Source organism: Rana temporaria, chromosome 8, assembly GCF_905171775.1.
Source record: "Rana temporaria chromosome 8, aRanTem1.1, whole genome shotgun sequence".
Lineage (NCBI taxonomy): Eukaryota > Metazoa > Chordata > Amphibia > Anura > Ranidae > Rana > Rana temporaria.
The window spans coordinates 83263561-83407739 of record NC_053496.1 but is presented as its reverse complement, the minus strand read 5'-3'; the positions used below and the strand labels follow the sequence as shown (position 1 = coordinate 83407739).

Genomic DNA, 144179 nt, shown 5'->3' with positions numbered 1-144179 from the left:
GTTGTATTTTTCCCATTATCTGTGCCCCTTTCTGATGATCATGTGCTGGTCGGAATGGAGGGAATATTTCTTCATTTTCGGGCGCATGCCCATTCAGCTCCGCTCGCATGTTCTTCTGCCTTGGCTCAAATTCTGGCCAGCCACCTGCTTATCTCCTTGCCTTCCCTGGCGGAGTGATCTTCCTCCACTCCTCATCCAGTAGTAGCCAGGGCCCGGAGAGTAAGACTTGAGAGGCTGTGAGGCGGGTGGTGATGGGCAGAGAGTTGCTGATTGTTGCCATTACTAGTAAAGAAAAAATATGTCCCCGGATTTCATTTTAAAAATCTGGTCACCTTACCCTAACTGTCACATTTGCTTGTGTCCTCAAGCAAACTGTCATAACTGATCACATGTGCAGCTCCACGGCAGTTGCAGATCAAACAGAAGCAGCTTCCTTGGAGGGTTTAAATTCTTGGAGCCCGGGCCATTGTAAAATGACGGCCACAAGATGGCTCTTCAGGTCTGGGAGGCCGTCTATTGACGTCCTCGGTTCCTCCGGCCACTGGGGGGCGCGCGCCCCGCCGCGTCACTGAGATGCCAATGCACGTGCCTGTCCGCCAGGTACCCGTGATCGGCCGTTACACAGCCAAAGACGTGGATCTGTGTGTGTAAACACATAGATCCACGTCCTGTCAGGGAGAGGAGATCGATGATGTGTCCCTTGTATATAGGGACACAGATCGGTCACCTCCCCCAGTCAGTCCCCTCCCCCACAGTAAGAATCTCTCCTAGGAAACACATTTAACCCCTTCCTCGCCCCCTAGTGTTAACCCCTTCCCTGACAGTCACATTTATACATTAATCAGTATATATCATTTATAGCACTGTTCGCTGTGTAAATGTGAATGGTCCCAAAAATGTGTCAAAAGTGTCCGATGTGTCCACCATAATATCGCAGTTCTGACAAAAATTGCAGATAACCGCCATTACTAGTAAAAAAGAAATAAAAAAAAATGTCATAATTCTATCCCCTATTTTGTACAAGCTACCGTATTTATCGGCGTATACCGCGCACTTTTTTGCCCTGAAAATCAGGGCAAAATCGTGGGTGCGCGATATACGCCGATACCCGCTTTCCCGCACCGAGTTTGAATACTGCGCCGACATATCCCGAGCGCAGTACACTCGTGTATAGTCGGGCAGTCTTGGCTTCTTCCGCGCTCACGTCCTGGACGTACAGGACGTGAGCGCGACAGTAGCCGAGCCTGCCCGAGTGTACTGCGCTCGGTATATTCCGGCGCAGTATTCAAACTCGGCGCGGGAAATGAGCGGGGAGGACGTGAGGATGCCGCAGAAGGACGCCGGACCCGACGAAGAGGACACCCGAAGCCGCAGACGGACCCGACGAGGCCGCCGATGGACGCCGCGCAAGACACCAAAACTGTAAGTAGAAAAAACTATTTTTTCCACAGGAATGGGGGCAACTTTAGGGGTGTGCGCTATACGCGGGAGCGCGCTATACCCCGATAAATACGGTATAACTTTTGCGCAAACCAATCAATAAACGCTTATTGCGATTTTTTTTTTTACCAAAAATATGTAGAAGAATACGTATAGGCCTAAACTGAGAAAAAATAAAATATATATATATATATATATATATATATATATATATATATAAAAATCGGGATATTTATTATAGCAAAAAGTAAAAAATATATATTTTTTTCAAAATTGTCGCTCTTTTTTTGTTTATAGCACAAAAAATAAAAACCGCAGAGGTGATCAAATACCACCAAAAGAAAGCTCTACTTGTGTGAAGACAATTAATACAAATTAATTTGGGTACAGTGTTGCATGACCGCGCAATTGTCATTTAAAGTGCGACAGGGCCGACAGATGAAAAATGGCCTGGGCAGGAAGGGGGTGAAAGTGCCCTGTATTGGAGTGGTTAAACAGCAGCCTGACTAGAAAAGCATGTGCCCTGACAGCATGCTGCAGGAAAGAAAGGTCCCTCCACCTCCACAGGCTGGGCATGTGGAGGTGGAGTGTGATGATATCGTACACAGGGCCAGATTAAGAACATCATGGGCCTGGTGCTGAGGATTTTGGTGGGGCCTTTTAGGCTGCATTCACACCTCCGCGACAAGTAACGCCGCGTACGCAGTGTATTTTGCCGCGAATAGTGTAACTTTTTTGCTTTATTGCTTTGTATGGCCGAACGCCAATGCCGCCTGAAAAAAAGGGTCCGGGACTTTTTTTCATGCCGCAGGTGTACGGCGTCTATGAGATGTGAACCATCTCATAGACAGCAATGGGAATTCTCCCATCCAGCGGCACAAGCGACCGGTGTCGGGCGTTTTGTCGCGGAGGTGTGAATGGGGTGTAATAAATAATAAATAAATGCGTGGGAATGACATGAACGCAGCCCAGCCAAGGCAAGTGACCAAAGGCACAGAACCCAGAAGGAAGACCGGGTGAAGATGTAAGCGCCCGGGCCCCGCCTGATTCATCACAGCACTGGAGGGCTCAGTCTGAAAATGTAAGTGTACACTAATGTGCTAATATGCTGTGCATACTTGTACATTGTGGCATAACCTACCCCAGGGCCTCTAAAAAGTAGTAATGTCAGGAAAGTTTACTACCGCTTTATTATCACAGGATTCCAGGAGCCTCTCATGGGGCCCCCTACTGACCCGGTGGACGGTGGCCCTTGGGCAGTGCCTAAGTGCACAGTTGCCAACATTTAAAAAATATTTTCAGGGCCACTTTTTTATATAAGTGCTATATTTAGAGTAGCTGAGATCCCCGATGTTCCTCTATACATCATAGTAGTAATCACAAAATTAAAGGAGTACTAATAATGGGGCAGAACAAATATGAGAACTGATATTTCCTTTAGTTGAACTAACAAAAGTGTGTCCATTCTAGAGCTGGTAACATTGAGGGTATTCAGTATAATTTTAAAGAACAGTTTTTGTGGGTAAGCGACATAGGGGAGGAGTATGGACGGTATATAAGTGGGAAGTATGTGCAGGTGAGGGAGAGGAATGTGGAGGGTCTAACAGTGGGCACTATGTACAGGAGAGGAGTACAAAGGGTACGGAAAAAAGCACTATGTACAGGAGAGGAGTGTGAAGGGTATGACAATGGGCAGTATGTACAGGAAGAGTGAGGGGGTATGACAGATGGTAGTGCGTACCAGAGAGAAGTGTGGAGGGTATGATGGGGCAGTATGTACAGGAGAGGAGTGTGGAGGGTATGACAGTGGGCAGTATGTACAGGAGAGGAATGTAGACGGTATGATAGTGGGCTCTATGTATAGGAGAGGAGTGTGGAGGGTATGACAGTGAACACTATGTATAGGAGAGGAGTGTGGAGGGTATGACAGTGGGCACTATGTATAGGAGAGGAGTGTGGAGGGTATGACAGTGAGCAGTATGTACTGGAGAGGAGTGTGGAGGGTGTGACAGTGGGCACTAAGTACAGGAGAGAGGTGTATGACAGCAGGCACTATGTACAGGAGAGGAGTGTGAAGGGTATGACAGTGGGCGCTATGTATAGGAGAGGAGTGTGGAGGGTATGACAGTGGGCACTATGTACAGGAGAGGAGTGTGTAGGGTATGACAGTGGGTACTATGTATAGGAGAGAAGTGTGGAGAGTATGACAGTGAGCACTATGTACAGGAGAGGAGTGTGGAGAGTATGACAGTGAGCACTATGTACAGGAGTGGAAGGATATTTAGGGACTGAGTAGTGGTTAAGCGGGTCATACATGGATTGAAATTACGCCAATTATGCAGAGACCAGCCATAGTCAATCTATGTATGGGCTAGCTGGTTTTACACAAGTCAATCTATTAATCAACTTGAGTACAACCAGCCTGTTTTTTTTTTCTTAAAACAATCAGTGCTGCCAGCTAAAGTTAGCAACACTGATCATTGTACGCACTGGCAGAACACAATAACACTGCATTCCCCCATCCACAGGTCAGCAGGTGAGAGGGTGTGTGGGGACAGGCTGGGGAGAGATACTAGTCAGTGGCTGGGTAGGCACTGGTAGTATCAGAGCCAGATACACACAGGTTACATACGCCACGATCGTTAGAGCGAGAACAATAATTCTAGTACTAGACCTCCTCTGTAACTCTAAACATGTAACCTAAAAAAATGTAAAGCATCGCTTAGGATACCAAAAAAAATTGTGCTAACTTAACTAACTGTTTTTTTAATGAATGAAACATTTTTTTCCAAAAAAACATGTTTGAAAAATTGCTGCGCAAATACCGTGCTAGAGCTGCACAATTAATCGTTAAAAAAATCGTAATCTCGATTCAACCACCCTGACGATCTTCAATGCAGAGTTTGCCGATTCTTTCATATAACAAGTGGAGAGACTTTCAGCTGTCAAAAGAAAATATCTGGGCAGTCTGCCAAGTTTTTAACAGGAAACATTGTAACTGACACTTCCTTCTTAGATCAAAGGGATGCACTTCTGTGTGTAAAGAACAAATCTGGGCAGTCTGCGAAGTTTGTAAACAAAATGAAACATTGTAACTAACTAACATTGTAACTAAATGTAACCACTTAAAGTCCAACACTTGTTTCTTAAGTTAGAAAGCAATATTATTTTCTAGAAAATTACTTGGAACCGCCAAACATTATATATATTTTAGCAGAGACTCAAGGGAATACAATGGCTATTGCTGCAATATGTTATGTCACACTGCATTTTCCCACTTCAATGAATAATAAAAACCATAAAAACAAAACAATGAAGTTAGCCCATTTTTTTTTTTTTTGTTTTAATGTGAAAGATGATGTTACGCCGCAACAATCGTGAGAGAATCGTGATCTATCTTCTAAGCAAAAAAATTGCAATTCTCATTTTAGCCAGAATCGTGCAACATAAAAAGTGCAAAGACCACCATAGAGTAATTTTCTAGCAAAAAACAAATGATGATTTTTACATGTAGTAGAGAAGTGTCAGAATTGGCCTGGGTGGCAAGGGGTTAATTACCATGAGTAATATACAAATAATTATTATAAGCACTGTGATCCTATCAGTCTGCTGCAGTGTGTCAGCTTGTATTTATATTGGCCGCTCTGTATGTAGCTTCTGACAGGCTGTGCAAGCAGGCTCGTATCTCCGGAACCATAAATGATAGCCGTCCCATATTTTAACCAGTTGTGGGGTAGCTCTTCCCATGCCTACCCCCAAATGTGGGGTTTCTGTGACCTCTGGTCATCGAGCTACAACCCCCCAAATTCGATCTTAGAAAAAAAAATTCTTAAAAAAAAAAAATATTTTTTTTTTTTGGACAAATGGGCCTATCTTGAGAAAGGGGCCTGGAGCTGCAGCTCCATCAGCCCCATTGTTAATCCGGCCCTGATCGTACAGTATTGCTGGGCATGTGGAGGTGGAGTGTGATGATATCGTACAGTATTGCTGGGCATGTGGAGGTGGAGTGTGATGATATCGTACAGTATTGCTGGGCATGTTGAGGTGGAGTGTGATGATATTGTACAGTATTGCTGGGCACGTGAAGGTGGAGTGTGATGATGATATTGTACAGTATTGCTGGGCATGTGGAGGTGGAGTGTGATGATATCGTACAGTATTGCTGGGCATGTGGAGGTGGAGTGTGATGATATCGTACAGTATTGCTGGGCATGTGGAGGTGGAGTGTAATGATGATATCGTACAGTATTGCTGGGCATGTGGAGGTGGAGTGTGATGATATTGTACAGTATTGCTGGGCATGTGGAGGTGGAGTGTGATGATATTGTACAGTATTGCTGGGCATGTGGAGGTGGAGTGTGATGATATCGTACAGTATTGCTGGGCATGTTGAGGTGGAGTGTGATGATATTGTACAGTATTGCTGGGCATGTGGAGGTGGAGTGTGATGATATCGTACAGTATTGCTGGGCATGTGGAGGTGGAGTGTGATGATATTGTACAGTATTGCTGGGCATGTGGAGGTGGAGTGTGATGATATTGTACAGTATTGCTGGGCATGTGGAGGTGGAGTGTGATGATGATATCGTACAGTATTGCTGGGCATGTGGAGGTGGAGTGTGATGATATCGTACAGTATTGCTGGGCATGTGGAGGTGGAGTGTGATGATGATATCGTACAGTATTGCTGGGCATGTGGAGGTGGAGTGTGATGATATTGTACAGTATTGCTGGGCATGTGGAGGTGGAGTGTGATGATATTGTACAGTATTGCTGGGCATGTGGAGGTGGAGTGTGATGATACAGTAAACAGGGGGGCCAGAGGGAGACAGGCAGAGCAGATTCATGGGAATGTCAGTCCGGTATTGAAGCCGGGGTAACGATCATCCCATCTGGTAACTCTGACAAAAATGGCCATCGGTGAGAGTTACCTGAATTGGGTGTACCGCGGAAGAGCGGTGAGATGTCAGCATCCATAATTTGGACCTATTCAGATCGGGGGTGCCCTCAGGAGACCGTTGGGAGTAGATCAAAGAGGTCAGTTGGTTGAAACACTGCAGAGCTTGAAACAGTTGGAGGGGTCATCTGAGCTGGTTAGAGGGAAGGCATCTCTGTGTTGTGGATGTCGCGGCTCAGGATTCCCATTCGATTTCTGGCGAGGGTGCCCATGAGCATCTCCGTGTTCTCTGAAGCCGTGATTGGGAGGTTCGCCCACCAGCAATCACAGAGACATGCCAGCTCTGTGGCCACATGACCCGGCCGCGGACGCCGTGACTCAATCACAGGCCAGCTCAGGCCTGTGGCCACATGAAATGACCCCCTCTGCCCCCCCGCATGCGGTAAATGTAATTACGGTAACGCCGCCCAAGTAATGGGAATGGCGTTGCCAAGAGGGGAAGAGTAATCAGGTAGATTACGCGTTACCCTCAAAAGGGTCTGCGTTAGGTAACAGCGTTTATTTAAATGCCGTTACTTACAACACTGGTCATTATATATCTCCACAAATTGCTACTGCTCATATAGCGATTTATAGAATCTTTGCAGTGACTGTAATCTCCTTTTCTTATATATCAGAGATAAGCAATTAGCGGACCTCTAGCTGTTGCAAAACTACGAGTCCCATGAGGCATAGCAAGACTCTGACAGCCACAAGCATGACACCCAGAGGCAGAGGCATGATGGGATTTGTAGTTTTGCAACAGCTGGAGGTTCGCTAATTGCATATCCCTGTTATATATCCACTGCCAGGACGAGAGCAGTCAGGAATAAGTATATTGGTGGACTTCCGAATCCTGGGCTGTTCCTGAATCCCGCACCGCTCTCCTAGCCTTTTCATGGCTACCCATCAGGACTGTCCCTGGAGCTTTCGATGGCCCACTCAGCCTCTTCGCAGCCACCCATTCAGTTCACGGCGTGACTGGGGGGCAGAGACTAGATGTCAACTGGCTGGTGAGGAATGTGAAGTGGGAGGGGCTGAAGGAGACCCTATCTCCCGATTTTGGCATATGTGTCACTGCTGTAGAGACACAGTGAGTACCATAAGGGGTTTTAATACCGTACGAGTGGAAGGGACTCAGGGAGCACTAAGTATCCGTGGGTTAGAGGTGTAAATTACTTGTCTTGCCTTGGGTGCTGACGCCCCACACTACAAAAATAATTTTACTGTTAGGGGTCCCCACAACTTGGGAAATTTTATCAAGGGGTCACGGCACTAGAAGGTTGAGAACCACTGATCTAGAGGCTCTTACCTTTGTAAGTTAGAAAGCAATAAAACCCCTATGTAGCAGCCATAATAGCGCACAACTCATCATAGACAAACTCTTTCCTGGGCTGAATGAAGTAGGTCTGGTGTAATAAATCTACAGAGCAAACAATAGTTGCAGTCAGAATCCAATGGGCTACCAAGTTATAACAATTGGCCCAAACATAAAATACTAATGTCCAGTAATTACACTAAAGGAGAAGTCCAGACTGAGCTTTTTAGGCTGGGCTTCTCCTCTGGGTCACAGGAGTGCAATTTGTTTTGCACTCATGTGACCCTTTTTCAGCGGTGAGCGGTCTGAAGTCCGCTCTCCACTGAAGTCACTGCCATCAGTCGGGGCAGCGCGTCATCCAGACTTTCAAGTCTGGATCCGCCAGTTGCCTTGACTGATGGCAGTCTCCGCGAGCCACTGAGATGCTGAGACGGCCGCTCTCCCCGCCCTTCCACAGCTCAGCGCCAGGGCCGTCTTTAATATGGTTTGGGCCCAGGGCAAACATTTTTTTTGGGCCCCCCTCCAGCTCATTTTGGGCCTGGCTGGTTCACATGTATGTTTTGGCGGTCCTCATTTGTGCAGGTACAGCAGCCCATTGATTTGAATGGGCTGCCATGCCTTTGTTTCCTGCAGAAAAAAGGTGCATTCAGCATTTTAAAAATACAGTTGCCTTGAAATCCATTCTGCTTTTGCACCATGCTACTTACCTGCAGTTCTTGCACACACAAACGCACTGTGTTTTTAAAAGCGTGACCTAAACATCTAAAAATGCAGCAAGTTTGACAGTGCGGGAACTGCAGATAAGTCACAGCAGACAGCAGAATGGACAGACAGTGCTGTATTTCAGTGCTTGATGGGCATAAGCGTGCCGTGTGCGCAGCTTATTACATGAGGCATGCGCTTTTCTTTGCAGGAAACGCAGGCATGGCGGCCCATTCAAATGAATGGGCTGCTGTGCCTGCGCAAATGTGGGCCGCCAAAACACATACATGTGAACCAGCCAGGCCCAAAATAAGCCCATCAAGCAGTTAAATACAGACAGTAATGTCATGTACTCTGAGGCTTTACTTAGCCTGGACTGCAGGTCTGGTCTGTGATTTAAAGAGTTCCTCTATTTTACACATGGCATGGCATGGGGTCCCATGGTGCTAAAGCAGAATGGACAGACGGTGCTGTGACCCCATGCCATGCCATGTGTAAAATAGAGGAACTTTTTAAAACACTGACCAGACCTGCAGTGAATCATCAAATATTATAAAGACTTTGGGCACACTCTACAGAAAACTTCAATTTACAATATAGATTAGCAAACAGTGACATACCTTGAGGAGCAGGACATGAAGAAGTCAGCCTCAGGAAGAGCAAACTGGGGATGTTATAAAAATCACATTCTAATTCACTTTTATATGCAAGCAGCACCCAGTGGCAGGAAGGGAGAAGTGCGCGTCCAAAGGGAAGCCAGGGGTGCTGTACATTTTAAAACACTGGGAAGGGAAGCAGTACTGTCACTGGCTGTGTGCCGCTGATGATTTTCAGCCTGATTTGTGGGCAGCACAGGGGCTTAACGGGAGGCAGGGCCGCCATCAGGAATTATGGGGCCACTTACACAGCTTCAGGCATGGGCCCCCTGGAGCAGAGAACCGGGATGGGGGGTGCTGCCGCCTGAAATTGAGAAGCAGGGGGGGGGCTGCCGCAAATTTAGAAGCGGGGGGCCCTTTACAAAAAAAGAAATAAAGAAAGAAATAAAGAAAAATATATATAAAAAAGGGGTGTAGCCATCCGGGGCCCTGGGGACCTCTGGTCCCTTTAATAAAAATAAAAAAAGAAATAAAAAATATATATAAAAAATATATTTTAAAAAGGGGGTTGCCATCTGGGGCCCTGGGGCCCTGGGGACCTCTGGGCCCTTTAATATTTTTTTTTTAATAAAAATAAATTACAAAAAAAAGGGGGTTGCCATCCGGGACCTCTGGGCCCTTTAATAAAAAATATATATAAAGAAACATTTATAAAAAAAAGGGGGGGGGGGGTTGCCATCCAGGGCCCTGGGGACCTCTGGGCCCTTAAATAAAAAAAAAATAAAAAAAATATATAAACAAAAATAAAAAAATAAACATTTATAAAAAAGATAAAGGGTGTTTGCCACATGGGGACCTCTGAGCCCTTTAATAAAAAAAAAAAAATATATATATATATATATATATATATATATATATATATATATATATATATATAAAAAGAAAAAAAAGAAATAAAATATATAAAAAAAATGTTTTTTATAAAAAAAAAAGGGGGGTTGCCATCCGGGGCCCTGGGGACCTCTGGGTCCTATAATAATAATAATAAACATTTATTTATATATATATATATATATATATATATATATATATATATATATATATATATATATATATATATGATTTTTTTTTATAAAAAAAGGGGGGTTGTCATCCGGGGCCCTGGGGAACTATGGGCCCCTGGGGACCCCCAGACCTCTAAAAAAAAAATTGTCCTTTTAATAAAAAATAAAATAAAAATATATAAAAAAATTGTCCCTTTAATAAAAATATATATATATATTTTTTTTTATTTAAAAATAAATAAAAAAAGGGGGGGTTGTCATCTGGGGCCCTGGGGTCCTCCGGGCCCCTGGGGGCCTCCGGACCCCTAAAAAAAATAAAAAAAAAAAAAAATTTTTTTTTCAAAGGGGGTTGCTTTGGGCCCCCAACAGTGACAGGGCCCAGGGCACCTGCCCCATTTGCCCTGCGGTAAAGACGGCCCTGCTCAGCGCTCCAATGAGCATGGAGAAGCAGAAAGGATAGACGCTGACTGACAAGCAGCAGCTCTCCTCTCTGGGATCTGTGAGAACTGAGCCATCAGCGGTGTTCGGTGGCTTGGTTCTCAGTGCAGAGACAGCGGGGAGCAGCTGCAGCATCGGTCTGATGCTCCATCCACCTAGGTAAGTATGAGTAGGCAAAAAATCAGACATATCTTTTAAACTGTGAGAAATTTCACAAATGTGATAACTGTTTAGTGTTTTATGTGTGTGTGTGGGGGGGGGGGGGGCGACTTCAGAAGTGTACATCAAGATGGCTCCATTCACTTTTATTAATTCTCTCAACATCGTGACTTGGGGCAACTTCAAGTCAGATCCCAAGTCGCCCCTGTGTATATGGGCTCCTATTCTAAGTACTAGGTGGTATAGTGCGATCAGAAAGAGTTGGGTGTTTTTAGAGAGGGACCCGTCATCAATATAACCAAGAAGGCCCCTTAAAGGGTTACAGAAGGTGGTGACTTCTGACCAAAAGCCCCAAGTTTTAATTGTGATGCACTATAACTATGGGCACCATGCAGGCCAGCTGTTGGCATTCTAACAACTGTAATGTCATGGGTTAATAAGCTGGAATACTAGTTAGTACCAGTGTGCAAAGATGTGTTGGCTTTGTAAACATGAATTTCCTTCAATGTTGGGTGTCCTACGTGTGTCGATGGTGCTGCATTATGTAAAACTATTATTTTTTTAATTTTTTTTACATTTTGGAATAGGGTGCTTTGAGAATGTGCAGAATTTTAAACAATGAGAAACACTGGCCCGGATTCAGGTAGATTTGCCCCTTATTTACGGAGGCGCAGGGCAGCGTTTTTGACCTGCGCCCCCGCAAATTTACTGCGCTACCTGCGATTCACGGAGCAGTGGCTCCGTAAATTGCGTGTGCGCTGTGTAAACTTGCCCTGCGTAAGGGCGCCTAATGTAAATGATCCCATAGGGGGTGGGAATCATTTAAATTAGGCGCGCTCCCGCGCCGAGCGTAGAGCGCATGCTCCGTCGGGAAACTTTCCCGACGTGCATTGCAGCAAATGACGTCGCAAGGACGTCATTTGCTTCAAAGTGAACGTGAATGGCGTCCAACGCCATTCACAAATCCCTTACGCAAATTACGTAAAATATGGTTACACAGGCGCAATTGCTACTTGAATCTGGGCCACTGATTTAGACGGTAAAATTGGAACGTTGTTTTAATCATTTGTTCAATTAGAATTTTCCACATTTGTGACAGGTTTACTTTAAAATGGCAACAATAGTATTTTCAATAACCATATATTTTCAGCCATTATAACAATGATTATCATAGAAATTTTTATATAATACTCACATTTCTATATGCTTGCTCTGCCATACTTTCCTTTACCACTAATCTTTTATCACTTCAATCATTCCTTACAGTTACAAGCTTTTGTACCACCTGCCAGCCCTATTAGATTGTAAGCTCTTCTGACAAAGGCCTTCCTAATCCTCTTGTATTTTATTGTATTGTAACTGTATTGTCTTCCTTTTATATTGTAAAGTGCTGCGTAAATGCGCTATATAAATTCTGTATAATAATAACAACAATAATACTTTCACTTACATATTTTGAACAGTGATTTGCAGATAAGCCACTAGAGGGAGCAAACACTCAATTTACAGTCACTGCACTGTCTTCACTTTAGAAAATAAACATTAAAAGTCAGCAGCTACAGTATTTTAAACCATTTGCTTACTGGGCACATATACCCCCCTCCTGCCCAGGTGAAATTTCAGCTTCCGACACTGCGTCGCTTTAACTGACAATTGCGCGGTCGTGCAACGTGGCTCCCAAACAAAATTGGCGTCCTTTTTTCCCCACAAGTACAGCTTTCTTTTGGTGGTATTTGATCACCTCTGCGGTTATTTTTTGCGCTATAAACAAAAAAAGAGCGACATTGTTGCTGTAATAAATAGCCTAATTAAAAAAACAAAAAAAAAACATTTTTTTTCTTAGTCTAGGCCGATACGCATTCTTCTACATATTTTTGGTAAAAAAAAAAAAAAAAAAAAACGCAATAAGCGACTGGTTTGCGCAAAAGTTATAGGGCCAGATTCACAGAGGAAATACGCCGGAGTATCTACTGATACTCCGGCGTATTTTCAAATTTGCCGCGTCGTATCTTTATTTGTAATTCACAAAAAAGATACAATGTCTTTTGGCTAAGATCCGACAGGCGTACGGCTTCGTTCGCCTTCGGATCCTAGGTGTAATTTTCCGGCGGGCGCTGGGTGGAGTTTGCGTCGTTTTCCAGCGTCGGGTATGCAAATTAGCTGATTACGGCGATCCACGAAGATACGCGCGTTCATCGCAATCTCTTACGTCGTCGCTAGTCGGTTTTTACGGTCGCAAACTTAGGCCTGCTTTTTCATGGCTTATATTTAGAACAGCCATGTTAAAGTATGGCCGTCGTTCCCGCGTCGAATTTCAAATTTTTCTTTCTTTTTTGCGTAAGACGTCCGGGAATATGAAACGACGTAACGCACGTCGCCGTTCAAAAAAAACGTCGGGCGCCCTAATTTCGGGCAAAGCACGTCGGGAAATTTTCACACGGAGCATGCGCAGAACGTTTGGCGCGGGAACGCGCCTAATTTAAATGGTACACGCCCCATTTGAATTAGGCGGGCTTGCGCCGGACGGCTTTACGTTACACCGCCGTAAGTTTATACGCAAGTGCTTGGTGAATCAGGCACTTACACAGTACTGCAGCAGATCACAGTTTGGTGACACCTACAAAATTTTTACTTGCGCTGAAAACTTGCGGTGGTGTAACGTAAAGTTGATACGTTACGCCGCCGCAGATATTCGTGAATCTGGCCCATAGTGCCTACAAAATAGGGGACAGAATTATTATTATTATTTTTTATTATTTTTTTTTACTAGTAATGGCGGCGATCTGTGATTTTTATTGGGACTGCGACATTATGGCGGACATATCGGACACATTTTTGGCACCATTCACATTTATACTGCGATCAGTGCTATAAATATGCACTAATTACTGTATAAATGTGACTGGCAGGGAAGGGGTTAACACTAGGGGGTGAGGAAGGGGTTAAATGTGTACCCTGCATAGTGTTTCTAACTGTGGGGGAAGGGGACTGACTGGGGGAGGTGACCGATCTGTGTCCCTATGATCGGTCTCCTCTCTCCCTGACAGGACGTGGATCTGTGTGTTTACACACACAGATCCACGTCCTTGTCTGTGTAACCGCCGATCGCGGGTGCCTGGCGGACATCGCGGCCGCATCGGCATCTCAGTGATGCGGCGGGCACGTGTGCGCCCCCCAGAGGCCGGAGGCCGTATATAGACGGCCTCCCGGCAATTGGCATCCACACTGCGGCCGTATAAAGTCGTACGGCCGTCAGGAAGTGGTTAATAAAAGTATGCTTACCTGTAATCCAGGGACCTAGTGCTATCTTCACCTGGGCTCTTTACTAGTCCTTGGGTCCCCGACTCCAGCATCTTTAGTGTGGCAAGCCGTCTATGACAGTTTGCAGCTTCACTGTGCATGCGCGAGCCACGCTGCACTTTGTGAATGGTCCTTTTTTTCTGGTAACGAGTAACTATTTCTGACAGGTATTCCCACTTTCACAATTCTTGCCTAGGTGAGGATTACTTCAGCTTGGCCATGGCTTGGCAGATTCAGAATACTTTATTAATCCCAAAGTAAATTATTACATTTCATTTTCACAGACTAAGCACCTCGTACCCAACCTGCGGCCCTTTGGCACTTTTTGTGCAACCTTGGTGCCCCCTGCAGATGTTAATCTATGTTTCCCTATTTCCTTATTTATAGTAGTGATTTATGTAATATATCTGCAATCTGTTAAAGTCTGCTCTAACATCTCTTACAGCATGTTCACAGTCTCTGACCATCTCTTGTATCATGTTTATAGTCTTGTTGTGTGTCTGCTGTTTCTTATAATGAATATTAGTGTCCCTGGGGTAGATTCAGATAGAATTTACGCCGGCGTATCCATAGATACGCCGCGTAAATTCAAATCTGCGCCGGCGTATCTACTTTCTGTATTCAGAAAGCTAGATACGCCGACATTAGCCTAAGATACGACTGGCATAAGTCTCTTACGCCGTCGTATCTTAGGGTGCATTCTGACGCTGGCCGCTAGGTGGCACTCCCGTAGTTTTCAGTGTAGAGTATGCGAATTACCTACTTACGCCGATTCACAAACGTACGTGCTCCCGGCGGTAGTTTTTTACGTCGTTTGCGTAAGTCGTTTTCGTCGTAACGTTGCTCCTGCTATTAGGAGGCGCAGCCAATGTTAAGTATGGACGTCGTTCCCGCGTCTAAATTTGAAAATTTTACGTTGTTTGCGTAACTCGTCCGTGAATGGGGCTGGACGCCATTTACGTTCACGTTGAAACCAATGACGTCCTTGCGACGTCATTTAGCGCAATGCCGTCGCAACTTTACAGGCAAGTGCTTTGTGAATCAAGCACTTGCCCGTAAAACTTGCGGCGGCGTAACGTAAATGTCATACGATACGCCGCCGCAGATTTGCCCAATTCTACGGGAATCTGGGCCCCTGAGATTAAATACAGACATAAAAATGGTGGCTAAATAGTGGCATCTAGTGGTGACACAAGAAAGTAAATAATTGCACACCAGTCCATCTTCCTAAATCCAACATCCTGTTTCCACAGATCTGTTTTTTGCTTAAAGGAACACTAAAGGTTCATTTTTTATTAGATCAATTGATTGCTGTAAGCTAGAGCATTTAAATATCACTTACCTCGTTTTTCCTTTTGACCTCCAAAATACAGTAATCTAGGTTTGAAAATGCCATTTCCTGTCACTCCTCTTCTTGCTTTCCACCAGCATCTGAGCCGTTTTGCACGGTGGAAAGCAGAATGTGCTCACCCCCTCCCTATGACTACAGCCCTGTGTGAAGATGCTCTCTTATCCCTCACAGGCATGGAGGCTAAGCTTATTGGGAACTGTAGTTCCCATTAGGCCGTGATGTAGCAAGAATGAATGCGCACCGCAAACCAGGAAGTCAGTAAGAATAATGATTCGGGAGTAACGGACGTGAATAAATGGCTCGATTTCAACAGGTATCAAACTAGTTATAATGCAAAACATTACTTTTTACTTTATCAGCTACTGTCAGACTTTAATTTAAGAGGAAAATATTTTTGTCTTTACAACCCCTTTAAATGCAAACAGAAAGAGCAATGGTTTCTGGCACAATTCACATGTGAAGTGACTTTCACAAACAGCAACCACAAATTTTATCTTGAATATTTACATGTTCTTTTTTAGCATTGATAACCCAACAGGTATCAGTTTATTCTGACCTCTCATAAAATCAATCACTTGTTCCAACCTCACTTGTTTCTGTCCTATCTGGTGCTTGGTGGAAAACAATTGTGCTGCTCTTTCACCACTTAAGGACCCGGCCTATTTTTCAGACTTGGTGTTTACAAGTTAAAATCATTATTTACAGGTCTAGTGCTGGAATTATTGCCCTCGCTCTATCGATCACAGCGATATTTCATATGTGGGTGCAACTAACGTATGCATTAGCTTCTGTGCACATGTTTGGCAAAACCCGGCTCTTTTAAAAAAATATTTTTTATTTATTTTAGTTTTTATTCCTTTTAAAAAAAAAAAACTTGGGGCACTTTTATTCCTATTACAAGGAATGTAAACATCCATTGTAATAGAATACAAGCATGACAGGACCTCTTAACTGTGAGATCTGGGGTCAAAAAGATCTCAGATCTAACATTTACATAAAAATGCAATAAAAAAAATAAAAACAATTAAATGTATTTTTTTTGCATTGGGCAGAAGTGACATTTGTTAATGGCTTCTGCCATCTAATGTATAGAGCCGGGCGGGGGCCATCCCCCTGTGAGGGGACAGGACCTAATCATCTTCACCGCTACCAACAGCCCCGGTAAGCAGAGGAGACCACCGAAGCGCAGCTGATGAAGTCCCGCACATAGGGACGTAACGTCGTACGAGGGGAAGGGGCCACGTGTGACGTCAACCGTGATCGCCGACCTAGACTGAAACCCATGCTCTTATGGATGTTTTATGCTGTTTCGCTGCACTCGTTTGAGAGTGCTTATACAGTGAGTGTATTCGTTTTCTATTCTTAAATAAATGTATTTTGGCTTCAGAGAGCACTAGATTTCCTCTCCTTTGTTTTTTATGCCCTGATTGCCATGTCCTGATCCTGAGTCTGACTGATATCGTGGTTCTACTGCTGCATTGCTTGCTGTCCTCTGAGAACAGGTGGTTCTCTGATTATGCTTTGTGACCTATTGCAGGTCGAAGTTGTAAGGTGAGAGGCCATTCCTGCTATTTGCTGGAGGTTCCTTCTGGATATCACCCTTTGGATTTTTGCACTATTATATTCCGATTTGGATCATCTTTTTGCACTTGAGCACTTTATATGGACTCTATTATATAATTTTTAATTATATATCATATATCATATGTTTTAACTTTCTGTATGTATAGTTTAAAATTGTTTGTTTTGCGCTGCACTATTATTATTTTATGTCAATGTGAGGTGTTTTATTTGAATTTACCTTAGTGCTGGCTTGCATTTTTTAGTTTATATTTACATTCCAGCGCTGAATAATTTTTTATTTTTTTTTATAAGGGGGGGAGCCCCTCACCCGCCCCTGATAAAAGTGATCTTGCGGAGAATACGCCGCTGAGACCACTTTTATCTGAAAGCGGACCGCCCGCTGTTGAAGAAGATACTGGGGTTATGGCAACTAGCTGCTGCCATAGCAACAGTATTCCCCTTCAAACAGCTGACGTACAACAGCAGGCAGTGCTTAAGTGGATAAACCACCTCCAGTCCATGCATTTTCTGGCCCTTTTTTATTCACATGTAATAATCACTATTTTTTGCTAGTGTAGCACTACCCCCGAAGGTAAGGTGACCAGATTTTTAAAAATGAAATCTGGGGACATGTTTGTTTTACTAGTAATGGCGGCAATCAGCGACTCTCTGCCCGTCGCCGCCACTGCCCGCCTCACAGCTTGTCAAGTCCTACTCTCTGGGCCCTACTGGGTGGGGAGCAGAGGAAGGACACTCCACCAGGGAAGGCAAGGAGATACCCAGGCAGGCGGCTGGCCGGGACTTGAGCCAAGGCAGAAGAACATGCGAGCGGAGCTGAATGGGCATGCACCCGAAACTGAAGAAATATTCCCTCTGCTCCGACCAGCACATGATCATCAGAAAGGGGCACAGGTAATGGAAAAAATAAGCTAGTAGGAGCGGCAGAGTGGGAGTGTGTAATTTAGATTTTGTTTTTTAATTCTGCACTGACTTTTTTTTAAATTGCCCCTGTTCAAATCCAATCCAGGGACAAAACCGGGGACAGACTTGGTCCGGAGACAGTGTGCTCAATCCGGGGACTGTCCCCGAAAACCGGGGATGTCTGGTCACCCTACCTGAAGGAGCTGCTGGTTTAGATTTGGGCCAGCCGTTACCTTACTGTTCACCATTCTTGTCCTAGGGGTCCTTCTTGAAGAGTTACAAATGTCCGCACCAACACTTTGTTTATTTTTCTTCAAGGGTTTTATTAAACAAGTTCCATTAAGGGAGTGAAGGGGTTGGGAGGTTTCAGGTATCTTGCTTTGCGGATCACAGGTATGATCTTAGATCCAGAGGACAGAAAGAAAGTTTCCCCCGAAAGTTTCCTTTTCCCGACCTAGCAGCCGGTGCGAAGCTCGTTCAAAAGTCTCTGCCACAGACTTGATGAGTGCCGTTGAGTCGTTGCACGGTCCTCTGCCACAGGACCATGTAACCACACACACACTTTCATACCTCCCAACATTTAAAAAATCCAGTGCGGGACATCTTGTTGAATGGGGGGGGGGGGGTTTGGCGGGGATCAGTTAAAGTTGTTGAGCGGGGGGGGGGGGCTTTGTTTACTTCCGGGTACCCGGGTGTGATGTCATAACATCACGCCCGAGCCTCCGAGAGTCATAGTCATAGAGACCGAAATCTCTATCGTCGTGGGCCGGCGCTGGCCGATTCGTTCTCTGGGCCCCTGATGGCACGGGAGAGCCCAGAGAAGCACTGCATGGCGACGGGAGGGGGGGGGACGTCCCCTCCCGTTGCCTATAAGAATGATCAAGCGGCCTAACTGCCACTATGATCGTTCTTACGGTGCGCAGAATCGCCGGCTGAAAAGAAGGATAACTGAATGATGCAGGCATCATTCAGATATCCCACCTCAATACCAGGACGTCATTTGACGGCGTGCAGTATTGAGGTGGTTAAGGAGCAGAAAATATTGTTTCCAAAACAAGCAACACCTGGCACCTAGCTGCATATTCACACAGTGACTCCCCAAATAGTGCTATACTTGATAAATCCTAGAAGACATGTATTTTTAACACAAATGATGCAAGTCATGCACTCTTTGGTCATTGGTCAGATCTTTGTGATGATTGATTAGATAATGGTGATTATAATCAGGTGTTGGTGACGAATGGTCATAATTTTAGATGACTTCTGGATTTTCCGCTGGACTTTCCTCACTGTTTGGAAATATGTTTGTGACTTAATGTCTCCCAATTTTAAACTGATCCTTTGTGGTTACGGGTTGCGACACTCAGATGCTTATGTACAATAAACATAAGGAGAAGCAAAAGTAGACATTAGTTTCAGTAACTATCTTATAGAATCATCAGTAGTTTTTTTTTTTAAGGCTCCATGCATACTGGCTTAAAAATCACTGCTAATACATGAGTTTTGTGTTCTGCCTGTATAGTGATAGTGGGGAAAATAATTATTTGATCCCCTGCAGATTTTTAAAATTTGCCCACTTCCAAAGAAATTAAGGGTCTATAATTGTTATCATAGGTGTATTTTAAATGATAGAGAAATAATATCAACCGAAAATCCAGAAAAAAAAAAAATGTTATAAATTGAGTTGCAGTTCAGTGAGTAAAGTAAGTATTTGGGGCCAAATCTTCAAAGGAGATACGCAGGCGGAACTGCGTATCCCTGTGCCTAACTTTGGAAACGATCCTCAAAAGGATTTTTCCAAAGTTAGGCAGAAGATCTGACATCTGTAAGACACTTAGGCCCAGATTCTCGTATATATCGGCGCATCCTTATGCGGGCGTAGCGCATCCAAGATGCGCTACGCCGTCCTAACTTAGAGAGGTAAGCTCCGTATTCCCGAAGCACCGGCGTTCAAATTTGCGCCGGCGTAGTGAAAATTCGTGGGCGTATGTGGGCGTAAGTGAAAGTAGGAAGGAAGTGGGCGTGATACATTTAAATGAACCGTGACCTTATGCAAATGAAGGTCTGAACGGACGGCGCATGCGCCGTCACGTGACCGGGTGTCCCCCGCCCCTATGCGCATGCACACAACGCGATTGGCGAGTTGCTCCGACCAAGTGCATAAATACGCCCAGACATGCGCCCATCGTGTGCAAAAGTACACCTGTTAGTTTACTGTTGGTGGTGAGCTTACTTTTGCAGTGCTTTGCCATGTCTGCTGAGCGTACAAGGAGCAGGAAAAAGAATTTCTCTCATGATGAGAGGGCCATCATTCTCGCAGGCATGGAGAGGCACTATGACCGCCTCCATGGGTCCAGGAGTAAAACTACAAGCAAGGGGCGAAGGGATGAGATCCTGCAGAGGATAACGGATCAAGTGAATGCTGTGGGCAATGAGGCGAGGAGGCCCCATCATATAGGCAAAAAAATAAATGATCTTAGGAGGAGGGTCAAGGACAAGATGGCCCTCATGGCGAGGCATGCCAGGGGCACTGGTGGGGGACCTGCCTCAAGGATCCGTCTGACACCAGATGAGGAGGTAGTTGCCCGGTGCCTTACCAGGGTGCAAGTTGAGGGAATGCCGGGCTATGATTCTGTTCATCCGCCCTTGAGGACAGGTAAGTGTTTATTTCAACTATCTGGTGTGTAGCATGTGTGGGGGGGGGGAGGGAATATGTGTGTGGGTCCACCAACATGTGAATGTTTTGTGTCATCCACAGGTGTCCAGGATGAAGCTGGCCCGTCTCGTGCCCCTGCCCGTCCCACACCATCCCCTGATGCTGATGTCCCTGCCCGTCCCACACCATCCCCTGATGCTGATGTCCCTGCCCGTCCCACACCATCCCCTGATGCTGATGTCCCTGCCCGTCCCACACCATCTTCATCTGATGAAGATGCCCCTGACCCCCAGGGAAGGCAAGCAGCATTGGTGGAGGAGAGTGGTGGCCACGCCTCCATTGAGGAGGTTCTGCAGGATGCGGAGCATTTGGGGGAGGAGGTGTCACTGTCCCTTTTCATGGAGGATTTGGGAAGCTTGGCTGGTCCATCCCGGACCTCAAGCCCACGATCCTCCATATCCTCGGACTCCATCTCCAACCCAGCCACTCCCTCTGTCTCCATCCCCAACCCACCCCCTCCATCTAATCCCTCCCCCTATGCCAGGCCTGAAGCCTCTCGTGGACCAAGGAGGTCAACGCCGAGAACCAGGGGGGTACCCGAGTTCCTGTCTGTGACCCTGACCACTGCGCAGGAAAACCAGACCCGCCTTATGGGTGCGATGGGCCAGGACTTCACTCGAGTGGCTGACAGCCTTGGGGAGAGGGGACATGTCACCGATGTGATTCAGGACATTGCAGGCAACACCACTGCAATTATCACCTGTTTGCGGGATCTCGAAACCACCACAGCAAGCCTGGTGAAAGAGGTGCAGACCCTAAATGAGTCCGTCCAGGGGCACACAGCTGCCATTGTTGGTGTTCAAACCGAGACCAATAACCTCCTGAGGAGGATAGCGGTGGCATTAGAGGGCAGGCCTCCTGCCCCGGTGGATGCTCCTCTGCCTGATGCAACCCCCCCCCCCTCAACCAGGCAGTTGAGGAGCCGGGGCCGTGGCCGAAGGCAGGCCAATTAGTTATTTTTTCTTTATGATTATTGCTCGGGTAAAGAGTTATTTTCTTTATTTTTCTAAGTATTGCTCTGGTAAAGAGTATATTAATTTATTGTTGACAAATGCACACGGTGAGGCTTGCAGAATAGTGTGACTGGTGTGAGAATGGGGGGGGGATTGACACTCCTGCTAGCAAAGGGGTGTCACCCTCTGCCGTGTGAAAGGTGTATGAATGTACAGTAACATAATTGGAGCCTTGGCGCGGCGTTACTGCTCCCTAAAACCATGTGGTTTGATTGGGTCTAATCCAATTCGATGTGCATGTGGGGGGTGTGTGCTAGGGACCACAGTGGTGTGCACGCGTGCATTCACATTGTGCCATTTTTAATGTGTGTGTTTAACGTTCAAAGAGACGTTCAACGAGGCATCTCCTGATTGCTGATCCCTCAGCAGACGGGGTACCCTCAGGCAGGGGGGGATTGTCGGGTTTGGGGCTCAGGTCATCACGTAGTTCAATCTCCAGGCCCTTTCTCACTGCGAAGTTGTGCAGAATGCAACATGCCCCGATGATCTGGCACACAAAGTCTGGGGAATACAACAGGGTCCCCCCAGACATATCCAGGCATCTGAAACGGGACTTCAGTTGGCCAAAGGTTCGTTCCACCACTGCACGGGTACTTATGTGTGCAGCATTGTAGTTTTCCTCTCCTGGGGTTTGGGGGTTCCGGAATGGGGTCATTATATGAGGTCCAAGTGCATATGCCGAGTCACCTGGAAGGGAAAAGACAGGAGGATGTTAGTCATGCATGTGTCCCTCGTAATGTCTGCGTCATGGGGGGGGACAGTCATACCTGACACCCATGTCACTCACCAACCAGCCAGCTGTCCCCATACACGTTCTGGTCAAACTCCATTGGGATGTCGCTTTGGCGGTAGATGAAGCTGTCATGACAGGAACCCGGGGTGTTTGGCACGGACGTGCCATATGAGGCCATGGGCATCCACGATCACCTGGACATTGATAGAATGCCAGAGCTTTCTATTGCGGAATAGGTGCTCTGTGTCACGGGGGGGCTGTAGTGCCACATGGGTGCAATCAATGGCCCCGATGGTGCGTGGGAATCCTGCAATTCTGACAAAATCTGCCCTTGCCTTATTCCGCTGGACCTCCTGGGTGGGTCTGACGATTTGGTTGGACATGTGTCTCAGGATTGCGGGGACAACCTGGTGCACACATCTGCTCATGCTGGTTTGTGACATCCCAGCCACACCTCCACTTGTGCGCTGAAAAGATCCAGTGGCCAGGAAATGGAGTGTTGCCAGGACCTTGATCAGTGGCAGCACTGCATGTGAGCGGTGTGTTGGGCTGGTAAGGTCATCCTGCAGGATTGTGGTTATTTCCTGGATGGCTTGAGTATTAAATCTGAAGAGGCGATACACCTCTGCTTCCCCGATGGCCAAGACGTCTAATGGCGTTCGGTACAAACGCTGCCGTGCCCTCCTCCTTCTCCTTCTCATTCTAAGCGCCTGGGCGCACACTAGTTGTGCTATGACCATGCCTGCCCCTGGCATGTTGGCATACAGAAGTCTTGTCCTGCAAGTGTGGTTGCTCAGCTCGTCCGTAAGTGTGCTGCTAAAGCTGCTCTCCAGCTGACCTGCACACGTCTGGTGCAAAGTTGCCCCTGCTTTTATGAGGGGCAAGTTTACACCGGACGAACAGCTTACGCGCACCGCTCGTAGCCTGCGTCGGGCGGTCGTACGTTCGGGAATCTCTGTATATTGCTCATTTGCATATTTGATTATGAAATCAATGGGAGCGCTGGGCGTTCTCGGCGTAAATGTGCGCCTACGCTACGCCGGCGTACAAACGTTGCGCCGATCGGAACAAGACTAATTTCTGGCGGACCTGGTTCTGTGGGTAAGGCGCACCGATACGACGGCGCATCTGTACAGTTGCGCCGCGCATATCAAGGTGCCCCGGCGTAACGCCTTTGAGAATCTGGGCCTTACACTGTCAGATCTTAAGATGCAGTACCGCATCCGCCGCTGGGGGCATTTCGAGTTGAAATGCCGCCTAGCGTATGCAAATGAGCACTTAAGCAGATCCACAAAGCTTTTAAGCTTTGTGTTTTCTGTGTAAGTTACGATTTGCTTGCGCAAAATTAGGGCTGGTTTTACAATGTGTAAAGTTAGTACACCATGTAAAACCAGACCTTTTTTTCGATCGCCGCGTTTTTTTTTTAATTTTGATTTTTTTTTCCCGGCGCGTATTTTTTTTTTAACCCGTCGCAACTTTATTGTCCCGTCGCAATCCACAAAGCCCGGCGTAAATTACGTTCGCGCGCTGCCCGTCGGGAAAAATGACGTCACATGCATGCGCAGTACGTCCGGCGCGGGAGCGCGCCTAATTTAAATAGGAATCGACTATTTTAATTAGGAACGCCTTAGGATGCACGGAGTTAAGTTGCACTGCCGCAATTTTCCGGGTAAGTGCTTTGAGGATCGCTACCTAAATTCGGAGAATTGCGGCCGTGTAACTTAACTCTGAAAAGTTAAGTTAGGCAGCTTTTCTGTGGATTTGGCCCTAGATCCCCAAGCAAAACAACTTAGTACTTGGTGGAGAAACCCTTGTTGGCAAACACAGAGCTAAGACATTTCTTGTAGCTGGTGACCAGGTTTGCACACATCTCAGGTGGGATTTTGGTCCACTCTTCTTTACAGATCTTCTCTAAGGGCCAGATTCACAAAAGAGATACGACGGCGTATCTCCTGATACGCCATCGTATCTCTGTTTCTATCTATGCGACTGATTCATAGAATCAGTTACGCATAGACATCCATAAGATCCGACAGGTGTAATTGTTTTACACTGTCGGATCTTAGGATGCAGTACCGCGGCAGCCGCTGGGGGGAGTTTGCGTCAAAAACCAGCGTCGGGTATGCAAATTAGGAGGTACGGCGATCCACGACAGATTTTCCGCCGTGCTTTGCGCGAAATTACGGCCCCCCGACGTGTTTTTTGAACGGCGACGTGCGTTACGTCCTTTCGTATTCCCGGACGTCATATGGAAATTTTTTTTTTTTAAATTCGACGCGGAAACGACGGCCATACTTTAACATGGGCTGTCTAATATTACACCACCTAAATAGCAAGTGCAACTTTACGACGGGAAAAACCGGCTAGCGACGACGTAAGAGAATGCGACGAACGCGCGTACCTTCGTGGATCGCCGTAAACAGCTAATTTGCATACCCGACGCGGAAAACTACGTGAACTCCACCCAGCGGTCGCCGAAGTATTGCATCCTAAGATCCGATGGCGTACGAAGCCGTACGCCTGTCGGATCTTAGCCAAATGCCGTCGTATCTGTTTGTGAATTACAAATAAAGATACGACGCGGCAAATTTGAAAGTACGCCGGAGTATCAGCAGATACTCCGGCGTACTTTTTCTGTGAATCTGGCCCGGTGTTCTTAGGGTCACAGTCAGTTGTTACCAACCTTCAGCTTGTTTACTAACTACGCTTCAGCTATGTCTGCTACTGGACCCCTGTTTTCTCACCTCCTGGTGGGGCAATCTTGAAGACCGTGACCTAGTACTAACATGCAGCAAAACACATCTCCACCATCAGGAGTTATGGTGAATATTGGTTAGTGCTTAGACTCCGCACCTCAGGTCATTCACCAGGGTGACCTGCTTGTATACTTATAATGCTGGTCAGTGGGAGCCTCTCTAGTGCTTTTGCTACTGCTCTCCAAGCCTAAATCCGTGACATGGGGAATCAAGACGTCCTACCTTAGGAGCAACCCAAAGGGATTTTAGTTAACCACTTGTACTCAGGGACTGCACTACAGCTGCTTTAGACAAAAACTTTAAGTTCTAAATGGTACCTGTAATTACCAAAGAGGTAATAGACGACCCACGGAGCTGTATATTTTGCAGCACAAATAAGCCATGAAACAGTATAAAAATATATTAGTACCATATTTATTAAATGCAGCTAAAGGGGTAATTCCAAAAAAGTGGTTAGATCCAGAAAAACCTACAGTAAGAGCATGGTTTAAAAGAATTGATTATATAGTTTGTGTAGTGCCTGGTTACTTCCAAGTACCGGTGCTAGTTAAATTTAGAGGGGGATCAGAGTGTTAACTGACTCTGATCCAATTAATATGTTCAAAATTGGGTCTCTGTCTCAGCTTGGCTGTGCTGTGGGCTCACTATGTTGTTCCTGTGGTGCTGTTCCCACCCCAGGACGATAGGTGGCAGCAGTGGAGTCGAGGTTTGGGTGCTCTTTCCCAGCAGCCTATCAGAAGGGGTTTTCCTTGCTGTGCATGCTGGGGGAGGGTATTTATGGGACAGACGCCATTGGTTCTGGGTCTTCTTCTTCGAGTGCGGCACCCACCTTTAGGGTGACTGCATCACGGTGCCCCGGCGTAATGACCTTCCAGGCCGGGGTGCACGTGCCACGCGGTGTTCTGGGACCATGTTGGTCTGGAACATTTGAGCTGTGGCGGGGAGCCAAGTAGTCGACTGGGTTCCCAATCTTGAAAGATCCCAAGCGAGGAAGCTGTTCGGTGGGGAGTCCATCTGAGGAGAGCCAATGAGAGGCTGGCGATCCAATTGGGTCTCGACAAACCACCGGGGATCAAGGTAACCGGACACTAAGAGGCTGGTCACCTATCAGTCGGTAACCTGCAAACTACCTGAAGGAGATCCAGGCACAATTCTAAGTGCTACCAAGGAGGGTCTGTGGCAGAGACTTTTCCTCTAAGTTCCGAGTGATATTCTGGCTGCCAGGCAAGTGAGAGAGGCCTGTCCAGGTACGCTATACCCACTCTGGCTAGAGTGGCGAAGAATTCAAAGTGTTGTTGGAAGCAGGACTGTTTCCTTATTGTTACGCCTGAGTCTGCTATTTCTCCTTCTACTTCATCTCTACTCTTCACCACAAGTTTTATTGTTTTTACCCGGCTGGGTAATAAAGAGCACAGAAAAAGACACCAACATAAAATGGAACGATAAATTAAAGACCCCCCACGTGTCCCCCCCAGCTAGACTTGCAAGGATCCAACGCATCATTCCATATGATAACTCCCCACTGTGTTGAGTGCTACACTCCCCCAGTCCTAATGGTTATCATATGGAATGATGCGTTGGATCCTTGCAAGTCTAGCTGGGGGACACATGTGGGGGGGGGGGGTCTTTAATTTGTCGTTCCATTTTATGTTGGTGTCTCCCAGTGCTACTGTGGGGAGAAACTAGTAATCTGGTCACTTAATTAGTGATTTGTATCTAGACCCAATTAATAAAGAGAATGGGAGCCCCTAGGAACCCCAAAATATTATAAACTCTGAGTTTAATGGGGTATCAGCAAGCTATAAAATTAATTTAGGGACACACAACCACTACTAATGATAATAACATGTCAGTTCCCCCTTAGGGATTATTTACTGGAGCGCCATTCATATAGCGTCATATTTTATACTTTCTATGGGAAATCCATTTTTTAATGAATTAGACAATTGCAATTTTAAATGTATTTTTATCTTGTGGTAGGTTTTAATTAAAGGGTTTCTAAAACCTACAGCAATGCAATTGTTAAGCTAACCGGCACCGCGGCTGCTACACAATTGGCTAACCGAATCCCGTCTGGGTTCCAATGAGATCTCCAACTTAACTACAAATATCGTGATCCTTAGTGACCAGGTACGCCCCCTGAAAACGTAATCCAACTAAACGTACGTCGGCGGCGGTACCTGGTCACGTGTTTGCCTGACGCCATCTCCGGCGCTGTGGATGCTATTCAACCCGGTGGAATGCACGCTGCCACAGAGGTGGAAGTGGAGCAGAACCCAGCGGTATTCAGCAAAGTCAGCAGCCCCAGTGCCGGGTAGGCACCTTCTATGTAAGAGGCCATTTGGCATTTTTTTATACATTATTTTATCCTAATAAAACAGTATTATGCAATGGGTTTTTTCCCATATCTATATCTAACCTGATACTCCGAGGGAGAGGCTATCTAATCAATTCCTGTCCTATTTGGCATGTGTGCAGGCACAATCCTGCTAAAGCTTTATCTGACTCTCTTTCTCACCAAAGAGGTCAGGTAGTTCTGGTAAGCGCATTCAGTTTCTGTGCACTTTGGGTGACGACAGTTATTAATGTCTGGTGAAGGAATAACAGCACCTTAAAGTGTCACTAAAGGAATTTTTTTTTTTTTTTTAAATAACAAACATGTTATACTTACCTCCACTGTGCAGTTCGTTTTGCACAGAGTGGCCCCGATCCAGGTCTTCTGTGGTCCCTCGAGGGCTGTCTCTGGTCCTCCCCGCAAGAACTCATCACATTCATGCGAGAGAGCTTGCATGGTGACGAGTCCTTGCAGGCGTGCTCCCATAGCCGCTCACTGTATCACTCGGCCCCGCCCCTCGGCGCGCTGCGTCACTGGATGTGATTGAGAGCAGCGCCAGCCAATGGCTGCGCTGCTCTCAATCCATCCGCTCTAGCCAATCAGCGGCCAGGCTGAGCGGCGAAGAGGATCTCGGGACCAAGCGTGGGACTTTCGAGGGGTCAGGTAAGTAAAACGGGGGCTCGGGGCGGCATCATCAGATGTTTTTTCACCTTAATGCATAGATTGCATTAAGGTGAACATTTTTTGCTTTCCTTTACAACTCCTTTAAGCAAAAATTACTTCACAGTTATCAAGAGAATCTGTTGTTGGATTTACTGCAATGTTACTATTGGGACTCTATTTATGTTTTTATTTTTTGGAATATATTTATAGCACTACGAGTGGTGAACTTGGCACAATCATCTTAATGTATATTTGTTAATATCACTTTATCAATTGTGGATTGCTATTTACTAGGCACTTAATTGTAGTATAGTGCCCTCTACACATATTCTCACCTTCGGGGGTAGTGCTACATTTGTATGGAAGATTTGAATAGCAGAAAAGAAGATCGGACAGAGAGGTTTCAGGGAAAATGGGAAAAGTAGGTGGACTTAAAAAAAAAAAATATAGCGAACTTTGTGGGAGTATAGATTTTGCTGGGGAAGGAGAGGGAGGGGGTCTGGGAGTCTATGGCATGGGGAGGGGAGAGGTGCGAGATAAAGATATTAACGATGTGAGTAATAAGTCTGTAAAACAATACAGTTTAAATACAAAATAAATGGTACCTGTAACGGAAACGATTCCTGCACTCCGCTTGAGTGCTTCCGTCAGTACACTGCTTCCTCCAGTTTGGACCTTCAGATACCAGATATTACAGCCACATGTTGTAACCAGGAACCAGGCGAGACTAGCTCAGTTACAAAACTGGAACATGTAATGTTTTATTGAATAAAGATACAGGCTTTTTATACACTTGAAATGTATGTCAGTCCCCCACATACACAATAACATAGATATTTACCCAAAACATCACACAATGGGTTAGATAACGCGGTAGGGCAGACTCGTGGCTACTCCCCCCTCCTCTAGCAACTACTAGCTGACAATGATATAATTAACATGCTAATTAAGGCAGAAACAAGGGTAAAGAAGAGTACAATATACATTATCCTAAGAATAAACCCAGAACACCTTATTAAACATACATTAGCAGGAGGCCCCAGTAGCAGACTGTTTGTCTCCTACCTACAAAGTTGAGTTTTTTTTTCTTTTAAATTAACAAAAATGTTATACTTACCTGCTCTATGCAGTGGTTTTGCACAGAGAAGCCCCGATTCTCCTCTTCTTGGGTCCCTCCGCCAGCGCTCCTGAGCCCTCCTTTTTGCTGATTACCCCTATAGCAAGCAGCTTGTTATCGGGCACCTCTGCAGGCTCTCCCTTGAGCTGCTGCCTTGTCTGTCTATTCAGACACAGAGCATGGCTCAGCCCTAGTCTCTCCTCACTGGCGTGATTGACAATTGTGACAGCCAATTGCTGTCTCAGCCAGTGAGGAGACAGAGACCCCAAACAGCCGAAACTCTTGTGCACACCTCTGGATGGAGATGGGGATCAGGTAAGTATTGGGGGGGGAGGAGCTGCACACAGGTTTTTTTACCCTTATACATTCAAACTTTGAGCCTTTACAACCACTTGAATCTCTTTTTATACAAAACTTTTATTTTTCTCATACTGTTGTGCGTATCAGTGTACATAGGGTTACTGTTATATACTGGCTGCAGTAGTTCCTCTCCTCCCAATGACTTTGATTAGATTACAGGTTAATTTCCCCGGAAGGGAATCCTCTCTGCTCACAGAGGACCTGTCCTAGATGGAAGCACTACTAACCAAATCATTATATCATTCCCACTCTTCCTCTCAGTGAAGCCTCTGCTTATCTTTTACATACAGGTTTAGTGCAACAGGGGAGTCCATTTCTTATAACTCCCCAAAGAGGCCTTTACATGCATTTGCCATTGACCATGCAATATATAAATATATATATAAATATTCTATACAGAATGTCCTGTAGTATAGATACTGTAGTGACCAGCACCTAGGAGAAGACAGGGAGAGCCACACAGAGCTCTCACCCTCCATACACTGGACACACACAAACTTAGGGGTCTGGTACAAATCACGTGATGCGTCACACAGCTGGCTGTAGGAACCACGTCACGGTTAGGTTACACTGTACGCTTCACCTTGTCACTTTGCTCGCCACACGCAGCTTACGCGCCTGCGCAGTATACACTCCCGAGCAGCAAGCTGACAGGCTGAACCCCATGACTAGAACCTGCCTCAGCCAAGCCCCCGCTGACGTCACTCTCCCTGCCCGGGCTCCATTGCACGCAGTGCCGCCCCCTCCCGCACGTTGTAGTGATGGGGGATCCTGCGGAGCCCGAGGCGGCCTCCTCTTCCCGCCTGCAGAATGGCATTCATCCCCCGGTGCTGGTGAACGGGGAGAGCAGCCGGGTCCCGGGAGAGCATGGGCCGCTACGAGCACACCCGGACAATGCGCAGCACCAGGGATCCCCAGCCAAGAAGAGCAGAATGAGGAGGAGGAGCAGACCCCGTGAGTGGGACAGTTGGGGGCGGGGGGAATGTTCTCTGTAATCATCCGATGTGCATTGTGGTGTCATTCATTCTCATGTCATCATCTGATGTGCAGTGTGGTGTCATTCATTCTCATGTCATCATCTGATGTGCATTGTGGTGTCATTCATTCCCATGTCATCATCTGATGTGCAGTGTGGTGTCATTCATTCCCATGTCATCATCTGATGGTGCATTGTGGTGTCATTCATTCCCATCTCATCATCTGATGTGCATTGTGGTGTCATTCATTCCCATGTCATCATCTGATGTGCATTGTGGTGTCATTCATTCCCATGTCATCATCTGATGTGCATTGTGGTGTCATTCATTCCAATGTCATCATCTGATGTGCAGTGTGGTGTCATTCATTCCCATGTCATCATCTGATGTGCATTGTGGTGTCATTCACTCCCATGTCATAATCTGATGTGCATTGTGGTGTCATTCATTCCCATGTCATCATCTGATGTGCATTGTGGTGTCATTCATTCTCATGTCATCATCTGATGGTGCATTGTGGTGTCATTCATTCCCATGTCATCATCTGATGTGCATTGTGGTGTCATTCATTCCAATGTCATCATCTGATGTGCAGTGTGGTGTCATTCATTCTCATGTCATCATCTGATGTGCATTGTGGTGTCATTCATTCTCATGTCATAATCTGATGTGCATTGTGGTGTCATTCATTCCCATGTCATCATCTGATGTGCATTGTGGTGTCATTCATTCTCATGTCATCATCTGATGTGCAGTGTGGTGTCATTCATTCTCATGTCATCATCTGATGTGCATTGTGGTGTCATTCATTCCCATGTCATCATCTGATATGCATCGTGGTGTCATTCATTCCCATGTCATCATCTGATGTGCATTGTGGTGTCATTCATTCCCATGTCATCATCTGATGTGCATTGTGGTGTCATTCATTCTCATGTCATCATCTGATGGTGCATTGTGGTGTCATTCATTCCCATGTCATCATCTGATGTGCATTGTGGTGTCATTCATTCCCATGTCATCATCTGATGTGCATTGTGGTGTCATTCATTCTCATGTCATCATCTGATGGTGCATTGTGGTGTCATTCATTCCCATGTCATCATCTGATATGCATTGTGGTGTCATTCATTCTCATGTAATCATCTGATGTGCATTGTGGTGTCATTCATTCCAATGTCATCATCTGATGTGCATTGTGGTGTCATTCATTCCCATGTCATCATCTGATGGTGCATTGTGGTGTCATTCATTCTCATGTCATCATCTGATGTGCATTGTGGTGTCATTCATTCCCATGTCATCATCTGATGTGCAGTGTGGTGTCATTCATTCCCATGTCATCATCTGATGTGCATTGTGGTGTCATTCATTCTCATGTCATCATCTGATGTGCATTGTGGTGTCATTCATTCCCATGCAGTGGCGGCTGGTGCTCAAAATTTTTGGGGGGCGCAAACGAAAAAAAAAATTGCAGCCTCACTGTGCCATGCCATCAAACACAGCCACTGTGCCATGAATTGTCACCACTGTTCCATGCCATCAAATGCAGTCACTATGCCATGCCATCAAACGCAACCAGTGTGCCATCAATTGTCACCACTGTGCCATGCCATCAAACGCAGCCACTGTGCCATGCCATCAAACGCAGCCACTGTGCCATGCCATCAAATGTCACCACTGTGCCCTTTAATTGTCGCCACTGTGCCCATTCATGCCGCTTTGCCCATTGTCCCCACTGTGCCCATTGTCCCCACTGTGCCTATTGTCGTCACTGTGCCCTTTAATTGTCGCCGCTGTGCCAATTGTCCCCATTAATGTCGCTGGCTCTGATAGGCACTTCCATACAGCCAACCAGCTGCCGTTATTCAGCTGGCTGGCGCTCAACATCCGGCCAGCTGAATAGTGGGCGGCAGCGGGACAATAACCTAGATTTGTACAATGCATTAATCCATGTTATTAGACTCAGTGGCGGTGAGAGCCAGAGGGGGCGGCGCTCCAGCGCCCTCTATGGACGAACCACCACTGTTCCCATGTCATCATCTGATGTGCATTGTGGTGTCATTCATTTCCATGTCATCATAGGGCCATCTGATGGTGCATTGTGGTGTCATTCATTCTCATGTCATTATAGGGTCATCTGATGTGCATTGTGGTGTCATTCATTCTCATGTCGTCATTGGTGCATTGTGATGTCATTCATTCTCATGTCATCATCTGATGTGCATTGTGGTGTCATTCATTCCCCTGTCATCATCTGATGGTGCATTGTGGTGTCATTCATTCCCATGTCGTCATTGGTGCATTGTGATGTCATTCATTCCCCTGTGATCATCTAATGATGACATGCGAATGAATGACAATTCATTCCCATGTCATCATTAGGCCATCTAATGGTGCATTGTGGTGTCATTCATTCCCCTGTCATCATCTGATGGTGCATTTTGGTGTCATTCATTCTCATGTCATCATCTGATGGTGCATTGTGGTGTCATTAATTCCCCTGTCATCTCACCTTTTGATGGTTCGTTGTGGTGTCATTCATTCTCATGTCATTAAAGGGCCATCTGATTGTTCATTGTGGTGTCATTTATTCTCATATAATCATCTGATGGTGCATTGTGGTGTCATTCATTCCCATGTCATCATTAGGCCATCTGATAGTGCATTGTGGTGTCATTCATTCTCATGTCATTAAAGGGCCATCTGATTGTTCATTGTGGTGTCATTTATTCTCATATAATCATCTGATAGTGCATTGTGGTGTCATTCATTCCCATGTCATCATTAGCAGGGCTGTGGAGTCGGTAGATAAATATTCCGACTCCGACTCCTCTGTATTAATATGCAAATGTGTTTTATACATTCCTTGAAGGAAAGAAAGGCAACATACATGTCATTACCACAGGAGTTTTTATAGCCTTACCTGAATGACCGCAGTTTTTCCAATGGTTTACAGCTTCAGTCTTGAACTACTGACCCTCCATTCCCTTCACTTATACAAGTGTCTCTAGTCCTGCAAAAAACATATTTACTTAATCCCTTATCAGTGAGAGGCTAGGTTACCCATGGGCGCTGCGTTCCCTGTAACAGCAGAACACAACACTATGGAAAGTATAAGTATTATGTGAATGGGGAAAAAAATGACAACCACCCCAACCTATAACTGGCCGTAACAGGAAGGAGCACATGGAAGGGCAACGCATGTAAAAAAACAACAAAGATTCCCAGCTCACTTAGCAGCCAGCCTGCTATAAACTCAATTCTCCTGTCTAACGGTTGAAGTTAAAACCAGGGATTTAGTTTGCACACATTTGCAAAGACGTGCATAAGCTACGGCACCCCAGTGTACTGCAGGCCTAACTCTATCATTCCATAGTATATGATAATAGATAGGTATGCCTGGAGGGAGCCCACCCCTCATTAAAGTGGTTGTAAACCCACTATTTGGACTTTTACCTACAGGTAAGCCTACAACAAGGCTTACCTGTAGGTAAGGAGAATATCTCCTAAACCTGCACGGTTTAGGAGATATTACCCCCGCAATGCGGGCGGCGCATGCGCAGGGGGGACTCCACGGCTGAAGGACCGGCATCGCCGGACCCTGCCGATTTTAAATCTCCCGCGCGCACGCGCGGGAGTGACGTCATCGCCGCTCCAGCCGATCACAGCGCTGGAGCGGCGATACCCGGAAGACACGCCGGAGCAAGATGACATCCTGCTCGGCGTGGACCAGGTAAGTGGTACACACCTCGTTCCGAGGTAAGTATTTCATAATAGGCTAGTATGCGATGCATACTAGCCTATTATGCCTTTTGCATTGCAGGTTTGGGGGAAAAAAAAAAAAAGTTTATGCGGTTTACAACCGCTTTAAAGGTATACAGAATGCAATGGACCCCCAACAATAGCACAATGGCAGCAAAGATATCCAGTGCGCCCCCCTCACCAATTCACCAACAGTACAAACAAATGTCAACCACCCCATCCTATAACTGGCCTCTGCAGCAAGGAGCACATGGAAGGGCGACGCATGTGTGTGTGTGTTTTTTTTTTTTAGGTTTTATATGGTTTAGATCAGGGGTCTTTAAACTATGGCCCTCCAGTTGTTCAGGAACTACAATTCCCATCATACCTAGTCATGTCTGTGAATGTCAGTTTTGCAATGCCTCATGGGACGTGTAGTTCCGCAACAGTTGGAGGGCCGTAGTTTGAGGATCCCTGGTTTAGATACAATTTCTGCTGCTGGATTCATCTAATTACTATGGATATTTTTTAATTTCACAACAATCATTTCATAGACAGACACTGAAGGTGTTTTTGATGAATTCTCTTGTGCTTTGGCTGCCTCTCCAAAATTAATGGGCCGCCTTAAGGCAATGCAAATTGGTGCACAATTTGCCGGACAAATGTGAAAGGGTCATTTTTTTTCCAGTGCTGCACAATGCAACGTAATGCATGTTACACACATTGGTGTGATGCCATGCTCTTCATTCTGAATGCCATCCCAGCGCACCTTGCCAACAAATGCACCACAACACGTTTATATTATACTTTGCATTGCAGTGTGTTGTGTTACAAACATGGTTTATACCATGTTCAGCAGCTCCTTCAAATGAATCGGCTGCCCTAAAGTAGTTGTAAACCTCAGACATGAAATATGAACAAAGCAAATCCCTCTATAGTGTGCACTTCTCTCAAACAGAGCACTAGAAGTGTAATTTCTGTCTGGGTATATGTTAGTTTATACAACCACTTTAACGTAGCACAACAAGCATTTTAACACAAGTTAACAAAGCTCAGTGGTGTGAATGGGGCCTAACACTGCGCTGGTGGCGGTTTCATAGGAGACAAAAGTTGGCTATACACTGTATGATGTGACTGTACAATCAGCCTTAGATATACCAAAATAATGTTATATGATGACCTACCTAAAGTGGATGTAAACCCTTCCATATACCCAGTGAGGTGACTGGCTTCAGATGATACACAAAGATGAAACAAATCCTCCTATATAAGTTGTGGTTTGTCTACAGCCATTCAAAGTACCCCTGAGGCTGTCAATCAGCTGCAGATCACTCCCCTGTCACCTTTTATTTATTTATTTATTTATTTTTTCTCTCTTGGTGTCAGGAAAATGTGATTCATGCTGATGGCAGAAGACAGAAATGTCACTTGGCGCTCTTTGAGTACACACTATAGAGGGATATGCTTTGTTTATATTTCATGTCTGAGGTTTACAACCACTTTAATTATCCAATCAGGCAAACCTTGCACTGCGTAGTTGATCTAAAGGAGATTGAACAAACAGATTGTAAGGTGTGTGGTGAGCTTAAGCCCCTATTCTCATTTGAGATATATGGCATGTCAAATCACAGCCTATTGCGGGCAATGGAACCATCCGAATTGGTGCAACGTCGTCTTTGCAACGCCATACCAATTTCCAAATGTAGTTCCTGCACTGCTTTTGGTGACTGTTTCAATAGACATCTGTGCATGAACCTGCACACATGTCTTTAAATCGCCCTCGAAATCGCACTGAAATGCAGGTTTGATTTGGTGGCTGCAAACCATCTGCATTTGGGATGTCCTAAACAATACATTGGCCCCTTCATGCAGGTTACAAGGGCAGCACTTGGTTCTGGTGTGAGCCAGCCCATACACATGGCTGTACACCACCCAGAAAAGAGGGTTATGTTGAGGGTATGGCCAGGTTTTTCCAATTAGCTGCAGCTGTTCTACCTGGGCAGATCAATAATGGGCTGAGAGGCTCCTTGGCTGTCCTGTGTGTGGGCACATGGAGCATTACCTGTGGGTAGGGAAAGATGAGCGTCCCTGGACACATAGGGGGAGTGTTTCTAAGTGCCAGTTCAGATGCAGTCCAGTGTGTTTTTTTTTCCTGCATCAAAAACGCATGGAAAGTAGGTTATGTGGATTTCAATGGCATTGTTCACACCAGTGCTTGCAGTTCCAGTGTGCGTTCCAGTTCCAGAAAAAAAAGTTGAACATGCTGCATTTTAACAGTACTGGAACGCTGCAAAACGCATTAAAAAATCACTGTAACGCACCAAAAACGCACTGTAACACATTTGTCCTTATCTAAAGTTAATAAAAAAGAGGGATGAAGCACTGGAACGCATCAAAAACGTGTCAAAAATGTGCATGCAAAAAAGCACCTGGAACGCATCCGGATTGCGTTTCTATAGTGTGAACTGGCCCTAAGGGTACTTTACACTGCCTGTTGGCAGTAAAAGCGCCACTAGTTTTAGCAGCGCTATATCGCTGTTGTAGTGGTGCTTTTCAGCCACTAGCGGGGTGCTTTTAATGTCTGCTAGCTGCCAAAGAAAGGGTTAAAAGAGCCTGTATTGCGGCTTTGCAGGCACTTTGGCAGCGCTGCCCATTCTGTTCAATGGGCAGGGCTTTTTGGGAGCGTTTTTCCCGCGTTCACACTATACTACACGACAGTAGTACGACTTTCATCCTACTTTGCTCTGCGACATCGGTCCTACATCCATCCGACTTTCATGAACAGGATACTACTTTGATCCCGCTTTGTGATAGACTGACTTGTTCTTTGACCAATCAAAACAATCCCAGAGTGAGATAAATTCCTTTTATTGCTGCTGTAATCGCAATGTCGGATGTCAAAAGTCAGATGGTAAGGACAAGGATCCTACTTTGATCCGACTTCAATGGGCTGAAGTAGGATCAAAGTTGGACCAAAGTAGTACAGGGAGCGTTTTCAAAGTCGGACCGACTTGTGTCGGACCAGTTAAGACGCCTCTCATAGGGAAACATTGATTTTCACACGTCATGCGACATGAGCTCCCAATGTTGGAGAGTTTGTCGGATCAGTGTGAACCCAGGCTTATTAAATAAGCTGAAGCTAGAAGTTGATTGGTTCCTATGCACAGCTGCACCCGATTCTGTGTCTCCGGTTTTAGTAAATCCATCCCAAACAGTCTGCGTACAGAAACGCCTCTGTTTCCCTGACCGCCTGTAATCGTTCCATGTGGACAATGTCTATCGGTCATTAATCCGTTCAGGGTGATCCGCCGCAGCTGATCTCAAATGATTGAACCCACCACAGAAATACGCTGATCTGGGTGGCGTATGAAACTAATCGGCCATGTGAATGAGCCCCATAGTCTGTACTGCACATGGTTCTCAAGGGGGGGTCATGTTGGTAAGGAAGGTTCCACCATTCAGCTGAAAGCCTGTTCCTTAACCACTTCCCGACGGCCGTACGACTATATACGGCCGCAGGGTGGTTCTACTTCTCTGGGGCGCCGTCAGTTGACGTCCGCCCCTTTCCGCGTTCCCCGCGCGCTCCCGAGCGCGCAGCGGGGAACTTCTGTGCTGGCCGTGTCCCTTGGACACAGCCAATCACAGATCGCCGTGAACGGCCAATCAGAGTGGCCGTTTGCTAGGCGATCTGTGCGGCCAATGAGAGATGATCTCATATGTTTACATATGAGATCATCTCTCATTCCCGGCTCTCGCAGACAGCGGTGCTGTCAGAGGAGAGGAGACCGATCTGTGTCTCTTGTACATAGGGACACAGATCGGTCACCTCCCCCCAGTCACCCCCCTTCCCCCACAGTTAGAACACTATATAGGGAATACATTTAACCCCTTCCTCACCCCCTAGTGTTAACCCCTTCCCTGCCAGTCACATTTATACAGTAATTGGTGCATATTTATAGCACTGATTGCAGTATAAATGTGAATGGTGTCAAAAGTGTCCGATGTGTCCGCCATAATGTCGCAGTCGCAATAAAAATTGCAGATCGCCGCCATTACTAGTAAAAAAAAAGAAAGAATAAAAAATAAAAATGATGTCCCTTATTTTGTAGGCACTATAACTTTTGCGCAAACCAGCCGCTTATTGAGATTTTTTTGATCAAATACCACCAAAAGAAAGCTCTATTTGTGGGGAAAAAGGACGTAAATTTTGTTTGGGAGCCACGTCGTACGACCGCGCAATTGTCAGTTAAAGCGACGCAGTGCCGAATCGCAAAAAGTCCTCTGGGCAGGAAGGGGGTTTAAGTGCCCAGTAAGGAAGTGGTTAAAGGAATGTATAGGAGAGCCGCGATCAGGTGAAAGTCCGTACTGAGTGCGACAATAAAATGTCCGCAATCTCTGCCGTCCAGTGACTGGCTATAGGGTGAGCCACCCCCCATGATTGCTACAGTGACTTCTCGCTTGTGATGATTTTTCTATGGGGTAACAATGTTAAAGATGTTTGTCACTCAGTTGCTCAGCAACATCAGCATCTTGGCTTGGTGACAGAAAAAAAATATCGTTATTTATTTTTTATATTTCTTTACTTGAATTTGCAGTGTGTTTATTTGCTTCCGTTATGTGCAAAAAAATGTAGCATGCTGTATTTTTATTTGATTTTATCGCTTCTGCATTTAGAACTGCATCTGGTGTAAAGGAGCCCTTTGTTTTCACCCATAAATGTCATATTTATTAATAAGCAGAGTGATGTAGGGTTGTGTTTGTAGAATATACAATGCAGATGATATCTATCCAGTGATCCAGACATTCAGGATACAAGCACATCATCCAGGCTGCCAGCGCTCCCCCCTCTCCCTGTGTATAGGGCTCTCCAGCCTTCCCATCAGCAGCCATACAAGCCGGGGGTGGATTGGTGAGAACACAGTCAGTAGACTGCTTGAAATCAATGTGCTGTTAAATACCAGACTGGATCAGCCAATGAGGCGATCAGAAAGCCGAACACACCTACTGACACCATGGGAGGCCGGGCTGCTAATCAGCCAATGAGCAGGCAGGAAGCATGGCTTTTGTGGCTGCATTGTAAATACCATGTAGAGAAGGCACAGTTCACCGGGCGTTTCACAATTTCTATGCAGGAAAAAAAAACTGTGACCTTGTTCCTAGTGATTTCACAGCAGACAGTCTTGAAATGCGAAGGTGCTGGTCACATCTCTCCGGATTGTCATTCTGTCACTGAAGGGTTGCAAGAGAAAAGCGGCTACATCATACATACAACAATGAAGCTCATTGATGGCAAGAAACATTGTAAGTACAGATGTGAATGCAGGCGAGGATTGCCCATCGGTGGGGAGATGTAGGATTTGCAAGCCGCTGCCTATGTATGCGTGTCTGTAATGATGTATGGGAATAGACCAAGCAAGGCGATGGCAATAGAATGTGCATGACAACACCGGTCAGCTGACACTTGTAACATTGCTGTGTGTGTGTGTGTGTGTGTGTGTGTGTGTACATATGTCTGTCTATACATGCACTGCTCACTTTTGCATCCAGGAATAATATATATATATATATATATATATATATATATATATATATATATATATATATATATATATATATATATATATAATTATCTCCCCGCTGTTATAAGACACTCAGATTGTACATTTTTGCAGATGGTATTGTTGCTAACTTGAATTATAGTCTTTATTTAAAAAAAAATACAGTGACACAAGCCATACTGCATACCTGACATTTGCTTTTTTTTTTTTTTTTATCTCTGTAAAAATACCCAATGCTTGGCACTTCCTTAACAGGGTGACAACGGATTCCCCTGCAGTGAAATCAATGCAGCGTGGTCACCCTGTCTAGTGCTGTCACCCCCACACAAGTAGAGGAGAGGGGGGATCCCAGTGTTACCCCCACACAAGTATAGGAGAGGGGATTTCCAGTGTTGTCACCCCCACACAAGTAGAGGGGGGTCCCAGTGTTGTCACCCCCCCACAAGTAGAGAAGAGGGGATTTCCAGTGTTGTCACCCCCACACAAGTAGAGGAGAGGGGATTTACAGTGTTGTCACCCCCACACAAGTGGAGGGGGGTCCCAGTGTTGTCACCCCCACACAAGTAGAGAAGAGGGGATTTCCAGTGTTGTCACCCCCACACAAGTAGAGGAGAGGGGATTTCCAGTGTTGTCACCCCCACACAAGTAGAGGGGGGGGGGATCCCAGTGCTGTCATCCCCCCGCACAAGTAGAGGAGAGGGGATCCCAGTGTTGTCACCCCCACACAAGTAGAGGGGGATCCCAGTGTTGTCGCCCCCACACAAGTAGAGGGGGGTCCCAGTGTTGTCACCCCCACACAAGTAGAGGGGGGGGGGGAGATCCCAGTGCTGTCATCCCCCTGCACAAGTAGAGGAGAGGGGATTTCCAGTGTTGTCACCCCCACACAAGTAGAGGAGAGGGGATCCCAGTGTTGTCGCCCCCACACAAGTAGAGGGGGGTCCCAGTGTTGTCACCCCCACACAAGTAGAGGGGGGGGGATCCCAGTGCTGTCATCCCCCCGCACAAGTAGAGGAGAGGGGATCCCAGTGTTGTCACCCCCACACAAGTAGAGGAGGGGTATCCCAGTGTTGTCACTGCTGAAAACTCTGCTATGCAAGGCTATAGCATTGGCCATGTCTGTCTTCTACCTTGGCATTGTGATTGGAAGCATAGCATTATCCATATTACCTGGAGAGGGAATGGGCAGAAGTGACACAGAGTACTCCCTGCTTTCTGCTCTCCTGGCTCCAGAGGTTAGGGCTCTGTCACACGATATGCAGTGACCTACATTTCCCCACATTGGATGGATCATCACTAGGGGACATAAGACATAATTGTTTTCTATGTGCTCTGTTCACAGCACAGCACTGGTGTGATTTTTGTATTGCAGTGCAGGAAAAATGCAGCATGTCTGCACTTTTCAGCACCACACTAGATGGAGCCACATGTGATTAAATGGCAACACAACGTGGAGCTGCGGTGGCTCAACGCGATTGGCACTGCGCTGACAAGCCATTCACCTCTGCAGCTAGGGGTTCGGATCCCGGTCTCGGCTGCATGTGAATTGAGTTTGGTGGTCTCAGCCCGGCTCCCGGTGGGTGTGCTTTGCGAGGTAAGCCTGCGCTTAGTACGCCCACCCCCCTCCCACAAAAACCACCACACTTACACGCACTCGAAATTGGGTTAACATCACGCACTTTGACCACGCGGTCTCTAAAAAGAGAGGCGAAGGACTAACGGGGCTGGTTGAGCGGGCTAATCCTCTCACTCCCTTATAGGGAGTCCCTCTGCCCCGTTGGGCTTCAAAGCGGAGCAGGTAGGGCGGGCTGTGTGGGAGGACCCCCTCACACACCCGCCATTGCCACCCGGGGCATGGAGAAAGGTGGCAGATTGCCTCTGGGGGAGGCCTGCCTACTCCCAACTCCTGCAGTCCGGCTCCTCTCTCGAGTACACGCACAAAATACACTTAAAAATATAAAAAAAAAAAAAAAAAAATGGCAACACAACATTCTGCCGTCCAGTGACATGTGAATTGTCACTACAAGACTGTACAAATAAAGTTGAAAAAAACAAGCAGTGCGCCGAGATGCACATCACACCGCTCTTCCCTGCAGCCAACACTGTAGCCTGCATGATAAAATGCTGCATTGTACTGCCCAGGCCGGTGTAACCTAGCCTTATGCCCCCTGTACACACGACCGGTTTTCCTGACATGCCAATACCCAACTTTTTTCCCGACGTGATTCCTCTCAAGCCTGCCTTGCATACACACGTTCAGTAAAAAAAAAACGCTCAACCAAAGCGCGGTGATGTCCAACACGTACAACGGCACTATAAAGGGGACGTTTCATTCAAATGGCGCCACCCTTTGGGCGACTTTTGTTGATCCTCGTGTTAGTAAAAGTTTGGTGAGAGACGATTCGTGCTTTTCAGCCTTGTACTTGATTCTGAGCAATGCATGTTTTTTTCCCCCTACGTAAAAGCGTATACACAAGCGTTTTTTTGCGACTAGAAAAAGACTGACGGAAAACACAACGGGAAAAAATAAAGTAGGTTCGCATTTTTTTGCAGGCAGTTTTCTTGTCGGGAAAACTGCTATGCAGCATACACACGAGCGGTTTTCCCGACCAATCTAAAAAATGGCAGTTTTCTCGTCGGGAAAACCGGACGTGTGTACGTGGCATTAGATTAGAGTGTTTTAGTCTCTGTAATGATGTATGAAGTGGATTTCCAATGCCTGAAATCGCAAAGTAAAAAGAAACCGCGGTCATTAAAATGGGCAGCAAGGTGAGCGGAATATTTAAACTTTTATATTTGGTTACATGACCACAAACAAAGGCCCTTTCACACAGATCAGTTTTTGATGTGCGTTTGGTGTAAACAGAGCTTTGATTAAAAGGGCGCACCAAAAATGCACCTTCTCTTAGAAATGAATGGAAAAACGCACCACAGTTGCGCTTTTATTGAGTTTCCTGTGCATGATTTGAGTCGGGTAACCAGAAAATTAATTAAAAACGCAGGAGTTTGTACCGGGTTTTTTCAATGGAGCAGCGTGCAAGGGCCCTAAAAGTTACACGGGCTTAGAAAGGGTACAATGCGATTGGTTGATAAAACTCTTGATAAACACACTCTGAGGAGGTTTTATACTTTGTTTAGTTCATAACTGAATTGCACTTACAGGGATGAGCCAATGATCCTTTTTGCTAAGTGACAGTTTAGTGCAAATCGTGTATTTCTGGTTTAGTTGGGCGCTTTGTCTCTGTAGTCCTTGACCTGCTTGGGGAAGTTGTAGAAAAATAAGGTCTGTTTGTTGAACTGGTGGTGGTTTGAATTTTCAGATGCCCCAATGGCTTAAAAAGTACCATTTGTCTGCAGGTGGCATGTTAAGATTGAAGGGACAGTTTTACATTTGGCTGTTAGGATCTAATGGTGTTCACATTGTACTGGTGCTGCTAAAGGCTAAACAATGAGTGATGGTATCGCATGGAAAGGTGTTACTGATGATATGTACACAGAGATGTTATATACCTAGAGATAATTGATATCTATTGTCATAAATGTAGAGATATTAGATTACTGTTGTCACATGCGTAGCAATATTAGACGACTATTGTATTTATAGAGATGTTGGATCACTATTGTCGTACGAGTAGAGATGTTGGATCGCCATTGTCGTACGAGTAGAGATGTTGGATCACTATTGTCGTACGAGTAGAGATGTTGGATCGCCATTGTCGTACGAGTAGAGATGTTGGATCTCCATTGTCGTACGAGTAGAGATGTTGGATCTCCATTGTCGTACGAGTAGAGATGTTGGATCACTATTGTCGTACGAGTAGAGATGTTGGATCTCCATTGTCGTACGAGTAGAGATGTTGGATCACTATTGTCGTACGAGTAGAGATGTTGGATCTCCATTGTCGTACGAGTAGAGATGTTGGATCACTATTGTCGTACGAGTAGAGATGTTGGATCTCCATTGTCGTACGAGTAGAGATGTTGGATCTCCATTGTCGTACGAGTAGAGATGTTGGATCACTATTGTCGTACGAGTAGAGATGTTGGATCGCCATTGTCGTACGAGTAGAGATGTTGGATCGCCATTGTCGTACGAGTAGAGATGTTGGATCTCCATTGTCGTACGAGTAGAGATGTTGGATCTCCATTGTCGTACGAGTAGAGATGTTGGATCTCCATTGTCGTACGAGTAGAGATGTTGGATCACTATTGTCGTACGAGTAGAGATGTTGGATCTCCATTGTCGTACGAGTAGAGATGTTGGATCACTATTGTCGTACGAGTAGAGATGTTGGATCTCCATTGTCGTACGAGTAGAGATGTTGGATCACTATTGTCGTACGAGTAGAGATGTTGGATCTCCATTGTCGTACGAGTAGAGATGTTGGATCGCCATTGTCGTACGAGTAGAGATGTTGGATCACTATTGTCGTACGAGTAGAGATGTTGGATCGCCATTGTCGTACGAGTAGAGATGTTGGATCTCCATTGTCGTACGAGTAGAGATGTTGGATCTCCATTGTCGTACGAGTAGAGATGTTGGATCTCCATTGTCGTACGAGTAGAGATGTTGGATCTCCATTGTCGTACGAGTAGAGATGTTGAATCTCCATTGTCGTACGAGTAGAGATGTTGGATCACTATTGTCGTACGAGTAGACATGTTGGATCTCCATTGTCGTACGAGTAGACATGTTGGATCTCCATTGTCGTACGAGTAGAGATGTTGGATCTCCATTGTCGTACGATTGAGATGTTGGATCGCCATTGTCGTACGAGTAGACATGTTGGATCATTTCTGTGCAAAGCTTTTATCTGGAAGGCAATAGTATTTTCACACAAGGATTTTGCAGCTCTACATACACAGTGATATCTTGTCACTGCACCACCAGTCGGCAGGAGCAGCTCCAGGCACAATTGGAACGCATCGCTTAGAACAAATGCAACAAAGCTCCAAATGTTTTTTTGGTGGGTTGGATATTTTGGGTGATTCAAAAATTATTTTCCTTTTTTCCTCAGTGGAGAAGTACCAGAACCTATTAGTTTTGGTTCTTAAAGGGAAGCTTCATATTGCTTTTGAATTTGGCAGTTGATTGGATACCTGAGATGGTGGCACTGTGCATGGCATTTATTGGGTAAATATCCATGTTTGGGCAATAGAGAAAGAGAGGAGGGCCCACTAGTACAAATTTATTTGTAAAAGGATCGCCACTGGTATGATCAGGTAGGCGTTGTCTTCTGTCTATAGACATCTTATAAAACCCAACTCCAGAGAATGTAAAAATTCTCTCTGCACAATTCTATAATAAGGCTTACCTGTAGGTAAAATTAATATCTCTTGAACCTAAACGGTTTAGGAGATATTCCCCTTGCATGCAGCTTCTGCTGTCAGTGGTGCATGCGCAGTGAAAGTCCGGCGTATTGTGCCGGAACAGAGGGCTCCTGCGCGCATGTGACGTCATTGCAGCTCTGGCCACTCACAGCGTTGGAGTGACGTCATCGCAGCTCTGGCCACTCGCATCGCTGGAGCCGAGAACCCGGAAAAAACGCTGAGGGGACATGTCGGCTCCCTCAGCGGTGACTGGATGCCCCTGTGGGAGCTTTGTTTCAAGGTAAGTATTCGTATATAGTATGCAGTGCATACTAGCTCATTATGCCTTTACCTTACAGGGTTTTAGTTTTTTTGGGGCATACAACCGCTTTTAAACACAATAGAGATTTCTTGTTCAAGTCATGCTGCCCTTACAGAGTAATCAGGGGTGGAAAATCTAACTTTCTAGTACAAAAGCTACCTAGACTTTTGTCTGTGATGTTTTCCTTTTAATACCATTCCTTTATGTCACATTTGTTTTCTTTGTTCTTTTGTAACAGATGAATACAATACTGTGAGCAGGGAAACAGTCGTTTGTAACGCAGAATACTCCGGCTCAGGCTAATAGGTGTTTTGCATCTGAAAGTATCTACTGGAGTCCAAAGCCTCGTACACACGATCAGTCCATCCGATGAAAACGGTCTGAAGGACAGTTGTCTTGGGTTAACCGATGAAGCTGACTGATGGTCCGTCATGCGTACACACCATAGGTTAAATAAACACGGTGATGTAAAACACAACGACGTGCTGAAAAAAGTTCAATGCTTCCAAGCATGCATCGACTTAATTCTGAGCATGCGCGGGTTTTTAACCGATGGTTTTGCATACTAACGATCGGTTTTGACCTATCGGTTATCAACCCATCGGTTAAATTTTAAAGCAAGTTAGGTTATTTAACCTTCGGTTAAAAAAAAGCAATGGCGCCCACACACGATCGGTTTGGACCAATGAAAACGGTCTGATTTAACCGATCGTGTGTACGCGGCCTAAGGCAGCCCATAGATGAGTCTTTTTTTTTTTTTAACCAGTGGGTTGAATAAAAAATAACTTGATTCCTCCATCCACACGATGTGGATAGTGGACTCCTCACTGCTGCGCTATTGTATTCTAACAGCTGAGGGACTTCCCCACCATTAGAATACAATACACCGATAAGCGCTGGCTGCTGTAGCCGGTGGCCCTGATCATGCTGTAATTTTCCTACAGGTTGGTTGTAAAAATTGACTTTACAACCAGCCTGCTCATACGTGGATTTGAAATTTGACCGATTCAGCAGGAACGGCCCAATTTCAAGCGATTTGTGGCCGTCTTAGGCTGCTTTCACACCTAGGTGTTTTGAATTGCAGGCAGAATTTCCGCGATTCTGCCAGCGATTTCAAAATGCACATTGCGAATTTCAGATGCCATTTATTTTAATGGCACCTAAAAATGTGGTGTGGTGCTGTGGTGGTTGTCGCACTATTAATTGTGGAAAACTGCATTGCGTGAAGTTTGTCGCCCAATAAAGGGTCAGGACCTTGTATCCGGCAACAAGTGACTGCACCACATTTTTAGGTGTCATTAAGGCCCCGTCTACATCTGCGATCCCAAAACTCACAAATCACACCACACTTGTTCAGGTGCCCTTCATTTTCAGTGGCACCTAAATACAGGGTTTGATATTGAGCTCCTGCTCCTTTTTTGAACTACAAGTTTTGCATGATGCGGTTTTCCGCAATTGCAGCGCAATTTATCGTAAGACACTCGTGGCCAAATCGCACCCGCGTTTAGATGCCATTGAAAATGAATGGCATCTGAACAAGCGTGTTGAAATTTGTCAGTGTTGCAGAGCGTTTTTTGGGATTCTGCGTCAAAATGCAGGGTGCCCCTAGCTGTCCTGTTTTTTTTTTTTTTTTTTTTTATTTATTCCAGAATCGGTGGGATTGCACAACAAACATTTAATGTCTGTACAGAGATTGCAATGCCTACTTAGACAATTTTGGAGAGTTAATTGTTGGTGTAGTGTAGTCTATATTTATATACTAGATGCTTGCTGTGTTGTTAAATACACGTCACTAGGAAGATATTCCTTGAATGTTGTTCCTTTAATAACCACGATGTGACCCAAATACCATGAACAATCTCATTCCTCTTTAACCACTTAAGACCCGGACCAAAATGCAGCTAAAGGACCTTGCCCCTTTTTGCGATTTGGCACTGCGTCGCTTTAACTGACAATTGCGCGGTCGTGCGACGTGGCTCCCAAACACAATTGGCGTTCTTTTTTCCCCACAAATAGAGCTTTATTTTGGTGGTATTTTATTACCTCTGTGGTTTTTATTTTTTTGCGCTATAAACAAAAATAGAGCGACAATTTTGAAAAAAATGCAATATTTTTTACTTTTTGCTATAATAAATATCCCCCAAAAATATATTACATTTTTTTTTTCCTCAGTTTAGGCCGATACGTATTCTTCTACCTTTTTTTGGTAAAAAAAATCGCAATAAGCGTTTATCGGTTGGTTTGCGCAAAATTTATAGCGTTTTTCAAAATAGGGGATAGTTTTATTGCATCTTTATAAATTTTTTTTTTTTTTTACTACTAATGGCGGCGATCAGCGATTTTTTTCGTGACTGCGACATTATGGCGGACAATTTTGACACATTTTTGGCACCATTGTCATTTTCACAGCAAAAAATGCATTTGAAATGCATTGTTTATTGTGAAAATGACAATTGCAGTTTGGGAGTTAACCACAGGGGGCGCTGATGGGGTTATGTGTGACCTGAAGTGTGTTTACAACTGTAGGGGGGTGTGGCTGTAGGTGTGACGTCATCGATTGTGTCCCACTATAAAAGGGATGACACGATCGATGCAGCCGCCACAGTGAAGAACGGGGAAGCCGTGTTTTAACCTTTCGGGTTACGACGCATTCGACCAGGGCTATCGGTGCCTCTTGGGTTTTCTGGCATCAAGCCTCTGTGTTACAGGTGTGTAAGGCAGCGACCTGGTTATCGGTCCACACTTTTTCAAAGGTGGATGTGAGTGCATCTTCTGATGCCTCCTTCGGCCGCAAGGTGTTACAGGCGGCAGTTTAAAGTTGGAGTTCCTCCGTTGAGTAACTCCAGTTTTGTTTGGGGTGAAGTTTGGTTTGCTGTGTTGTTTTTCTACCCCTCAAATTTTTTTGACACTGCTTGGGGACGTCCCTAAGGTCAAAGGCTGCTGTGTCCGTCCATGAACTCAGAGAAATGGACTTTACGGTGAGTACAAAAATCCTATTTTTCAGGCGCTTTGGAGTAAAAAAAAAAAAAAAAAAAGCACCTGTAAAGCGCCTGAAAGAAGCTGCATCTGCAATCACAATGTGAAAGCCCGAGTGCTTTCAGAGCCCTTTCACATTTCCAGCACCCGAAACATGCTGGTAAAGCTCCGCTAAGACCCCTTTCACACTGGGGCGTTTTTCAGGAGCTTTGGCATTAAAAGAAAGCGCCTCAAGGAGTTGTGTATTCACCGCTCCTAAAGCGCTGCAAAGAAGCTGCTTGCAGGACTTTTTTTGACGCCCTGCAGATTGCAGATGCAGCTTTTTTCAGGCGCTTTACAGGCGCTTTTTTTAACGCTAAGATCCCTTTCACACTGGGCGGTTTTCAGGCGATTTAGTGTGAAAGCACTCGGCCTTTCACATTGGGATTGCAGATGAGGCTTCTTTCAGGCGCTTTTTTTAACGATAAGATCCCTTTCACACTGGGCGTTTTTTAGGCGCTTTAGTGTGAAATGTCAGTGGCCGGTGGGGAGCTCTAGCACATTGCAGAGTTGAAGGCGATATCTGCCTATCTAATGGTGGGCTGACATTTTAGGCCCTCCCGCCAAGCCATTGTATTCTCCTGGCAGGGGAAGCCGCCCCTGCTCATAGAAGACGGTGATTATTTCTATACCAACTCCGGCAGGCTGGTTGTACCCAAGTTAATTAATTAGTCAACTTGGGTACAGTCAGCCTGCCCATACATGGTTCAAATCTCAGCCAGTTCCTGCTGAACTGGCCAAGATTTGAACCGTCTATGACTGGCCTTATGTTTGAGGCAGCAGCCAAAGGTATACACATGCTGCCGCAGAAATTAAGCCCCCTGTTGCTTTTGGTGCATGCCAATCGCGACCAATTCAAGTAAATGGGGCCACTCCGCATGGGGCAGGAGCCGGCACTACGGCGGAAACGGTTTATGTGGCTCTTGCTCCTTACTACAGCTCCAAGTATTCCCTCTGTTTGTTTGATGCTCTGGCATGGCGGGTCGTCTATCTGCAATCTACTAATAGATCGCTATCTACAGGTTGCTGACCCCCGGTCCACACCAAGCTGATGGCTGCTGTAGCTGTGAACTTGCTTTAAAGCGGGGGTTCACCCTGTTAAAAAAAAAAAAAAAATGTTTTTTTTTATAATACCATTACATTCGGCATCGTAGCGCGAGCTACGGTATGCCGGTCTTACATTTTTTATCCCCGTACTCACTGTGCTATGGCTCATTGAAGATTCCGGGGAATGGGCGTTCCTATGGTGAGAGAAGGTGATTGACGGCCGGCCCTGGCACGTCACGCTTCTCCGGAAATAGCCGAAATAGGCTTGGCTCTTCATGGCGCCTGCGCATAGCCTGTGCGCAGGCGCCGTGAAGAGCCGAGACCTACTCCGGCTGTCTTCGGGGAGCGTGACGTGCCAGAGCCGGCCGTCAATCATCCTCCCTCTCCATAGGCACGCCCATTCCCCGCGGGAGTCGGATTCTTCAATGATCGATAGCACAGTGAGTACGGGGATTAAAAATTTAAGACCGGCATACCGTAGCTCGCGCTACGATGCCGAATGTAATGGTATAATGATGTGAAGGAGGGTGAACCACCGCTTTAACCCTTTGAATACCAGGACATTTATGAATGGACCTTGGTAGACAAGTGTGACATAAAGCAAACCTTTATATTTAGGTACCAACAACCGCAAACAAGCAATTCATCATTGATTTAAAATACTGAAGGATGCAACATGCACAATATTGGTCCACACTCGGGTATAAATGTAAACAGGCTATTAAATATGAATATGTTTAATCAATCTGAATTGCACAGATATTTTGCTCAAATGATCACAAACTATAGACAGAGTTCCACCACTGCCGATCAATTTAGCAGAGTCTAAATCCCTTGTGAGCTCACTAGATCAATGATATTGATATGCGTGTGGCCTGCATTAGATGATGTGGAGAAGGGTTAGAACCTCTGTTGGTGGTTATTGCTCCTTAGATCCTAGTTGGGGAACTTTGCCTTCACTTCCTTTTCACTACTTCCTTTCCACCACTTCTGAAAGATCCTCCACAATGGGGACATTGTAAAAAACTACAAGAGAGCCACTGAACCTTTCCCGGGCTATCTAAAGGATCGGAAGGTTTTGATGGATTTCAGTGATGGAGTTTCCTGTACACATTTTCATATACACTGATGTAGCCTAAGGAGCTGCACTTCGCCTTCCTTGGCAACCAACCACTCCATCACAGCGCTGAATCTTGAGGCCAGAAGGATATCTGAAACCACTTGTTACTAAATAACTTAGTAACTTTTAGTGTCCTTATGCGATTAACCTAGAGGAATATATAGACAGATCCTATTAAGTAAACCAAGACCCAGAGTTAGAAGTGAGCCTAAATGTTCCTGTTTAAAGTCTGTTGTACAAGGAGCGTTGCTCGTGCATATAGTAATGTTTACTGGTACTCAATAACCGTAAGTAACTGTTAGGGTTGTCCCGATACCACTTTTTTAGGACCGAGTACAAGTACCGATACTTTTTTTCATGTAGTCGCCGATACCGAATACCGATACTTTTTTTAAATGTCATGTGACAGTTTTCAAACCACAATACAGACTAAGGATATTTTCTTTAGAATTATGAAGAACTCTAACTCAAGACATTATAAAAGAATAAAAATGAGTAAAAATGAATAAAAATGTTTTATTTGCTTGTCACGCAGTAGTAAAAAACTCAAAGAATTTTCATAGAACATGTTGATAAATACAAAAAAAGTATTCTATTTAGGTATCGGGAGCATTTGCGCGAGTACGAGTACTCCCGCAAATACTCGGTACCGGTCCCGATACCGATACTAGTATCGGTATCTGGACAACCCTAGTAACTGTAAATGCCGTTCCATGGAAATAACTTTGTAAATGATGCTTGTGATTCTATAGCATCACTGAAAATGGTACAGTAAGTACAGAGAGGATATACTTTCAAAACACATTAACACCTTTTTATTATTTTACTAAAGAACTAAGCACTGTGTATTCTTCCCTTACCCTCCTTAAAGAGGAGGTCCAGCCTAGGTGAAAAAAATACAAACACCGTAGCTGCTGACTTTTAGTATTGGGGCACTTACCTGTCCAGGGAGCCCTTGATGTCGGCACCCCAGCTGATCTTTGGATCGACTACCGGGCGCTGTCGCCACCAATCCCCTGGTAAGGGAACCAGGTAGTGAAGCCTTTTGGCTTGACAGCTGGTTCCCTACTGCGCATGCGCAAAGCACTCCATTCTTTCTAATCGAGCCGGGGGTTTGGATTGGGGCCGAAAACTTCTGGGAGATCAGGCTGCAGCCCCATCCCTGGAAGGTCCCCATTCTCTCTCTCTCTTCCCCCCCCCCTCCCACCCCGAAAGGTGCCAAATGTGGCACTGGAGGGGGAAGGAAGCGTCTAAGCGGAAGTTCCACTTTTGGGTAGAACTCCTCTTTAATTACAGCATTTGCTGACTACTTCAGTTTCAGTAAATGTCTATCGAACCACAACCTAACCATGCCTCAAATCGGATCATTTCCTCTACATCATCTCTGCTTTAAGCACTTTCCTATAGAAAAGCAACACTTTTATATACATTTATCAAGCATTCTTGAAATTCTTTAAAGAGGAAGTAAAGGCACAAAAAAAAAAAACCCTGCAAGACAAAGGCATAATGAGCTAGTATGCATAGCATACTAGCTCATTATGTAATACTCACTCCGATCGAAGCCCCCACAGCCGTCCTCGTACACCGCTCGGGCAACCAACATCTTTCCTGGGGATTACTTCCGGGTATTGTGGCTCCGGCGCTGTGATTGGCTGGAGCCGCCAGTCACGGCGCGGCCTCCCTTTGGAACGGCATGATTGCCGTTACTAAAGTGCGCCTACACCGATGTCTACAGCGCATGCGCCGTAGACATCGGCGCCCGTGATTTTAGTAAATATCTCCTAAACTGTGGAGGTTTAGGAGATATTTTAAGAACCTACAGGCAAGCCTTAATCTAGAAAGTGGTTGTAAAGGGTTTACAACCACTTTAAATTGAACCAGTGGGCTCAAAATTGACTTTATAGGTACCATAACACACATAGTCCTCTAAAAACATATATTATTTATTTTTATAAAAAAAAGGATTAAAAGGACAAACAAGGTGAAGTTAAAAATCCCCTAGCATCAAAGGCTAGTAAAACTACCACATGGACCTGTGTTTCCCAACCAGGGTTCCTCCAGAGGTTGCCAAGGGTTCCTTGAGCAATGACCATTTTTTGCCTTTAAAATATATATATATATATATTTTTTTTTACTTTTCTACTACAAAATGTCCAATAAAATACAATTTTAATTAAATTTCTTCATATATGTTGGCCAAAATGTATTCCTCTACATGTCTTTTGATGAGAAAATCCCAATAAATTTATATTGATTGGCTTGTGCTAAAGTGCCTACAACTATGGTATAGACCGTGGAATTTTGTATTTTAATTTATTTTTATCTTTTTTATACAACTAATGGCGGTGATCAGCAACTTATAATGGGACTTCGATAGTCCAGTGGGTAATCCTGACAATAACTGGCACTGGGGGGAACTTACTAACAGTCACTGACATTACCAGTGACATTAATACGGTGATCAGTGTTAATATTCACTGTCGCTCTACTGGCTGGGAAGGGGTTAACATCTGGGGCGATTTAAGGGGTTAAACGTGTACCTAACTATGTGTAATGTGTGTAAAATGTGCTGCTTTTACTAAGAGATCTCTTTCTCACCCCTGCTTTGTACAGATGAGAAACAGATCGTTCTCTTTGTACAGAGTTCTGTGTTGATTGTCAACACAGAGCTCTGGGCTGTAATTGTACACATCCAATCAGCAGGTCCCAGCCGTGAATCATTGGCTTTGACTTGCTGATGGGATCCCGCTGTATACAATCACAGGGGGTGGGGATGTGCAAGCCCTAAGCCCCCATTCACACCTAGGCGTTTTGTCGCCTGTAGTGTGACGCCGCAGCAGCCCCGAGACGCTGGAGAGATGAAAACACATTGCCCTCTATGGAGATGGTTCACATCTCCACGCCGAACGCCGTACGCCTGCCGCCTGAAAAAAAGTCCCGGACCTTTTTTTCAGGGGGCTTTCGGCGTTCGGCATAGGAGATGTGAACCATCTCCATAGAGGGGGTGAGGCTGCATTCACAATCGCAGCGTTTTGTCGCCGCAAATCGTGGTACAAAATGCCGCAATTTGTCGCCGCAATTCGCGGGACAAAACGCCACGATTTTGTACGCCTAGGTGTGAATGCAGCCTAAAACCTGGAAGCAGACAGCAATGTACAGGTATGTCGCTTTGCCTGTGCGTGTCGCCTGTCCGCAGTACATTACGGGTGGTTTGCAAATGGTAAAACGCAACAAAGACCTCATGCTTTAGGCACAAGCATTACTTCATTCTTCGTAATCAACGCATGTAAATGAGCCCTCACAAGTTGCAAAAATGTCATGTATGAATATACTGCCAACATTTTCCAGACATGGTATTTTTACCACATAGCATATTGCCTAAAACGATTTGTTTAAAATATTAATTTTAGATTTTGACCCCGGCCTACTTGGCATTCTTCACAACTGGGTAACCCGAGTCACCTTTTAGTTTGGCATCTAAATTTATATTTGTCTGATGGGAAAGCTTGGCTGTATGGCGCTCTGACACGTGAGCGGGTTGTGTGCAGATAAAGGCACAATAACTGCATATCACAGGTGTGTAGACTATTCAGTAGAGTTTAAAGAGGGACCCCACCCTCCTAACCCCTATTATCTGGTCTGCTGTTTTGAGCACAAATAACATTTAACTGCCCAGCAAGTCCAGCTTTGCCCTGCAGGAATCCACCAAATGCCACGGCACGCCAAGTCCTGCACCACCATCTTCTTTTCTGATATCATCAGGAGGCTGGCTGTCTCTTTCCGATCCTATAATACACTGCATGCCCTGAGGAGGGGGTTATTCCAACCTAAAAAAGAAAGGAAGTTTGGGGTGCATTCCTCTAGATCAGGGGTCTCAAACTGGTGGCCCTCCAGCCATTGCAGGACTACAATTCCCATGAGGCATTGCAAGGCTGACCGTTACAAGCATGACTCCTATAGGCAGAGGCATGATGGGATTTGTAGTTCTGTAACAGCTGCAGTTCTGTATCTGCTAGAGGTGCACCACATGGAAATGTTGCTAATACTATTAGCAATGCGTTATATAAAAATGTATACGTTTTATTTAAAACATATAAAAAATGTTTTTAAAAACAGTCATTTTCTGTCTCGGTAATTTTCGGTTTTTGTCCTAGTGTATTTTTCATTTTCGGTATAGGTTTCGGCACCAAAAAACCCATTCGGGTGCTCCGCTATACAATGGCCATATGCAGGGATGGTACTGTACAGTATGTTCCAAACTTGTTTGTTAGACTTTCCTAGTAACAGCCTACAGCAATTGTTACTTGTTATCTGTCTCTCCTATAGACGACTCGTACAAAACATTCTGCTGAAAACGGGCTGAACTTTACCTCTTTGTGAGACAGGTCATGGCCTTTCAGTCGTCACATACAGTATGTATGCTATGCAGGCAGGGCCGATCCTAGGGTCACAGGCGCCAGGGTGCAGAAATACTTCTGGCACCCCCACATGGGTGTGGTCATTTTACTAACTCCTCCCCTTTACAAATGTTTCTATGGCAATGACTCAACCACAGAGATGCTCCCCTACGAAGTCTTCATTACCCTGGGATCCTTACATGATCTCTTAACAATAAACAAAATACAGGAAGAGAAGCAAAGTACTTTATTGGGACCTGGAGGGGGGCCTCTGTGATGGACACAGAGAGGGCTTCTGTTAGAAAGACCCCCAGACATACTACAGACATGATACAGGAGATGGTCAGAGACTGCAGACATAGTACAGGAGATGGTCAGAGACTGCAGACATAGTACAGGAGATGGTCAGAGACTGCAGACATAGTACAGGAGATGGTCAGAGACTGCAGACATAGTACAGGAGATGGTCAGAGACTGCAGACATAGTACAGGAGATGGTCAGAGACTGCAGACATAGTACAGGAGATGGTCAGAGACTGCAGACATAGTACAGGAGATGGTCAGAGACTGCAGACATAGTACAGGAGATGGTCAGAGACTGCAGACATAGTACAGGAGATGGTCAGAGACTGCAGACATAATTACAGGAGATGGTCAGAGACTGCAGACATAATTACAGGAGATGGTCAGAGACTGCAGACATAATTACAGGAGATGGTCAGAGACTGCAGACATAATTACAGGAGATGGTCAGAGACTGCAGACATAAGTACAGGAGATGGTCAGAGACTGCAGACATAGTACAGGAGATGGTCAGAGACTGCAGACATAGTACAGGAGATGGTCAGAGACATATCAGTTCTGGACGGACACACACCTATGCTCCGAAAACTAGTTCTAAACGGACACAAACAAGGAGAGAAGGAGGGAGGGGAGAACTCTGCCACTTCGGTGCCCCCACCTCTGCAGGCGCCTGGGTGCAAAGCACCCTGTGCACTCTGCCTAGGATCGGCCCTGTATGCAGGTGAAGGGATCTGACATGATCTGCATGCCACTGTATAGCAGTCCAGTCTTTGAAATGTGTCCATATAGGTGTATGGCTAATGCTGACAGCATCCATTGGTTTGGATGAGAAACCATATTTGTATATGGATTGCTAAAATCGCCACTGCTGAATAATTGAATGCAAAATCTGCTGAATGTGTTTTTTGCTGTATAGATCAGATGATCATAATTGTACATGATTATTATCCTTCTAGGTCACTAATAGCAGATTATTGGTCACACCAAGCTGTCATCGGTATACAGCAGTATATTCTTTATTCATATGACAAGATGTATACCTGTTCACCAGGTGATCAGTGAATGACATGTCAGGGGCAGGGTTGTTATTTTTGGATTTAATTACTTTTGTATAGGATTTGTGGAGTATGAATATACAATTTTGTAAATTATCAGTAAGTATACTAGTTGCTATTTTTAGATTGTATTTATTTTTACTGAAAATGGGTAGTTTTATACTAGTTGCTATTTCTGTGAACAGTTTTAGGTCCTGTTCCCATCTATGCATGAGCATTCATGGGTCACAATGTGCCTCGGCATGCATGGCTCACTCGTGCCGTCCATGCTTTTTTGCCCACTCAGTGGTACCCCAGTACTTCTGCAGACGACCCGCTAGCAATGTGTACACCAGTAGACTCTTTAGTTGACATGGAAAGAGGGATAATGTGCATGGACTGGTGTAGAGGACCCAAAGTTAGTGGATGAGAACGTACACCAATGCACACTGATGCATCAAGAAACACGTTGCGGTATATGCTGTATAACACACATGGGTGTATATGGTGTCTTACGGAGCAATGGCGAAACAAATTGTGTCTACAGTACATTTTCTTTGACTAGCGCCACAAAGTTCTTTGCCTCAGTAGCTTTTTTCAGGTGTTAAAGGGGTTGTAAAGGTACAATTTCTTTTTCTTTTTTCTAAATAGCTTCCTTTACCTTAGTGCAGTCCTCCTTCACTTGCCTCATCCTTCCATTTTGCTTTTAAATGTCCTTATTTCTTCTGAGAAATCCTCACTTCCTGTTCTTCTGTCTGTAACTCCACACAGTAATGCAAGGCTTTCTCCCTGGTGTGGAGTGTCGTGCTCGTCTCCCTCCCTTGGACTACAGGAGAGTCAGGACGCTCTCTACGTTGCAGATAGAGAAAGGAGCTGTGTGTTAGTGGGCGTCCTGACTCTCCTGTTGTCCAAGGGAGGGGCGAGCACGACACTCCACACCAGGGAGAAAGCCTTGCATTACTGTGTGGAGTTACAGACAGAAGAGCAGGAAGTGAGGATTTCTCAGAAAAAATAAGGACATTTAAAAGCAAAATCGACGGATGAGGTAAGTGAAGGAGGACTGCACTAAGGTAAAGGAAGCTATTTAGGGGAAACAAATTGTACCTTTACAACCCCTTTAAGCCAGCCATACATGGATCTAAATTCGGCTGGGTCAGCAGGGACTGGACGAATTTTGATCCATGTATGGACACAGGTTGTACAGAAGATTATTTATTTACCAATCTACTTCTATACAACTGCCTTGTCGGATTCCTCCATCTGATCAGCGCTGCAGGTTATAGGCGGCAGCAATCATTTTTTTTCTGACAGCGGGAAGTCCGCCCACTATCAATATACAATAGCTCTGTTGGTAGGATTCCCCCATCCACACACTTGAATCAACCTGACTCCCCTATGGGCTGCTTTAATCTTCCTACATTAAAGAGGTTGTAAACCTTGGGGGGAAAAAACAAACCCTGTTAGGCCCCTTTTTACACGAGAAGCCCGCTCGGATCCGCCTGTCGCAGATCCGAGTGGGACATCCATTGACTCCTATGGGCAGGCAGATGTCAGTGGAGATGTTTCCACTGATGCTCGTCTGATACCCCTGCCATCCATCTTTGCGGATGAGATCTGATGAAAATGGACATGCTGTTCGTTAACCTCCGATCTTCCCATAGAGATCAGCAGGGCTCTGACAGGTCCCTCCCCGCTCAGTGAGCAGAGACGTACCTGTCACCTGCCGGCTTTTAAATGTCAATTCTAAGGCAGGGCAGCTTGTGGTTTAGTTTTAATAGCTTGTAAGCTACGGTACATATATATATATATATATATATATATATATATATTTTTTTTCGTTGGTTTTACACTTGATATAATTTTTTTTTTTTTTTTACTGTACTTCTTGTGTTGACATTTAGATTATTTGTCTTGTAGCACTGCTGATAATAGTTTAATTATTAGGCTGTACCTGATATTGTGTCTCTGGGCACTTGTCTGATATACTTGAGACCTTTCCCCTAGATAGTTATCAGCTAAAGCGGAGATCAAATTTCACCCTTTCAGATAGCACCTGCTGACTTGGCCATGTGATTGCGGAGTGCAAGCCAAGCAAGGTATGTAGAACAAAGTTTGGTTAATAGAAAAGGAAGATTAGGCTTGTTTTCTCTTTTTTTATTTTATTTTTTTCATTACATTTTCTGTTGTGGAATGGCTGAATTGTGCCTTTTTATAATTTTTTTAGGGCTGAGCTCATTAAAATATGCTCCAAACGTTACTTTTTTCAGTGTAACATCTTGTTCAGCCCTTCTTGGCCTCATGCACACTGGACGTTTTTACAGCAGCTGTTTTTGGCTTCAGACGTTTTTTATTTTTTTTTATTTTTTTTTATTTTTTTCTACAGGCATTCTTCAGCTTCAGACCCGGAAGATTTTATCCCCTTCCCGACCGAGTACTTTTTACAATTCAGCACTGCGTCGCTTTAACTGACAATTGCGCGGTCATACGATGCTGTACCCAAACAAAATGTGCGTCCTTTTTCCCCCCCACAAATATAGCTTTCTTTTGGTGGTATTTGATCACCTCTGCGTTTTTTTTTTTTTGCGCTATAAACAAAAAACAGCGACAATTTTGAAAAAAAAAACCCACTATCTTTTTTACTTTTTGCTATAATAAATATCCCACGTTTTTTTTTTTCCCCACAGTTTAGGCCGATGTGTTTTTTACATATTTTTGGTTATAAAAATCGCAATAAGCGTATATTGATTGGTTTGTGCAAATAGGGGATAGAATTATGGCATTTTTATTATTTTTTTACTATTGATGGCAGCGATCTGTGATTTATTTTATTTTATTGGGACTGCGTCATTATGGGGGACAAATCTGGCACGTTTGACACATTTTTGAGACCATTGGCATTTATACAGCGATCAGTGCTATAAAAATGCACTGATTACTGTAAAAATGTCACTGGCAGGGAATGGGTTAACACTACTAGGGGGCGATCAAGGGGTTAACTGTGTTCTCTCTGCATGTTCTAACTGAAGGGGGGGATGGAACTTACTATCAGCCCAGGTTCACACTGGGTACGATTTGCTTTGATTTGAGATGCGATTTCACATGTGAAATCGCATCTCAAATCGGCGGCATTTGCCGGCAATTGTCGGCAATGACACCGTCCTAATCGGTGCGACGCCGCATCTGCGGCGCTGCACCGATTTCAAAAAGTAGTTCCTGTACTACTTTTTGCGATTTCAGGCCGCGATTTACATTGACATCTGTGCAGAAACCTGCACAGATGTCTCTTAAATCGCGGCCGAAATCGGGACTGCCAGCGGGAGTGAAGCCGTGCGAGTTCGGCTGAACTCGCACGGCTTTACTCCCGCAGCCCAGTGTGAACCAGGGCTCAGTCATTTTTTCCCTAAGAGAACTGGGATCTGTGTGTTTACACGGTCATCACGCCCGCCAGGCACTCGCATCGGCTCTGGGGGCTATCAGCGGGTGTGTGCCTCCGGCGGCACGCGCACCCCTAGTGGCCACAGGACGAAGCAACGTACATTACATTGTTTAGGCCAGCCAAGCCATGCTGCCGCAGTAAAACTGTGGCGGCTGGTCTGCAAATGGTTAAACTCCCCATCATGTTATCCTATGTGTCCATGCACACATAGGCTGTTATTAATATTGCCAATAAGTCCAGGCTACTTGGTGGCAACTCTATTGGCAGGTAATAACTATTCTGGGCACATGCAAGGTTATTCTTGATGGAAATTGGCACTCTGGCAAATAAGTGGTTAGTACTCTTACCCTGGAGCACTGAAGTTCTGGGTGGAGTTCCTTCCAAATCGAGGTTAAATATCCTTCTGCCCAAAAACATATTGGTACGTTTAATCGGCTTCCATCAAAATTGACCCTTTTATATTTGTGGATAAAAAGGGTTTGAGGATCTTGCATTGTGAGATACTTTGGTAGCAGGTACTAGGGTCCTAATGGGCCACCGGGTCCAATACCAACCACGATGTGTGTCTTCCTGTGCATGCATTGGTTTCTTCCTGATACTCTGGTTTCCTCCCACACTCCAAAGACCTGCTGGTAGATTAGTTGGCTCCTGTCTAAATTGGCTCTAGTATGTGTATGAATGTGAGTTCGGGACCTTAGATTGTAAGCTCCTCGAGGCCTATAAATTAACAGCGATATATAAATACCTGTAAAAAAAAAATACTTTTACATGTTCCAAATTTTTGTGAAACTGCTTGCAAATTCTTGATGGATTCTGAGCTGTTATAGTGAAGTGATTAAGGATGAGCTCTGGCGTGTTCGCATGCTACACGTGCAGAGCCAGCCAGGAAGTGTGCACGGCGCTGCGCTAATCACAGCCAGGGAGACATTATCCCGATGCTCGGCTGCAGAGATCGGGAAATGTCTCCCTGGCTGTTATTAGCGCAGCGCCGTGCACACTTCCTAGCGGGCTCTGCATGTGTAGCATGCGAACACGCCAGAGCTCATCCTTAGAAGTGATACTTGAACTTCAGAAAGAAAAGGCAGAATTGTGTACAGTGCTGATGACTAGAAGAACACAGGTCTGCGGCAGGGTTCACACTTTTGCAAATTGGATGTGGATTTTCCCCGCATCCAATTCCCATGTCAGAAGATTGTGACAGACTCTTTGTGGAGCCGGTTTACACCTCTCCAGAGTGGCTCCTGTGCAAATTGCATAGGGGCCCTGTGCGTCTTCTGGTCCCTTTTCAGGTTTGAGTTCAGCCAAAAATTCAGACTGAAATCGCACCTGAAACGGTGAACAGGGACGCACCGGACCCCTGCTGTGAGCCGCGGTGTGAACCCAGCCTTAAAGCGGGGGTTCACCCAAAAAAAAAATTCTAACATTACATTGAGCCGAGTTGTGAGAATGACATTATGCTGTTTTTTTTTATTTCCTTGCCGTACATACCGTTTTATCTATATTTTCACCACGGCTTCCGGGTATGTAATCTGCGGGACTGGGCGTTCCTATTCACATGCTAATTGATTGACATGCTTCCCACCGGCGCATACAGCGCGTCATGATTTGCCGAAAGAAGCCGGACTGCGAGTCGGCTCTATACGGCGCCTGCGCACCGACGTTCGGCTTCTTTCGGCAACTCTGACGCGCTGTATGCGCCGGTGGGAAGCATGTCAATCAATTAGCATGTGAATAGGAACGCCCAGTCCCGCAGATTACATACCCGGAAGCCGTGGTGAAAATATAGATAAAACGGTATGTACGGCAAGGAAAAAAAAAAAAAAAACAGCATAATGTCATTCTCACAACTCCCCCGCTTTAATGTGTATTTTGCATGCAGTTTCAGATTTCTCCTTTAGAAAAGGGACAAATTGCTAAACTTTCTGTTAAAAAGAGATCTTCAGTCCACAAAAAAAAAAAAAATAGATACCCAAAAATGTCCATTATTGCACTGTGTTATACGCACACATAAAGCTACCACACCCAGCAGTGTTCTGTAGGGATCCACTGCACCCCGGATTCTGACGATCTATCTTCTTCTGGGACATCTTCCAGTGCCAACTGTCTCTTTCAAGGTTCATGCAGCCAGCCCCTTGTGCCATGGTGCATCATCAGAAGGCCAGCTGTACTTACCGGTTGCACCCCTGTTTTTTTTTTAAAAAAGCCTATGGCGTGTGAACACACCCAAAAACTCCACCCGGTGCAGAAAAAATGTGCACACACATAAAGAGTGTTCACAAAAACGTGCAGATGGGTGCAACGTCAAGTGGTCCTCCTGTGAAGAGGGACCCAAACCATGATCCCCTGGGGCGTTAGGCTCCAGACGGGGACTGAGGTACTGTGGTCCGAGCAACCGAAGCCGACACGGACCCAACTTCCTCGGAGGGACTGCCAAAACAGAACCCTCCCAGTACTAGGTGGGGCTCCCCCAAAGTGAGACCCCATGAGAGCAAGTGAACTAAGCCAGAAGGCCATGTCCACCTACTCCCAAGACGTTCAGGGCTGGCCCGAGGACCGGCACCCTAATAATCTCCCAGTGAACAAAATGTGCACAAACAAAAATAAGACAAAAACGTGACAAACATAGGCTTAAATTAAATAAAGTGGGGGAAAGGGATAGTAAAGAGGAGAGTGAAAGAAGTGGTCATTGTGTTTAACAATGACCAGGCCCTCCGGCCAGGAATAAAAAATTCCTCCGGTCCTAGCCAAAAGGCCCGGTTGCACCCCTGATGATGTGCTATCAAGTACCCTGAGGCCTCCTGGGATACATGATGTAGGTATCTCAGAAAGCAGCACACAACAGGCATGTCATTCTCACCTAGGTGAGAACCCAGGAAGTGTGGGGATGTGTTTCCTGGAAATGTTATTTAAAAAAAATGGGGGTTAGAAAGGAAAGCAGCAATATGGAGGTGGGTGGGGGGAGTGGCATTCGATCGATCCCCTGTCAGGTTTTATTGCTTTCTGGGGCTTGGGTAGGGAGATTTCCTGTGACTTTGTCTATGGGAGTTCTGGGGAAACCTTTTTACATGACAGGAAGTACGCGAAAATCTGCACCAGGGACACAGACAATGATAAAAAGCTGACAGGTTTTACCATTCACATGTTTAAAAAAAACACTCCATCAGGGGTATTCTTCTATCGCTTCTATTCACAATGCCCCTCAAGGGCGCAGCCCTTCACAGACTGCGGAGGCGTCCTAAACATTTGTTGTTTTGGATTTAAATACATTTATTTATGGTAATGCATGAGGTGTTTGCGCCCTCCTTTTGTGTTTTTTGCAGTCTACCATTCACATGCTAAACTACTAAAAACATAAAAATATTCCAAAGCTTTTTTAATTCTGTCTGTGTTGCTGTTGCTGAGATTTTCTCTCACTTTTCTGACTTCTCTCCAAAAGCGCTCTGATTTTTCCTCACTATATCGAAAACAAAAAAGGTTTTGATTCTAGATCTACTTTAACCTCTGCCTGGGCCCGCTCAAATGATTTGCATTGTTGACACATATGGGGGCATGTATGGCCACCTTTTTATATTTGCTCGGAGTGTCTTTATTGTTGTGCACTGCTCTGATGATCGGACATAAATTCATCATGAGCTTAGAGAGGGAAGAGCTCCATGTGGTGATTATACTGTCAGGCTATATTTAGGAGCACATCAAAACACTTGGCTGTTTTGTTGCAGTTGCCAAGTTAGCTGGGCATTGAGTGGCAGGGTGGGCTCCTTCAACATTATTTTGAGCTGGTTGGCTCCTTTTCAAACTGTGGAGCTCAGACCACAACTATTATACTGGCAGAAATTTAATGAAAGAACATAGAGCTTGGACTTTTTTAGGCATACCAGTACACAGTGTTAAAATGTAATTTTATATTTAATACATATAAAAATAAACAAACAATTGGCTTAACATTCACGCTAATATATACTGCCTTTATCAGGGGTGTCCAAACTTTTTTCAAAGAGGGACAGATTTTAAGAAGTGAACATGCGTGAGGGCCGAGCATTTAGCCTGACATTCTTTGAATCATAAAAATTTGATCCAAGTGTGTTCGTCCGAGCACTAAATACACTGCCCTACAAGAATTCTCTTGCCTTTGTGGCTGTGTGTGAGTAAAGAGATGAGCTAGGGCGTATTATTTGGATATACCGTATTTATTGGCGTATAAGACGCACCTTCACTCTAAATATCTTCCTTTACCTTAGTGCAGTCCTCCTTCACTTACCTCATCCTTCGATTTTGCTTTTAAATGTCCTTATTTCTTCTGAGAAATCCTCACTTCCTGTTCTTCTATCTGTAACTCACCACCGTAATTTACAACACCTTTAAGAGCGAAGTTTCAGGATTTTCTTTTTCATTTTAAATAAAGAACTGTGAAGCAAAATAAGGGTCAGTGCCCATCTGTAGCATCACATGGGGCCTCACCGTTGCCATGAATGTGGCCTCACCATTGCCAGGAATGCAGCCACCAGCGCCAAAGATTATCTACAGGAAAATTTCATGTTTACACGGCAGCCTCTTTAATAGAAAATTCCGCCTCCTTTGATGGACAGAACAGTCGTCCAATGGCAGCGCCGGAGACAGGACTTCCTATTACAGAGGCCGGCCGTACGTGTGTGTGTGTACGGCGCTCGTCCCGCCTCCTCCCTGTCCTCCAAATCATGTACGTCAGATCGTCCGGGGCCACAAAAGATATATATGTCCAAACAACCAGACGGGCCGTTCAAAACCGGCCCGTGGGCCAGACTTTGGACATGCCTGGCCTATATAATAAAGTATCCACCACTCATACATCAATCATTGCACTACATAGAAAGTAAGGCTGCATTCACACCTGAGCGTTTTGTCGCCTGAAGCGCGACGCTCCAATACGCTAGAGGGGAAAAAATACATTATACCCTATTGAGATGGTTCACATCTGCACACCGATACGCCCGACGCCGAACGACTGAAGCTCAAACAAGTTCCGGACCCTTTTTTGTCGCGCGGTTTGGGCGTATTTGAGCATTTCCATTTCCCATAGAAAGTAATGGAAACGATTGATTCAAGCGACTTGCGCGACAACGAGCGTTTGCTACGGACGTTTCGTCGCTTTATCAATAGAACTTTTCACCCAGGCAGAAGATTAAAAAAATCTACCAACATAGCAACAAGTGATGAAAAGATGATAATTTTTCCTATTGGCTAAAATAAAAAACGTCGAAGTACAAAAACGTCGGACGACGCTGTATGCAAACGCGCAAATAAGCATGAATATGCGCGACAAAACGCCGGAAAACCCCCCCCCAAAAAACGACCGACGCTCAGGTGTGAATGCAGCCTTAGGACATTCTATACAATAGGGTTGATTCCAGAGTGCTTGTACTGTAGAATTGTGGCATAATGTATCTTGGCTCGCTATACATGTTGCGCGCTGAGAGCTTCTTCAGGAGCCTGTTTTTGCAGACGACTTAGGGTGTTATGTTTTGGAGCAATTGTCATACGTTTAATGTCACTAACGGTGCTCAACAATAAAGCCTATACACTGGGATTTGTCATAAGATCAGGAAATCTTTGGGATTTCAGTTTACATTTATTAATGGGTACTGATGTTGAGGTTTCTAATGTTGATAACTCAGTGATGATGTTTGTAGTATTGTCTACATCGCTGTTTCAGATCACAGAGGGCTCGAATGTCCTCCATGGTAAAATGCTTGATCCTCTCAGATAATTCCCTTTCCTGTTTAGAACGAAGGTGGTCCTGATCAAACATAAATTTGTAAGTGAGGTTCAACATACAAATATTTTAATGTCCTCATATTTATCAATTTTCATAGAGGGACAGAAGCTCAGCCCAAATTAAAGGATGTCCAACCCCTGCTGAGTAAACTGGTATGGAGTAAGATTAAAGCGGGAGTTCACCCGAAATGTATTTTTTAACATTAGATTGAGGCTAATTACGGGAAGCAGAATTGGGTGTTTTGATTAAAATCAATGCAGTACATACCTTTTTTGAGATAGATGTTCTCCCGCCGCTTCCGGGTATGGTCTTCGGGACTTGGCGTTCCTATTTGATTGACAGCCTTCCGACGGTCGCATACAGCGCATCACGAGTTGCCGAACGTCGTTGCGGCTCTATACGGCGCCTGCGCACCGACGTTCGGCTACTTTCGGAAACTGGTGACGCGCTGTATGCGACGGTCGGAAGGCTGTCAATCAAATAGGAACGCCCAGTCCCGCAGCCCATACCCGGAAGCGGCGGGAGAACATCTATCTCAAAAAAGGTAAGTACTGCATTGATTTTAATCAAAACGCCCGATTCTGCTTCCCGTAATTAGGCCCAATCTACTGTTAACCACTTCCCGACGGCCGTACGACTTTGTACGGCCGCAGGGTGGCTCTACATCTCTGGGAGGCCGTGTTTTTACGGCATCGCTGAGATGCCGATGCGAGTGCCTGGCGGCCGCGATGTCCGCCAGGGACTCGCGATCGGCGGCTACAGGGACAAGACGTGGAGCTCTGTGTGTAAACACAGAGCTCCACGTCCTGTCAGGGGAGAGAGGAGACGGATCTGTGTCCCTTGTACATAGGGACACAGCATCGGTCACCCCCCTTCCCCCACAGTCACCCCCCTTCCCCCACAGTTAGTAACCCAATTCAGGGTACACATTAACCCCTTCCTCACCCCCTAGTGTTAACCCCTTCAATGCCAGTCACATTTATACAGTAATTAGTGCATATTTATTGCACTGATCGCTGTATAAATGTGAATGGCGCCAAAAATGTGTCAAAAGTGTCCGATGTCTCCGCCATAATGTCGCAGTCACGAAAAAAAAATGCTGATCGCCGCCATTAGTAGTAAAAAAAAATAATAAAAAATAAATAATTCTGTCCCCTATTTTGTAAGCGCAATAACTTTTGCGCAAACCAGACGCTTCTTGCGATTTTTTTTTTTTTTTATTATTTTTTTTTAACAAAAATATGTAGAATAATACGTATCGCCTAGACTGAGAAAAAATTATTTTTTTAAAAAAAATTGGGCAATTTATTATAGTAACAAGTAAAAAATATTGTTTTTTTTTCAAAATTGTCGCTCTATTTTTGTTTATAGCGCAAAAAATAAAAACCGCAGAGGTGATCAAATACCACCAAAATAAAGCTCTATTTGTGGGGAAAAAAGGACGTCAATTTTGTTTGGGAGCCACGTCGCATGACCGCGCAATTGTCAGTTAAAGCGACGCAGTGCCGGAAGCTGAAATTTCACCTGGTCAGGAAGGGGTATATGTGCCCAGTAAGGAAGTGGTTAAAAATTGATTTTTTTTGGGTGAACCTCCACTTTAAGTACATCCAATCCTACGTTTGTGGTTGGTTGATCACTGGTGCCTGAAAATTTGCATGTAGGGTTGGGTGATATGGGGATCAAGTTTGAGAGTTTTTGAGAATATTTGAGCATTGTCTAAAGGCATGGGAAGTGCAGGGACATGTAGATTGGAAAGTGCCAATGTAGTATTTTGGATGAGAGATGGTTGTGAAGGATTAAGTGTTGGTGGTTGAGTGTTCAAAGCTGTAAGGCCTGCATGGCTGTAGCACCCATGTATTTGGTCTGTGACCGATTCCCACCACCACTAACAGAAGTGATACCTGATTGTTGATTCTAAAGCATTGGTGTCATATCATAATTAGGAGGACCTTTTTTTTGAATAAGGTGTGAAAGACCCACCACTGTGATTTCACTTAAGTGCCCCCTGGTTGCTGTCTGAAAGTGTAGTATTTCTATTCCTAGGCAGCGGCTGTGAAGAAAAAGTGGAAGAATCAGATTCTGTATCACCATTGGTCATAAAAGATGAATTTTCATGAGTACGTTGTGTTCTATAATTATTCCTAGGGCCTCTGCCCCGTGGGGTAGGCAAAGCTTTCTGAGAAATCCAATCTTTCCTTGAACAGTTTATTTTGTTTTTTAAGGGTAATATCTTTGGTAATTCTTTTTACATAATTCTTCACTTCCTGCCAACGTTTTACATAATGGGTATGATATTTTTTAATAGAATCTTTAGTTGATCGTAACATTGTAACCTGATGTCTTGACCGAGACTGTTGAGTTCAGACTGATATTGGGATATCGGTAGCTTCATCAATTCAATACTACATTGAGCTAGAAGGTTTTCCCGGGATGCGGTGCCAGAGGGCTTATATTTTCATGAACATATTTTTGTAGAAAATCAACATGCCTATGAATGGTTAACTGAAGAGGCTCCAACTGTAAGCACTATATTACCAAAAGTATTGGGACACCTGCCTTTTATTGGCATTCCAGTCTTAGTCTGTAGGGTTCAGTATTGAGTTGGCCCACCGTTTGCAGCTAGAACAGCTTCAACTCTTCTGGGAAGGCTGTTCACAATGTTTAGGGGTGTGTCTATGGGAATGTTTGACCATTCTTCCAGAAGAACATTTGTGAGGTCAGGCATTGATGTTGGACAGGAAGGACTGGCTTGCAGTCTCTGCTCTAATTCATCCCAATGGTGTTCTGTCAGGTTGAGGTCGGGACTTTATGGACCTTGTTAGTACACTGGTGCGCAGTCATGTTGGAACAGGAAGGGGTCATCCCCAAACTGGGAACACAAAGTTGGGAGCTTGAAATTGTCTGACATCTTAACAGGGCTGTGAAATCGGTAGATAAATGTTTCGACTCCTAAATGTTCCGACAATCTAAATTTAGTAGGAGTCGGTGCATTGTTTTCCGACTCCAGGTACGCAAAATTTCCTCCGACTCCTCGACTCCGACTCCACAGCCCTGCATCTTAAGCGTTCCCTTCACTGGAACTAAGGTGCCAAGCCCAACCCCTGCAAAACAACCCCACACCATAATCCCCCCTCCACCAAATAATTTGGATCAGTGCATCGGTGGAACAAGATCCATAAAGACATAGATGAGTGAGTTTGGGGTGGAGAAACTTTACTGTCGTGGCCTCAACCCGATAGAACATGTTTGGGATGAATTGGAGCCAGGCCTTCTCGTCTAACATCAGTGACTGACCTCACAAATGTGCTTCTGGCAGCATAACATCTTTCACATTATACAAAAAAATTCGGCAAACTTTTTACTTTTTATTTTTTATTCATTGGAGTATATTTTTTCACCCAAAAATTGCATTTGAAAGACTGCTGCGCAAATATAGTGTGACATAAAATTTTATTCTCTAGGGTCTCTGCTAATATTTTATATATATGTGTGCGTTTTGGGGGTTCTAAGTAATTTTCTAACAAAAAAAAAAAAATACAGATTTTTAACTTTGTAAGAAACAAGTGTCAGAAAAAACCCTTTTCACATTGGAGGCGTTTTTCAGGTGCTTTAGCGCTAAAAATAGCACACTGGGGCGCTGCGCTGGCAGGACCTCCAAAAAAATCCTCCAAGCAGCTTCTTTGAAGCACTTTAGGAGCAATGTATACACCGCTCCTAAAGCGCCCCTGCCCATTGAAATTAATGGGCAGCGGCGGTTTTATCCCTTTGTTCAGTCGCTAGTGAAGTGAAAAGCAACTCGCTAGCGGTCGAAAAGCTCCTCATAGATCAATAAAGTAGGTCCAGGATATTTCTGTATGTGTGTATGTATGTGTGTATATGTATGTATGTATGTATGTATGTATGTATGTATGTGTGTATATATATATATATATATATATATATATATATATATATATATATATATATATATATATATATATATATATATATATATATATATATATATATATATATATATATATATATATATATATATATATATATATATATATATATATATATATATATATATATATATATATATGTATGTATGTATGTGTATATGTGTGTGTATGTATGTATGTATATGTGTGTGTGTGTGTATGTATGTGCATACATTAGCTGTTTCTTTATGATTTTCTATATACAAATAGTTAACACAATTGGGAGCCTAGCCATGCCTACAGATTGAACCCAATAGGGGTAGGCTGGTACAGGCTACCAAATAATGTATTGTTATAAGAACAATCTTATGAACCAAGGTAACTCGGTTGGTTACTTAGGATTAATGTGACAATTTTAATCTGTACTGTTAAGTTAATACTTTCAATAAAAATCTATTGTTAAAAAAAAAGAAAAGCTCCTCATAAACTACGGTAAATCGCCTGCTAAAGCTAGCGCCACTTTGCCGCTGATGCCCCAGCGCTGTCAGTGTGAAAGGGCTCCAAGTCTTTGAATGCTTGAACTTCCCTCATTCACATACCTAAGTTCATTGCTTTGCTCTAAGACAGAAAAGTTACAATGCTTATAGTTCTCTACCAGCATGGACAATGTTGCCAAAAACTTGGCAGGCTGCCCAGTTGTTTTCTTTTGGCAGCTGAGTGAGCAGAGAACTCTCTATACTTGTTACATGAATGAATCGGGAAATTCTGCATAGAGATCTCGAGGGAAAATTGAATCGAGATCACGATTTTTTTTCTACCAATTAATCGTGCAGCTCTAGGGGGAATCGAGCAATTTTCCTTCCTTCAACCTGTGAAAATTGGTTCATTTATGGCCAGCCTTTCAAAATACTCTAAAATTAACCCTTAACACCTAAATTAAGAACTTTAACCCCTCGTCTTAAGCTAGTATCTCTTATCCTGAAAGATGAGAGTTCCCTACTGGCAATGAACAACTTTAGTCTCCTAGCCTAGCAAAGAATGGTCCACCTTGCTTCTGCTGAGGAACATGTATGTAGGGGCTCTTAGAAAATGTCAGACTCATGCGGTTTAGATGCGGCAAGATTGGGTACCTTTCCCCTGAAACACAACCATAAATACATTCTTCTTTTTGGTTGATTTATTTTCTATAAAAGTAGCAAAAAGTGAAAGTGATCCATAGCTGGACTGGGTCAATGTAAGGGAAAGGAACACAAGCTGTCTTTAGGCTAAAAGTATGTGTTTATGTTTTTTGTGTGTCAAGGGTTTGATTTGTTTTTATTTTCTTTTATTATTATTTATTTTTCCTTTTTCCTTTTTTTTTTCTTTTACAGCCTTCCCATGGTTTGGCATGGATATTGGTGGCACTCTGGTTAAACTTGTCTACTTTGAGCCTAAAGATATCACAGCAGAGGAAGAACAAGAAGAGGTTGAAAACCTGAAAAGCATAAGAAAATACTTGACTTCAAATACAGCCTATGGAAAAACTGGAATCAGAGATGTCCATTTGGAACTGAAAAATCTGACCATGTGTGACCGTAAAGGCAATCTGCACTTTATCCGCTTTCCCACCTGTGCTATGCATAGGTTCATTCAGATGGGAAGCGAGAAGAACTTCTCCAGCTTACACACTACACTATGTGCCACAGGAGGTGGGGCGTTCAAGTTTGAAGAAGACTTTAGGACGGTACGTAGGGGAAAGGGCACAGGTTTTTTTTTGTTTGTTTTTTTCGGTAGCGTCTCGTAGTCCAATTCAGTTAATACAATGCATACATATATATGAAAAGCTTGATAGTAGGCTAACAAATGAACGAATGATATCTAACCTGACTTTATTAAGGAAAGTGCGAAAGAACAGTTGATGTCTGTCGTTCTTTGTCCATCATAGGCTACATCTGTTAGTTTGTACACATCCTTTATAGTTCTTGTAAAGCAGTGTCTGTCAGTGCATGTCCTTTACTGTGTCCATCCGTGTCTTTGTTTCTGTTTAGTGTGTTCGTTTTAGTGTTTGATAACGACAGTCTTAATTTACTTTAAGGGTGTGTTATAAAACTCCCACAATACATCATGCATTTATATGGCCACCAACCTCCTCATATCTTTTAGATTTTATACAACAGGGTAAATATTCCAAAATATAACTGGGTGACCATTGGCCTAGTCAAAGCCTATGCCTCCCATCTTTTTTTTTTTTGTCTTTAAAGCGGGGTTCACCCTAAAAAAATAAAATAAAAATGTTCTAGCATGCCATTCAGCATACTAGCGCGAGCTACAGTATGCCTTTATATTTATTTTTGGCGCCGTACTCACAGTTTAATCGCGTAGTAAAGTTTCAGACTCCCTGCGGGGAATGGGCGTTCCTATGCAGAGGGAACGTGATTGATGGCCGGCTATGGCGCGACACGCTTCCCGAGAAGAGCCGAAATAGGACTTTGCTCTTCACGGCGCCTGCGCAGTCAGCTCCGATGTCTGTGCGCAGGCGCCGTGAACAGCCGAGTCCTACTCCGGCTCTTCTCGGGAAGCATGGCGCGCCCTAGCCGGCCGTCAATCACGTTCCCTCTGCATAGGAACGCCCATTCCCCGCGGGGAGTCTGAAACTTTACTACGCGATTAAACTGTGAGTATGGCGCCAAAAAAAAATATAAAGGCATACTGTAGCTCGCGCTAGTATGCTGAATGGCATGCTAGAAGCTTGTTTTTCAGGGTGAACCACCGCTTTAATGGAGGTGAAAGTAAAAAGTTATAGTGCCTGTGGTCAATATTAGGAATAGAGCCCCATCATTTGTATTAGTGGGAGGAATAGTGACCCATCATTGGTGTTACGGAAAGGAATAGTGCCCTATCATTGGTGTTACGGAAAGGAATAGCGTACCATCTTTGGTGCCAGTGGGAGTGATAGTGCCCCATTGTTGGTGTCCGCGAAAGAAACCGTGCCCCATGATTGATAACAGTGGAAGGAATAATGTCTCATCATTGGTGTTAGTGGGAGGAATAGTTCCTTAGAACTCGTATTAATGACACAAATGGTGCCCCCAAGGGCTGGCCAAAGGCAGGAAAAGGGCTGCAGTTTGGAGACCACTGCTCTACATAATGGGTCTCCAAGCTATGGCCCGCTTCAAGATGTTATCCAGCCCGCGGTCACTGTGCCAGACAGTACCTCAGCTAGCTGGCAGTAGAGGCACCATTCTGTGTATCATAATACTGACACTGGTGCATCCACTGCCAGCCAGCCATGACCCTCTGATGGGCACTCCTGCATGTAAGGGGGTGGAACTCCCTGCATGTAAATGTAAAGGGGGGCTCTGATGGGTACTCTTAGAATTAAGGAGGGACTCTAATAGGTGCTGCAGGATGTAAGGGGGGGACATAAGTGAAAATTCTTTATAATACAATTTTATTTTATGAAATATATAATTTGGCCCTTGTATTGAATTGTTTTGAGACCTTACTAATGGGGCGTGAAACAAGATGTGAATAATCCGATCCACAGAGCATGGTTGTTGCCTCCTGAAGGCAGAACTTTAGATGAGCTTTTAGTTGATCTCACTTTAGTATGTTCCTGATATTGAGTGTTTCCTATTTTTGTGTAAACCGGTTACTAGATTGGATACCAGAGCTCACCACTGTGGATGCTTCCATTGTTCTTTTCCTTATTCACACGACTAATTCTACTACTGTACTCAGGTTTCAGTTTTTAAGAGAGATAATCCCTTTAAAAGACCATAACCTGAATATGTCTCCTATTATGTGTGATATTAAAGAGGTTGTTGTTTGTAATCAATATAGGTTATGCTAGATGAGATAATAGAGCTGCAGAAAGGGTATCGCAGAACTAATGAGTTTGTTTATCAAGTGTACATGGCTGTAAAAGACAAGTGCATGTAAAATATCGCACTCAGATAAGCATTAGAAAGGTGATTGACCTCCAATACTTTTAAATGGGAAATATGTTTATGTAGGTTTAGAAATGACATAGATACATCATACACACTGATCAGCCATAACATTATGACCCCCTTACAGGTATAATGAATAATATTGATTATGTCATTACAATGGTATCTGAAAGTGGATGGGATATATTGGGCAGCAATCGAACATGTTGTCCCTGAAGTTGATGTGTTGAAAACAGAAAAAATGGGCACGTGTAAGGATTTAAGTGACTTTCACAAAGGCCAAATTGTAATGTCTAGAAAACTGGGTCAGAGCAACTCCAAACCTGCAGGTCTTGTGGAATGTTTTCGGTCTGTAGTGGTCAGAAACTACCAAAAGTGGTCCAAGGAAGGAAAACCAGCGAACCCGCAACAGAGTCATGGGTGGCCAAGGACCATTCATACACGTGGGGAGCAAAGGCTGGTCAGAACTGATAAAAGAGCTACCGTAGCTTGAAAAAGTGTCGATAGAAAGGGTTCAGAACACACAATGTATCTCAGTTTGTTGTGTGTGGGGCTGCATAGCTGCAGATTGGTCAGGGTGTCCATGCTGACCCGTGTCCACAGCCAAGAGTTCCAACATTGTACATATGAACATCAGAACTGTTCCAAGGAGTAATGGAAGAAGGTGTCTTTTTGAGGTGTTGCCTTGGCCTCCAAATTTTTCAAATCCCAATCAAATCAAACATATGTGGGATGTGCTGAAAATACAAGTCTGGTCCATGGAAGGCCCCACCTTGCAACTAATAGGGTTTAAAGCAGTGGTCTCTAAACTATGGCCCTCCAGTTGTTCAGGAACTACGATTCTCATCATGCCTAGTCATGTCTGTGAATATCAGAGTTTACAATGCCTCATGGGATATGTAGTTCCGAAACAGCTGGAGGGCCATAGTTTGAAGATCCCTGGTGTAAAGGACCTGCTACTGACGGCTTGTTGCCATATACAACAGCAAACCTTCAGGTCAGTGGAGTTTAGGCCTCGATAACAAAAACAATATTTTGTTTGGGTTCAATGTCGCACGGCCGCGCAATTATCAGTTAAAGCGACGCAGTGCTGTATCGCAAAAAGAGCTCTGGTCAGGAAGGGGGTTAATCCTTTTGGGGCAAATGTGGTTAAAAATAACAAACATGTCATACTTCCCTGCACTAGGAAATGGTTTTGCACAGAGCAGCCCAGAGCTGGTGTTCTTGCAGGACAATTGTGGCAGAACCTCACCTCATTTTTTAGGTGCCATTAAAATGAATGGCACCTGAAATGTGTTCTGTGTGATTTGTCATTCAGACCGCTTTCAAAATAGCGCTACAAATAGCGCCCTGAAACAGCGGCTCCATTCACTCCAGTGTGAAAGCCCGAGGGCTTTTACACTGGTGCGGTGCACTAGCAGGGCATCAGAAAAAGTCCTGCCAGCAGCTTCTTTGGAGCGCATAAGGAGCGGTGAACTTGCCACTCCTAAAGCGCCCCTGCCCATTGAAATCAATTGGCGGCGCTGCTGGGTGGTTTTAATCCTTTTTTGGCCACTAGCGAGGGTTAAAAGCGCCCCTCTAGCTTGCCGAATAGCGCAGCTAAAACAACGGTAAATCGCTGCTAAAAATAGCAGCATTTTACCGCTGACGCAGCTCAGTGTGAAAGGGGTCTTACACCTGTGCGTTTTTGAAATTGCGGGCATAATTGCGGCAAATCTGCCCGCTATTCAAAATGCCCAGGTGTGAATGCAGTTAAAGTGCCTGAAAAGCTCAAGAAAAATGTTTCCCTGTAAAATCAATGAACAGTACGCTTTCGTTGCAGTGAAAAAAAAATCCTGCTTGCATCATTTTTGGCGCATGTTTGGGGAGTTAAAAATAAAACGCACCAAAAACACGTGATAAGTGTGAAAGCAGCCTTAAAGTACCCCTACAGAAAATCTGTAAGGTGAATTTACATCGGACCCCCTTCCTATCACACCTTGTCCCGACACTTTCTGACAGATCGCTGCTTTATCAGTCGTGGCTTTCTCTCCTCTTAGCCTGTGGTGATAGGAAGGCTATGTGGGTTCTGATTGGTCGGCGCTGCCCATTTGATGCCGCTGACCAATATAATGCTAATATACGTACCTCCTGATGTACGTTTTAGGAGATTAAGCCGAGGGGATTCTAGCGAGTGATCGCCGGGCTCCAGATCAGTGGGACCGGGGGGGGGGGGGGATGAGGAGGGGGTCCAGTGTAAGTTCACCTTACAGATATTTCTTATCCTTTAAGGATTTTCTTTCACCACCTTCAATGACTTGCCTAAGATTCTTGTTTATTTACAGTTGTCATTGTCACTGAAGACAAGGGAACCCCTAATATTTAGTAAACATGGAACGATTGATGATTGGCTGTCCATACCAGGGAAGAAAGAATAGTGTTCATTGTCACTGTGCATTTGTATTGAGAATGACGCATTCACAATGTCGGGGTGTTGTCTACATTCATTAGAATAATCCTTTGCTTCTTATTGAAGCCCGACAGAACAGCAGTTCTTGCAGAAGCTTGTTGCATAGCAACAAAAAGAGCATGAAGGGCGAGCGAAACCGGCCTAGCTGGTTGATTGTATTTTTCTCAAGAATGACAAAGGAACGGGTTGGAAGAGATCTAAAAGGCAGCACAGTGAAATGCCAGAATGTAAAATAAAATGCGGCCACATTGCCTACAATGTACTTCTAGATGAAGAGACGTGGAATCCACCTTTTTATATTGGGTGGAAAAAGCTTGATTAGAGCAAGTCGTCTTCAAAGCGATGCTAATTGCCTTTTATTAATAATGTAGCTCATTAGCAATTCTCTTTCATTGACGGGCCGCTCTGAAGAAGTGATCTCTGCTAGTTGGGGATGTCAGTAGGTCGGTGTTCCTTGTTCTGGTTTGTTAAATGTCAGGAGACCCAGAAATGTTTCTGTAGTCATTGCATATTAAACTATTAAAGGGGTTGTAAAGGTACACTTTATTTTCCTAAATGGCTTCCTTTACCTTAGTGCAGTCCTCCTTCACTTACCTCATCCTTCCATTTTGCTTTTAAATGTTGTTATTTCTTCTGAGAAATCCTCACTTCCTGTTCTTCTGTCTGTAACTCCACACAGTAATGCAAGGCTTTCTCCCTGGTGTGGAGTGTCATGCTCGCCCCCTCCCTTGGACTACAGGAGAGTCAGGACGCTCTCTACGTTGCAGATAGAGAAAGGAGCTGTGTGTTGGTGGGCGTCCTGACTCTCCTGTAGTCCAAGGGAGGGGGCGAGCACATCACACCCCACACGGAGAAAGCCTCGCATTATGGTGTGGAGTTACAGACAGAAGAACAGGGAGTGAGGATTTCTCAGAAGAAATAAGGACATTTAAAAGCAAAATGGAAGGATGAGGTAAATGAAGGAGGACTGCACTAAGGTAAATGAAGCTATTTAGGGGGAAAAAAATTGTACCTTTACAACCCCTTTAAGAGCCGGTTCACACTGGGGCGACTCGTCCGCCTGACAAGTCGCGTCCCATTCTATTCACCAGAACCGTTCTAATAGGAGCGACACAAGTTGCTCCGACTTAGAAAAAGTTTCCTGTACGACTTCGGGGGAGACTCGGGGCGATTTGCATTGACTTCTATACAGAAGTCATTTTGCTAATCGCCTCTGAACTCCTCTTCAGGACGACTTGCCGAGTCGTCCCCGAAGTCGTGCCGCCCCAGTGTGAACCGGCTCTAAGTCTGCCTGTATGCATAAACATTCTGTCCTTATTTACGTAGCTAGTAAATACCAGTTTATCTGCCATTTCCCTGGTCTTCCTTCTTTAATGCATCTGATCTTCTGTCTCCTGCATTGCCACCATCAGTGTGCATACTCAGGTTACCCCCTATGAGAAAGCTATAAACGTCTTCATTTCTCCCTGCCCATAGATTATTATTTTCCCAGGTAGCCTTCCATTGTGACTTTCTTCAGCAGCTTGAGGGAGACTGACTGACTGTGGCTCCTCCATGAGCCGCGCTGTTATCTTTTTTTATTTGAACATAGCAGCAGCATGCTCAGTAGGTAGACACGGATTTACAAAGTTACTAATCACTATATATTACGTTAAATATCTGAAATAAAAATTGTATTTATTTTTTCTTCAAACATGTGACCACAACAGTACCAATCGGCCGTGTGCGGCCACGACCAAAGCATATGAACTTTCTACTGTGACATCTGCAGGTAGCGTCCCAAGTTGCCTGCTAGCTTCACCCACTGATCTCACAATGGGTGTGAAGGTACAAACCCAATACAACTTGATCATTACTATAAAACATTCTAAACAAAGGGCCGGTTTATTGTCCTTCCGGCCCTCCTAGAGCCTGACTTTGGCCAGTAGGAGTATACATTTTCCTGGCATCAGTGGGAGTAAACATCTGGTATTAGGGGGAGAAAGAGTACCCCATCATTGGTATCATAAGGAGAAAAAGTGCCCCATTTAGTGGTGTCAGTGGAAGAAATGGTGCTCCATTGTTGGTGTCAGATGGCAGAATAGTGTTTCTTATCAGTGGGAGGGATAGTGCCCCAAGGGCCGCATAAAGGCAAGCAATGGGCCATATCAAGCCCTCGGGCCGCAGTTTGGCGTCCACTGCTATAAAGTGTTACTAAACCAACAATGGTAAAATCAGTCTGTATATGCAGTAAAGCATGCTTGTTATACTCGCTGTGCAACCTAAGGGGTTAATCCTCTGAATTGTGTAAAAAGGCTGTTTGGCTTCTCCTGATCCTCCCATTCCACTGTCCCCAATTCATCTCCTGATATTAGAGTCTTGGGGGGACTCTGCACAAGCTTTGGTGTATATTGCTAGAGAGTTTTTTTCTTTTTTTTTCTTGGGAAGGTGCATGTGATCGGCACAGGGCCAATCGGCACTGTCCAGACAGAAGGTCAGGGGTCCTGCAGCATCATAGGACAGTCAGGGGAAAACTCCTCCTACAAGCTTTAATGTGATACTAAAGCCTTTAAGTATTTTTTTAAATAACAAACATGTTATACTTACCTGCTCTGTGCAGTGGTTTTCACAGAGCAGCCTGCATCCTCCTCTTCTGGGTCCCTCTTCTGTGCTCCTGTTGAGTGTCCCCACAGCAAGCAGCTTGCTATAGGGGCACCCAAGCTGAGCCGCAGCTATGCGTGTCCATTCAGACACAAATCCATGGTTTGGCCCTGCCCCCTCTCTATCCTGATTGGCTAACTTTGTGTCTAAGCCAATCAGGAGGGAGAGTCCCGGATGACCGAGGCACTCCTGCACATCGTTGGATAGAAATGGGGCTCAGGTAAGTATTAGGAGGTTGCTACACATATACGTTTTTTTGTATAGCATTCTCTGGTGTTTAGAATTGTCTGTCATTTAACAGAAAGAATGAGGCCATCTAAGGATAAATGTGGCTGGTGAGACAATATTGAGGTGCAGAGAACTTTCACCTGAGGTCCAAAGACTGGGTGAAGAAGAGATACAAGGTGCTTACCCAGAGTGTGTTTATTAGGTCTACTAACCCTTTATTTGGCACTACAGTCAGTTTTTGCACAATGTTTTGCTTGGTGATACAGAATCTTTTATGTTTATCAGTATTTAGCATTTCGGGATTTGCCAATAAGTGATAAATCCCAAAGTGCAGGGCAGTCGTTAATTTCATCATGTACTCTGTTTATATGTGTTATGCAATATGGAGTATGTACAGCAGATCAAAGTGCTGTCAGATAGCTCTTTGCCCTTGTATTTGGAGAAATCGTCTCCTCTGCTCTACTTACACCTGCTTATTCATTAACTTTGTTTCTCTCTCTGTCTAGATAGCTGACCTTCAGCTCCATAAACTGGATGAACTGGACTGCTTGATCCAGGGCCTTCTCTACATGGATTCAGTGGGATTTAATGGACGACCAGAGTGTTATTATTTTGAAAACCCAACCAATCCAGAGCAGTGTCTGAAGAAGCCATATTGCCTTGATAATCCTTACCCTATGTTGCTGGTTAATATAGGGTCAGGAGTCAGTATCCTTGCAGTGTATTCTAAAGACAACTATAAAAGAGTAACTGGGACCAGGTATCTAATATTTTATCTTATTGAGATATATCAAAGCATTCAAAAGTATTAGTAAGAAATAATTCCACATACATATCACACATCAATTGCTTTATGACCAGGAGAATGTTGTATTGATTCTGGTCAAATAACTTTAACAGAGTTTTTGGTGTGACAGTGACTCCCAGCTATATTAATATGCACCGATCAGCCATGGCTTTATGACCACTGACAGGTTAAAGTGGATGTAAACCCACTCTCATCCTATCTAAACTACTGCCATAGTGCTGATCTATAAGGATATAGATGCCTCCTGCATGTACCCTTACCTGTCACATGTCTCCCCTCTGTCTGTCATAAGAACTGAAAAACTGCAGATTCTGTGGGTGGATCTGTTGTCTGGAGTTCTGTGGGTGGAGACTCCACTCCCTCCTCTACACTCCCCTTGATTCAAAGAAGAAAAAAATCCAACAGATTTTGGGGGCCAACCAAACTCCTCCCTTTATCGGGGATGAGCAATTCTGACTGTACCTAAATGGACTCCGATAAGCAGATACCAAATAGATCTGTCCTGTGGTTTTCTGCTTGTATCGGTTTCAATAAGCAAATTATGCCGATATTAACAAGTGCAGCAAAGGTCCTTTTTGTTCTGCTACCATTTTATCCCAAAAAAAAGTTGGACCCTTCGATATTTGTTTAGCACTCTCATTGGCCCATACAATGGGTATTGAAAAAGAATTGCCCCGCTTTAAAAACGTACTGAAATGAAGACAGGCGCTGTTTTTGTTTTATCCAGCTGGATTTACTTGGTGCAACTTATAACATCCAAGTGAAAGATAGAACACCAACTTGCCAGAATTATTATTTTTTTATTCAAAAACAGAATGACTGAATTGGAATAAAGGATCGCCCCCTTGTGTCAGTATTTTGTTTAACCACCCTTTTCTTTAATTACAGCCTGTCAGTAGAGACATATTCCAACAAACAGATGTAAAGGCTGTAATTAAAGAATTTAGGCGGTTCAACAAAATACTGAAACAAGGGGGGTGATCCTTTTTCCAGTTCAGGGATTTAAAAAATATATATATTTCACTTGGATGTTATAAGTTGCACTTGGTAAATACAGCTGGATAAAACAAAAACTGTGTCAGTCTTCATTTCAGGCTGTAAAGCAACAAAGTGTGATTATTTTAAAGAAGGGTGATTATTTTCTATACCCACTGTATATATCAAGAATCTCCGCTCTGGATTTTTCAAGGAATGTCCCCATTTTGTGAAGTGTTGCTGAACCAGAGCAAGTTTGCCCGGTGATATTTTGATTGACCCATTGAAAACCTGCCTCTCGTGCCTCATTTTTTATTTATTTTTTTAGACCATTTTTTGTGGCTGTTAGTAATGCCCTGAATAAATCCTGAAAAAGTGCACGCCAATAGAAACCCTCATGGCATACTCCCACTTCTAAGCACTGTTGTGGGTAGACTTAAGCCTTGTACACACGATCAGTCCATCCGATGAGAACGGTCTGATGGACCGTTGTCGTCGGTTAACCGATGAAGCTGACTGATGGTCCATCGCGCCTACACACCATCAGTTAAAAAAACGATTGTGTCAGAACGCCGTGACGTAAAACACAACAACGTGCTGAAAAAACGAAGTTCAATGCTTACAAGCATGCGTCGAATTGATTCTGAGCATGCACGGGTTTTTAACCGATGGTTGTGCCTACTAACGATCGTTTTTTTCCCATCGGTTAGGAATCCATCAGTTAAATTTAAAACCAGTTGGCTTTTTTTTAACCGATGGTTAAATAACCTATGGGGCCCACACACGATTGGTTTGGACCGATGAAAACGGTGCATCAGACCGTTGTCCTCTGTTTTTTTTTTTTTTTTTTTACAATTCTTTATTTCACTTTTCTTTTTCCACATACAAAAAATATAATACAGCCATTTTGTCATAGTTTCCATTTGTAACATCCGTTAATCATCTTACACTAAATATTTTAAATTTCTACAGCCTACTCCATATCAGCCCAATCTCTCATTAGTTACAGTACTATCTTTTGCAGACCATTACTTCCTTGTGTTACCATCTTCTATGGAGTAACACGCGATAATTTCCATCTTTCTTCTCCCCCCCCCTAAACAAAAAATAAATAAAATTTCTCTCATAGTCAGCTGATGAGCTCAATCACATGTAGGAAAGAAACAAAGCTTCCATAGCATAATATTGTTCCCCCCTTTAGAAGACATGCACTTACAATGTAACATTAAAAACTGGAATATGTCAGCGGGTAGCGTAGCAGCATTACGGTTTACTGCTGCGTAATTTGCACAAGTCCATTATCTCTCTGAATGATGGGTTCACGTCAATCCTAGTAGTCGTGTAGCCTCAAACTGATGCGTTTCATCATACATCATCTGAGGGAGTTCCTTCCCGCTGACGCCAACAACGGGGCACTATTCCTTTCCAATGACTCCAACAATGGGGCACTATTCCTTCCCAATGACTCCAACAATGGGGCACTATTCCTTCCCAATGACTCCAACAATGGGGCACTGTTCCTTCCCAATGACGCCAACGGGGCACTATTCTTTCCCAATGATGCCAACAATGGGGCACTATTCCTTCCCAATGACTCCAACAATGGGGCACTATTCCTTCCCAATGACTCCAACAATGGGGCACTATTCCTTCCCAATGACTCCAACAATGGGGCACTGTTCCTTCCCAATGACGCCAACGGGCCACTATGTTTTCCCAATGACGCAAACAATGGGGCACTATGTTTTCCCAATGATGCCAACAATGGGGCACGATGTTTTCCCAATGACGCCAACAATGGGGCACTATGTTTTCCCAATGACGCCAACAATGGGGCATTATTCCTTCCCAATGATGCCAACAATGGGGCATTATTCCTTCCCAATGATGCCAACAATGGGGCATTATTCCTTCCCAATGATGCCAACAATGGGGCACTATTCCTTCCCAATGATGCCAACAATGGGGCACTATTCCTTCCCAATGATGCCAACAATGGGGCACTATTCCTTCCCAATGATGCCAACAATGGGGCACTATTCCTTCCCAATGATGCCAACAATGGGGCACCATTCCTTCCCAATGATGCCAACAATGGGGCACCATTCCTTCCCAATGATGCCAACAATGGGGCACCATTCCTTCCCAATGATGCCAACAATGGGGCACCATTCCTTCCCAATGATGCCAACAATGGGGCACTATTCCTTCCCAATGATGCCAACAATGGGGCACTATTCCTTCCCAATGATGCCAACAATGGGGCACTATTCCTTCCCAATGATGCCAACAATGGGGCACTATTCCTTCCCAATGACGCCAACAATGGGGCACTATTCCTTCCCAATGACGCCAACAACGGGGCACTATTTTCTTCCCACTGATGCCAACAACAATGGGGCACTATTCCTTCCCACTAACGCCAACAACAATGGGGCACTATTACTTCCCACTAATGCCAACAACAGGACACTATTCCTCCTCCACCTAACCACATCAGTGCTATGTAATTTTTTTACTCCCACAGTCCGGTCCCCTTAAAGTTTGAAGGACATTGAACTGGCCCTTTGTTTAGAAAGTTGGAGACCCCTGTCATAATGCATTGTTTACACCTGCACTGTTCTTTGTGTGTTTTTTGAGGTCCCCATAACCTTGAATTGTTGTGTCCATTTATTTCTTCAGAATCGACTGAGCCCTACAAAGTTGGACAAATATTTCTAGCCTATTGATATATATATATATTTTTATTATTATTATTTTTTTACTTTGTACCAATACAGCTAGCATTCTATTATTATTTAGTCAAATTTTTGTTTCCCAATCTTTTCAGTCTGGGAGGAGGAACATTCCTTGGCCTATGCTGCTTGCTGACGGGTTGTGAAACATTCGAGGAGGCTTTGGAAATGGCTGCTAAAGGAGACAGCACAAATGTCGATAAACTTGTGAAAGACATCTATGGTGGGGACTATGAACGCTTCAGTCTTCAGGGCTCTGCTGTCGCCTCTAGGTAATTATTATACAGTAACACTAGTTGTTGATGCAAGAAATGTGGTGAAACATTTTAAGGCCAAGTTCACGCTTGCTTCTCTGAAAATATCTCCATGGTGTGAACAGTAAGCTTTTCTTCAAAGCATTTGCAGAGCTTTTTAGCGAGCTTTAAAAACTATAATTCAGCTGCCGTTTTGAAGTGTTAAATACAGATTACTAGGATACTTTCACTTCAAACAGGCTATCTAGCAGACTTCATTTTTACTTGAGACTTGTTGAAAGCTTGCTGAAGCCTGCTAGCAGCTTGTTTAAAGTGACAGTCAGCACTCCCATTAAGATCTGTGATTAACATTTCCAAACAGGAGCTGCAGTGTACTTTTAGGCCCCTTATACATGGGGTGTTTAGGCAATGTGTGTTTGATCCCGGTGCTTTTGTGCAACAGGGAGGCACAGGTAAAGCATTCAGCCTTTACAAGGTCTGTGACCAGCTGAAATGCATTGCAGCAGCTCAACACTGTACTAGGTGGTGCTCATGCTTAAGGCCCCTAAGCGTTCAAGGATGTTTGCCTGGAACAAAGGTATTCTGGGCCAGATTCACGTAGAAGTGCGGCGGCGTAACGTATCGTAGATACGTTACACCGCCGCAAATTTTCATCGCAAGTGCCTGATTCACAAAGCACTTGCAATGAAAACCTACGCTGGCGGCCTCCGGCGTAAGCCCGCGTAATTCAAATGGGCGTGTGCCATTTAAATTAGTGACGTAATTTTTTTGAACGTCGACGTGCGTAGCGTACTTCCGTATTCCCGGACGTCTTACGCAAGAAGGAAAAAATTTCAAATTTCGACGCGGGAACGACGGCCATACTTTATACAGCACATACGTGTGCTGTGTAAAGTTAGGGCACCAAAAACGACTAACTTTGCGACGGGAAACTAGACTAGCAGCGACGTAGCGAACGTGGAAAACCGTTGTGGATTGCCGTAACTCCTAATTTGCATACCCGACGCTGGTTTACGACGCAAACTCCCCCCAGCGGCGGCCGCGGTACTGCATCCTAAGATCCAACAGTGTAAAACAATTACACCTGTCGGATCTTCTGGCTATCTATGCGTAACTGATTCTATGAATCAGCCGTATAGATACTCTGAGAGATACGACGGAGTATCTGAGATACGACGGAGTATCTGAGATACGACGGAGTATCTGAGATACTCCGTCGTATCTCCTTTGTGAATCTGGCCCTCTGTGTTCTGGGCATATGTCCCTGAATGCATAGGGACCTAAACGTGAGTGGAAAAAAGTACCGCTCATCGCTAGCTACGAGTAAGCATCTATCCATGATGTGAAACATGTTAGCCTTTTTGTCCCCTGTGTCCACTTCCTACCATTGATTGCAGTGTTGCATGAATTTTTGGATGTCATACAGCTTTGGATTTTATCCTTTGTTCATTTTGTTTCAATAAATCGCCTATCAGAGTGCGGCAGTCCAGGATCATTTATTTTTTCCACGGATCTAAACGTGAGTGTCACTCATGTATATGGCTGCTTGAAGCTTGTCAAAAGTTTCATAAAAGCTTTCTGTGTACAAATGCCTGTGTGAACTAGGTCTATCTAAAAGGGCTGAAAACTTTTACAAACATGTTTGTAAGGGCTTGTTTACCCTTGCAGTCAGGCAATAGGCAGTTGAGCCACAGTTTTCCTGCCCCTCCTTAGGATGCACAGGCAGCTTGACAGTGTTGTACACATGCTGCAAGCATGGCAAAAATGATTCAACCTGTTTTGTTCATTGGGCAGTAACGCTACTGAACACAACCCATTCAAGTGAATAGGGCCATGCCTCAACAGCATTCAGTGACTTTGTTTATGGCACAGTGGTGCTGGCATTCCAGGGTAAAACAGGTGGTGTGGTGGCAACATATCGCTTACTCACTGCCTGTTAGATGCCTCTGAAAAGCTATACACAGCAAATGTCTTTTCAGAGGGGTGGCATGGTTCTGCCACAATTGTATATAACACAGTGTAACATAATGTAATTCGTAAGCACTGACGTACAACATATACTGTGACTGTTGATATGCCAGCTGTTTAAAATAGAACATTGGTCACAGCAAATTCGGTCACAGTACTGCCAGTCTTAGCAGTTCAATAAGGACAGAACCATACATGCATGCATATATTTATTGAAAGGGTAATGGCAACAATAGTTTAGGAATACAAAAAACATTATATAGCATAGTCTACATAGCATCTTTGTGCTGTGAGTAATAACCAAGAGGAGCATAAAGCTCCATGTACACTAACAGCTCCTAAACTTGAGTTTAGGAGCTTTTGGATTTTTTTTGGCAAAGCTCCTAAAACTCAACTCCATAAAAGTCTGTGTCCCTGTACACAAAGGCTTTATGGATCGTTTTGGAGCTGCTGCGTTTAGGGGAGGTTCAACCACGTTCAGCATAGGAACGCTTTGACCACCGGCTGCAAAATCGCGGTTTTCATGCTTCAAGTGCACATGAAGCCTGAAGCTATAGGTGCAAAATACAGAAAAGAGGTTTCTCTTTAAGATTTCAGGACTGATTCTCAATTACATTTTAATTTAACCACTTAAGACCCGGACCAATATGCAGGTTAAGAACCTTGCCCCTTTTTGCGATTCGGCACTGCGTCGCTTTTACTGACAATTGCGCGGTCGTGCGACGTGGCTCCCAAACAAAATTGGCGTCCTTTTTTTCCCACAAATAGAACTTTCTTTTGGTGGTATTTGATCACCTCTGCGGTTTTTATTTTTTGCGCTATAAACAAAAATAGAGCCACAATTTTGAAAAAAATTCAATATTTTTTACTTTTTTGCTATAATAAATAAACCCCAAAAATATATAAAAAAATGTTTTTTTTCCCCTCAGTTTAGGCCGATACGTATTATTCTACCTATTTTTGGTATAAAAAAAATCGCAATAAGCGTTTAACGATTGGTTTATGCAAAATTTATAGCGTTTACAAAATAGGGGATAGTTTTATGGCATTTTTATTAATATTTTTTTTTTTACTACTAATGGCGGCGATCAGCGTTTTTTTTTTTTTTTGTGACTGCGACATTATGGCGGACACATCGGACAATTTTGACCCATTGTTGGGACCATTGTCATTTTCACAGCAAAAAGTGCTATAAAAATGCATTGATTACTGTGAAAATGACAATTGCAGTTTAGGAGTTAACCACTAGGGGGCGCTGTGGGGGTTAAGTGTGACCTCATATGTGTTTCTAACTGTAGGGGGGCAGGGCTGGACGTGTGACATCATTGATCGTTTTTCCCTATATCAGGGAACAGACGATCAATGACACTGCCACTGTGAAGAACGGGGAAGGTGCGTTTTACACATACCTCTCTCGTTCTTTAGCTCCTATGACTGATCGCGGGTCACCGGCGGTGATCGGGTCCCGCGGCCGCGGAGCTTCGAACCGGGTCACATGCACGCGACCCACGGCTGGGCTCTTAAAGGCGACGTACATGTACGTGCCTGTGCCCAGCCGTGCCATTCTGCCGAAGTATATCGGCGTTAGGCGGTCCTTAAGTGGTTAAATATGTCTGTTTTGGGCATTCTTTTATAAGGATGCATCCTATAAACTTGAAATTTGGAATTATAGGGTCCATACAAGTGGGGGGGAGGTCCTGAGGCAGATCCAGAAAAGTTTTTTGATCTTGGAACACCCAGGAGGATGCTGGAGTCTGTAGCTGGGGGAAAAAGGAGTCCTGGGGCAACCTGCTCAGTTTGTTTGCAAAAACCCTGTAAGATTAAGTAGTATGATAATGACAGGTTTTATGAGAAACACGGGTAACCAAACACATTTGTCACAGTGGCCTCAGGGTAGGTGTGGTCCAACAGTCACTTAGCCACTGCCAGAATACCTCAGCCTACGTCTCAACAGAAACAAAGCAATTTGTCTTCTCATATTGTGCTGGAACAAGAAATTAAAGATGATGTACAGGCAAAGCTCATTTTTCTGTACTTCTGTGAATCACAGGAGTGCAATTTTTTTCTGCACTCCTGTGACCGGTTTTCAGCCGACAGTGGGCTCAGGCCCACTGTCAGCTGATGTCACAGAGCTGTTTCAGGCTGCAGAAAGATCGTAACCATGTGGTCGGGAGCCATCCAGGAACCTGGGCCGAAAAAGCTGGCTCAGGCCCCGAGAGCCTGAGCCAGCTGCTCCTGCCCCATACACAGCCCAGCACTTCTGTGAGCGGGGGCAGAGCAGACAGCGGTGACTGACAGTCACCACTCTCTGCTCATGGAACACTGAGAACTGAGCGATCAGCGGTCTGTAATTGCTTAGTTCTCAGTCTTGAAGCCGGTGGGGAACAAATGCAGAATCGAGTCAAAGTTGCATTCACCTAGGTAAGTATGATTTCTAAAAAAAATCCAATATTTCGCTCTTAAACTGACAAATTGCAGCACACAAAAAGGGGGTAGGCAGTATTTCAATGGAAAGATGTTAAGGTTGTGGGAACGAGTGTTCCCACTTGCGATTTTGGAAGCTTGATTTACATGTGCTTCTGTGTGTCGTCGTGCATAGGGCAGTCCATTGACCCTGAATAAAAAAATGAAATGGTCACACACTGGAAATCCAAACTTGCTTGATTGTAATCTTTATTGTCAAAAAGTGCAGTTGACGCGTTTCACGAGTGTGTAGCTTGCAACATCACAACATCGATAATACTCACCAGGCAGGCTATTTTAAGGTGATTACCTACCACCTGTCTCAGGCAGTACATTGTGCAAAAATAGAATATTTCAACTGACATGTTTAAAAACATTTCATGGATTAAAAAACAGACAACCACTGACAAACCAACAAGAATACAAACAAAATATCAATACATCTATTTGACTAAAGAGAAATAAGAAAGAAAAAAATAAAAAAAATAAAAATAAAAAAAATAATTTAGCGTTTTCTATACCCCCCCCCCCCCCCCCCCCCTAAAAAAACAACCCAATAAATATACAAACACACATACTGTATGTGCATAATAGATATATACATGGTAAATGGGCATTAAAAAAGCGACATGCTGGACCAATAGATCGCAATCAGTATTGAAGTTCAAAAATTGCAATAACTTATAAACTGAACTACAAAAAAGGTTTAAACCATTTTAGAGAAATATCCCTTATAAAATAACTAATACTAGTTAAATTGTGAAAATGTGCAATATCCCATTCATAATAAATTCCAAAGGGTATACATGTCTTAAAATGGAATATCCAAAAAAAACTCTCCCTTACACGGGAGCTTGAATACATCCGATACTCTTTTTGGTACCTGAATCCTCTCCAAAACCTGTACCCCCCCCCCCCCCCCCCAGTTGTATTGCTGCCATTGTGGTACTGATTGAAATGTCGCATTCTTCGCAATACAGTACTGTATAAATGTTCTTGGAACCTATCTCTGAGTCTCCTAGTCGTACGTGCGATATATTGCACATTGCAAGATTTGCATGTGACAATATATATGACCAGGTTTTTCTTTTCAGGGGGAACTCGGTTCCACCACCTCTGGCTTAGACACTTTGGTGCCTGCTCACCATAATCACTTGTAAACACAGAAGTCTGGTTTCTGTGTTTACAAGTGACAGCTCTGCAATCTGTGTGTAACCCCCTGAACTCTGCACTCTGTATGTAATGCAATCCTGGTATTTAATTCCCCTTTAAGACCCTTCTACTGTTTGTGAAATCTGAACGGGGTCATGGTTGAGTTCCTGCACCTACTTTCTGAGAAAAAAACCTCCTGCATATGACGTACTGTGTGTTGCACGGTTTAATCTGATGTGTTTTTGCATTTGAAAAAGAACGTACCGTATCACCCTTAATAATATGATTGCAACATGAACCTCCTTTAGCCCCACCACATCCATAGTTGCCCTTGAAATGCAACCAGGTAGTGGACCTGATAGTGGCAAGATCAAAAAGGCTAGGAGACAGAATTTCCCAAAGTAGGTGCACATCTGGAAATAAAATTAATTTTATCTTTGAGGGGATCCGCACAGATCCTATCCTCAAAGAGAATGTTCCTAATGTCATGGAATTCCTTGCTGAACGATGTACTGAAAGTGGGTCTCTGCTTTAATAAATGTTTTTTTCTTTTTAACACTCTCTACATCCTGACTTTGTTTAAAGTTCTGTCCTTTTCTTGGGATTAGCAATAGCACGGGCTCTGTCCAGCATATGTCGCCCGACATTTCAATCAGTACCCCAATGGCAGCAATACAACTGTGGGGGGGTACAGGTTTTGGAGAGGATTTAGGTACCAAAAAGAGAAGGGGATGTATTCAAGCTCCCCTGTAAGGGAAAGGTTTTTTGAACATTCAATTTTAAGACATGTATCCCTTTTGGAATGAATTATGAATGGGATATTACACATTTTCACAATTTCTTACTTTTTTTTTTCCCCCATTCATGTTTCCTTGCTTCCACCTTAGTTGACACACTGATTTATGTATTCATCTTTATGTCTGTGTGTCTAATATCAGTGTTTGTTTAGTAGGGCTGCAACTAACGATTATTTTCATAATCGATTAGTTGGCCGATTATTGTTTGGATTATTTGGATAATAGCCTTTTAAAAAAATAAATTGCATTTTTTTTTTTCATTTTTTGGGGGGCCAATTTGTTGTTGGACAGATTACAAGACACAAATTTCCGCAAAAACACATTACATGCTTTTCTGCAGCTTCTCCATTGAAGTATATTGAACCAAAAAAAACAAAATAGCACCGTTTTGCGTTAAAAAGTCCTTGCCCTTTCCAAATGTGCAGCAGCTGAAAAAAAATCATGGATGTGAACATGTCCCATAGGAAAACATGTAAATGAACTGTAGTGTGTTTCTGCATAAAGCACCAAATAACAGAGGTGTGACCCAGGCCTGAGATGTTTAGTAACATAATGGGGTTAAAAAAACTAAAATAAGTACAAAAAGAACAAATAATCGCTATTGTAAGGGGTTCATTTTATTACTATGGGACAGTGAAAGTAATATTTACAGTAGCGATTTGCTTTTTTGTACTATAAAGGGCTAATTTTTGTTTTTTTAACCCCATTATGTTACTGGCCGATTAATCGATTATGAAAATTGTAATCGATTCATTTCATAATCGATTCGTTGTTTTGGCCCTATTGTTTAGTATCCAACCGTAACCGTTCACATCGTTTTTTATAAGGGATATTTCTCCAAAATGGTTTGAACGTTTTTTGTAGTTCAGTATATAAGGTATTGCAATTTTTGAACTTCATTGCTGATTGCGATCTATTGGTCCAGCATCTTGCTTTTATATGCCCATGTACAATGTATATATCTATTATGCACATATGTGTGTTTGTAAATTGAGTGGATTTTTTTGGGGGGGGGGGGGGGGGGGGGTATAGAAAACTCTAAATTATTATTATTATTATTTTTTTTCTTCCTTCTTTCTCTTTAGATTTATTGATATTTTATTCTTGTTGGTTTGTCAGTGGTTGTCTGTTTTTTAATCCATGAAATGTTTTTAAACATCTCAGTTGAAATATTCTATTTTTGCACAATGTACTGCCGGAGACAGGTAGAGGTAGGTAATCGCCTTAAATAGCCTGCCTGGGGAGTATTATCGATGTTGTGAACAAGCATGCTACACACTTGTGAAACACGTCAACTGCAATCCCTGTACCTGTATGGCAATTTTTGACCATAAAGAAGATTACAATCAAGCAAGTTTGGATTTCCAGTGTGCGACCATTTCATTTCTTATTGTACCTGTTTAGCACCGAAGCTAGCCTAGAGTGGTGTGTGTCTCCTTGGTTTTGTAGTCCATTGACCTTAATGGGTTTCCCTATGTGCGTTTTTAATCCAAAGGAAGCTCCTGCTGCTTTCTGACCGACAATCTTGGCACGATTTTTTATCGCACATTTTGCCGTGATTGCCACATGATTATGTCATACGACAACCACAGCAGAATTGCCCCTCGTTTTGGGTGCCGTTAAGAAAAAATGGCACCCAAACTCACATTGCTTGTTTTGCTGTGATTTGGAAACGCGGGCAGAGTTACTGCGATTCCAAATCGACCTAATATAGACGGAGTGTGAATCTTACAGTAAGTGCTGAACCTATATGTTCAGGGTCACATGACCTTCACATACGTTAATTACATCCAGAGTTCTTCCTATGCATGTAACAAGCAGCCAGGTGTCCAAATGATCACTAACCATCCAACCATACACAATAGCTAACAAGCATCGTCCCTAAACTTCTGACCCCGTCATGCTTTTGCAATGCAGCCTGTCCCGTCTTCCCTATAATTAACAGTCAAAGAAGTGTATTTGACTTATCAACTGTCACAAATGTCACTATTCCTCAGAACACACACAAGCGTGTGTATTCCTCAGAATTACCCGCTCTCCCCTTTTTATTACTGACTTAATTGTTAAGTTAAATCTTAACTGATCTAAATTATTCAGGTTCCGTGATTATAGCAAGTCTTTTAAGGAAATACAACCTCATCCTTTAGATGATCTTGTGATGGATTTCTGTGTAACCAAGCAATGAAAAGATAAGTGAAAAGGTGAATAGACACAGCTATAGACAATGAGCAAACAACAATAGTGGCAGTTTACCAAACAAACCATAACCAATGCAAACAATATACAAGGTGTATGCATAGTAATTGGGGAAGGTACAGGACTGGGACTAGCAAGACAGGGAAATAATAGGGATGCACAGGATTGGGAAGCAGCGTGTCATAATACAAGCCCTGGAGACTAGATGGCCAGAACTACAAGGTAGAAAGCAACTGTCTGAAAACTGAGACATCTGGGTGATGAAGAGGGAGAATATAAAGTCTTCCGGTGAAACAGAATTTGATCTGATAGACTTCTGTCAAATGGGAATGTTGGAAAACCTTTGTCAATCAGTGGCTTCAGACACTGATCAGTGTGTTCTGACAGCAGAGAGTCCTCGTTATCAAAAATACTAAGGGGAGTATTCCTCTATCCACCTTGCTTCTGTGAATGGGAGAAATCCGCTTTCTTTTTTTAATAAAAAAAATGATTAATCAAGGTGCTGCTTTATTAATAGAGTTGAGCAAATTCCTGATCTCTTGTGTAAACCCACACAATTAGGCCTTTTGTACACAGTACTGATGTTTGAGCTTCTGCTTTTTTTAAACATAATTTCAGGTGTTTGTTTCATGCATATTTAGGGCGGCCGTATATGCGTGTTTGTATACACATAATATTTCTAGGGAAAACTCCTTCATATCTATGCTCATATGCACATATTTGCGTGCCTTAGCGCAAAAAATGCAGATTTTTCTTCTTTTTTTTTTTAAATCTAAGAATACGCAGCATTTGAGGTATCGGAGCATTTTCACGGGTACTCGTTCAAATTAGGGTTGTACCGATACCAAGCATTACTTGTACTCGGGGGGGGGGGGAATGCTTCAATGCTTAACAAGATACCTGGGCAGTCAGGGATGATCGGTGCGGCGGGGGGAGTTGCAAGCACCAACCTCCCTGTATAGATTTCAATACAGCCTGACAGCTTCTCCCCAGACCCCCCCCCCCTTTCAGCTGTTTTAGTGAAATCTATACAGCGGTGATCGGTGCTTGTAACTCCCCCCAAAGCCGCACAGATCACCGCTGACTGTCCCTGTATCCTCCTCCAGTTCCCCCCTCCGTACTGCTGCTCTCCCCCTTCGTGCTCAGTGTCAGCCTTCGTTCTTCTGCTCTCCCCCTCCTTGCTCGGTGTCGCCCTCCATGTCCCCCTCTGCGCTCCGTGTCACTCTCTATATCCTCCTCCCCCACCCCCTCTGAAGAACGGAGGTAGGAGCCGCTAAACCCAGCCCCTACCTTTTCCAAATGAACAGAGTCAGTGATCACTGACTCTGTCCATTCATATAACTGAAACATCGTAACCTGTGTTTATGATGCTTCAGTTTATGAATGGAGAGGAGTCGCTGTCTTCTCTCCATTCACTTTCAGTGCAGCTGAGAAAGAGACTGGGGAATCTGTGTCCTTAGTCCCTTTTTCTGTCTCAAAGGGGAGAAGGGGAGATGTCAGAGGTCTGTTAAGACCCCTGATAACTCACCAAAGCCCCCCAACAGGGCTGAAAACTAAAAATTGCAATAAATAATAATAATAAAAAAAAAACCACACTGACACCATCCACTCCCCCCCCCCCCCCCCCCCATAAAAAAAAGAAAGCCTTGTAAAAAAATAAAATTGTAAACAAAAAATACTGACACGTGCCACTGTCACATGACATAAAAAAAAAGAATCGGTATCGGCGAGTACTTGGGGGGAAAAAAGTATCGGTACTTGTACTCGGACTTAAAAAAGTGGTTTTGGGAAAACCCTAGTTCAAATGCTCAGTATCGACACTGATTATATCGGTATCGGTGCAACCCTACTTATAAGCAATTATTATTTTAAAGGAATAGCATGAACATTTTCAAGTTCTATTCTCATCAATTATATGTAGTCAGTACCTAACCCTAATTTATTAGTCTCACAAACTGTATAAATCCTATGCATTGGTGGATAAAATCATAAGTGGACAACTGTGGTACTTCTGATAGTTAATGTTTTTATTGTCTCTAATTTTTCTCCTTTAAAAAAGTTTTGGACATATGATGAGCAAAGAAAAAAGAGATACCATCAGTAAGGAGGACTTGGCAAGAGCGACACTGGTTACCATTACAAATAACATCGGGTCAATTGCCCGTATGTGTGCCCTTAACGAGGTAAGAATTCGGTCTTGCAATGATCAATTTAAGTGACATTTAAAAGGTTAACTAATGTAGATTGCACATAGCAATTTTAAGTTTATGCCTTCTTCAAGTAACAGCTATTACTGTGCAAGCATATACACTCACCGGCCACTTTATTAGGTACACCTTGCTAGTACCAGGTTGTGGACCCCCTTTTACCTTCAGAACTGCCTTCTTTCTTTGTGGCATAGATTCAACAAGGTGTTGGAAACATTCCTCTGAGATTTTGGTCCATAGTGACATGATGGCATCACACAGTTCCTACAGATTTGTCAGCTACACATCCATGATGTGATTATTCAGTTCTGTCACATCCCTAAGGTGCTCTATTGGATGGAGATCTGGTGACTGTGGAGCCCATTGGAATGCAGTGACCTCATTGTCTTGTTCAAGAAACCAGTGGTGAGATGATTTGAGCTTTGTGACATGGTGCATTATCCTGCTGGAAGGAGCCATCAGAGGATGGGTACACTGTAGTCATAAAGGGATGGACGTGGTCAGCAACAATGATCAGGTAGGCAATGGCGTTTAAACAATACTCAATTGGTACTAAGGGGCCCAAAGTGTGCCAAGAAAATATCCTCCACACCATTACACCACCACCACCAGCCTGAACTGTTGATACAAGGCAGGATGATTTCATGTTGTTTATGCCAAATTCTGACCCTACCATCTGAATGTTGCAGCTGAAATCGAGACTCATCAGACCAGGCAACGTTTTTCCAATCTTCTATTGTCCAATTTTGGTGAGCCTGTGCGAATTGTAGCCTCAGTTTCCTGTTCTTAGCTGACAGGAGTGGCCCTTGGTGTGGTCTTCTGCTGCTGTAGCCCATGTGGTTCAATATGTTGTGCTTTGAGAGATGGTATTCTGCATACCTTGGTTGTAACGAGTGGTTGTTTGAGTTACTTTTGATTTTCTATCATCTCAAACCATTTCTGCGGATTCTCCTCTGACCTGTGACATCAACACAACCTCCATTCACTGGATGTTTTCTCTTTTTCGGACTATTCTCTGTAAACCCTAGAGATGGTTGTGTGTGAAAATCCCAGAAGATCATCAGTTTTTGAAATACTCAGACCAGCCCATCTGGAACCAACAACCATGCCCCGTTCAAAGTCACTTAAATCCCCTTTCTTCCCCATTCTGATGCTCGGTTTGAACTTTAAGTTGTCTTCACCACATCTAGATGGCTCAATGTATTGAGTTGCTGCCATGTGATTGGCTGATTAGAAATTTGTGTTACCAAGCAATTGAACAGGTGTACTTAATAAAGTGGCCGGTGAGTGTATATTGCCTCTGTCACAACTACATGCCAGACAACACAATAGTGACTCAAGAATGCAATTTGTGCGTTGCAACCAATCAGATATTTGTTTAAACTATGTAAACTATTTGTGAAAATTGCAAGGTTGTATCTGATTGGTTTCGCCTTCCTTTGCATTCATGTAAAAGAATAAGCTAAAATTGCTTTATTGTAAATAAAATGACATTAACGACAGCTCTCCTTTACATGCTAGCATCAACTCTATGTATGCTGAAATCAGATGGGAAATTCGTTTTTAGTGGAAAGGTGTGTTTTGTTGAAGGTGTTTTTTCAATGCATAACATCTGTTTATAAAGCACAATACCTATATTTTTTCATACCGTCCAAGGGCACAGCATATATTAAAACATTAGCTGATATCTTTTTAAGGCAGTAAAGAATACATTGAAGATGTGCAGGACTCCATAGCAGCCAGTCCGATTTCAGATGAGCTATTTTTGTGTAGTCAGATAAGTTGATGATTACTGATTGGTTGCTATAGAGTACTCACGTCACTGCTATCCTTTGCATTGCGCCTTGCTGAGTAGGTTTTCTGGCATTTAAGGCTGAACTCGGAAGTGCAAGGCACCAGAATGCCTTAATGGATGGATTCCAGTTTTGTGATGTGGGCATTCCTAGGCAGACGATATTTACATGAAGACTGTCCAAAAGAGGCACCCACATATGATGCTGATCCTCCCTGATTGGAAGAACTGAAAAAATGAAAGGGGCAAGCCAGTAAGGCTGGGGAGGAAGGAGTTAGATCAGTGGTTCTCAACCTGGTGGTTGGGACCCTCTCGGGGTCAAATGATGATTTGCCAGGGGTCACCGAATCCTGGGCTGTTCCTGAAGCTAGTGCCGCTCTCCCAGCATTTTGCGTCCGCCCAGCAGGGCTGTTCCTGGAGCCCACTGCCGCCCACTCAGCCTCTTCGCAGCCACCCGTTCAGTTCACAGCATTGGTGGGGGGCAGAGACTAGGAGTCAGCTGACTGGTGAGGAATGTGAAGTGGGAGGGGCTGGAGGAGACCCTATCTCCTTATTTCGGCATAGGTGTCACTGCTACGAGACACCACAAAATCGGAGACACAGTGAAGGTTGAGAACCACTGAGTTAGATGATGCTGGATGTCCTTCAGTCTGGGAATGTGGGCTTTATTTGATTTGCTGCAGCTTTTTATGTACTCTGAGAAGCTCACGGTGTGTTGTGAAATCAGAGTAAGCAATTTTAGTACAGAAGGAGTGCCTGCACAACTGTGCATGACTGGAGGTAAGGCTGGAGTTCAGCTTTAGATATGCTTGTGCATGTATCTGTGTAGCTTGGCTGCTCACTGCACTTGGAAGGTGTAGCAGAGGACTCTACCGTAAGGACCCTAGTTTGCTGTACACATACAGGGACTTTATTGGAGGATATCATGGGGAAGAAATATACTGTGAGGATCTAAATTTGCTGTTCACATACAGGGACTTTAATGGAGGACACACTGTACATTGGAGACCCTAGACAGGTACATGCATGAGACTTTGATGGTGGACATAATGGGGAGAATAAATATGCCTTGAGAATCCAGACTTGCCCTACACATAGAGGAACACTGATGGAGAATGTAGTGGGGGGGGGGGGGCTGAACAGTGAGGATCCTAGTTGTTTGTTGTACTTATACAGGGACCTTGATGGAGGACATAGTGGGGAAGGGCTGTACAGTCAGGATGCCAGTTTGTTGTACATATACAGGGACCTTAATGGAGTTCATAGTGGGGGGAAGGACTGTACAGTTGGGATCCTAGTTTGTTGTACATATACAGTGACCTTGATGGAGGACATAGTGGGGGAAGGATTATACAGTGAGGATCCCATTTTTCGTACAGATACAGGAACCTTGATGGAGGACATAGTGGGGGAAGTAAAGTGAAGATCCCAGTTTTTGCACAGATACATTGACCTTGATGAAGGACACACTGGGGTAAGGACTGTCCAGTAAGGATTTCAGTTTGTTGTACAAATACATGAACTTTGATTCAAGACATAGGCCCGGATTCACAGACAGCTTACGCCGACGTATCTATTGATAGGCCGCGTAAGTTCTAGGATGCGCCGTCGTATCTATGAGCCGTATTCAGGAAACAAGATACGCCTGAATTTTGGCTTAATACGACCGACGTAAGTCTCCTACGCCGTCGTATCTTGGGTGCATATTTTACGCTTCCATTGATTTACGCGTCGAATATGTAAATGAGCAAGATACGCCGATTCACATATGTACTTACGCCCGTCGCAGTAATCTACGCCGTTTACGTAAGGCGTACGTCCGGCGTAAGTTTACCCCTCATAAAGCAGGGGTAAGTCATGTTAAGGTATAGACGTCGGAACAGCCGTCGTATTTTACATTGTTTACGTAAGTCGTACGTGAATGGGGCTGGGCGTAAGTTACGTTCACGTCGTACGCATTGAGCCGTCGTATCTTAGGGAGTATATGCGACGTGATTCTGAGCATGCGCCGTTCGTACGGCCATGCATTTACATGGGGTCACGACTCATTTTAATACAACACGCCCACTACCTGCCTACTTTGAATTAGGTGGGCTTACGCCGGCCTATTTACGTTACGCTGGCATACATATGGGAGCAAGTGCTTTGTGAATACTCAGCTTGCCTCTCAATGTTACGTTGGCGTAGCGCATATGAGATGTGCTACGCCGGCACAAAGATACAACAATGTACCTGTATCTGGCCCATAGTGGGGTATAGATTGTACTGTAAAGCTGGCCATCGATTGATAGAATATTGAACAACAGTTCTTAAGAAAAGCCTTTCAGAAACATGTACAAAAATCCTTAGAGTTTGTTAACCCAAAAAATTAAACTAAAGAGCCTGTTCCTTTTAAAGCATTATATACAGCACAATGCTTGTGCTGTGTAATTTGCCCCCCCCCCCCCCCGTATCACCTGAGATACGTGGCTGATCCTGCCAGTTTCTGCCCTCCCGTATGTACTTGGACCACGATATATCAGGGCTGCCGAGCCCTGACACCGTTGTCAGCATACATGTCCCTGTCAGCTGCAGCCCTGCTCTGTGTCTCCTGTGTTCTCTCGTCACTCCCCTCTCTGGGGAGTGACGAGACTGTCTGCTCCGTGTCCCACCGCTCCCTCTCATCATGCTGCTAAAATTAGTGTTAAAGGGGTTGTAAAGGTCCATTCTTTATTTTCTATATAGGTTCCTTTAAGCTAGTGCATTGTTGGTTCACTTACCTTTTCCGTCGATTTTCCTTCTAAATGTTTTTTTTTCTTTGTTTTCTTTGTCTGAATTTCTCACTTGCAATGCACTAGCTTAAAGCGGTTGTAAACCCGCAAAAAAAAAAATTTTTTTTTTGTTCACCTGAAAAGTAAAAGCCATAATGAGCTAGTATGCACCGCATATTAGCTCATTATGAAATACTTGCCTCAAAACGAGGTGTAGGGAACTCACCTGGTCCACGCCGAGCGAGATATCATCTTGACTCAGCGTGTCTTCCGGGTATCGCCGCTCCAGTGCTGTGATTGGCTGGAGCGGCGATGACGTCACTTCCGTGCATGCGCGCGGGAGATTTAAATTCGGCAAAGTCCGACGGCTGCCGGTCCTTTAGCCGAGGATCCCCGCTGCGCATGCGCCGCTGCAATCAGCGGCGCATTGCAGGGGGAATATCTCCTAAACCGTACAGGTTTAGGAGATATTCTTTATACCTACAGGTAAGCCTTATTATAGGCCTTATTATAGGCTTACCTGTAGGTAAAACTTATAAAAACGTTCCTTTAAAGGAACCTGTTTAGAAAAAAAAAAAAAAATGGTTACAACCCCTTTAACGTTACGTTATCCTCTTTGGTGATTCATCTAATGTTCCCCTGTGACTGTGCTTTATTAAAAATGCAGCTATATACTGTTTACTTGGCGCAGATTGGCAGTCACGTGACATGCCACCTCTCTCTTCTCTTACATGACAGCTGCGGCAGCCTCTCTCCTCCTCCCCTCCTGAATGACGTCAGCAGGGGATCCTCTGCCCTGCCCGCTGCATCTGTTGGGCCGAGAGAAGAGAGAGGACGCATATCATGTGATCGCTGTTCTCTGATCAGTAAACAAGGTATATGGCTGCATTTTTAATAAATCACAGTCACAGGGGGACATTAGATGAATCCACAAAGAGGATAATGTAAAGGTGACCCTGTGGGTTAACAAAAACTTTAACATTTGAATTTCATTTGAAAGATTTTATTTGCTTTTTAACATTAGAATTTGGCATGAAATTGAATTTACCAAACACAAACCCCATACACTGTGTATGGAACCAAAACACTTTCCATCTTGCTCCTTTTAATTTGCTTGCAAATGTGATTGGAAACGCACGCCGACCCACTAATGATTAGAAAAATGAACAAAGTTTCTTAGATTTTTTTTTTTTCTTGAGAATATTTGTTTGAAATTGTAGCCATCTATGGCCAGCTTAAGGGTTCCGGTTTGTTGTACATGCACAAGGACATTAATGGAGAACATCATGGTGGAAAGACTGTAAAGTGTGGATCCCAGTTTTTCGTACAAGCACGAGGACATTGATGGCGGACATGGTGGAAGGATTGTACAATTCACCGTTTGTTACATACACACGGACTTGACGGAGTAAAATAGATTACAAAATGACCATGTATGACCTTGTTCATAGGATTAATGTGTTTAATATGAGTATAAACATATTTTTGAAATATCTTTTTGTACACAGATTTTTGTTTCAGGTACATAAGGTACATATTTTAATCCGCTGGGGAAAATTTTTGGTGTAAACCACCAGCAATATGATGTCCTCTTCCTGCTTTCAGCTTCTTTACAGTGTTGCCTTGTGGCATGGAGTTCAAGCAGCATTGTACAGGGCTATCAAAGCACGAAGAACTGCAGCAGAATCCTGCAAGAGAACTCCTGTCTTTTTGCTTGGTGTTTGTCTTATTTAACTTTTTTGTTGTTGTTGTTGTACCTGTTGTATTCCTTGAAGACTAATTTTGTACGATGCTGAGAATTCATTGTCGGTGCAGTCTAGGCATACTGGAACCCCCTTCACTGAAGCCTTTACTTCAAGTAAAAGGCAATATTCAGCATCTGTCCTTTCATTGGACTGGAGATTTAGTTTTTTTTTCCAGTGTTAATTTTTTTTTTTTAAGTAAATGCTATAATGATATTTTATTTTATACACGTGGGGAAAAAAGCAAAAGTGGTTTATTGCCAATATCAACCAAAATCTTATTTTTTTTTAATTGATGCCCCAACTTGTGCTGTTGATTCGGAATACCTCAGCTTGAAACACTGGCAGGAGTGTGCCAATTTTGGCACAGGAGGGATTGGTAAGGTGTAACTAATATTCCAACATATGAAGAATAGTAGTTAGAACTTGTAACCCTTCATTCCTCCCAGACATGCTGGGAGCTTGGATTGCAGCTCCCTAGTACCACCCCCCAAGAAACATGCTGGGGCTTGTACGCACATACTTCTGTACTAACAGCCCTGAGCAGCAGTTGGTGTAACAAAGATCAATCTGCCTCTCCTTGTTACAATGACAACCCTCCTCACCTCGGGGAGCACTAGTTGACTAGTTTCCTAGTCTTATCCTAAGATGGCAATGGGGAGGGCATATCGATGATGCATACAATTCTGCTGTTTGGAGGGGAGACAGTCTAGTACAGACATAACCAGCCCCACATAAGTGGGAAGTGTGTGGACTCTGAAGCTGCATCAGCCATATTGGTTATGGTCAAACACCAATGGAGGCAAGAAAAACTTATTGGCCACCTATGCACATTTCCCTACTTTCTAATATCCCAAATCTGTTTATATGCCAGATGGATAGTTTGGGGTAAAACGTTTTTTGAACAGGACATGTATAGGATTTTATTTTTTATTTTTTTTTTAGTACTTGGATGTTAATCATTTATCTCACATACCCTGGGAGTTTCATTTTTATTTTATTTTTTTGCATGTTGTCATTGAAATTGAACAAGAGTTTGCTAGACCAAAATGATCCCCTTATTACTTCATCATTTTGAACAGTACAATATATCTTCATAACTTTAAATTAAAATGATCTACTGTAGGTCTATACAGCCATTCATTTTAGTTTTTAGATACAATTTATTTTCCTGTGTCTAAGACGGCTCTTCTGGAATTCAGAATCCTATTAGGCCGGGTACTAACGAGCAAACATGTACGATGAAACCGGTCCGTCGGACCGTTTTCACCGTACATGTCTGCCAGAGGGCTTCTGTACGATGGCTGTACTAACCATCGTACAGAAGTCCGCGCGTAAACAATACGCGGGGCGTGTCCGCGGCGATGACGCGGCGATGATGCGGCGACGTGGGCGGGCCTGCCATTTAAAGGCTTCCACGCATGCGTCAGTCATTCGACGCATGCGAGGGACGGCGGGCGCTCGGACATGTACGGTAGGTCTGTACTGACGACCATACATGTCCGAGCGGGCAGGATTCCAGCGGACGGTTTTAAAACACGTCCAGGAATATTTGTCTGCTGGGAAAAGGCCCGGCGGGCAAATGTTTGCTGGAATTCGGCCCGCTCGCGCCTACACACGACCGAACATGTATGCTGAAACTGGTCCGCGGACCAGTTTCAGCATACATGTTTGGTCGTGTGTACGGGGCCTTATGTTTAACATTTGTTTCCAGGGGACATTGCCTGAATTTCCTGTACTTCTCCTCTTGAGGTTTTGTATTTAGCGTGTTGGAGTTTGACAAGCAAGCATCCGGAGTTAAGAATGCCATGGCCACAAAGCCCTGTCCATCTCTACTATTATAATTTGGTTGGGTGGCCAAGGGACAGTAAATCTGCTACTCAGCCGCCTGTTTTTACTTTTTAAATCTGCTGTTGACTGATTCTGGGTCACAGGAGACTCCTTTGACCCAGAAAAGAAGTAGGGCCAAAAAAGTTTTGGCCATACTTCTCTTTTAAAAACCCACAAAGCAGTGTTACCAACCTACCAGATTGAAATTTACTGACATGACACCCAAACTTTACCGCCATTTCCCCCCAATTTTTTTTTCGTTATAGTGAGGAAGTATCTCTGGGACAGGACTTGGCAGGGCAAGAAAATAGAATGGGCACACACACCTGAAATTGACTCTCATAGGGACACTGATAGCAGCGTGCAGCAGCACAGATTATGGTGACACCTCACTAACACGACACGTCCCCTCCTGAGTCATAGTGGCAGTCTCGCTTTATGCCAGGTAGACCCTTCAGTCCACTCCAGTCCAAACCGCACTGACAGTCCTGCTCCCAGCTTGCCTTGCTCCCATCCTGCAGACCCACACACAAGGTTCCAGCTGCTCCGCTCGACTCCTATGCACCAAAACATCACATGGCATGCTCAGGCACTACCTCTGCCGGACCTACCCACCTGCCAGTTCCCCCTAAACACGCTGCAGTGGGCACTTGGATGGTCTCAGCTGGCTTCGGACCAGAATAGCTCATGTGCAGTTCTGAGCTGAGCATCACAGCCATGTTTTTTACTGGTAACCTTTTCCTGTTACTGACTAGAGAAAAGTGTCCAATTTTTACTGGCTGCCAGTAAAAATACTGACGGTTGGTAACACTGCCACTAAGTGGGAAATTCACAGAAGCTCTGCTTTGAAATGAGGACATTTACCCAGCAGTCATTTTTGCTGTAAGAAGCTTTCCTGAGTAATTTCCTGGAGAGTATTCAGTGTTTAGAATTTAGTTCTAGGCTGAGAGAGGATCTGAAAAAAGACAAAAAGAGAAGTTGTTCTTTCTGGCTCATAGATCTTCAGTATTATCTTGCCCTTGTGCATTATTACAAACTGTTGTTTTTTTTTTTTTTTATCACTACCCTATTGTTTGCCTCCTGAAACTGGAAAATTGATTTAAAGTCTATCTCTGGGCAAATGAAAAGATTTGTCCCTTGCAAGGACAACAAGCTTATTTAGGTCTATAGGACCAGGAAAAGCAATATTTTACTTGACCATCTGCTTCCCTGGACATCGTTGCTCTGCCCTACTCCTGTATGCTCTGTTGGTGAACTGTCCCTCGGAGTCCTCACGTTAAATGCAAGGCGATGGGCCCTGCCCAATGTACATGATTGTGTCAGAGGACCTGCAACCACCAGAGCATTGGGTAGAAGAGACTGTAGGGACCGGTCTGTCAGCGTGGAGGGAGCTTGCAGAAGATTGGTTAAGTAAAGGTGCTTTTTCCAGTCCCTTATGCCCTGTACACACGATCAATACGTCTGATGAAAACGGACCGATGGACCGCTTTCATCGGACGAACTGATCGTGTGTGGGCCCCATCAGTTTTTTTCCCCATCGGTGAAAAAAAATAGAACCTGTTTTAAATTTTTCGTATGGTTAAAAAACCGTTCGAAAAAAACGATCGTCTGTGGGAAATGCATTGGTCAAAAATCCACGCATGCTCAGAATCAAGTCGACGCATGCTCGGAAGCATTGAACTTAATTTTTCTCAGCACGTCATTGTGTTTTACGTCACCGCGTTGGATACGATCGGATTTTTAACCGATGGTGTGTATGCAAGACTGATGAAAGTCAGCTTCATCGGATAACTGATGAAAAAAATCCATCGGTTCGTTTTCATCAGACGAACCGATAGTGTGTACAGGGCATTAGACTTAAACAAGCCGTTGACCCATGAAGTGCATGGGCAGCCCCACTGCAGGGATGATTTTTTACTTTACTTGGAGTTCAGTCTTTAAAAACATTATTCTCATCCATCGGTGCATCATCCCTGTTCTGTGTTTTTCTCATTATAAAGTCTGTATATATTTTTTCCGTATGAGTGTTTGTAGTCATCCATGATAACAAGCATGCCTATGTTAAAAGTATTCTTTAAGGTTATCTGGAATTAATAAATTGTGTGTAATTAATGTCTGTGTTGCTCTGCACTTGTAGAACATTGACAGAGTAGTATTTGTGGGGAACTTTCTACGAATTAACATGGTTTCCATGAAGCTGCTATCTTATGCCATGGATTACTGGTCAAAAGGACAGCTCAAAGCCCTTTTTCTGGAGCATGAGGTAAGAGGCATTTTTAACATTGTATTTAATCATGGATAATTTAAAATCAAGTAATGATGTTTACTTAGGGCGGCCATTCTTGGATGGAAATTCGTCCGGTTCAATCAACTTGTGTACAACCAGCCTGTCAGGTTTTTCCGAACGGCCAGTGCCATAGCCGGCAAATGATTAATATATGGTCAGCCTTAAGCCAGTCATACATTAATCTTTTTTTTTTTTTTGTTCAACCAGCCAGCAGGCCATACAAATTAATCATGTATGGCCTTTAAAAGCCGACAGTGTGGTCAGTCTCCTGATATTAAAACTAGTAGCACAGAAAATATAGTTTGCCTAAGAAGGCAGTGTGATAGAAGAATACAACTCGTAGCATCTATTCTAAATCTGCTGGTGTTCTGCATTGACTGAGATCCCCAGTTAGTGACTGAATTCAAGGTACACTGTTATCTGTTTGTAGAGCCGGGATAACCATAGTGCCACCACATGCCACTAGCATTGGAACTTGTAGCTCTAGGAGTCCAAATATAATCCAGCCTATTCGCACTTACAAATAGCTTTTACCTTGCAAATCATATGCATTTCTTCTTGCATACTATGGAAAATATTCTTAATGCTGAACTCCAGGAATTCACCCACTTTGTGAAATATTCTGGCATACTAGGAGTTAAGTTAAATGATATGCATATCTTTTTTAATTTACATCTGACAGTTGTATGGAGCTCTGGGTGATTAGTTATGGCTACACTCCAGGGCTTTGAGAGAAGAGACGCTGACTTCTTACATGCAACTCCCCCTTTCCCCTCGCTGCCTATTCCCTGAAGCCTTTGTATTTTGTGAATGAGTTCACATAATAAAAAGCAGTCTGTGATTGGGCAGGAGGAGGGGAGGAACGGGCACAACAGCTGTGTGCACCTCTGCAGCTTAAGTAGCTGAGACCATAAGACCAAAAGATCCAGTGTTGAAGCTCCAGAAATGTAGCAAAAGCTATTTTCCTGGAGCTCCATAAAACTGTCGGATGTAAATTAACCACGTCAAGACCACAAAAAGTATATACAGTGAGGGAAAAAGTATTTGAGCCCCTGCTGATTTTTTATGTTTGCCCACTAACAAAGAAATGACCAGTCTATAATTTTAATGGCAGGTTTATTTTAACAGTGAGAGACAGAAGAACAACACAAATATCCAGAAAAACGCATTTCAAAAAAGTTATAAATTGATTTGCATTTTAATGAGTGAAATAAATATTTGATCCCCTTTCAATCTGCAAGATTTCTGGCTCCCAGGTGTCTTCTATACAGGCAACTAGCTGAGATTAAGAGCACTCTCTTAAAGGGAGTGCTCATAATCTCAGCTTGTTACTTTTATAAAATACACAGAAGCAATCAATCAGATTCCAATCTCTCCACCATGGCCAAGATTAAAGAGCTGTCCAAGGATTTCAGGGACAAGATTGTAGACCTACACAAAGCTGGAATGGGCTTCAAGACCATTGCCAAGTAGCTTGGTGAGAGAGTGACAACAGTTCCATGCAAGATTTTACCTTGTGGGGTTTCAGTGAGAGATCAGCCCAGAACTACACGGGAGAATCTTGTCAATGATCTCAAGGCAGCTGGGACCATAGTCACTAAGAAAACAATTGGTAACACACTACTCCGTGAAAGGACTAAAATCCTGCAGCCCCCCACAAGGTCCACCTGCTGAAGAAAGCACATGTGCAGGCCCGTCTAAAGTTTGGTAATGAACATCTGAATGATTCGGAGAACTGGGTAAAAGTGTTGTGGTCAGATGAGACCAAAATCAAGCTCCTTGGCATCAACTCAACTTGCCATGTTTGGAGGAGGAGAAATGCTGCCTATGACCCCAAGAACACCATCCCCACCATCAAACATGGAGGTGAAAACGTTATGCTTTGGGGGTGTTTTTCTACTAAGGGGACATGACAAATTCACTGCATCAAAGGGATGATGGACGGGGCCATGTACCATCAAATCGTGGGTGAGAACCTCCTTCCCTCAGCCAGGGCATTGAAAATGAATATTCCAGCATGACCGTGACCCAAAACACATCCTCTATGATTTTCAATGACTAGCATTCATATTTGCACGACTTTAAGTCGTGCCGACTTCAAAGTTGTTCCTGCACTACTTTTTTTTCTGAAGTCCGATCAAAGTCGGATCTCGTATTAATAGATCGGACTTTGGCATGTGACTTGTGCATGAAGTAGAACTCAATGCCAATTTAAAAAAACAAAACCTTCATGAGTATACCGGGCTCTTCGGTCTGGTATGGATTTTAAGGGGAACCCCCCCCCCCACACCGGAGCTGCCTAATAAATTACTTTAAAAACCTGGCATGGTGTTCCCCCTAATTATTGGGGGACAAGTCATAGGGCAAAGTCCGATCAACAGTCGTATGACTGTCTTGTCAAAATCGCAGCTGCAAAATCGCGCGACTTTGGAGTAGCACAAGTGTCAGAGGGGCCTAAGGGTATATTTATTAGAAGAGCAATGAACTCAAACAGAGGATAACAGTTTGGTGCTTGAAAAAATGGATTAAGCCCAGGTTCACACTGGGTGCGATTTCATTCGATTTGAGATGCGATTTCACATGTGAAATCGCATCTCAAATGCCCCCAATTGTCGGCAATGGCGCCGTCCTAATCGGTGCGACGCCGCATCTGCGGCGCTGCACCGATTTCAAAAAGTAGTTCTTGTACTACTTTTTGCGATTTCGGGCCGCGATTTACATAGACATCTGTGCAGAAACCTGCACAGATGTCTCTTAAATCGCGGCCGAAATCGGGACTGCCGGCGGGAGTGAAATCGTGCGAGTTCAGCTGAACTCGCACGGCTTCACTCCCGCAGCCCAGTGTGAACCAGGGCTAAAAGCTGCAGCACAATAAAAACAGACTTGCGGTGACTGCTCAGTATATCCTTGCTCTTATTCTGTCTCTCACTGTTGAAATAAACCTACCAATAAAATTTAAGATAATTTCTTTGTTAGTGGGCAAATGTACAAAATCAGCAGGGGATCTAATACATTTTTTCCCTCACTGTATACATTGTGGCTTTGAAGTGATTTACAGACGTTATGGCTGAAGCAATCAGCCATAACCCTGGTATTTTTTATTTTCAGCCTACAATTCTCTTTCTCATAAAAACGATCCATGCGGTGTTTCTAGCGTTTCTTGACCAGCCCATTTGAGTTACATTTTTCCCACAAATAGACCTTACTTTTGGTGGCACTTGACCACCTCTGCGGTTTTGATTTTTTGCTCTGTATTCAAAAAAAGACTGACAATTAAAAAAAAAAAAACTTTTTTACTTTCCGCTATAAAACATGTCCAATATTTTTTTTTTTAAAAAGCTAATTTCATCAATTTAGGCCAATATGTATTCTGTTATATATGTTAGGTAAACAAATAAATCCTAATAAGCGTATATTGATTGGATTGTGCAAAAGTTTTTATTGCATTTGGGCATTTTTTTTTATTTTTTTACCAGTTTTGACGGTGATTTTTAGCGGGACTGTGACATTGCGGCAGACAAATCGGACACCTAACCTAACATTTTTGACACTTTTTGGAAAACCAGTGACATTACAGTGATCAGTGCTAAAAATATGCAGTGTTGTAGTATTAATGACACTGGCAGGGAAGGGGTTAACACCAGGGGTGATCAAAGGGTTGTGTGTTCTTAGGGGATGCTTTCTAACTGTGTGGGGGATGGACTGATTGGGGAAACGCAGAGATCCGTGTTCCTACTTCGTAGGAACACAAGATCACTGTATTTTCCTCTGTCAGAATTGCGATCTGCCTTATTTACATAGGCAGATCGATGTTCTGCCTTCTCTGGGGAACGATCAGCGGGTCCCAGCGGACATAGTGTCTGCCGAATACGCTGACTGGCTCCCCCTCTGGCCAATCAACGCACATGCCCGCTGTCTATTGCACAAAATTCCATACAGGTACGTCGTTTCACGCAATAGAGCCGCCCTGCCGCAGTATATATTTTTTTTAAAGTAGTAGTAAATTGCATTTGTAAAAACGCTGTGAAATACTGTGTGAGGTAAAAAAAAAATAATGATTGCCACTTTATTCTCTAGGACAGTGGTTCTTGACTCTTGTCCTCAGGACCCACTAAGGCTGGGTTCACACTACGGTTTTCCCGTCCGTCAGCCGCATACGATTTATATGAAAAAACGTATGCGGCTGAAACGGACGGGAACGTATGGCACCGCACATATGTACGTTTTCCATTGACATTAATGTTAAAGGAAAACGTATGCGGTTGCCATACTGTTTTAAAAACGACCGCAAAACCGTGGTTGAACACGGTTTTGCGGACGTTTAAAAAACGTTTTGCCAGCAAATCGTACGCACCCGGATGCATCTGAGTGCATACGATTTGCAATGCATTCTCTATCTATACGTTTTCCCGTCCGGGCCCGTACGTTTTCAATACTGAAATCGTATGCGGCTGACTGACGGGAAAACCTTAGTGTGAACCCAGCCTAACAGGCCAGGTTTGCAAGAAAGCTAAAATCCATCACAGGTGGTATCATTTGCTGCTCAGTGATTGCAGTATTCTAGTCTGCATCTCCCTAAGGTAGATAATAATCTGGCCTGTTAATGGGTCCTAAGTTGAGGAGTTGAGAACCACTGCTTTAGGGTCTTCTCTGCTAATATATATATATATATATATATATATATATATTATTTATATATATATATATATATATATATATATATATATATATATATATATATATATATAATGTGTGTGTGTTTGAGGGGTTCCAAGTAATTTTGTAGCACAAAAATACAGATTTTTACTTGTAAACAAAAAGTGTCAGAAAAGGCTTGTTTCTTAGGTCCATAAGGTGGCATGCTCCTGGTTGGGCTTACCTCATAGTATGCCTGCACAATTTACAAAGTAACTGAATTCCTGGAGTCCAGCTTTAAAACAAACAAACATGCATGTTTGATCACACAAATACATTTCATGGCCTTTCTGAATAACAAAATGTGTTTTAGGGTTATTTTGGAGCTGTCGGGGCCCTTCTGGAGCTACTGAAGATGAATGATGAACACTAGGAAGATCGTCGGTGCACAAATCGCACACATCAAGGCTGCTGACTGAGAGGCTTCTTCCTTCCTAATCTTCCAAGAGATGCATACAAAGCCATTTCACCACCTGTATGTCGTGTCCTGTACATAGAGCAGATTCCTTTCAACAGACACTGAAATCCTGTATATATTTGTATATTTTATTGTATAAACCAACTTTGCAACATGGCCAAATGTACTGTAGTGATTTTAGAACTAATTTTTATGCAGTAATTATTCATATTTATATTTCTTTTTTATGTAAATAGTCTTTTACCCTGCTGGTTGTGCAGGGCTGCTGCTGTTTTAAAATAGAGATATCTGTTTTATGTTTTTTTTTGTTTTTTTTCATAATATCTCTGTTAGTTGAACTTTAATGCTAAACCTGAGGGCGGCTTTGCAAATGTTGTGGAGATTGGACCTATGAAATCCTAGAACTACTTGTTGGTTCACTCACACCCTTCTAATGAGAGCCAGTTAATAGAAAAGCCCATCGTTCACATTTGGACTCATTTTGGAGTAGTATATTATTTGAGGAAACAATATATCTGCCGAGTAGTGAAAAAGGTTTAGCTTTCCTTTCATGTCTCTGTTGAATGACACATTATCATTTTTTTTTTTCATTTTTATTAAATGCTTCCATGTTTATAGGGTATCTTTTTATATCATTTCTATCATTACCATTTTTTATTTTTTTAAATACATTTGTCATACAAGGTGCTTCCAACATTTTAGGTTGCCCTTGTTCACTGAAAACACTAAAACTTCCCGTGTCTGTATGAGCAAGCAGACTTGGAAGGGGTTCTATCCCCCCTCTGATTTTTGTGAGTTTTGAATAGACGTGAATAGCAGGTTATCAAACTACCCAGACTTTTCACAACATAAAAGTAAACCTCTTTGTAGCAAACCTACTTTTCCCCTCTGGCATGCCACGAGTAAGTAGGAAAGGTTTATAGGCAATATTTCTTTCTGATAAAAAAAGGAAAAAGCTTGTTATATATTTAATTCTGCATAATAAATAAAAAACACTATACATTCCCCTAATCCATTAAAGGCACTTCCATCATTAGTTTGAATGTTATGCAGTCTCAAGGGTCTGTTTGTTTTTTTGTTTTTTTCACTTATAAAAAAGTGAAATGAGTTTAAAGGCCAAGTTCACCCTTTGGAACATGTTACACCCATATTTATGGTGTAACATGTACCGCCTCTGACAGTGGGCAAACCAGCTAGGCTGTGTGGGGCTCCGCCCACAGAGCCGCATCATTCATTCACAGGTATCTGGGAATGAAGAAACTACAGGTCCCATCTGCCACCACGGTTCTCAATGAACTGCAAAGGCAGGGATGAGCGCAATCCTAGTTCATTCACAAGGCCTGCAGTTTTCAAACAGAGAGTCGGTACAGAGGTCCAGGCTGAAAGCTGTTTGGCTTGTCTGCAGAAGCCTGACGCTGGACTCATGATCTACTGACCTGCAGGAAAAAATATTAATAAATGCATATTTTTTTCTCTGCAAAAATATGTACATTTATTAGCTTTTCCCAAATGGTGAACGTGTCCTGTAAACTTTTTCAGTGGATGTCAGTTAGAAAAGGGAAAGCTACATTTTTATTCATATTCACAAGACAAATTAGAGTTGATTTGTGTAAACACAAGTCTTGCTTTTTATTATCAATATATAGTCAAGCAGCATAACAAGTAAAGCATTTTTTTTATATCGTGTGCTTTAAACTGTAAGGAGCTGACCTATACCAGCAGCACATTGGAGAGCTGGGCCATTGCTCTTACACACAACTAATCGGTCCAGGTTTCCAGCAGCTCAACACAGCCCCTACACAGGGATCCCACCTACAATGCTGCTTAGGGAGCATGAGTGCTATTGGTTGTAGTGCTGTGCAAGGGCGGTGTTGGTCTGTACACTCGGACCCCTACACTGAGAGCAGTAATAATAATAATTTAAAAAAATACCGTTTTAAGTGCCAGTTCACACAGGGGCGACTTGTCAGGCGACTTAGCCTCCTGACAAGTTGTGCTCCATTCTGTACTATAGAACGGTTCTTATAGGAGCGACTCAAGTCGCTCTGACTTAGAAAAAGGTTCCTGTACTACTTTGGGACAACTTCAGACCGACTTGCATTGACTTCTATACAAAAGTTATTTTGCAAGCTGCCGATGAAGTCGTGCATAGCCGCGCTGCAAGTTGGGCTGCCCCTGTGTGAACTGGCATTTACTTGTTATGCAGCCTAAAAAAAAAAGGCACCTAGAGGTTCCTGCCTACACCTGCAACAACCTCCCAAACCCTCTAATCATGGCAACATGCTGGACCATTCTGTAAGCAAAGCTTTTTCTGATCGTATTGGCCAGTGAGGCTGCCCCCTCATAATAAAGATTTAGCAGCAAATTTACACTACCTAGAGTCAGACCTTTTAACTGTTAAAACGGCCAAGGATTCTGCCATGTCAGCAGAGTTTAGAAGTCCCCTTCGGGTATGTGCACCACAAGGTGCCTCTACTTTATACTTGCAGCATTTTTTTTTTTTTAATCCCGTTACAAAGTCTTTTTAAAATGAAGCTGACCTGGCCTAATACGCTCTATAGTAACAACTGTGCTAAAATGCATGGACCTTGTGATTATTGAAATGCCTATAACAGTTTCCAATCAACCCCCATGTCTCATTTAAGCCCCTTGGTTCCTAGGTCTAGGCTGTACATGGGACCTTCACTTCATGCCTCCTCACACCACCAAACCCTGCTCCTGTCATTTACCTGTCAAATGCCCAAAGCCTTTGCTACCAGTAAAGCTCTGGCATTTGACAGCTGAAGAACAGAGATGGGATCTGATGCCAAGAGTGGAGGGCCTTTTATTAATGGGGGCAGATGTCAAGGCTCGATGTACGTCCCAGACTGGAAATTCTTGGGCGTGACACATGGAAACCCCGACAGTCAATGCTAGTCACCGCTATAACGTTAGATTTAGACCAGGACAGCTTCAGTTATCTTTTTAAAAAAAAGTTGCAGGGTTATAAGAATGGAAAAAAAATCTATGTAGAATAAAATTCAGTCAATTGTATTGTTGCTATTAATGCCCTCTTATGTTAGAACACTTGAATTGATGTTTAATGACTGTGACCTTTGTTTTAGAAACGTTCTTTTCTTTTTTTAACGTTTTCTTATGCTGAAGCTCAAAATTCACTGCACTTAATTTATGCTGTTGTTTAAAAAAGGATATTCAAAGGCTGTTACCGCAGCCAGTTAATATTATCTTTATTTTTTAAAGCAAAATAAAACGGTGATTAAACACTAAAAGACATTATATGCTCATATTGATATGTTGTGTATATTTTTGTATAATCGGCACTTAAGTAAAATGTGTAGTTTATGTAACTTTATGAAAATTTGTTGTCTTTGGATGACGGAGTGCCTGCCCTACCTTGTTGAATGGATTACTTGGAAGTGTGGAGGTACTAGTCTAAGCGCCAGCGATTCCAGCCAAGTCCACGTGGTTGAGCGTTGCTTCTTTTGTATTTGTAGAGATTGGCAAAGACCTGGTGTGGGATGGCAGCAGGCCCTCATTAAGTAAATACTTCATATTTTACACTACAGTCTATGTAGATGGAAACTGCTGTTCTGTGTATAGTTAGTGCTTTACTGCAACTTCATAAAAATGGAATCTGTGAAATCCTGTTTTTTGATGTGTTGATGCCATTTGGATTTTGTAAATTATCTGCTGGTGAGACAACCTGTGTGGCCATTTGGAGCCAGTCAGGAGACCACAGCACATGCTGGGATACTGTAGCTTTGGTCAGAATGAATTTCTGCATCACACTGAGCATGATCTGTGCCAATACGCAGACTGTTCACCTTCTCCTTAATAAACAATTTTTTGCTATCCTATAATATAAATTAGGGCACTACTGCTATTATTCATTGATATAGGATCATGCCCTATATTGGGATTCAAGCAGGTGAGCCTGGTCAATATTGGTACATGAGGCTATAGGCGGCAAGTATGCATAAGGTGAATTGAACAATGTTAAAACCTTAAAGCTGAACGCTAGGTATGAATTGTATTGCCTACATTGGCCCAGTTTGGAACAATGGAAGTATACCTTATGCCATACCTGTAGGACCACTTTGGAGACAGAAAATCATTTGTAGATGCCGAGCGGCTGCCCTACTGCATAGTAACCACAGGGAGTCATTCGATTGGCACAGAACCCGGGGAGAGCAGTGATCACTGTAGTAGTGAGGCTACAATGGACAATCTCCACAGCAGTACCACAGGCACGGCATATGCATACATACACACATTGGTGCAATAATATCCATACCTGGAGTTCAGCTTTAAACTATAGGCTTCCAATGATATTCCTATAGCTGACATATACACAGCCCTAAAGACATCCTGTGAATGCCAGTTTAACACATGCTATTTGCTGGCCATAAATATGGTTTAATTAGACAGTTAAACGATAACAAGCAGCTAAAGTATTAGGTCTATAAAACTGTATAAACAGTTTAAACTGAACAATCATGTTCAGGATGTGCCATTGGCATCTGCTACAAGGTATGACTTATGAATATGCTGACTGCTTATAAACTGACTTCACATGCTTTGTGATGTTGTAGAAAGGCACACTGTAATTTTAAATTCATTTTGAAATGTGACCAAAGGCATTTATGATGATAAATCCAATGGCTGTAGACATTGTCTCCCATTGCTTTTTATTGTGATTTTTCATGTACAACATGTTTCAGAGCTATGTTCATACATGTATACTGGCCACTCCTTATTTTCCCAAAGTCATAGAAACTACTAAATCTAGATTATAGAAGACCATTCTTTACACAATAGAGGAAATTATCCTCTTATTAAAACGTCCCTCCCTTCCCTGAATACCACCTCACTTGCAACCTAAAATAATAAACATACCTATATTATTAGGTACTCAAGAGGTATTGAATAAGTGGTGTCTGTCCAATGACACTTCTATTTTCAAACTCCGAATTACATCCTGCCCTCTATTTTTCTTTTTTTTTTTTTCTGCCATGGCACAGGGACTCAAGGGTAGCTCGGATCCTTTGAAATGCTATGTTGCCCTCCCTGGCGGAACTTTATCCAACACCGGAATCTGTGCCGTCTTTTTGCCTCTTTTTTTTTTTTTTCTATCCCCATTTACCCCCCAGATCTACGTGTTTTAATCCTTGGTTATATAGATCCATGCAATGGTACTGTGAAAACACTTTGTCTCGAATGTTCATAGTATCATGAAGATGAGGATTGTGTATGGCTTTTCTTGTGGCTTTCAGAAATTCTCCTCTTAATGTACACTTGGACACCATGCCTGCTCTGTGCCAGTTTTCCATTTTCTATATGTTCTTATAAACTGAGAAAAACAATAAAAAGTGATTTATATTATGATGGTTTAGGGCAGCCTTTCTCAACCTTTTCAACACAGAGGAACCCTTGAAATAACTTTCCAGTCTCAGGGAACCTCAGCTAAAAAATACTATATCTACAACTTATGATACATTACTGTGATAGTCTGTGAGAAGAATGCTCCTTCCACTTGTGGTCATTGGGAAGATAACTTCCCACTGACATCATTGATCTTTTTAGCTATCTGAGCGGCAGAAATAGTTTATTGCTCAAGAAACCCCTAGCAACCTCCGAAGATACCCTGGTTTAGGGTCTTGCAACCTTTTACTTTCACTAGAGGTGTCACTGGGGCATTAACATATATGTTTGACATGTTCATGACTCTGTACTCCTCACAGTCTTACCACTACTCTGACAGAGCTATCCTTTTAATGTATTTGATGCAGTGAGCAACAATTTATAAATGTACTAATGTGCTGCAACAAAACATGTGAACCAGATTGTAGCAGGTACAGGTTCCTTTTATGTCATACAATAAATATATGGTTTAGTTGTGTTTTGAGATATACACCAGTGTACATCTGGCCAACCAGTTCTTAAGTGCCTGCACAAATCTTCCACTGGTCCAGTGCCTTCTATCGTCAGGAATTTCTACGCTAGGATCTGTGTGACATTTTAGCTACATGGCAACACGAATATATATAGTCAGAGAAAAAATGGGCTATATCAGTGGTCATCAACCTTGTCCTGCAGGGCCCACTAACAGGCCAGGTTTGCAAGATAACTGAAATATATCACAGCTGATATCATTTGCTCCTCAGTGATTGCAGTATTCTAGACTGCATCTCCCCAAGGTAATACATAAAACCTGGCCTGTTAGTGGGCCCTGCAGGACAGGGTTGATGACCACTGGGCTATATTACCCAGCTTCCACACATGTGCCCACAGTGAACTGAGCTAGCACTCAAGCACACTGACCCAAGCTGTCGCCAACTGCATTACGTCACCGCTTCTGACCAGGAGCCAGTGGAAGGGGCTCCTGATCATGTGACTGCTGCAAGTCTCGGCAGTCACATGCTACAGAAGCCATGCCGCCTTCTGGGCATTAAGGCCCATGTAAAGGTGCAATTGGTAGGCAGCACTAAGGGATTAGGAAAAATGTAACCGTTGCTACTAGACTAATTCCCTTTGGCCTTCCTTAAAACCTCAGTTTTGGTGCCTTGCACAAACTAGCTAATATATTTTGAAAGGGGTGTCAATGCACCACAAAAAAAGGTCCATCAATGGCATGCGTTAAGGCATAATTAAACAATATCTTACTGTGCATTAACACAACGCGAAGGTGTGAAGGGGGCCCTAAATGTAAGCTGAAACCTGATTGGTGACTATGGGCAACTGCTTCTCTTTACTGTAGATCACTTCACTATATTTTTTATACACCAGTTCCTCTATATACTGTAATACCCCTTAGGCCAGGGGTGTCAAACTCCATTTAATCGTGGGCCACATCAGCATTATGATTGTCCTCAAAAGGGCTGGTTGTATCTGTAAGATTAGATGTCCAGCACATCCCGTCCCCTTACATTGGATGTCAAGAGCCACCCCACCACCAGAAGCTGAGTCCCCCACTCTCCCTTACATTGCTGTGCACCCCCTTTCCTTATGCTGCTTCTGGGAAGAAGCTGGATGCATTTCTTAAAAGTAGAAAGTAAGGGTCTGGAGGAGGACAAGAGGAGGGCTGGAGCTCTCCTGCAGCTGCAGGAGAGGTGCGAGAGCCACATGAAATGGCATGGAGGGCCGGATTCGGCCCACAGGCCTTGTGATTGACACCTGTGCCCAGGGCCTTATGTACACTGCTGCTCCTAAACGTGAGTTTAGGAGCTTTTGACTTTTTTTTTGACAATGCTCTGTACTTGACGCAATAAAAGCCTATGTTATCAGAGTTTAGGGTCAGTTAAACGTCCCTCTCCTGAATGCAGAAGAACGGAAAGGAACGTTTTGGCCACAAACGTAACCACGGCAAAAACGCAGTACTGCATTTTTGCCACGTTTTTCTGTTGCCAGGAGAGTTACGTTTAGGGGTGGCCAGTGAACATATATCCTATAGAAGTTTCCAGGCGATGTGAGGGAAAGGCATACACAGGCGTTGGTGATGTAGAACAATAAGAGATGTGCTCACACTGAAATTAGTGTGTTTGGACCCATATTGTATTGGCCTACAGATGTGAAGTTCCATTGCAATGGGTGGATAGGAATGTGGGAAAGAGAGTGGTCATCTCTCCATTATAAATCCATATTTGATAATGAACCATTCTTTTTCTAGGACTTATTTAATAACATGTTGTATCATGTTTTGTATTAAAACATACAAAAATAATTCTAGCTAACTCCGTAAGTGGTTGCCAGTTTAGCAAGCTCGTAATTTCTTTGGACAATCCTACTAAGGTTTATAGAGGAACACACTTTACTGTTTTACAAGAACACAAGCATTTCTGGTTTGGCAAGTCGCGTGACATCACCCTACACAGCCCTGATATGCAAACATCCTTTTCCTTTAGGAAAGTAGGATTAACCAGCATTGTTTTAATTTAATATACATGTGAAGTAGATCAACCTAATGTAAATCACCTTATCAATGTTGAACTTTTATGGTATATAGTTTGTACTTTTAGGCCTCATGCACACTTCGCTTTTACAGATGTTTGGTGTTTTTTCTTTTCAGCCTGTAAAAGCCTGTGTAACCATGCACACATAAGAGTTACAGGCATATTAGAAGAGAAGCATTTACAGGTTGAAAAAAAAAAACGCCAAAAGTGCGTTCAGGAGAGGAGATGAAGAGCAGAAAAAACATTAAACACGCCAAAACGCTAGGCATGTAAGGGTGTTACAAAGGCCAGAATAAATTAATATTCCATCCAATGGAATCCATTATGCTTGAGCAAATCTAAACGTTTGTGCAATCCACTACTTTGGGCATGTTTATAAGCAGCTTTTCGCTGGCATTCAGAGGGAATAAACGGACGCCCTGTGTGCATGAGACCATATAGGTACCCAGGGGCAGCCATATTGTATATTCCATGTACAAGATCTGCTTCCTGTTTAGTAGTGGTTGTGCCTTATGCCCGCATACACACGGTCAGAATTTCCGACAACAAATGTTCGACGTGAGCTCGTTTGTCGGAAAATCGTGTGTACACAACTCCGATGCACAAAATTCCACGCATGTTCGGAATCGAGCAGAAGAGCCGCACTGGCTATTGAACTTCATTTTTCTTGGCTCGTTGTACATCACCGCGTTCTTGACGTTCGGAATTTCCGACAACATTTGTGTGACCGTGTGTATGCAACACAAGTTTGAGCCAACATCCGTCGGAAATGTATCCGCGGTTTTGTTGTCGGAATGTCCGATCGTCTGTACGCGGCATTACTGTTCTTTCTCCCAGTGCTAGTTTACCAGCTACGTCTGAGGCCTCGTACACACAACCGAGTTTCTCGGCAAAAACCAGCAAGAAACTTGCTGGAAGATATTTTTTTGCAGAGGAAACCGGTCGTGTGTACATTTTCGTCGAGGAAACTGTCGAGAAACTCGACGAGCCAAAAAGAGAGCAAGTTCTCTATTTCCTCGACGGGAATGGAGCAACTTGCCTTGTCGAAATCCTCGACAGCCTAACAAGGAACTCGACAAGGAAAACGATGTGTTTCGCCCGTCGAGTTCCTCGGTCGTGTGTACGAGGCCTGAAAGCATGTGTATCTGACATTTTTAGGTTTATTTTCGAAGGCCTTGTACATATGGGATCTTGCGTGTATGCAACAAGCTTTTGCCACGCATTGGTAACACTTTTAGTAAGTTTTAAGCAACTTTGTTGACGCAATATAAAAAAAGAAGAGCATTTAGTCTTGGAAAGTTAAATGATGATCCAAATTGGATTCTTACTGTCGCTTTAACCAAATTGCTTATCAGGCTTCAGTAAGCTTCAAGTGTATCTAAACCGAAAAATAAAAATGTGATGTATAGCAGCTTACCAGCCCTTGGATGCAATAGTTTGTTTTCTTTATTTCCTTCTGGTTATTCTGACAATAACACACTTCCAGTCTTAAGATGGTAACACTAAAGCCTAGTACACACAATCTGATTTTCTGTGGACAAAGCGTAGCACTTTTGGCCGAAGGGCGTTGGCCAGGAATTTGTCTTGCATACAAACGGCACACAATTGTCCGCCAACAAACCCAAAACTATGTGTTTTTTCAGCTCTTTAGCGCCGCCCTTTGGGTACTTCTGCTAATGTGTTTGGTGAGCTTTGCTTCTGAGCATGTGTGTTTGTACTTTTGGACTTGTATACACACGATCAGAAAATCCAACAACAGACCAGGTGGAAAATTTGAAAGCCTGCCATCCAACATTTGTCCGCGGAAAATCCGACAACAATTGTCCGATGGAACATACACACGGTCGATTTCCACCAACAGCCTGTCATCTCACATTTCCCGTCAGGAAATCTGATCGTGTGTACGAAGCTTCAGTCTACTGTATCGGGACAACAGAAATTCACACTAGCGCGATGCGGGGACCAGCGTGATTCCAGTGCCGTTTCCCGCATCCCATAGGACTCGCAGGCAGTTCACACTGCCCTATGCGAAACAACTGTGGGTGTCAATGCTAAGTAAATGACACCGCCAGATCGGTTCGCATATTGCAGTGCGAACTGTCAAATGGTGCAGGAATCGGATCGGATCGCATGGGTGTTCACACCCATGCAATCTGATTCCAGTACGGACCAAAAAAGTGTTCTGCACCTTTTTGGTGGGAATACAATGCAAATTCAGCCATTTGAATTTGTATCACACAGACATCGCGTGTGATCTGCACAGCAGTGGGGTGTGAATCACGTGCGACGTCTAAGGCCTCGTACACACGGACGGACTGTCCGATGAAAACGGTCCGCCGGACTGTTTTCATCGGACATGTCCGCTGCCGGATTTTGGTCTGATGGTTGTACACACCATCAAACCAAAATCCCTGCGTACAGGATACGCGGTGACGTCATCGTCGCGGCGACGTGCGCGACCCTGGAAGGTCAATGCTTCCACGCATGCGTCGAATCACTTCGACGCATGCGAGGGCTTTCGGCCGAGCGGACATGTCCGGTAAGTCGTACAGACGACCGAACATGTCCGACGGACAGTCTTCCAGCGGACATGTTTCTTAGCATGCTAAGAAACATTTGTCCGCTGGAAACCTGTCCGATCCGCCGGAAAATTGTCCGGTCTGACGTACAGACGACCGAACATGTGTGCTGAAACTGGTCTGCGGACCAGTTTCAGCAGACATGTTCGGTCGTGTGTACGAGGCCTTACATCGCACCAGTGTGAACCCAACCAGAGGGGCATGGGCCTGTAGTTCTTAGATACAACTGAGAAATAAACACAGAGAAGATGAGTTACCACAGGCAGAGAGTACAAGATGTTACCTGCTCACAATATTTCTAGCATGATCAACAGGTATATTTTACACGTATCATATATATATATATAATATATATATGTATATTTAACAGACCAAATGGGACCAAATAAGAGAAGTTCATTGGGTTTGCATACCCTTTCAGTTCTACTTGAAGCTCATTAAAAGCCTGTTAGAAGCTTGGTTAAAGCTACAGTCCGCACACCTACGAAAAATCTATGTTTTAAAGCGGAATTTAGGCAAATATTTCCTAGATACAAGAGGCATGTGTATACTTTCTGGAATCTGGCGTGCTTTGTGTATTTCTTCCAGATCTGTGCAGTAATCCATTGTGAAACTTTGCCTCTGTGCCAGAGCTTCCTGTACTAAGACTGGTCATTGATGCCTTCTCCACTTGTACAAAGTCGCTGGTCTTTGCTCCGCCCCCTCCTGTCGTTTTCTGCAGGCAGCCTGTAGTGGGTGTGTTCACTAGGTCCCTCCCATGTCCCCACTACAGTTACAAGGTAATATCATCTAAGTTGGTAACAAGTATTGTTTGCAGACAACGTGGATTTATATCCTTTGTGGCTGTTGAGGATTATGTTTAAATGAATGTTTTTGTGCCTGAAGTTCAGCTTTAACATTCCATATGGAAGTTTGCTTTAAAGACTTTAAGAAAGCGGCTTGAACGATGCTGAAAGCCTTCCAAGCACTTTGAAAACACTTGCTGCGCATGTTGCTTTTTCCTTTATGTACAGTACAATTGGAGAATGTCCAAACACCCAAATACATGTGTGCTTTGCTTAGTAAATCAAGTGAAGCTCTATTCACTACAGGCATGTGCAAGGCAAAATCTTGTCCATTTCCTTTTGGGTATTTATACTGAAAGAAGTCCCACTTTATGCACTATGCTTAGTAAATATTGAACTTTCTTTACAACTTAAAAAAAAAATCAATCTTTATTATTTTAGCAACTGTTGATCAGGGAGGCTGTTATTTGTGGGAAGCACAGCGCCACTAGAGGAAATGTATTAATCTGTATATAATACAAGCATGAACAAATGCTAAAACAAGCATAAAAAAATGTGAAAGTCACGTGTAAATCCGTATACGCTACAATACGATCTCAATATCTATGCTCACTAAAATTCATTTTTAAAATTGCAACTTGCTGCACCTTGTTGTTTTATGTTTGCCTAATAGAATTTTAGAAAATTCAAGGAATATTTCGGTAATAACCTATTTACTTACGTGTTTTGTTTTATGTAATTATGCAGTAATCCCCCTTTAAACTTATTTCTGCATCTATCTTCGTTTATTTTAAATTCCTGCAAAAATAACCATGATTGTTTTCCAGCACACCTATTTCATATCCATGTGGATATTGTTTCGCAAAATTTACTTGATCCTATGCTTTAGAACAGGGGTCTCCAAACTTTTCAAACAAAGGGCCACTTTATTGTCCTTTAGATTTGAGGAGGCCTGGATTGTGGCCAGCAGGGGCAGAACATATCACGGGCCAAGCATCAGTGAGAATAAATATGGCCTCGGGGTTGGTGGTCAATAGGAGAAGTTTTCCCCCTATTAGTAGGAGGAATAGTATCCCATCATTAGTATCAGTGGAAGATATAGTGCCCATTGTTGTCAGTGGGAGGAATAGTGCCCCAAGGGCCGGATCAAGGCTAGCAAAGGGCCACATCTGGCCCTCGGGCCACAGTTTTGGAGACCCCTGCTTTAGAACAACATGCTTTAAAAGAGAAGTATGGGCAACATTTTCTGCGTACTTATGCTGCATACACACGGTCGGAATTTCCGACAACAAATGTTCGATGTTAGCTTGTTGTCGGAAAAACCAACCGTGTGTAGGCTTCATCAGACATTTGCTGTCGGAATTTCCGACAACAAAAATTTGAGAGCTGGTTCTTAAATTTTCTGACAACAAGTTGTCGGAAATTTCGACCGTGTTTACACAATTCAACGCACAAAAATTCTACGCATGCTCGGAATCAATTTGACGCATGCTTGGAATCATTGAACTTAATATTTCTCGGCTCATCGTAGTGTTGTACGTCACCGCGTTCTTGACGTTCGGAATTTCCGACAACCGTTGTGTGAAATGTATCCACGGTTTTGTTGTCGGAATGTCTGATTGTCTGTACACAGCATTGCTTTTGTTCTCCTGTGACCCAGAATCAGCCGTCAGCGGGCTTTAGCCTGCTGTCAGCTGGCGTCACAGAGCTGCTTTAGGCTCTGGAAGGATCCTGACTATATTGTCAGGATCCATCCGGATGCCCCACTCCACCTCTTGGCACGCCGTTCAGTGCAAGAGGTAGCTGCTCCGCTTCCATTTCCAGACCAGTGCTCTCCAGTGAGCGCTGGAGGGGGCAGAGCAGAGAGTGATGACTGACAGTCGCCACTCCCGGCAGACTGAGAACTAAGCAATCGGCAGTTATGTGATGTTTCAGTTCTTTAGCTTAGAGCAGACGGGGAACAGCTGAAGCATCAGACCGATCCTGCAGCATGGATGTGAGTGTGTATGTTTTTTTTTTTTTTTTTCTTCTTCTTTCTATTCCCATGCTTTTGCTTTAACAAGTTGTCATTGGTGCACAGAGAATTTAATGCCTGTAAAATATTTGCATATAGATATATTTTTTACATTTCATTCAGGCCATATTCACAGTTGTGCACTGCAGGAAAGTGTGATAAAAAAAAGCATTTGTTACTGCAACGCACCTGCTAATGTACAGTAGAGGGCAATGGGTGATGCACCACAAACCACAACAATGCACATATCGTACAATAAAGTGTGCTGCATTGCTGTAAAAATGGTCATGCACATTTTTTTAATCTATTGTGGTGCGTTGATAGCTGATTTATAGATGACAGTGTTTTTTTTTTTTTTCTCTGTATCATTAACTTTTTGACATTTTCCTCAAGCAGCAATAATTTTTTGCATTAATTTTTGATGTACAACAACTGTAATTTCACCATAACTTTGAGGACTGACAGGACAAAAGAAAACTTAGTCGTATTGCTGGAGTTCTCCTTAAAGAGGAGGTCTGGGGAAAAAATATATATAATAAAAGCAAGCAGCTACACATACTGCAGCTGCTGTCTTTAAATAAATGGACACTTACCTGTCCTGGAATCCAGCGATGTCGGCAGTAAGGTTCCCGGTGTGAAGTCAAAAGGCTACACTGCCACCGCCATTGCGGGTAAGGGAACCCGGCAGTGTAGCCTTTCGGCTTCACGCTGGGAACCCTACTGCACATGCACAAGGCCCGCTCCTCTCTCTCATTAGCCCGGTGACCAGGGGAGGAGGGAGCCCCGCGGTGAAGCCACGGCCAGATTCCCGGAAGTGGGAAAGGATACCTGTTACCCCCCGGAACGTGCCAATTCTGGCATCGGAGGGGGGGAGGAATCCGATGAGCGGAAGTTTCACTTTAGGGTGGAGCTCCGCTTTAAAGTTTAAGCTTATAGACAGGCATACAATGGGGGAAAGAAAGCAATAAGTACATCAGATAACACATTAATTAAATGTGGGATATTTTAGTGCATTCTTTTTTAAATGCAGAAATGCCTTTTTCCCCCACAGTATTTTCCCAGATTCTTTCTGTTTCAAGTTACATGTTTTGCATCAGAGTATTCCATTTTTATTTTATTTTTCCAAAGGATTTGCATTTTTATAGTTTACTTTGTTAACTTAAAAAAATTAGCTTTGTGTTGGTTTTTATTTTTAAATGAAACGGATCTTTCAGAAAACTGGAATATTTTGCCCTCACATATTCTGCTGTCTTTGCCTTTCTTTTCCCTAACTTGTTAAAATTAGGTACTAAAATTATATTCGTTTTTTATATTACTTTTCCATTTTGCTTCTGCATCAAATTGTTTAAAAGGTAAAACATGTAAAAAGTTTGTACAAGTTGTAAATGTAATTTATCATAATTTTCAACTAATATTTGCCAATGGTGTGTCTGCTTCAAAATAAACCATGCAATGGTTAAATTAACTTGTGCTTTCTTTATTCAAAAGCGTTTTTTATTTTTATTTTTATATATATATATATATATATATGTATGAGTGATCAAATAAACAGAACAAAAAAGTTCGAAATGAAAAACAGCGCTAAATATTGGTTAAATGTCCAATTACATAAAGTGCATTCGTTAGGTGCCGGTTTTAAATCTCAGATGTGCAGATAGTCCATAGTAGATCCTACACCTTTTCCCAGACAAGTCACCACGCGTGGGGCACACTCCCCTTTGGGGTATTCACTCACCAGAAAGTAAGATAATATGGGCATTGAAAGGTATCTTTACATCGGATCATCCGTTCCAAGATGGGGGTCAGTGAGGGTAAAGCTCCATATAAAATATAAGAGGATGCCAAAACATAGTGTGAACCCGTTTATTTATAAAAATGAAGAAATCCCCTCACATAGGATCCCCGCTCAAAATGCACGTACCATACAGTAGATGACAATACACGTGTTGGGTAAGTGCAAGTAGATTCCGACCAGTGTCCGTATCCCCAGAGACTCGATCCATATATATAATTTTAATTTCAGATTCCTGGAAAATACAGCTAACAATACTGACCATAATCAGTCATTGTAGAAAATATCCGTTTACCAGCAGCAGTGTACATGAAGCCTAATTATTTGTGCTTAAAGTAGAACTATAGGCAAGACTTTTTTTTTCATTTTGAATGTGGTAAGGGAGGGTTATAGCCCCTGTAAATTTATTTTACCATCCCTGTCCCATTGCAGAGATTTCCCTTCACTTCCTTCCCCATAGCCAAACAGGAAGTGGTAGGAAATCTATGCAAATTAACCACTTAAGCCCCGGACCTTTAGGCAGCTTAATGCCCAGGCCAGGTTTTGCGATTCGGCACTGCGTTGCTTTAACAGACAATTGCGCGGTCGTGCGACGTGGTCCCCAAACAAAATTGGCGTCCTTTTTTCCCCACAAATAGAGCTTTCTTTTGGTGGTATTTGATCACCTCTGCGGTTTTTATTTTTTACGCTATAAAGAAAAATAGAGCGACAATTTTGAAAAAAATTCAATATTTTTTACTTTTTGCTATAATAAATATCCCCCAAAAACATATATAAAAATGTTTTTTTTTCCTCAGTTTAGGCCGATACGTATTCTACCTATTTTTGGTAAAAAATAGGCGTTTATCGATTGGTTTGCGCAAAATTTATAGCGTTTACAAAATAGGGGATAGTTTTATTGCATTTTTATTAATTATTTTTTTTTTACTACTAATGGCGGCGATCAGCGATTTTTTTCGTGACTGCGACATTATGGCGGACACTTCGGACAATTTTGACACATTTTTAGGACAATTGTCATTTTCACAGCAAAAAATGCATTTATATTGCATTGTTTATTGTGAAAATGACAGTTGCAGTTTGGGAGTTAACCACAGGGGGCGCTGTAGGAGTTCGTGTTCACTTAGTGTGTGTTTACAACTGTAGGGGGGTGTGGCTGTAGGACTGACGTCATCGATCGAGTCTCCCTACATAAGGGATCACTCGATCGATGCAGCGCCATAGTGAAGCACGGGGAAGCCGTGTTTACATACGGCTCTCCCTGTTCTTCAGCCCCGGGGGAGCGATCGCGACGGATCGGCTATAAACGAATAGCCGCGCCGTCGTCCCGGATCTCTCCCTGCGGGAATCCGACTGCCGCATGTAGCGGGGGGGGGGGTCCCGATCGGACCCCCCACCCACTAGAAGGCAAGGACGTACATGTACGCCCATGTGCCTGTACGTGCCATTCTGTGGACGTACATTTACATGCGGCAGTCGGGAAGTGGTTGAGGGAATCCATTCCCCCCACCCAGGCATTGAGAACTAGGGTCCCCATTCGAAAAATGTCAGGGTGGGTCTTAGACAGAAAGGGGTGTGGCCTTGACAGGAAGGGGGTGGGTCATATTTAAATTAAGGGGTACACAAGTTTAGTCAGGCCTAGGGCAGCACAAACCCTAAATACACCACTTTTGACATGATAGCATCACACAGTTGCTGCAGATTTGTCGGCTGCACATCCATGATGCAAATCTCTGTTCCACCACATCCCAAAGGCGCTCGATTGGATGGAGATCTGGTGACTGTGGAGCCCATTGGAATGCAGTGACCTCATTGTCATGTTTAAGAAACCAGTGGTGAGATGATTTGACCTTTGTGACATGGTGCATTATCCTGCTGGAAGGAGCCATCAGAGGATGTGCACACTGTAGTCATAAAGGGATGGACATGATCAACAACAATACTCAGGTAGGCAATGGCGTTGGCATTTAAACGATGCTCAATTGGTACTAAGGGGCCCAAAGTGTGCCAAGAAAATATATCCCACACCATTACACCACCAGCCTGAACCATTGATACAAGGCAGGATGGATCCATGCTTTCATGTTGTTAATGCCAAATTCTGACCCTACCATCTGAGTGTTGCAGCTAAAAATCGAGACCTGTCAGACTAGGCGACATTTTTCCAATCTTCTATTGTCCTATTTTGGTGAGCTCATGCAAATTATTGCCTCATTTTCCTGTTCTTGGCTGACCGGAGTGGCACCCGGTGTGGTCTTATGCTTCTGTAGCCCATCTGCTTACAGGTTCAATGTTTTTATGCATTCAGAGATGGTATTCTGCATACCTTGGTAGTAACCAGTGGTTATTTGAGTTACTGTTGCCTTTCTATCTTCTAAAACCAGTCTTCCCATTCTCCTCTGACAGCTAATGGCCGAATAAATCGCCTGCAAAGCGCCCCCGCCGAGGCGCTGCCCATTGATTTTTGGGAAATATATTTATTTTTTTTGCATAAAAATTTTAAATGGTGTATTTTTCCCTCCAAAAATAGCGTTTAAAAAAACGCTGCGCAAATACCATGTGACATAAAAAATTGCAACAACTGCCATTTTATTCTCTAGGGTCTTGGGGGTTATAAGTAATTTTCTAGCAAAAAAGACAGATTTTTACTTGTAAACAACAAATTAAAAAAAAAGGCGGAGTCCTTAAATGGTTAACAATGATCAGTCTGAAGTTCCTCTTTAAAGGGGATGTAAACCCGATTTTTTTTTTTTTTTTTGCTGTCAGTGTAGAGTATAAGATTTCCTATCATCTGTGCCCCGTCTTGCCACAAAGAGTTAATCCAGCTCTGAGCAATCCTCTTTTCTTTTTTTCCGGTGAGATAAGCAGACAAACAGGAGAAAACTTTTGTCCATTCCTCCCCCTTGCTGTGAATGACAGGTTATTTACATATCTCATGTACTAGCCTGAGACAGGCATTATTTTATAATTCCCACCCCCATTCCTTTTCTGAAGTCATGTGGTTACTTTTCTGGATTTTGACTGGATGTTAGTGATCATAGCAGAATTTACTCCACCCACCAAGCTACAGACAACAGATCCACCCAGTTTTTCAGTTCTTATAACAGACAGAGGGGAGACAGGTGACAGGTAAGGATACATGCAGGAGGCATCTATATCCTTATAGATCAGCACTATGGCTGTAGTTTAGAAAGGATGAGAGTGGGTTTACATCCACTTTAATTTTGAGGGAAGACGTGAACACAATTTAGCTATTGTTTCAAATGGTCCTTGTTCACATATAAGTGGCCTGTTGACTTACATAGGGGGTCATTTACTAAAGGCAAAGTGCACTTGAAATTGCACTGAAAGTGCACTTAGAAGTGCAGTCGCAGTAAATCTGAGGGGGACATGCAAGGAGAATAAAATACAGCATTTTAGCTTCACATGATTGGATGATAAAATCAGCAGAGCTTCCCCTAATTTCAGATCTACCCCTCAGATTTACAGCGACTGCACTTCCAAGTATACTTTCAGTGCAATTTCAATGCACTTTGTACTTGTAGGACAAAGTGGATTTGCCTTTCGTAAATAACCCCCCATAGTCTTTTTGTTTTGATGCATCTTTCACGTTATAGGCCCTACTGGTGACAGTGGGATTCCATGAATATGCATCAAAAGCACAGAAAAGCATGAAGCAAACCTAAGGACCTTTTCACACCAGTGCGAAGGGGCCTTTGGCATGCTATTAATTTTAAATGACACTAACGCATCTCCACAATGCCCCAACATTGCATGGTAATGCACTGCCATGAGTTACGGTGTGCTAAATCAGAAAAAAGGAGCAGGTACCTTTTCTACTTCCACTGTGGTGCCTTGGCATTCAAATGTAACGCATGTTTACACATGACATAAAGCGTGTACGTAAACGCAATACGCCAAAACAAGCTGGTGACACACCAGCATAAATGTCTATTTAAAGAGAGAACTACTGAACGTAATATCTGTGTGCTCTAAGCCTTGTTTTTTTTACACTTCCATTAAAGGCCACATGGTGGCGCTAGTAAGTCAAAATATGTTTTTAGTGTTATTTACAAATACCCAGAGATGGTGATTGCTAGAGGAAAAAAGTTTACCCAAACTAATGCTCACTTTAAAAATCCAAATAAATTTGAGTTGAAAATCAGCCTCAATACACAGTCCTGTATTATTTATTATAACAAATTTGAGCAGAGAAGAAGGCTTTATTGATTATAGACATGTTTTATTCTTATGTTGGGTAAGTCTGAGAAAACCTACAGACCTTGGGCCAGATCCACAAAGAAGTTACGCTGGCATATCTATTGATACGCCGCGTAACTTCTAGGTTGCTCCGGCGTATCTTTGTTTTGTATCCACAAAACAAGATACGCCTGAAGCTGAGCTAGATCCGACTGGCGTACGTCTTAGTACGCCGTCCGATCTAAGGTGCATATTTACGCTGGCCACTAGGTGGCGCTTCCGTCGATTTCCGCGTCGAGTATGCAAATTAGCTAGATACACCAATCCACAAACGTACGTCCGGCCGGCGCATTTTTTACGTCGTTTCCGTAAGGCTTTTTCCGGCGTAAAGTTAACCCTGCTATATGAGGCATAGCCAATGTTAAGTATGGACGTCGGGCCAGCGTCGAATTTTCCGTTGTTTGCGTAAAACGTTCGCGAATAGGGCTTTGCGTAGAATTACGTTCATGTCGAAAGCATTGGCTTGTTGCGGGTTAATTTGGAGCATGCGCACTGGGATACCCCCACGGACGGTGCATGCGCCGTTCAAAAAAACATCATTTACGTGGGGTCAAGACGTATTAACATAAAACACGGCCACAACTTAGTGATTTGAATTGCGCGCCCTTACGCCGACACATTTACACTACGCCACCGTAACTTACGGCGCAAATTCTTTGTGGATACGGGAAATACGCTGTAAGTTACGGCGGCATAGTGTATCTGAGATACACTACGCCGGACTTACAAATGCGCCACGCTACGTGGATCTGGGCCCTTCTTTTTTTATATAACTTGAAGTTGATTTAGAGATGCTTGAGGAAAGCAAGGATACACGGTCGGAATATCCGATGAAAAAATTCCGTCTAACTTTTTCCATCGGAAATTCCGATCGTGTATACAAGGCATTAGGCCCCTTTCACATGATCGGTCCGATCAAGTCTGCCTGTCCGTTTTTTTAGGCGGACCAAATCAGACCCTCCATTATCCTCTATGGAGCAGCAGATGTAAACGGACTTGAGGCCATTTACACCCATCTACCTCCAATCTATTAAAAAAAAAAAACAGAATAGGATCTGTTCCCTTTCTTCTAGGCAAATTGGATTGGAGGGGCCCATAGAGTAGAACGCGTTGTGTGCGTGTCCGTTCTGCATATGCAGAGTGGATAAGGACCTGTCATCCGCCCACTTCGCTTATCTGCATATCTAAATGTAACCTGAGAATTAAATTCCAAATTTTGAGTTGTCACCAAGACAAGAATAGAGGGGAAATATTCCAGTAGGGGGCGCTAGTTCTGGTAACAAAGCAGGATTCCTTTATCTTTTCTCTGGCTTCCTGCATTGACTGATGCCGCGTACACACGAACATTTTTCAGCATGAAAAAAAAAACTACGTTTTTCCAACTTCATCATTAAAACGATGTTGCCCACACACCATCGTTTTTAAAAATGATCTAGCAAAGCGCGGTGACGTACAACACGTACGACGGCACTTTAAAGGGGAAGCTTCTATTGAGTGGAATGATCACTTGTTAAGTCAGCCATACATGGATCAAAATGTGACTGGTTCAGTAGGGACCAACTGAATTTCCATCTATGTATGGGCTAACTGGTTGAACACAGTTGTGTACGTAGTCTGTCAGGTTTTTCTCGAACGATCAGTGCCGACAGCTATACAAGGCAAGACTGATTATTGTATTGTATGTGATTATTGTATTCTGCCTGAAGGGAAGGCTCCCTGCTGTCACAATAAAGAAGAACAATTAAAAAAAAAATGGCAAAAGGAATTTTAAAGGTGCCAAAATCATAACTTTAAAAAGTATGATAAAATATCAACAATTTTATTGCAATACAAACATTAAAAACAACACTTTCACAGTATTGATCATAAAACCATCGGCTTTAGAGTATATGCAGTATCTTCAGGCTCTACATGTTTTGCCAGAATGTTGGCTTTCTCAGTAGTCTTATTAAGTACTGCATAAGAAGCCATTAAAAGTAATGCAGCGTACAGACGATCGGACATTCCGAAAACAAAACCATGGATTTTTTTCCCGACGGATGTTGGCTCAAATTTGTCTTGCATACACACGGTCACACAAATGTTGTCGGAAATTCCAAACGTCAAGAACGCGGTGACGTACAACGAGCCGAGAAAAAGTTTAAGAGGCAGTGCGGCTCTTCTGCTTGATTCCATCCATGAATTTTGTGCGTTGCAATTGTGTACACACGATCGGAATTTCTGACAACAAAGCTTGTTGTCGGAAAAATTGAGAACCAGCTCTCAAATTTTTGCTGTCGGAAATTCCGACAGCAAATATCAGATGGAGCCTACACACGGACGGAATTTCCGACAACAAGCTCCCATCGAACATTTATTGTCGGAAATTCTAATTGTGTGTACGCGGCATTAGTTATAATATTTGTGAGTAAACCAACAATCATAATTATAAGTATTCATAACAAGGTAACAATACACAAAAGCGGGGGCGGGGTGGTCAAGAGTCTCTCAGCACTCCCTTCTCTTTCTTCCGTCAGTGACACATGACGCCCTCACCACAGAAGCCAGAATTGACAGTCAGGTGGGCCCCTCACACAGGCGGGCGTGCCCCTCACACTGGCGAACGGGCAGACCCCCCTGAAGTGGCGGAACTACAGGGCCCAGTCTCAAGTGCGACTGCTGCAACCCTGATAATTCCACCACTGCCTGAGAACTTTTGTACTAATACAGTAGCAAGATTCCCCCATCCACACATTCAATTGCCTCTTTTATGTTTTTTTCTTCCACCCACTGGTTGTATGGCTTCCCTTGGCTCTTTTCCTTCATTTATTAACCAAAACTACGTCTGATTCCAAAAATTGGAAAAAATAATATTTTGTATGTCTGCTTTAGGGGTCAACTAGTTTGTATAGTAATGCTTCCTGCTTTAGAAACCTAGACAAAATTGTCTAACTGTGCTTGCTGCAAGGACAGTTCGTTGTGTGAAACACGTCAACCTCTCTTGCCAGCTGATGCACCTGTGATGTGTGTCATACACTTTTTTATCATCTAATAAATGGAGTTTTATTATGTTGGTGTGCAGCCATCTTTTTAATAATGGTGGTTGGAGTGTCATGGTCTGGGGCTGCATGAGTGCTGCCGGCACTGGGGAGCTACAGTTCATTGAGGGAACCATGAATGCCAATATGTACTGTGACATACTGAAGCAGAGCATGATCCCCTCGCTTCAGAGACTGGGCCGCAGGGCAATATTCCAACAGGCTAACCACCCCAAACACACCTCCAAGACGACCACTGCCTTGCTAAAGAAGCTGTGGGTAAATGTGATGGACTGAAACGAAAGGTGGAGGAGCGTAAGGTCTCTAACATCCAGCATCTTCGTGATATCGTAATGGAAGAGGAATCCAGTAGCAACCAGTGAAGCTCTGGTGAACTCCATGCCCAAGAGGGTTAGGGCATTGCTGGAAAACAATGGTGGCCACACAAAATATTGACACTTTTGGACATTTTCACTTAGGGGTGTACTCACTTTTGTTGCCAGCGGTATAGACAATAATGGCTGAGTTATTAATGTTGAGTTATTTTGAGGGGACAGCAAATGTACACTGTTATACAAGCTGTACACTCACTACTTTACATTGTAGCAAAGTGTCATTTCTTCAGTGTTGTCACATGAAAACATATAATAAAATATTTACAAAAATGTGAGGGTGTACTCACTTTTGTGAGATACTGTATGTATCGCTGGGCAGCCAAAGTTTCTTTAGACTTAGCTTTCAAAGAAGCTCTCAGTTCCCACTAACAATTGGAAGACCAGCTCCTGATCATGTGACCACTGTGACTGCCAATAATCTTGATCCTTCCGGCCCCCTGGGTGTTGAGCTCATTAAAGATCATTAAAGGGATGCAGGACTGGGCTGGAAGGGGTTAAATAGATTGAGAAAGGCTGGTATATTCACTTGATCGATGCTTAAGGCTGGGTTCACACTTATGCAAATTGGATGCAACTTTCTCCGCATCCAATTCGCATGACAGGAGAGTGTGCCCAGTTCACACACCTCTGCGGCAAATTACAAATTGTCCAAATTCAGGCAATAATTTGGGCCATATTCATCTCTGAAACGCAGAACAGGGATGTAACGGACCCTTGCTGTGAGCTGCATGCGATTTAGGTGTGACCCCAGCCTGAATGTATGGAATTTCTGGAGATTGCAGAAGGTAGGTGACAGTTCAAGGATCAGGGAATATACTTCATTACTCAAGAACAAACACACTACAGATAGGAATGGCAGATAAAAATAATTAAAGACTGACAAAAGAGAAGTCAGGGTGTTAGAGGTAATTATTAGTAAACGGCTCTTTACCTTCCATGGATGAACAAATACTTTTCGCTTCCCTGAGACTTTCCAACAGCAAACATCTCTGTTACCAATATATTGGTGCAGTGATGGATGTCGGAGGTCATTCAAATGCACAGGGAAATCTTTTTGGAAGATATTTCCATAAATGCACACTAAAAGACTCATATCGCCCAAGCATGCATGCTTATTATAGCAATGAGGGTGAAGAACAGGAGGATGTTCCTACTCCTAGTTCTATTTCTGAACTACAGTAATGAGCCTGTATGGGGTAGTGGGGTGATGGCAGACCTTCCTCCATGTTCCCCATTTACTTATTGGGTGTCAAATTCGGGTCACATGAGAGGACTACCCTGGGGGTGGGTTCTTCAGGGCTACGCTAGGCATCCTCACAGATGGGGTACCTTTGCTTTTGTGCCATTTCCATCGATGCCCTGGGACAAGGCTGAGGCCATCATGGGGGGGAATACTTAACCTTACGGCAGGCTTCCACTCTCAGAGATGAACATGTACATCGAGTAAACTTTTTTTTTTAAAAGCCTTTGGCGTGTGAACACACCTAAAAAACTCCACCCGGTGCAGAAAAAATGTGCACACACATAAAGAGTGTTCACAAAAACGTGCAGACGGGTGCAATGTCAAGTGGTCCTCCTGTGAAGAAAGGACCCAAAACCCTGATCCCCCGGGGCGTTAGGCTCCAGACGGGGACTGAGGTACTGTGGTCCGAGCAACCAAAGCCGGCACGGACCCAACTTCCTCGGAGGGACTGCCGAAACAGAACCCTCCCAGTACTAGGTGGGGCTCCCCCGAAGGGAGACCCCATGAGAGCAGGCGAACTAAGCCAGAAGGCCATGTCCACCCACTCCCAAGACGTTCAGGGCTGGCCCGAGGACCGGCACCCTACTGATTACACAGTGAGACAAAACTTGCACAAACAAAAAAAGACAAAAACGTGACAAAACATAGGCAATAAATTAAATAAAGTGGGGGAAAGGGATAGTGAAGAGGAGAGTGAAAGAAGTGGTCATTGTGTTCAATAATGACCAGGCCCTCTGGCCAGGAATAAACAATTCCTCCGGTCCTAGCCAAAAGGCCCGGCCCAGGAGGCAGGTGCTAAAAAAAGTGTGTAGCTGGTGCAGTGACCGTGGTATCTTTAAATCAAAGTGTCCCTCACACACAGTGATTCTCAGATACCCCTGGACTGCCACTCCAGGGGTACATGCACCATAGGCTTTTCGTTCCAAATCTAACCCCCCGACCGGCCAGTGCAGCCCTCCACCCCTGCCAGACAGAGAGTCCTTCAAGGTTTTCTTGGGGAGAGCTGCCGCTCCAGTTAGCAGCCTCCACCAATACTAGCCTTTCCAGACCCCCCGTCAACCCAGCGGATTTGCATGGTCCTGTCCAGTCTCATCCCAGGGCATTACCAGCTCCTCCAACCGGATCGCTGACAGAGATAGCACTTACATCAGCCGGCCAGAAGGCCAGACTAGAACTCGGCAAAAAGACCAGACCAAGTGCAGCCACCCGACCATTGGCCGGCCCCCAGTATCTATTGGGCAGCTCGGCATAGCCCCTGCTGAAACTACCCTTCCAGGTGCAATGACGTCATTGAATTGCATCCACCCTCCCAACGGAGGTGCTTCAGCGCTCCTCTGACAACTGATAAGAACAGATACTACACTTGATCTTAGCCAAAAGGCCGAGAAGCGGCAGGGAAGACACCACGACCAGCACGGCCAGAGTGCAATGGCCGAGCCTCGCCCTGGGAGAACCACCTTCATGATCATGGTGTCTCCCCTGCCAGGTAAGTATGTACATCGAGTAAACTTGCATAACAAAGGTATTCTAACTCTCGGGTCCCTGTGTAAATTTACACCGCTCACTGTAGCTTGCATTGAGGAGGGACATGTTGAACTTATGTCTAGACATGTGCAATTAGTTTCTGTCCAAATCTAAACGGACGCATTTTTGGCTGCTCGCATATTCGGATGTATCCGAATGTCCAAATAACAATAGTAAGGAATTTCGTTAAAAAATTATCGACCAGTCTGAATTTTGTGTGAAGAATAGCTGGTTGTTAAGGAGTGGGCCAGGAAGCCTGCCACAATGTCCTTAACAACCAATGATCCTGCTGACAGCTGAAATGTAAACAAAAGAATGCCTGTGTTCTGTTGCGAAGTGCCCCCCACCCCCCCATCGACTAGTGTCTGGGATGAACTGCGCATGCGCCGTATGTCATAGCACAAGAGCTGATTTAACGATCAGCTGGGCTGACCTAACCATGGCGAATGCGCACACTGTAGGAGGTATCTCTCGTGGAAGATACCATTTCACGGCCACAATTAAAACCTATACAAACAGCAGGGGGGGACCATAGTTCTCAGATTGTGCCTCGCTGTTCGCGGGCGGCTTTACAGTATGCTGATGGTCCGGTTTTGTCTGTGTTGCAGGGTGGGTTTGCTGTTGTTGAACGGACGAATGAGTAGGGGAAATAGGTACCCCATAATCATTCACATGGGGGGTGGGATCTGGCGGCCCCCTTGTTAAACATCAATATGGGAGCAAGGTGCATTGAGGGGGAGCCCTCCGTCCCCAAAGCACCCCTCCCATGTTGAGTGCATGTGGCCTGGTATGGTTTAGGGGCGGGGGGGGGCACTCGCTCGGACAGCTTGTGGAAGGAACACAGGCAACATATTCCTCATTGCTAGAGGCTGTCCCATCTTACATAGATAAACGCTACCTACAGGTTGCTTTAACTGACTATAGACTTCTGTTGCCCAAGGTACTCACATGGAATACTGCACCAGGAGGACACTTTTAAGTTCTGACATACTCCAATGTGCCTAGTGACCCACAAGCTGGAGACTATGTGTGGTGCAATAACTTGCATTACACTTCAGACCAAGCAGAAGGCAAAGGTGAAATTTTTACTTTAAAAAGGTCCATGCTGGTGTCCTCAGAAGGACTACAGGTCTCACTAGGGTTGCCACCTGTACGGGAATGACAGTACGGGTCTTGACACTTGTGCCCGGGTTTCTATCCTCCTGAAACCCGGACACAGCAGTATACCTCCAGTCCCAGCCAGTGTGGGAACTAGGTGGGGGGTCCATACCTCCAGTCCACATCCCCTCCTATATCTTTCGAAGCAGTGCTGCTAATTAATTCTGAAGGCTGCGGCTCCACCGCTGAGTGCTCTCTCTCTCTCTCTCCCTAGTATCCTTCAGTGCAGGCTGATAAATAGTGCTGGCAGACAAGGGCACAGACTGGTGCAGTAGAGAAGATGTGTGGCTGCCGTTGCCGGGTCAGAGCGGAGCAGGGCATTGCAAGAGACAAACACATGGTCAGTGTTGGGGGTTCTCAGTAAGGCTCCATTCACACCTAGGCGTATTTACGCCTGAAGCGCGATGCCGCAGCAGCCCCTAATACGCTGGAGGGGTGATTTTATATTGCCCTCTATGGAGATGGTTCACATCTCCACGCCGAACGCCGAAACACCGTACGCCTGAAGCTCAAAACAAGTCCCGGACCCTTTTTTTCAGGCGGCTTCGGCGTTCGGCATAGGAGATGTGGACCTGTGGGTTAAATAGGGGTTAAAATCACAGTGTTTTGTCGCCGCAAATCGCGGTACAAAACGCCGCAATTCGCGGTACAAAACGCCGCAATTCGCGGGACAAAACACCGCGATTAGGTGTGAATGCAGCCTAATAGTGGAGGGAGCAGTGTGGTGGGGGAAGTTTAGGTGCAGGGAATTCGGGTAGCTCAACAGGCTTCAGCAACCGTTTCTGCCTCTTCCCACAGTGGTTGATTCCAGACAGGATGAGTGGAATGGGTTGTTTTTAGCTTCCTCCTCCATCTGTCACCTGGGATTTCTCTGGTCCTAGCAGTGGGTAAGCGGGTGTTCCTGGCAGCTTCCTAGATATTGCTCCTTCTCACTAAATGAGAAGCTTCATCTGTCTATCAGCCTGAGCTCTCCTCCACCTCTCTGGCTGCGTGACCTAACTATCCAGCACTTTTTCACTCATGCCGCGTACACAAGGTCGTTTTTTGTGATGAAAAAAAACGTCATTTTTAAAAACGTCATTTAAAATGACCGTGTGTGGGGTAAACGTTGTTTTATGTCTTCTGAAAAACGAAAAAAAATAAATCGCGAACATGCTTCAATTTTTTATGTCGTTTTTAAACCCGCGCATGCTCAGAAGCAAGTTATGACGCGAGCTTGAATGGAACAGAGTGCCGCCGTACGTGCTAAACGTAACCACGCTTTGCTAGAGCATTTTGAAAAAAGGATGGTGTGTAGGCAACGTCGTTTTTTAAAATGAAGTTTGAAAAACGTCGTTTTTTTTTCATGAGAAAAAACAATGTTTTTTACAAGACAAAAAACGACCGTCTGTACGGGGCATTCGTTTCAGACAACTGTTCTCTAAAAGGATACATTGAGATTGTTTGTTTGTTTTTCTAAGGATACAATGTTTTACAATAAACCAATCTACTCGATCTGTCACTGCCATCCTGCAAGCTGAGCTAGAGCCATTACACAGGTTAGATCCATCTCATGGATCGTGCCAGACAGATTTCTTCTGATGGGCTGTGTGGGACTCAACAGGTGATTTAGTTGCTCACTGTGGACACTAGCATTACTGACTTTATTATTTATACCAGGACTTTGATGGGCTTCTAGGGTATGTTCTTTCTGCTGTTCTTTTTTTTTTTTGTAGAATTCTGGAACTTGTAGTACATTCTAGCTGTGTGTGTATAGTAGGAGTCTGCTCCCATTCCCCCATGTCTCTTAAGCCGCGTACACACGATAGGTTAACCGAGAGCACAACGATCTGAAGGACCGTTTTCATCGGTCAAAACCGATCGTGTGTGGGGCCCATAGGGTTTTTAACCATCGGTTAAAAAATAAGCAAATTTGTTTTAAAATTTAACCGATGGATTGATAACCGATAGGTCAAAACCGATCGTTAGTATGCAAAACCATTGGTTAAAAACCCGCGCATGCTCAGAATCAAGTCGACGCATGCTTGGAAGCATTGAACTTCATTTTTTTCAGCACGTCGTTGTGTTTTACGCCACCGCGTTCTGATACGATCGTTTTTTTAACTGATGGTGTGTAGGCACGACTGACCATCAGTCAGTCTCATAGGTTAACCTAAGACAACTGTCCTTCAGACCGTTCTCATCGGTTTGACCGATCGTGTGTATGCGGCTTTAGTGTCTGGTGTAGGAGGTGGGGGGCCTGGGTGCATGGTGGCCATTATAGATTTGCTGTATGTATATACATGTGCTGGGATAAATACTTGGCACAGGACAAGCCATTACTGGCCACATCAGACCTCATGGGGAGAGCCCCAATGCCCTTTTAAGCCCTTTTCACAGTTAACACAGTTGGTCACACCCACTGTTCGCCATGGCACGATATGAGTGCCACATTACTACTTCCCTGGGGCACACAGGTATTTTACAGTCCCATGATACATACTACAAAAAAAAAGCTAGTGTGTGTTCAGGTTTGGCTCGACGAAAAGGTGGCAACCCTATCTCAGTCGCTTCATAGATGTTTGCAGGCTCCGCACAGCAGGCATACTTCAGCAATGACAGATAGCAGAGAGCCAAGCACAGCCCCTCCAGGCAGATGGTATGCTGGAGGAGCAGGTAACTTACTGGTAGCTGTCAGCCATTCCTTCTCCCATGTGGCTGGACTTATCTGGGCAGAGCTCACTCCTGATTTTATATGCACAGGGAGGGGGGTGCAAAGCTCACCAGATGCCCTCCAAAAACAGAGACCTGGTAAATAAGTTAGCCCTTTCCCTCCCTGCCGGGCAGCAGCAAGCTAGCATTTTACAAATCTGTTTGCAAGCCCAACACATCCAACATTACTGATCAATTATTCTGTGAAAATCTTTCGGCCAAGCTGTGTCTGTAGTAGATGTAGAGTGCCGAAAGACTGCACTTACATCCCAATTCAGTGTTAACCAGATAACCATCTGGCTGTCTAAAAGTTTCCGTAGTCCCCAGGTTAGACCAGTTGATATTTTTTCCCAAAAACAGTCACTAGGATTGTCTCTTGATGCCAATTGGCAGAGAAGATGTTTGCTTGATACTGTTTCTACTAGTCCGCATTAAAGTGATATTAAACCCTCCGTTTTTAAGCACTTTCAACAGCTGATTTAATCTCTTACGAAGTATGCAGATTTTTTCTCTTTTAATCCTTGCCTATATTCAAGTTCAAGCTGGTGCCATTATCACTGCCCAAGGTTTTCTGTGTTAGGCCCCTTTAACACGGACGGATAGAATGGTGATTTCAGCTGCGGATTTTACCGCAGCTAGAAGCACACAATGCTTTCCTATGACACCCTTCACACATTGCGGTTACCTGCGGTTTTGTGCAAATAGAAAAAATAGAATTGAATGTGTACAGGTGCGATCTGGCGCAGCTATCGGCACATAACCGCAGGTAATCGCAGTGCACTGTGTCAGCTGCGTTTGGTATGAATCTTCAGGGGGAACCCCACACCAAATTGCAAATAAAAAACCGGCATGGGTTCCCCTCCAAGAGCATACCAGGCCCTTGGGTCTACTATGGATTTTAAGGGGAATCTGCGTACAACGAAAAAACGGCGTGGGGTCCCCCCCAAAATCTCTACCAGACCCTTATCCGAGCACGCAGCCCGGCCGGTCAGGAAAGGGGGTGGGGACGAGCGAGTGCCCCTCCATCCTTAACCGTACCAGAACGCATGCCCTCAACATGGGGGGGTAGGTGCTTTGAGGCAGGGGGCGTCCTGCGGCCCCCCCACCCCAAAGCACCCTGTCCCAATGTTGATGAGGTTAGGGCCTCTTCCCGACAACCCTGGCCATTGGTTGTCGGGGTCTGCGGGCGGGGAGCTTATCAGAATCTGGGAGCCCCCTTTAATAAGGGGGCCCCCAGATCTCAGCCCCCCACCCTTGGTGAATGACTATGGGTTACATCGTACCCCTACCCATTCACCTGGAGGGGAAAAAAAAACACACTACACAGGTTTTTAAAGTAATTTATTAGTCAGCTTCGGGGGTCTTCTTCCAACTTCTCCGCTCTTTCGGGGGGGGGGGGGCGTTCTGCCGGGGCCCCGTTTTCTTTTTTTAAGCTCTTTTACAAGCACAGTGCTTGGTATAGGCAGGGATCCAAGTCGGATCCCCGTTCAATATCGTGCCACGGCTAAACGCAACCGCAGCCAATCGCACTGTACAAATGAACTAAGGTTGGGTTTCCCTACATTGTGCAAATATAGAAATATATGTAGCATGTAAGTAAAGTACTCCCTTTCTCCTCCTTCCTCCCCCTTTTCCAAGTTAAAAGGCTGACTCCAGACTGCACTGTCCACTGTTAAAGTGGGAGTAAACTACCTTGTGTAGCACCCTCTAGGAAGGTAGGTGCTAGAGATAGGATTTGTAGGTTAGGTAGATTTAGGCAGGCCTGGCTAGCAGCCAGGCCTGTTTGATTCGATCTTGTCTGGGCTGGGAGTGGCTCAGGACACCAGCTGGTGACTCACATGCAGCATCACTGAGACCTCCCTCTTCTTTGCAGAACGTTCTGGGAAGAGAGGAGAAGAGTTTGAGCTGCCTGTGGTGTTTGAGAATGGCCTGACCAATCCCCAACCTGGATTGGCAGGGGGAAGGCCTCCTTAAATACCCAGGGTCAGCCTAGCAAGAGAGGAGTTGTTGGGTGGAAGTGCTGAAGTGAGAGAGTGCTGAGGCTGTTAGGGCCTTTGGTGGAGGTCTCCAGTCTGAGGGGGGTTACCTTGGCCCTGGGCATGGGTGCAGTCGGGACCAACTTCAAGAACACGTGAAGAGGTCCTGGACCGGAGGTACAAGAGAGAGCAAAGAGAGGACAACTGGAGATTGCACTGCTTAGAGACTCCAGGGAGGAAAACTAGTCACATCAGGAGGACTGGGGAGGCATGCCCTACAGGACTGGGAGATTGCAGTCTGAGATGGGTGCAGAACCAGAAGTGTGGACTGTGGTGGAAGGGGCAGTGGCGAGAGGCAGCTGCAACCAGGAGGTCTGGCAGGCCTGAAGATGGGTTACTGGGCTCAGTAGCCGCATGTAGGACAGCTAGCACCAGAGACTTTATATTTTGCTACACTATAGCGGTCCGAGGTCCCTGCCTGCAAAGGGCAATTGCTAAGGCCTGGCTGAGTCAGAGTCAGGCCTAACCACTTTGTGATGAGGGTTTAATACAGTACCTTGTAATAGTTGTTAGAGGTTACAACAAGAGAACTAAGAATGCTTTTGCCTGGCATTGCAAAAAGCAATTGCATTATTCAACCCAACAGTATGTACTGTATAACCAAAATAAATACTGGACTTACTGATCCTTTAAAGGAGAAAGTTTTAGAAAGCTAAACAATGTGAAATGGGTTGCATGGAAGCTGCCATTCCACTTATCCCAGACATAATAATAGTTCCATAGCACTGCATTTTGTTTAGCTGTACAATAAATAGGTTGTGGTCTGGAATCAGTATGCAGGCCAGGAATCAACAAATAGTAATAATAAAAAAATCTTTTTGTCCAGCAGATGGAGCTCTTTGATGGCAGAAATTGCAATGAATTACAAGAATGATTTCATATTAATTTAGAAAATATTACAAAGAGACTTTCATGGTACTGAATTGAATTTACAATATATACTGTTAAAAAATATATTGTGAATTTCTATATCTTCATAAAAAAATTAAATAACAAAATTAATTTTCATTCTAGTCTTTCTGTTGCATATATTTTACCCTCCTGCTCTGACCCACCAAACATATATTACAAATAGCTGGTGTAATTGTCATTCAAACACACAAATTGGTTTTCTACATTCGAGATGGTGATCCAGAAAGAAGAGCGTAGCGTAAATCGGCCGGCGTAAGCCCGCCTAATTCAAATTTGGATCAGGGGGGCGTGTTTTATGCAAAACGACTGTGACCCGTCGTGATTGACATTTTTTCGGAACAGCGCATGCGCCGTCCGTGGAATTTCCCAGTGTGCATTGCTCCAAAGTACGCCGCATTGGTTTCGACGTGAACGTAAATGACGTCCAGCCCCATTCACGGACGACTTACGCAAACGACGTAACTTTTTCAAATTTCGACGTGGGAACGACGGCCATACTTAACATTGGCTGCGCCTCATATAGCAGGGGCAACTTTACGCCGGGAAAAGCCTAACGTAAACATCGTAACTTTACTGCGCCGGCCGCGCGTACGTTCGGGAATTTGCGTATCTAGCTAATTTGCATACTCGACGCGGAATTCGACGGAAGCGCCACCTAGCGGTCAAAAAAAATGCAGTTAAGATCCTGTCGGATCTAATGGATATCTATGCGTAACTGATTCTAAGAATCAGGCGCATAGATACGACGGCGCAACTCAGAGATACGACGGCGTATCTGGAGATACGCCGTCATATCTCGGTTGTGAATCTGGGCCTCAGAGACATAGAACAGTCCACTTTGTTTTTTATTTTTTTGCTTTATTGAGGGGATTGAACTTGGATGGAGTAATGGAAATATGGGATGCCAAGGATAATTGGTAGAACTTGCTTGGGACAACTATATACAGTCCGGTATATACTCTCCATTAGGGCCAGTGCTACCAATAGGCAAACTAGGCAGCCACCTAGGGCACACTGCTGCTTAGGGCTCCTGGCCACTGGTGTTCCTACTCTCTTCTCTCTGCAGCAAGCAACTAAGTTTCAGCAGAGAGGACTGTGTCTGTGTCCCGACTCCCGAATGAATGGAAGCAATTAAACATTCATTGATGGGCGCTGGTGAGGCTGCATTTGATGCTCGTGGTGAGACTGCATTTGATGAGCGCTGGTGAGGCTGGATTGATGGGTGCTGGTAATAGCTGCATTGGGTGGGTGCTTCATTAAAAAGGTGGGGTATACATGGGCAGAGCAAAGAGGGTGGAGTCAGGGGTGGAGCCAAGGGGGACCATACATTCTTGAAAGTGGTCCCGACTGCACCCAAGCCCAGGTCCAAGGTCACTACCCCAGACTGGGGAGCTACCTTTTATTTAAGAGCATCCGAGTTGCCAGATTCCTGATTCAAGAGTTTTACCTATGGGACCTGAAAGCCCTGGCTAGAGCACCGGATTACAGTTCATGGACTTCCACATTGGCAGTAGAGCTGGGGTAACAATTTGTTTTCTCAAATTGTCCCCAATGGTACACGGACAGCAAATATTAACCTGGCTGGAGTTTTATTCTGTTCCTACTCAAGCCAACATAAAAAAACAAACCAAAGACAAAATACTATTTGCATACACATTAACTACTACTTGCCGACCAGCCGCCGCAGCTATACGTCGAGCTTTCGAAGCGGCCACTAGGGCCGCGTGCACGCCACCGGAGGCACGCGCACCCCCCGCTCGTCCCAGACTCCCGTGCGTGTGCCCGGCGGGTGCGATTGCCGCCGGGCACCCGCGATTGCTCGTTACAGAGCGAGGACCGGGAGCTGTCCCCTATTTTGTAAACACTATAACTTTTGTGCAAACCAATCAATAAACGTTTATTGCGATTATTTTTTACAAAAAATATGTAGAAGAATACGTATCGGCCTAAACTGAGGAAAAAAAATGTTTTTTTATATATTTTTGGGGGATATTTATTATAGCAAAAAGTAAAAAATATTATTTTTTTTCAAAATTGTCGCTCTATTTTTGTTTATAGCGCAAAAACTAAAAACCGCAGAGGTGATCAAA

The 144179-nt window shown here is 44.0% G+C and overlaps 1 protein-coding gene and 1 non-coding gene across 3 annotated transcripts; one reads left to right on the top strand and one right to left on the bottom strand.

The window, feature by feature from the left end:
• Positions 1–30165: 30165 nt before the first annotated feature.
• On the top strand, positions 30166–113020 carry PANK1 (pantothenate kinase 1). 2 transcript variants are annotated; one of them, XM_040362113.1, is made up of 7 exons: positions 30166–30435; positions 70787–71139; positions 79172–79425; positions 83279–83455; positions 94073–94196; positions 104472–104597; positions 109630–113020. In XM_040362113.1, the coding sequence occupies exons 1-7, from the start codon at positions 30243–30245 to the stop codon at positions 109687–109689; spliced, it is 1287 nt and encodes a 428-aa protein (XP_040218047.1). In that variant the 5' UTR covers positions 30166–30242; the 3' UTR covers positions 109690–113020. The 2 variants fall into 2 exon arrangements, with proteins under 2 accessions (XP_040218047.1, XP_040218046.1); XM_040362112.1 differs by lacking the exon at positions 30166–30435 and adding an exon at positions 39032–39503.
• A 22071-nt stretch (positions 113021–135091) lies between these two features.
• Positions 135092–135262, bottom strand: LOC120912463. Its single transcript, XR_005743067.1, has one exon. It is a non-coding gene; the product is annotated as a U1 spliceosomal RNA (small nuclear RNA).
• Positions 135263–144179: the final 8917 nt, after the last annotated feature.

Coding starts and splice junctions, on each gene's coding strand:
- PANK1 (XM_040362112.1), top strand. CDS start 39,215: ATGGGAGGCCGGGCTGCTAATCAGCCAATGAGCAGGCAGGAAGCATGG. Junction 79,426..83,278: donor AAAAGAGTAACTGGGACCAG/GTATCTAATATT, acceptor CAATCTTTTCAG/TCTGGGAGGAGGAACATTCC. Junction 104,598..109,629: donor CCCTTTTTCTGGAGCATGAG/GTAAGAGGCATT, acceptor AATGTGTTTTAG/GGTTATTTTGGAGCTGTCGG.